The sequence below is a fragment of the Coregonus lavaretus genome (genome assembly GCF_964263955.1).
Source record: "Coregonus lavaretus genome assembly, chromosome: 38".
In the NCBI taxonomy this organism is placed as follows: Eukaryota; Metazoa; Chordata; class Actinopteri; order Salmoniformes; family Salmonidae; genus Coregonus; species Coregonus lavaretus.
This window is the reverse complement of record NC_140025.1, coordinates 18437488-18581666: the sequence shown is the minus strand read 5'-3', so window position 1 is coordinate 18581666 and position 144179 is coordinate 18437488. Positions and strand designations below refer to the sequence as shown.

At 43.4% G+C, this 144179-nt stretch overlaps 2 protein-coding genes across 4 annotated transcripts; one reads left to right on the top strand and one right to left on the bottom strand.

Moving 5' to 3' along the window:
• The first annotated feature begins 33342 nt into the window (after positions 1 to 33342).
• Positions 33343 to 106027, top strand: LOC311112037 (zinc finger protein 385B-like). 2 transcript variants are annotated; one of them, XM_084155006.1, is made up of 8 exons: positions 33343 to 33425; positions 49584 to 49726; positions 77669 to 77779; positions 97709 to 97919; positions 99294 to 99608; positions 99824 to 100005; positions 101380 to 101487; positions 102842 to 106027. In XM_084155006.1, exons 1-8 carry the CDS (start codon positions 33374 to 33376, stop codon positions 103052 to 103054), a joined length of 1335 nt encoding a protein of 444 aa, XP_084011132.1. In that variant the 5' UTR covers positions 33343 to 33373; the 3' UTR covers positions 103055 to 106027. The 2 variants fall into 2 exon arrangements, with proteins under 2 accessions (XP_084011132.1, XP_084011133.1); XM_084155007.1 differs by lacking the exons at positions 33343 to 33425; positions 49584 to 49726 and adding an exon at positions 72252 to 72329.
• Positions 106028 to 117491: 11464 nt separating this feature from the next.
• Positions 117492 to 138525, bottom strand: plekha3 (pleckstrin homology domain containing, family A (phosphoinositide binding specific) member 3). 2 transcript variants are annotated; one of them, XM_084155005.1, is made up of 9 exons: positions 138170 to 138506; positions 136770 to 136888; positions 132382 to 132498; positions 131970 to 132125; positions 125775 to 125920; positions 123971 to 124144; positions 119968 to 120011; positions 119622 to 119737; positions 117492 to 119222 (listed from the first exon to the last, which is right to left on the bottom strand). In XM_084155005.1, the coding sequence occupies exons 3-9, from the start codon at positions 132401 to 132403 to the stop codon at positions 119083 to 119085; spliced, it is 798 nt and encodes a 265-aa protein (XP_084011131.1). In that variant the 5' UTR covers positions 132404 to 132498; positions 136770 to 136888; positions 138170 to 138506; the 3' UTR covers positions 117492 to 119082. The 2 variants fall into 2 exon arrangements, with proteins under 2 accessions (XP_084011131.1, XP_084011130.1); XM_084155004.1 differs by lacking the exon at positions 136770 to 136888 and having other exon boundaries at positions 138170 to 138525.
• Between the last annotated feature and the right edge of the window lie 5654 nt (positions 138526 to 144179).

Sequence of the window (144179 nt, the reverse complement as noted above, 5' to 3'; positions counted from 1 at the left end):
AAATTAGTGGATTCGGCTATTTCAGCCACACCCGTTGCTGACAGGTATATGAAATCGAGCAACTCAGTGACTTTTAACGTGGCACCGTCATAGGATGCCACCTTTCCAACAAGTCAGTTCGTAAAATTTGCTGTGTCTCTTGGGCCATGCTGTAAATATAATCATATTATGGGATGTGCACTATATACTGTACAGTGTGTGTTGTGTTGTGTGTGTGTGTGTGTTTGTGTGTGTGTGCGTGCTCGTCTATACCCCAACATGGATGACAAAGAAACAGAACAAAACACACACGCACACACACATCCTTCTGCCTGTCCCTGAGGAGAGTGTTTCCGCAGTATGTTTAGTCCTGCATAAAGCTTTGAAGAGATGTCTGGGGGATTTAATTTATCTTCTGATATAGTAATCGAAAAAACTCTCTGAATCGCACCATCATTGACTAATTAATTATTCCCCAATTGTACTTCCCAACCAATGCTGCAATCACATGGTACAGGTCAAAAGTAGTGCACTATGTAGGGAATAAGGTGCCATTGTCACGCCCTGACTCAGGGGACTCTTATATGTTGAGTCAGGGTGTGGTGTTCTATGGTGTGTTTTCTATGTTTCAGTCTAGGTGTTGTAGTTCTGTGTTTGGCCGGATGTGATTCCCAATCAGAGACAGCTGTCGCTCGTTGTCTCTGATTGGGGATCATACTTAGGCAGCCTATTGGCACTCGTTAGTTGTGGGATCTTGTTCTGTGAGTAGGCTTGTTTTGTGTGTAGCCTTAGGACTTCACGTTTCGTTGGTTTGTTGTTTTGTCGTGTGTTTATCATTTAAATAAACATGTCGCATTTCACGCTGCGCCTTGGTCTGACTCATCCTTCAACGAACGTGACAGCCATTTGGAACACAGCCTTTAATTGATTTACTCACCAGTGAGGGCAATCAGACAGGCTTTATCTGTACTTGGCACGGTCGCTGCAGAAATGAGCTGCTAGCTACAGTTGAAGTCGGAAGTTTACATACACTTAGGTTGGAGTCATTAAAACTAGTTTTTCAACCACTCCACACATTTCTTGTTAACAAACTATAGTTTTGGCAAGGTAGGACATCTACTTTGTGCATGACACAAGTAATTTTTCCAACAATTGTTTACAGACAGATTATTTCACTTATAATTCACTGTATCACAATTCCAGACTGTGCCTTTAAACAGCTTGGAAAATTCCAGAAAATGACGTCATGGCTTTAGAAGCTTCTGATAGGCTAATTGACATAATTTGAGACAATTGGAGGTGTACCTGTGAATGTATTTCAAGGCCTACCTTCAAACTCAGTGCTTCTTTGTTTTAAATCATGGGAAAATCAAAAGAAATCAGCCAAGACCTGAGAAAAAAAATTGTAGACCTCCACAAGTCTGCTTCATCCTTAGTGACAACGTTCATCTGTACAAACAATAGTACGCAAGTATAAACACCTTGGGACCACGCAGCCCTCATACCGCTCAGGAAGGAGACGCGTTCTGTCTCCTAGAGATGAATGTACTTTCGTGCGAAAAGTGCAAATCAATACCAGAACAACAGCAAAGGACCTTGTGAAGATGCTGGAGGAAACGGGTACAAAAGTATCTATATCCACAGTAAAACGAGTCCTATATCGACATAACCTGAAAGGCCGCTCAGCAAGGAAGAAGCCACTGCTCCAAAACCGCCATAAAAAAAGCCAGACTACGGTTTGCAACTGCACATGGGGACATAGATCGTACTTTTTGGAGAAATGTCCTCTGGTCTGATGAAACAAAAATAGAACTGTTTGGCCATAATGACCATCGTTATGTTTAGTGGAAAAAGGGGGTGCTTGCAAGCCGAAGAACACCATCCAACCATGAAGCATGGGGGTGGCAGCATCATGCTGTGGGGGTGCTTTGCTGCAGGACGGACTAGTGCACTTCACAAAATAGATGGCATCATGAGGAAGGAAATGTATGTGGATATATTGAAGCAACATCTCAAGACATCAGTCAGGAAGTTAAAGCTTGGTCACAAATGGGTATTCTACATGGACAATGACCCCAAGCATACTTCCAAAGTTGTGGCAAAATGGCTTAAGGACAACAAAGTCAAGGCATTGGAGTGGCCATCACAAAGCCCTGACCTCAATCCTATAGAACATTTGTGGGCAGAACTGAAAAGGCGTGTGCGAGCAAGGAGGCCTACAAACCTAACTCAGTTACACCAGCTCTGTCAGGAGGAATGGGCCAAAATTCACCCAACTTATTGTGGGAAGATTGTGGAAGGCTCCCGAAATGTTTGACCCAAGTTAAACAATTTAAAGGCAATGCTACCAAATACTAATTGAGTGTATGTAAACTTCTGACCCTCTGGGAATGTGATGAAAGAAATAAAAGCTGAAATAAATCATTCTCTCTACTATTATTTTGACATTTCACATTCTTAAAACATTCTTAAAATAAAGTGGTGATCCTCACTGACCTAAGATAGGGAATGTTTACTAGGATTAAATGTCAGAAATTGTGAAAAACTGAGTTTAAATGTATTTGGCTAAGGTGTATGTAAACTTCCGACTTCAACTGTAGGTCAGGGAAACTGCTGACACGTCCTTGGGGGGCATCAAGATGCTATTGGGACAGATTGCACAGAGGACATTGTGGCACTCACTCAGACACACACACACTCTTGTGTGCGCGCACACACACACACACAACACATAGATGGTGGCAAGAGCAGTGCAGCATCCCGGGCTGTGGTGTGGGATCTCTCTATTTACTTTCCTTTAAGGACAACCTCTTTTTGGGTTAGAGAAATTATGCAAATGAAGTGATCCAATTTTGGTGTGACTGGCATCCCGTTTGGGTGATTTGGTATTCAGGCGCTGTTAAACAGCCTCCTGTCAACATAAGCAGAACAGGGCTGATGCGGCAGGTTAGGGGGAAGGAAGGTGGGGGAGGGGAAGGGCGAAGACATATGATTGGGCTTTGCGCCACTCGCAGCGGTATAAGGCACTGCATCTCAGTGCTTGAGGCGTCACTACAGACCCCCTGGTTCGAATCCAGGCTGTATCACAACAGGCTGTGATTGGGAGTCCCATAGGGCGCCGCGTCGTCCAGGTTTGGCCGGTGTAGGCTGTCATTGTAAATAAGAATTTGTTCTTAACTGACTTGCCTAGTTAAATAAAGGTAAAATAAATAAATAAAATAAAAAGAGGACAACCTTGAGCAAGCTAGATGTTTGACTGACATTTCTGTTGCTCCCATCCACCAAGCCCCTTCCTCCCTCAATAGACTCCACTCGGAACACCAAGGTCGTGTTCATTAGGACAGGGTATGGAGTACAGCTGGTCCAAATTAATCCCTATAACCCCTCAATGGCGTTAGAATGTCTGAAGAGTCTGGATAGGTATAAGCAGTGAGGTATTAAAGCTTCCACCATATTGCTTCCTGCAAGGATTATGGCCAAGTAAAGCGGTAGGGACCGATTTGGGACTAGCTCGTTGTGTAGTGTACCGTAGGGTAGTGTTATGTACTGTAGTGTAGTGTAGTGTAGCATTGTGTAGTGTCGGTGGTTGTGGCAAACTACTTTGCATGCATTGATTTCACACTCCAAGGCCACTTTCACATTTTTCATGTAGCACGTTATTGTCTGCCCTTGTAGAGTGACAGGAGAGAGTGAAATATATCCCACATGAAAAAAGTTGTTTGAGTCAGCGACAGCCCCTATGGCTAATTACATTTACATTTACGTAATTTAGCAGACGCTCTTATCCAGAGCAACTTACAAATTGGTGCATTCACCTTATGATAGTCAGTGGGACAACCACTTTACCATTTTTGTATTTTTTGTAAATTATTTGTATTTTATAATTATAAAAAAAAAAAAAAATGAGTATATTTTTAATTTTCATTTGTTTTATATATATATATATATATATATTGTTGTATATAAGAGGTGGAAGAACGCAATGCCCACGTTTGGGTGTAGGGACTGATCAGAGCCTGAAGGTAAGGAGGTGCTGTTCACCTCACAGCTCCATAGGCAAGCACCATGGTCTTGTAGCAGATGCGAGCTTCAACTGGAAGCCAGTGGAGTGTGCGGAGGAGCGGGGTGACGTGAGAGAACTTGGGAAGGTTGAACACCAGACGGGCTGCAGCGTTCTGGATGAGTTGTAGGGGTTTAATGGCACAGGCAGGGAGCCCAGCCAACAGTGAGTTGCAGTAATCCAGACGGGAGATGACAAGTGCCTGGATTAGGACCTGTGCCGCTTTCTGTGTAAGGTAGGGTCATACTCTGCGAATGTTGTAGAGCATGAACCTACAGGATCGGGTCACCGCTTTGATGTTAGCGGAGAATGACAGGGTTTTGTCCAGGGTCACGCCAAGGTCCTTTGCACTCTGGGAGGAGGACACAATGGAGTTGTCAACCGTGATGGCGAGATCATGGAGCGGGCAGTCCTTCCCCGGGAGGAAGAGCAGCTCCATCTTGCCGAGGTTCAGCTTGAGGTGGTGATCCGACATCCACACTGATATGTCTGCCAGACATGCAGAGATGTGATTCGCCACCTGGTTATCAGAAGGGGGAAAGGAGAAGATTAATTGTGTGTCATCTGCATAGCAATGATAGGAGAGGCCATGTGAGGATATGACAGAGCCAAGTGACTTGGTGTATAGAGAGAATAGGAGAGGGCCTAAAACTGAGTCCTGGGGGACACCAGTGGTGAGAGCACGTGGTGCGGAGACAGATTCTCGCCACGCCACCTGGTAGGAGCGACCTGTCAGGTAGGACGCAATCCAAGAGTGAGCCGCGCCAGAGATGCCCAACTCAGAGAGGGTGGAGAGGAGGATCTGATGGTTCACAGTATCAAAGGCAGCAGATAGGTCTAGAAGGATGAGAGCAGAGAAGAGAGAGTTAGCTTTAGCAGTGCGGAGAGCCTCTGTGACACAGAGAAGAGCAGTCTCAGTTGAATGACCAGTCTTGAATCCTGACAGGTGTCACGATCGTCTACATATGAAGAAGCGGACCAAAGCGCAGCGTTGCGAGTGAACATGATTTATTAATTAACGTACTCACGAAAACAAAACAAACAAAGACGATGCGTGAAGTCCAATAAACAGAGACACTGGAACATGGAACAATAACCCACAACTAACACAAGAAAACCTACATCTTAAATATGGCTCCCAATCAGAGATAACGAGCCGACAGCTGACACTCGTTACCTCCGATTGGGAGTCAATGAATACAAACAAGGAAACACAACCACAACCTAGAAATAGACACAACAGAACTCCTCACCTAGAAATAAACGTGACAGACATGCAAACATAAAATTACACCCAAAACCCAACAAACAACATACACCCTGGCTCAAATACACAAGTCCTGGAGCCAGAGTGTGACAGTACCCCCCCCTAAAGGTGCGAACTCCGGGCGCACCAGCATACAGTCTAGGGGAGGGTCTGGGTGGGCGTCTGTCCACGGTGGCGGTTCTGCTTCTGGTCGTGGTCCCCATCCCACCTTAGTCACTCTCCGCTTCCGTCCTCCCTTCCTCATGACCACCCCCCAACTCAACCCCACTGGATTAAGGGGCGGCACCGGACTCAGGGGCGGCACCTGACTACGGGACAGTACCGGACTAAGGGGCAGCACCGGACTAAGGGGCAGCACCGGGATAAGGGGCAGCACCGGGACAAGGGGCAGCACCGGACTACGGGGCAGTACCGGACTAAAGGGCAGTACAGGACTGAGGGGCAGCACCGGGCTAAGGGGCAGTACCGGACTACGGGGCAGCACCGGACTAAAGGGCAGCACCGGGCTAAGAGGCAGTACCGGACTACGGGTCAGCACCGGGCTAAGGGGCGGCACCGGACTCAGGGGCAGCACCGGACTAAGGGGCAGCACCGGGCTGAAGGGCAGTACAGGACTAAGGGGCAGCACCGGGCTAAGGGGCAGTACCTGTCTAGATGGCGGATCCTGGCTGGCTGGCTCTGGCGGATCCTGGCGGGACGGCTCTGGCGGATCCTGGCGGGACGACTCTGGCGGATCCTGGCGGGACGGCTCTGGCGGATCCAGGCTGGACGGCTCTGGCGGATCCAGGCTGGACGGCTCTGGCGGATCCTGGCGGGACGGCTCTGGCGGATCCGGGCTGACCGGCTCTGGCGGATCCTGGCTGGACGGCTCTGGCGGATCCTGGCGGGACGGCTCTGGCGGATCCGGGCTGACCGGCTCTGGCGGATCCTGGCTGGCCGGCTCTGGCTGATCCTGGCTGGACGGCTCTGGCGGATCCAGGCTGGACGGCTCTGGCGGATCCTGGCGGGACGGCTCTGGCGGATCCGGGCGGGACGGCTCTGGCGGATCCGGGCTGACCGGCTCTGGCGGATCCTGGCTGGCCGGCTCTGGCTGATCCTGGCTGGCCGGCTCTGGCGGATCCTGGCTGGCCGGCTCTGGCTGATCCTGGCTGGCTGACGGATCTGGCTGCTCATGGCTGGCTGACGGATCTGGCTGCTCATGGCTGACTGACGGATCTGGCTGCTCATGGCTGGCTGACGGATCTGGCTGCTCATGGCTGGCTGACGGATCTGGCTGCTCATGGCTGGCTGACGGGTCTGGCTGCTCATGGCTGGCTGACGGGTCTGGCTGCTCATGGCTGGCTGACGGATCTGGCTGCTCATGGCTGGCTGACGGGTCTGGCTGCTCATGGCTGGCTGACGGATCTGGCTGCTCATGGCTGACTGACGGATCTGGCTGCTCATGGCTGGCTGATGGTGCTGGCTGGGAGGCTGGCGGTGGAGGCGGACCCCAGCCTCGGATAGCAGTCATCACCTCCAGCAGGGCGGCTCCCATCTGCAGGATCTGCTCTTTCTGGTTCCGAACCTGAGCTTCCAGTCTAGTATGGGCTGCGTCGGCTCCTGCTGATTCCATAGCAGGTGTCTGATTCTGTCTGGCGGACGGCTCTGCAGGCTCATGGCAGACGGACGGCTTTGCAGGCTCAGTACAGACGGGCGGCTTATGCAGCGCTTGGCAGACGGGCAGTTCAGACGCCCTAGGACAGACGGCAGACTCTGGCCGGCTGGCGACGCACATCGTGGACCTGGTGCGTGGAGTAGGAACAGACCGGCCCGTACCGGGAACACCCACCACTGGCCTTAACTGGGGATCAAGAACGGACCGGACCAGACTGGGAACACACTTCAGTCTCTCATGCCGTGCCACAACAACTTCCCTCCTTCCACTCGCCAATGGCTCCCGTAATCCGAATGCCTTCTCTCCAGCTCTACCTGTGGCAGCCTCCTGCTGCCCAGGCGCCCAAGCCATGTGCCCCCCCCCAAAAAACTTTTGGGGAGTAACCACGGGCTTCCAGCCTCGACTCCGCGCTGCCTCCTCGTACCACCTCCTCTCGGCTGCAGCCGCCTCCAGCTCTTCACGAGGGCGGTGATATTCCTCCATTTGTGGCCAAGGACCCTTTCCAGCCCGTATCTCCTCCCATGTCCATGAATCCGTTGGAGGTAGGTCCTGTTGCCGCTTGTTACGCTGCTTGGTCCTCTTTTGGTGGGTTATTCAGTCACGATCGTCTACATATGAAGAAGCGGACCAAAGCGCAGCGTTGCGAGTGAACATGATTTATTAATTAACGTACTCACGAAAACAAAACAAACAAAGACGATGCGTGAAGTCCAATAAACAGAGACACTGGAACATGGAACAATAACCCACAACTAACACAAGAAAACCTACATCTTAAATATGGCTCCCAATCAGAGATAACGAGCCGACAGCTGACACTCGTTACCTCCGATTGGGAGTCAATGAATACAAACAAGGAAACACAACCACAACCTAGAAATAGACACAACAGAACTCCTCACCTAGAAATAAACGTGACAGACATGCAAACATAAAATTACACCCAAAACCCAACAAACAACATACACCCTGGCTCAAATACACAAGTCCTGGAGCCAGAGTGTGACAACAGGTTTGGATCATTCTGAGAGAGATAGCAGGAGAGTTGGCTATAGACGGCACGGTCAAGAGTTTTGGAGAGAAAAGAAAGAAGGGATACTGGTCTGTAGTTGTTGACATCGGAGGGATCGAGTGTAGGTTTTTTGAGGAGGGGTGCAACTCTCGCTTTCTTGAAGATGTAAGGGACATAGCCAGCGGACAAGGATGAGTTGATGAGCGAGGTGAGGTAAGGGAGAAGGTCTCCGGAAATGGTCTGAAGAAGAGAGGAGGGGATAGGGTCAAGGTTGTTGGGCTTCCGGCTGTCACAAGTCGCAAGATTTCATCTGGAGAGAGAGGGGAGAAAGAAGTCAAAGCATAGGGTAGGGCAGTGTGAGCAGGACCAGCGGTGTCATTTAACTTAATAAATGAGGATCGGATGTCATCAACCTTCTTTTCAAAATGGTTGACGAAGTCATCCACAGAGAGGGAGGAGGGAGGGGGAGGAGGATTCAGCAGGGAGGAGAAGGTGGCAAAGAGCTTCCTAGGGTTAGAGGCAGAGGCTTGAAATTTAGAGTGGTATAAAGTGTCTTTAGCAGCAGAAACGGAGGAAGAGAATGTAGAGAGGAGGGAGTGGAAAGATGACAGGTCCGCAGGGAGTCTAGTTTTCTTCCATATCCGCTCGGCTGCCCGGAGCCCTGTTCTGTGAGCTCGCAATCAATCGTCAAGCCACGGAGCAGGATGGGAACCGAGCCAGCCGGGAGGATACGGGACATAGAGAGTCAAAAGATTCAGAGAGGGAGGAGAGGAGGGTTGAGGAGGTAGAATCAGGAGATTGGAGGAAGAAGGATTTAGCAGAGGGAAGAGATGATAGGATGGAAGAGAGAGTAGCGGGAGAGAGAGAGCGAAGGTTGCGACGGCACATTACCATCTGAGTAGGGGCAGAGTGAGTAGTGTTGGAGGAGAGCGAGAGAGAAAAGGATGCGAAGTAGTGGTCGGAGACTTGGAGGGGAGTTGCAGTGAGATTAGTAGAAGAACAGCATCTAGTAAAGATGAGGTCAAGCATATTGCCTGCCTTGTGAGTAGGGGGGGACGGTGTGAGGGTGAGGTCAAAAGAGGAAAGGAGTGGGAAAAGAAGGAGGCAGAGAGAAATGAGTCAAAGGCAGACGTAGGGAGGTTAAAGTCACCCAGAACTGTGAGGGGTGAGCCATCCTCAGGAAAGGAACTTATCAAGGCGTCAAGCTCATTGATGAACTCTCCAAGGGAACCTGGAGGTCGATACATGACAAGGATGTTAAGCTTGAATGGGCTAGTGACTGTGACAGCATGGATTTCAAATGAGGAGATAGACAGATGGGTCAGGGGGAAAAGAGAGAATGTCCACTTGGGAGAGATGAGGATTCCTGTGCCACCGCCGTGCTGACCAGATGCTCTCGGGGTATGCGAGAACCCATGATCAGACGAGGAAAGAGCAGTAGGAGTAGCAGTGTTTTCTGTGGTAATCCATGTTTCCGTCAGCGCCAAGAAGTCGAGGGACTGGAGGGTGGCATAGGCTGAGATGAACTCTGCCTTGTTGGCCGCAGAACGGCAGTTCCAGACACTACCGGAGACCTGGAACTCCACGTGGGTCGTGCGCGCAGGGACCACCAGATTAGAGTGACAGCAGCCACGCCGTGTAAAGCGTTTGTATGGCCTGTGTGGTGAGGAGAGAACAGGGATAGACAGACACATAGTTGACAGGCTACAGAAAAGGCTACAATAATGCAAAGGAGATCGGAATGAAATTAACTAAGCATCTGGGAAAGCGAGAGAGCGGGGCCTCCCTCACGTTTCACTGAAACACTCAAATATAACTCTCCCAACTTCCACTTTAGATTAACAGACTTTAGTTAGTGTCTGGTCTGTTAGCAATGTTACCAAACAGACTAGTTCTGTCTCTTTCCTCTAGTTAGCGTCTGGTCTATTAGCGATGTTACCAAACAGACTAGTTCTGTCTCTTGCCTCTAGTTAGCATCTGATCTATTAGCTATGTTACCAACAGACTAGTTCTGTCTCTTGCCTCTAGGTAGCGTCCGGTCTATTAGCGATGTTACCAACAGACTAGTTCTGTCTCTTGCCTCTAATTAGCGTCTGGTCTATTAGCGATGTTACCAACAGACTCGTTCTGTCTCTTGCCTCTAGTTAGTGTCTGGTCTATTAGCGATGTTACCAACAGACTAGTTCTGTCTCTTTCCTTTACTTAGCGTCTGGTCTATTAGCGATGTTACCAAACAGACTAGTTCTGTCTCTTGCCTCTAGTTAGCGTCTGGTCTATTAGCGATGTTACCAACAGAGTAGCTCTGTCTCTTGCCTCTAGTTAGCGTCTGGTCTATTAGCGATGTTACCAACAGACTAGTTCTGTCTCTTGCCTCTAGTTAGCGTCTGGTCTATTAGCGATGTTACCAACAGACTAGTTCTGTCTCTTGCCTCTAGTTAGCGTCTGGTCTATTAGCGATGTTACCAACAGACTAGTTCTGTTTCTTGCCTCTAGTTAGCGTCTGGTCTATTAGCGATGTTACCAACAGACTAGTTCTGTCTCTTGCCTCTGTTTAGCGTCTGGTCTATTAGCGATGTTACCAACAGACTAGTTCTGTCTCTTGCCTCTGTTTAGCGTCTGGTCTATTAGCGATGTTACCAACAGACTAGTTCTGTCTCTTGCCTCTAGTTAGTGTCTGGTCTATTAGCGATGTTACCAACATAATTAATGATTAATGATTAACAGATTAATGATGTAATTGTGACGCTTAGTACGATTTGGATAAATAATAAAGTTTGTGTTCTAATGTCCTTGTATTTCATCATTCTCAGTATTACTACTGGCCAGCACCATTGACGTGGCAGCATACAATATATTTGAGGAGCTTTACATAGCCAATATCTTTTCAGAAGCTTTGTTTCATTTTGGCCATAGTACATCCCTCATGTTTTTCCCCAAGGCTCGAGACTTATGTTTGCTATATCAGAAGGTGGAACATTTGTGGCGTTTGGCACGTTGTTGATGCTCTTACTCTGTGTCAGTGAGAACACATGCTCTGTCTCTGTCGGTAGCTCAGTGTTTGCAGTTCTAGTCCGTCCTCTCTCTCTCTCCCTCTCTCCTCTCTCTCTCTCTCCCTTTCTTTCTTGGCACAGGCCATGCCATCACACTGTGGCCACTGCCAGGCTCCCTGCTGCTGTGTGCCTGGCTCTCCGTGCCAGTCCTGCTTTATTTATCCCAGGCTTGGACCGTGCCAGGCCCTGCTGACGCCAGGAAGACCCCAGCCCTCCTACCCCCTCATACAGGAATTAAACTGGGCAACCAGTCATAGGGACTCACAGGCACTAACGGTTCAGAGAATAAAAAGGAAATGTGAACAGTTGGGTTCAATAGGGAATTGTCAGTTGAAATTTGAACCAAAATGTGTGTGTCACTTGCGTAGCACACACACCTGCAGCCCCTGCAAGGCAAGGGGTCCCGCGAGCCTTGCCCGGACCTTTCGGGGGGGCCCGCGAAACTGTGTGTGCGTGTGTGTCATTGATTTCTCTCACTTTCAGCTGTGTGTGTGTGCATGTGTGGTGTGTACGTGTGTGCGTGCATGCGTGTGTGTGTGTGTGCATGTGACAAAAACAGAGTGACAGACTAACAAGAGTAGACAGGCCATCGGCTTGTTAGCTGCGTGGTCAGATAGTGAGAGGAATAACATGATCTGAACGTCAAACATACACACACTACTCAGAAGTGTCACTGTGAACTAGTCCCTCCTCACCTAATTTGTCATCTCTAACGGCATGGCTTATCTGTGTGTGTGTGCATGCCCGCTTGCGCATGTTTGTCTCTCTCTCTTTTTCCTCCCACAGAGTGAGGGGTTTTGCCTGGGGGGAAATGAGCCAATGTCTGGGGAGCTGTGGAGGTGTACTGATCTTAAAGTGTGTTGTCACACTGACGATAAGGCTCAGAGGCAAGGCGCGCTCGTTCTCCTCAGTGCAGTCTCTCTCTCTCTCTCTCTCTCTCTCTCTCTCTCTCTCTCTCTCTCTCTCTCTCTCTCTCTCTCTCTCTCTCTCTCTCTCTCTCTCTCTCTCTCTCTCTCTCTCTCTCTCTCTCTCTCTCTCTCTCTCTCTCTCTCTCTCTCTCATCAGAGGACACAGATTCTATTCAGCATTGGGAGGGAGGAGTTGTGTTTGTGAATATGTGGACCAATCTACTGAGCCGAGGTGAGCGATGCTGTTCCGTTGTTGCTGATTGTTTTCAGTACTGCTGTGTTTGACAGAACTCGTAGCTGGTAACAGTACAGCAAATGAATGACTTTGAAATGTCTTTCCGTTTATTGATTTAATTGTAATAAGTCTTTTATATACAGCGTCTGTGTTAGGTTACAGTATGCCAACAGAATGTTTGATTTCTTGTCTTTCTGTATTGACATTTGAGAAGCAATTTTTTAAAAATGGGATATAGTATTTTGATTACACAGTTATGGACAACTCTTTATAGCGCACTGTAAAGCGGTTGCCGTGAATTTGACAGTAACTTACAGGCAGCTAGTTCTAAGTTACTGTATTTCATATTGCAGTACAACTACTGTAATCTAAATATAGTAGCAAAGCAAGAATTGACTATTATACTGTAAAAAAAAAAGTTAAAAAGTAATACAAAAAAGGGCTACAGTAATTGTAATAAATGAATGAATGCATGAATGAATTAAATTCATTAAGGGCAGATGGGGTTTGTATTTTACGGTATTATACTGTAATTACATGGGATTGGTGTAAGCAGGTTGGCTGATAGCTAACGTGTTTACACATTACAGCATATCAATTAATATTTTGTATTTTATATCACTTGCACTTCTAGAGGTCTTATCAAAGGCTTCTAAACTGGCAGCGAATACAGGGCAAAACTGACCAAAATAAATGGCAAAATGCTCAACTATTAAAGGTTTAAGACTTGCTGCCACTCCAATCTGTCCCCTATACATTTTAAATGTCATGGGGCACTACTACTTTTACATACCAGTTAAATTGGTACAGCATTTTAAAAATATGTTAATGTACCAGAAACAGCAATACCATGCACCCACCCGTGGTCAAAATGTTTTTGGCGCTCCAAAAATACGGTACGGTACTGTATTCTGTGGGATGGAATTACAGTACCCTTTGAAGTTATTTCCCTGCCCATAAACCTTTCCCACAATGCACCATAAATTACTGTATGCTTCAGTAAATCGTTTCACACTATATTTACTGATGATAATACCCCAAGCTACCGTATAAATTACAGTTTTCCATTATAGTGTGTCTGTGTATGTACTCTACTCATCTACTTGGGAATCAGAAGGTGTGTGTGTATGCATGCAGTGTGTGACCGTAGATTGTTGATACAAGAGTGAGGGCTGTTGTATTCTGTGTGCAGTCAATCATGACTGTGTGTGTGTGTGTGTGTGTGTGTGTGTGTGTGTGTGTGTGTGTGTGTGTGTGTGTGTGTGTGTGTGTGTGTGTGTGTGTGTGTGTGTGTGTGTGTGTGTGTGTGTGTGTGTGTGTGTGTGTGTGTGTGTGTGTGTGTGTGTGTGTGTGAGAGAGAGAGGGTTTGTGACCGTGTGTGTATTTTATTTTGTTGTGCGTGTGTGCATGCGTGACTGTGTGTGTTTGTTTGCTGAAAGAGCTATTTGGAGTTTGGAGTTTTCTCCTCTCAGTCATTATGCAGAAAGCTCATCCAAGAGGTCAACATCACACCGTCTGTCTGTCTGTCTGCCTGTCTGTATGTCTGCCTGTCTTTCTGGCCATTGGGCATCAAAAATTAGTGTGGCTGCCCTGCATCCAGTATATTGGTCAATTCTAATGCCCATTTATTGTATTTATTGATTTTAATGTATGTCCAGCATTATACCGTATGTACTTCAAGCTTATGTAGTTAAATTACTGTAGATCAATAGACACAGTATTAATGTGGAGATTAGCTTTAAATCTGCTTTACTCCATATCGCCTTCTCACACCATGTCACTTTTATGGGGGGCTGAAAAGTAGTGTCAGTCTGCTTAGTACTCGCCCCTAGGCCCCCTTATATTGGGTTGCGTTCATTAGGGTACGCAACAAAAAATCCTTTAAAATGTTTTGCAAGGGAAAACGAAAATTAAAATTTATATTGGACAAATCCAGGTAGTACCTCCCTGTTTCACTCCATTTATTTTTATTTCGGACCACTTCCTTCCGTTTCATGCCTAATGAACACGACCCTGGTGGTGTGATAATTTAGCCTTTTTATGTGCATGTGAGTTCGTCTGGATAATTATTATTTGCTCTTGCTGCTGAGTTAATTGATTATTTGTCAGGTGCTGTTGAAGTCTCTTCTGTGATGTATTCATTCTCAGGGCTTAACAATGAACTCCATTAAGCCAACCATGTGCCATGGAAACGACTGGGGTTTTGTTAGATGGAGATGAAGGGGGACAGGTAGAATTACATTAAAGGGGAAATCTGGGATTCAAACAACAACAAAGCATGCACCCTGCCACTTTTTCTGGTAAACAACTAAGGGGTTGGGGCGGGAAAAATGGAACACTCATATTCATAGAAGGAGCTATGGATGCAATGAAATGAAAACAAACAAAAATGCATGTTATGTAGCAATGCCCCTATCATTTAATGAAACTTGCATGGCTTTTATAGTGTAAGAGTGTATAAAGGGCATTTTGACAATGGATGAGTTCTACCAGCTCTACCAGCTCAGCTGGTAGAGCACGGCGCTTGTAACGCCAAGGTAGTGGGTTCGATCCCCGGGACCACCCATACACAAAAAAATGTATGCACGCATGACTGTAAGTCGCTTTGGATAAAAGCGTCTGCTAAATGGCATATTATTATTATTATTATTATTATTATTATTATTATTATTATTATTATTATGCAAGGATAAGTGGCTATATATCAGTACTTTAAAAGTCAAAAATGTTATGTACAATTCCCAGATTGCAATTTCAGTGCCTTTTGGACATTTGTGCATCTTTGCACTTTAATATGAGAGTTCATTGCAATGTAATTACATTTTAATCAAGTCAACTCTAACAACCGACATACTACTGATTTAGATGTGCCAAGGTCAAATATTGGATGAATGATTTGATGTCTTTTGAGATCAAATAGTAGCATAGGGATTGCCAGTAGCGGTGCGTGGGTAAAATCACTGTGGAAGCCAAGGCAGAAAAAAAGCTATATTACAACCTATGTGTTTTTATAATTGCGTTGTTTGCTCTATAACCTGTTAGTTCATATGCCTTGTGACCGTGATATACAGTGGGGAAAAAAGTATTTAGTCAGCCACCAATTGTGCAAGTTCTCCCACTTAAAAAGATGAGGCCTGTAATTTTCATCATAGGTACACGTCAACTATGACAGACAAATTGAGAAAAAAATATCCAGAAAATCACATTGTAGGATTTTTTATGAATTTATTTGCAAATTATGGTGGAAAATAAGTATCTAGTCACCTACAAACAAGCAAGATTTCTCGCTCTCGCAGACCTGTAACTTCTTCTTTAAGAGGCTCCTCTGTCCTCCACTCGTTACCTGTATTAATGGCACCTGTTTGAACTTGTTATCAGTATAAAAGACACCTGTCCACAACCTCAAACAGTCACACTCCAAACTCCACTATGGCCAAGACCAAAGAGCTCTCAAAGGACACCAGAAACAAAATTGTAGACCTGCACCAGGCTGGGAAGACTGAATCTGCAATAGGTAAGCAGCTTGGTTTGAAGAAATCAACTGTGGGAGCAATTATTAGGAAATGGAAGACATACAAGACCACTGATAATCTCCCTCGATCTGGGGCTCCACGCAAGATCTCACCCCGTGGGGTCAAAATGATCACAAGAACGGTGAGCAAAATACCCAGAACCACACGGGGGGACCTAGTGAATGACCTGCAGAGAGCTGGGACCAAAGTAACAAAGCCTACCATCAGTAACACACTACGCCGCCAGGGACTCAAATCCTGCAGTGCCAGACGTGTCCCCCTGCTTTAGCCAGTACATGTCCAGGCCCGTCTGAAGTTTGCTAGAGTGCATTTGGATGATCCAGAAGAGGATTGGGAGAATGTCATATGGTCAGATGAAACCAAAATAGAACTTTTTGGTAAAAACTCAACTCGTCGTGTTTGGAGGACAAAGAATGCTGAGTTGCATCCAAAGAACACCATACCTACTGTGAAGCATGGGGTGGAAACATCATGCTTTGGGGCTGTTTTTCTGCAAAGGGACCAGGAAGACTGATCCGTGTAAAGGAAAGAATGAATGGGGCCATGTATCGTGAGATTTTGAGTGAAAACCTCCTTCCATCAGCAAGGGCATTGAAGATGAAACGTGGCTGGGTCTTTCAGCATGACAATGATCCCAAACACACCGCCCGGGCAACGAAGGAGTGGCTTCGTAAGAAGCATTTCAAGGTCCTGGAGTGGCCTAGCCAGTCTCCAGATCTCAACCCCATAGAACATCTTTGGAGGGAGTTGAAAGTCTGTGTTGACCAGCGACAGCCCCAAAACATCAATGCTCTAGAGGAGATCTGCATGGAGGAATGGGCCAAAATACCAGCAACAGTGTGTGAAAACCTTGTGAAGACTTACAGAAAACGTTTGACCTGTGTCATTGCCAACAAAGGGTATATAACAAAGTATTGAGAAACTTTTGTTATTGACCAAATACTTATTTTCCACCATAATTTGCAAATAAATTCATTAAAAATCCTACAATGTGATTTTCAGGATTCTTTTTTCTCATTTTGTCTGTCACAGTTGACGTGTACCTATGATGAAAATTAAAGGCCTCTCATCTTTTTAAGTGGGAGAACTTGCACAATTGGTGGCTGACTAAATACTTTTTTTCCCCACTGTATAGGCCTAATGCCGAGACAATAAGAAGACACAGTGGCAGAATAAATTCAACCACACCTTTGTTTCATCACGAAACTAGAAGTCGGTATCAAACCGAATAGAATCAATGGGCATTATAAGATGTGTGTGAGTGAGTGAGTGAGTGAGTGAGTGAGTGAGTGAGTGAGTGAGTGAGTGAGTGAGTGAGTGAGTGAGTGAGTGAGTGAGTGAGTGAGTGAGTGAGTGAGTGAGTGTGTGTGTGTGTGTGTGTGTGTGTGTGTGTGTGTGTGTGTGTGTGTGTGTGTGTCTGCTTTCTGAAAGGTTATAGTTAATGCTGAGCAAGTAGTGCTTTTCTAGGTCTGTCACGATCGTCGTAAGCAACGGACCAAGGCGCAGCGTGATATGCGTACATCTTTTAATGATTACTTTATACGATACAACAAAACAACAAAACGATACGTGAAGTCAAAAGGTTCACCAACACAAACCTATACAGAACAAGATCCCACAAATGACAAGTGCAAAACAGGCTGCCTAAGTATGGTTCCCAATCAGAGACAACAAGCCACAGCTGCCTCTGATTGGGAACGACCCCGGCCAACATAGAAACACATGAACTAGAACATGAACATAGAACACTAAACATAGAAACTAACACCCTGGGCGTGACAAGGTCGGTTCATTTCGGTTTGATTATTCAGTTTTGCGGACCCCCACAAGTGTCACTGGACTCGTCTGAAGGTAACCGGTACCAGTTTTAAAAAATTAATGGAAGTATGGAGGTAGTTTTGTGCCTACCCAAAAAAGGGGTTAAATATGTGTAAAATATACGGTATATATATATATATATATATATATATATATATATATATATATATATATATATATATATATATACAGTGAGGGAAAAACTTATTTGATCCCCTGCTGATTTTGTACGTTTGCCCACTATTCGCTCTCTCTCTCCCGCTACTCTCTCCTCTTCCATCCTATCATCTCTTCCCTCTGCTCAATCCTTCTCCCTCCAATCTCCTGATTCTGCCTCCTCAACCCTCCTCTCCTCCCTTTCTGCATCCTTTGACTCTCTATGTCCCCTATCCCCCCGGCCGGCTCGGTCCTCCCCTCCAGCTTCGTGGCTTGATGACTCATTGCATCCTGCAATTTGCATCCTGTAGCACTAACTCCAAAAAGTTTTGGGACACTGTAAAGTCCATGGAGAATAAGAGCACTTCCTCCCAGCTGCCCACTGCACTGAGGCTAGGAAACATTATCACCACCGATAAATCTACAATAATCGAGAATTTCAACAAGCATTTTGCTACAGCTGGCCATGCTTTCCATCTGGCTACCACTAACCCGGCCACCAACTCTGCACCCTCTGCTGCAACTTGCCCATGCCCCCCCCGCTTCTCCTTCACACAAATTCAGACAGCTGATGTTTTGAAAGCGCTGCAAAATCTGGACCCCTACAAATCAGCAGGGCTAGACAATCTGGACCCTTTCTTCCTAAAACTAGCCGCCGAAATTGTCGCAACCCCTATTACTAGTCTGTTCAACCTCTCTTTCATAACGTCTGAGATCCCCAGAGATTGGAAAGCTGCCGCGGTCATCCCCCTCTTCAAAGGGGGTGACACTCTAGATCCAAACTGCTACAGACCTATATCCATCCTGCCCTGCCTTTCGAAAGTATTCGAAAGCCAAGTTAATAAACAGATCATCGACCATTTCGAATACCACCGTACCTTCTCCGCTATGCAATCTGGTTTCCGAGCTGGTCACGGGTGCACTTCAGCCACGCTCAAGGTCCTAAACGATATTATAACCGCGATTGATAATAGACAGTACTGTGCAGCCGTCTTCATCGACCTGGCCAAGGCTTTCGACTCTGTCAACCACCGCATTCTTATTGGCAGACTAAATAGCCTTGGTTTCTCAAATGACTGCCTCGCCTGGTTCACCAACTACTTCTCAGATAGAGTTCAGTGTGTCAAATCGGAGGGCCTGTTGTCTGGACCTATGGCAGTCTCTATGGGGGTGCCACAGGGTTCAATTCTTGGGCCGACACTTTTCTCCGTGTATATCAATGATGTCGCTCTTGCTGCTGGTGACTCTCAGATCCACCTCTACGCAGACGACACCATTTTGTATACATCTGGCCCTTCATTGGACACTGTGTTAACAAACCTCCAAACGAGCTTCAATGCCATACAACAATCCTTCAGTAGCCTTCAACTGCTCTTAAACACTAGTAAAACTAAATGCATGCTTTTCAATCGAACGCTGCTAGCACCCGCCCACCCGACTAGAATCACCACTCTCGACGGGTCTGACCTAGAGTATGTGGACAACTACAAATATCTAGGTGTCTGGTTAGACTGTAAACTCAACTTCCAGACTCACATAAAGAATCTCCAATCCAAAGTTAAATCTAGAATCGGCTTCCTATTTCGCAACAAAGCCTCCTTCACTCATGCTGCCAAACATGCCCTCGTAAAACTGACTATCCTATCGATCCTTGACTTCGGCGATGTCATTTATAAAATAGCCTCCAACACTCTACTCAGCAAATTGGATGTAGTCTATCACAGTGCCATCCGTTTTGTCTCCAAAGCCCCATACACTACCCACCACTGTGACCTGTACGCTCTTGTTGGCTGGTCCTCACTACATGTTCGTCGTCAAACCCACTGGCTCCAGGCCATCTATAAATCACTGCTAGGCAAATCCCCGCCTTATCTTAGCTCATTGGTCACCATAGCAGCACCCACCCGTAGTCTGCGCTCCAGCAGGTATATCTCACTGGTCATTCCCAAAGCCAACACCTCCTTTGGCCGCCATTCCTTCCAGTTCTCTGCTGCCAATGACTGGAACGAATTGCAAAAATCTCTGAAGCTGGAGACTCTTATCTCCCTCAATAACTTTAAGCATCAGTTGTCAGAGCACCTTACCGATCACTGCACCTGTACACAGCCCATCTGAAATTAGCCCACCCAACTACCTCATCCCTATATTGTTATTTAATTTGCTCTTTTGCACCCCAGTATCTCTATTTGCATATAATCTCTTGCACATCTAGCATTCCAGTGTTAATACTTTTGTAATTATTCTGCACTATAGCCTATTTATTGCCTTACCTCCATAACTTGCTACATTTGCACACACTGTATATATATATTTTCTGTTGTATCTCTGACTTTATGTTTTTTTTTTTTTTTTTTTTTTTTTTTTACCCCATATGTAACTCTGTGTTGTTTTTGTTGCACTACTTTGCTTTGTCTTGGCCAGGTCGCAGTTGTAAATGAGAACCTGTTCTCAACTGGCTTACCTGGTTAAATAAAGGTGAAATAAAAAAAATTGAAAAAAATTGCGAGCTCACAGAACAGAGCTCCGGGCAGCTGAGCGGAAATGGAAGAAAACTAGACTCCCTGCAGACCTGGCATCTTTTCACTCCCTCCTCTCTACATTTTCTTCATCTGTTTCTGCTGCTAAGGCCACTTTCTACCACTCTAAATTCCAAGCATCCGCCTCTAACCCTAGGAAGCTCTTTGCCACATTCTCCTCCTGCTGAATCCCCCCCCCCCCCTCCCTCCTCCCTCTCTGTGGATGACTTCGTCAACCATTTTGAAAAGAAGGTTGACGACATCCGATCCTCGTTTGTTAAGTCAAATGACACTGCTGGTCCTGCTCACACTGCCCTACCCTATGCTTTGACTTCTTTCTCCCCTCTCTCTCCAGATAAAATCTTGCGACTTGTGACGGCAGGCCGCCCAACAACCTGCCCGCTTGACCCTATCCCCTCCTCTCTTCTCCAGACCATCTCCGGTGACCTTCTCCCTTACCTCACCTCGCTGATCAACTCATCCTTGACCGCTGGCTATGTCCCTTCCGTCTTCAAGAGAGCGAGAGATGCACCCCTTCTCAAAAAACCAACACTCGATCCCTCTGATGTCAACAACTACAGACCAGTATCCTTTCTTTCTTTTCTCTCCAAAACTATTGAGCGTGCCGTCTTTAGCCAACTCTCTTGCTATCGCTCTCAGAATGACCTTCTTGATCCAAACCAGTCAGGTTTCAAGACTGGTCATTCAACTGAGACTGCTCTTCTCTGTGTCACAGAGGCTCTCCGCACTGCTAAAGCTAACTCTCTCTCCTCTGCTCTTGTCCTTCTAGACCTGTCTGCTGCCTTTGATACTGTGAACCATCAGATCCTCCTCTCCACCCTCTCCGAGCTGGGCATCTCCGGCGCGGCTCACTCTTGGATTGCGTCCTACCTGACCGGTCGCTCCTACCAAGTGGCGTGGCGAGAAGCTGTCTCCGCACCACGTGCTCTCACCACTGGTGTCCCCCAGGGCTCAGTTCTAGGCCCTCTCCTATTCTCGCTATACACCAAGTCACTTGGCTCTGTCATATCCTCACATGGCCTCTCCTATCATTGCTACGCTGACGACACACAACTCATCTTCTCCTTTCCCCCTTCTGATAACCAGGTGGCGAATCGCATCTCTGCATGTCTGGCAGACATATCAGTATGGATGACGGATCACCACCTCAAGCTGAATTTCGGCAAGACGGAGATGCTCTTCCTCCCGGGGAAGGACAGCCCGTTCCATGATCTCGCCATCACGGTTGACAACTCCGTTGTGTCCTCCTTCCAGAGTGCGAAGAGCCTTGGCGTGACCCTGGACAACACCCTGTCGTTCTCCGCTAACATCAAGGCGGTGATCCGATCCTGTAGGTTCATGCTCTACAACATTCGGAGAGTACGACCCTGCCTTACACAGGAAGCGGCACAAGTCCTAATCCAGGCACTTGTCATCTCCCGTCTGGATTACTGCAACTCGCTGTTGGCTTGGCTCCCTGCCTGTGCCATTAAACCCCTACAACTCATCCAGAATGCCGCAGCCCGTCTGGTGTTCAACCTTCCCAAGTTCTCTCACGTCACCCCGCTCCTCCGCACACTCCACTGGCTTCCAGTTGAAGCTCGCATCTGCTACAAGACCATGGTGCTTGCCTACGGAGCTGTGAGGGGAACGGCACCTCCGTACCTTCAGGCTCTGATCAGTCCCTACACCCAAACGAGGGCACTGCGTTCATCTACCTCTGGCCTGCTGGCTCCCCTACCTCTGCGGAAGCATAGTTCCCGCTCAGCCCAGTCAAAACTGTTCGCTGCTCTGGCACCCCAATTGTGGAACAAGCTCCCTCACGACGCCAGGACAGTGGAGTCACTCACCACCTTCCGGAGATATTTGAAACCCCACCTCTTTAAGAAATACCTGGGATAGGATAAAGTAATCATTCTACCCCCCCCCCCCCCCCCCCCTCCAACCCCCCCCCCCCCCCCCCCAACCCCCCTTCACTCCAACCCACACACCCCCACACCCCCCCCCCCAAAAAAAAATAAATACATTGTAAAGTGGTTATCCCACTGGCTATAAGGTGAATGCACCTATTTGTAAGTCGCTCTGGATAAGAGCGTCTGCTAAATGACGTAAATGTAAATGTAAATGACAAAGAAATGATCAGTCTATAATTTTAATGGTAGGTTTTTTTGAACAGTTAGAGATAGAATAACAACAACAAAATCTAGAAAAACGTATGTCAAAAAATTTATAAATTGATTTGCATTTTAATGAGGGAAATAAGTATTTGACCCCTCTGCAAAACATGACTTAGTACTTGGTGGCAAAACCCTTGTTGGCAATCACAGAGGTCAGACTTTTCTTGTAGTTGGCCACCAGGTTTGCACACATCTCAGGAGGGATTTTGTCCCACTCCTCTTTGCAGATCTTCTCCAAGTCATTAAGGTTTCGAGGCTGACGTTTGGCAACTCGAACCTTCAGCTCCCTCCACAGATTCTCTATGGGATTAAGGTCTGGAGACTGGCTAGGCCACTCCAGGACCTTAATGTGCTTCTTCTTGAGCCACTCCTTTGTTGCCTTGGCTGTGTGTTTTGGGTCCTTGTCATGCTGGAATACCCATCCACGACCCATTTTCAATGCCCTGGCTGAGGGAAGGAGGTTCTCACCCAAGATTTGACGGTACATGGCCCCGTCCATCGTCCCTTTGATGCGGTGAAGTTGTCCTGTCCCCTTAGCAGAAAAACACCCCCAAAGCATAATGTTTCCACCTCCATGTTTGACGATGGGGATGGTGTTCTTGGGGTCATAGGCAGCATTCCTCCTCCTCCAAACACGGCGAGTTGACTTGACTTCAGACGGGCATGTATATGTGCTTTCTTGAGCAGGGGGACATTGCGTGCACTGCAGGATTTCAGTCCTTCACGGCGTAGTGTGTTACCAATTGTTTTCTTGGTGACTATGGTCCCAGCTGCCTTGAGATCATTGACAAGATCCTCCCGTGTAGTTCTGGGCTGATTCCTCACCGTTCTCATGATCATTGCAACTCCACGAGGTGAGATCTTGCATGAGCCCCAGGCCGAGGGAGATTGACAGTTCTTTTGTGTTTCTTCCATTTGTGAATAATCGTCACCTTCTCACCAAGCTGCTTGGCGATTGTCTTGTAGCCCATTCCAGCCTTGTGTAGGTCTACAATCTTGTCCCTGACATCCTTGGAGAGCTCTTTGGTCTTGGCCATGGTGGAGAGTTTGGAATCTGATTGATTGATTGCTTCTGTGGACAGGTGTCTTTTATACAGGTAACAAGGTGAGAATAGGAGCACTCCCTTTAAGAGTGTGCTGCTAATCTCAGCTCGTTACCTGTATAAAAGACACCTGGTAGCCAGAAATCTTTCTGATGGAGAGGGGGTCAAATACTTATTTCCCTCATTAAAATGCAAATCAATTTATATATTTTTTTACATTCGTGTTTCTGGATTTTTGTTGTTGTTCTGTCTCTCACTGTTCAAATAAACCTACCATTAAATATTATAGACTGATCATTTCTTTGTAAGTGGGCAAACGTACAAAATCAGCAGGGGATCAAACACTTTTTTCCTTCACTGTATAAACATTACCAGTCAAAAGTTTGGACACACCTACTCATTCCAGGGTTTTTCTTTATTTTGACTGTTTTCTACATTGTAGAATAATAGTGAAGACATCAGAACTATGAAATAACACATATGGAATCATGTGGTAACCCAAAAAGTGTTAAACAAATCAAAATATATTTTATATTTAAGATTCTTCAAAGTAGCCACCCCGTGCCTTGATGACAGCTTTCCACACTCTTGGCATTCTCTCAACCAGCTTCATGAGGTAGTCACCTGGAATGCATTTCAATTAACAGGTGTGCCTTGTTAAAAGTTAATTTGTGGAATTTCTTTCCTTCTTAATGTGTTTCAGCCAATCAGTTGTGTTGTAACAAGGTAGGGGTGGTATACAGAAGATAGCCCTATTTGGTAAAAGACCAAGTCCATATTATGGCAAGAACAGCTCAAATAAGCAAAGAGAAACGACAGTCCATCATTACTTTAAGACATGAAGGTCAGTCATTCCGGAAAATGTCAAGAACTTTGAACGTTTCTTCAAGTGCAGTCGCAAAAACCATCAAGCGCTTTGATAAAACTAGGTCTCATGAGGACCGCCACAGGAAAGGAAGACCCAGAGTTACACCTCTGCTGCAGAGGATAAGTTCATTAGAGTTAACTGCACCACAGATTGCAGCACAAATAAATTCTTCATAGAGTTCAAGTAACAGACACATCTCAACATCAAATGAATCAGGCCATCATGTTCGAATTGCCACCGTGAAGCATGGAGGAGGAGGTGTGATGGTGTGGGGGTGCTTTGCTGGTGACACGGTCTGTGATTTATTTAGAATTCAAGGCACACTTAACCAGCATGGCTACCACAGCATTCTGCAGCGATATGCAATCCCATCTGGTTTGTGCTTGGTGGGACTATCATTTGTTTTTCAACAGGACAATGACTCAAAACACACCTTCAGGCTGTGTAAGGGCTATTTGACCAAGAAGGAGAGTGATGGAGTGCTGCATCAGATGACCTGGCCTCCACAATCACCCGACCTCAACCCAGTTGAGATGGTTTGGGATGAGTTGGACTGCAGAGTGAAGGAAAAGCAGCCAACAAGTGCTCAGCATATGTGGGAACTCCTTCAAGACTGTTGGAACATTATTCTTCATGAAGCTGGTTGAGAAAATGCCAAGAGTGTGCAAAGCTGTCATCAAGGCAAAGGGTGGCTACTTTGAAGAATCTCAAATATAAAATATATTTTGATTTGTTTAACACTTTTTTGGTTACTACATGATTCCATATGTGTTATTTCATAGTTTTGATATCTTCACTATTATTCTACAATGTAGAAAATAGTAAAGATTAAGAAAAACCCTTAAATGAGTAGGTGACTTTTGACTGGTACTGTATATATATATATATATATATATATATATATATATATATATATATATATATATATACATACATACATACATACATACATACATACATACATACATACATACATACATACATACATACATACACATTTCCTGAGCTTTCTTGTATCTCCTAGAAATAGGAAAAACACCTCAAAACCTTGTTTCTTATAATTCATTTTTTTACTGTCTTTTTTGCCATTTATGAATGTGTTTTTCATTGTGTTTCTCTGGGCTATAGTAGTAAAGGCCAAATTTCAATCTTTTATCAAATCATTTTGTAATATAATTTTTTTTATCCATAAAGGGGTCCTAAAATTCAAAATCAAATAGCTAAATGATCCATTGTATGACCACCTTAAAACAATTCGATATGTCAGTTTAGAACCCCCCCAAACAACTTAGACTTTTAAGAATTAAAAGTGCGCTCTGCAGACATTTTGTGTTGATTTAGATAATGAATTGTGCCTGTGGAGATAATGGCTTTGTGCCAAATGTCACATTATTCCTATATAGTGCACTACTTCAAAAGTTGTACACTATATAGGGAATAGTGTGCCATTTGAAGTAGCGCAATATACAGGAATAAGGCGCAATTAGGGACACAACCAGAATGCCAAAGCCTAGGCACAACATCCTGAGATCAATAAGAACCCAATGAAAGTCAGAAGGCTCCCACCCAATTACTGGCATTATTCAAATCCCAAGCTTGCTATACACTGCATTGTTAAACGATGCATATGTTGTTTGATGTTCATTTCAAGAGCTTGAAACACTCAGAAGTTCCCACCTTTGACTGGTTAGACTGTAGATACATTGAGGGGATTTTTTTGTTGTGAATGGTGCCAATACAAATAATGGAATGGTGGACCTGTTACTCTTTGAACTTGTAATTATACAGCACTATAGGTCAAAACACACAGCATTGTGAAAATTCCTTCAAATTGGTTGTTTTTCACAGAACATGTGGCTTTGTAAGCATTTGACCCAACTACATTTCTGTGTTTGATAAATCTTGACTTTTTGTGTGGTTTGGGTTTAGTTGCGCTGCACAGCACACCTATTGTTGGTCTACCTGTCTGTCTACCTGTCTGTCTGCCTGTCTACCTGTCAACCTGTGTGCCTGCCTGCCCATCTGCCTGTCTGTCTGTTCATCTGTCCTCTTCTGGCACTGTATGAAGCAAATCAAAACCACGCTTTTCCAACCTCTTTCATTAGTATGTTCCATCAGCTCAAACGACAGTAGTGACAGTTAGAGAGTGATGACTCCATCTCCTCATTCACACTGTCACACATACAGCACCCCCACCAGTGCTGAAGGGATATTTCAGCACAAAGATTATCTGGATCTGGAAGGTCTGTCCCGTTCTACTCCATGTTAATATGATGTTGTAAACATTGTGGGAATAAAAGCTGGGCTCAGGCTGGAGTGTATGATCTGTGATTGATGAGTGTGTCAGCTGTTTGAGATGGAAGGCCATTATCACTGGGAGATACAATTATAGATCATGACATGGTTGGATTTCACTGGGAGCTCTGTTACCTCTGTCTAGCAGCTTAGTCTACAAACAGCACCACGCTAGTTGTGTTGAGGGGAAAACTCAAGCTTTTGTATTGGTAAAGAGACGGGTCAGCATTATGTTAGCTTCAGAACATCTTTAATAAGACAATAATGGATATGGTGTACAGAGCATATGGCTTCTGTAGCATCATGCTTCAGCTCTGGTTAACGGTATGATGGTGTGAATAAATAAGAGGTGCTTGGATATGCTTAAATTCAAGAGGTCTAAGTCAGGGGTGTCATACAAATTTCGGTCTCCCCCCGAATTCGGGCACACACTGCAAATTTGGGTATAATGCTTGCTGGCAAACCCCCCCCCCCCAAAATAATACTCCTGTGTTTGTCTTTTTTTTAAACTTTCGATACTCCCTGACTGTCTAGCTTTTATTTAGGTGATTAATAGTCACATAATTCATAAATACTTTCCCCTGCCCCCTCTACTTGTCCATCTTGTTCATGCACTAGTCTCCCGAGTGGCGCAGTGGTCTAAGGCACTGCATCGCAGTGCTAGCTGTGCCACTAGAGATCCTGGTTTGAATCCAGGCTCTGCTGTAGCGGGCCGCAACCGGGAGACCAATGGGGCGACGCACAGTTGGCCCAGCGTCGTCCAGGGTAGGGGAGGGAATGGCCGGCCGGCAGGGAGGTAGCTCAGTTGGTAGAGCATGGCGTTTGCAACGCCAGGGTTGTGGGTTCAATTCCCACTGGGGGCCAGTATGAAAATAAAAAAGAATAATGTATGCACTAACTGTAAGTTGCTCTGGATAAGAGCGTCTGCTAAATGATGTAAATGTAATGCTTCTATTAGATCAGACTCTCCTACCCACGTGCAAAAGCTCAGCAGGAAATTAACTTATTCATTTTAATTGAAAAACAAGAATAGTTGTATTTGGCAACTCTCGCCCAGTGTGGTCTGGAATCCATTTGGTGAGAGTGTTATTCTGTTGAATGATCACAGTGAAAACATATGGTCTCTCTGTCTCCTCAGCTATGAGCCAGAGTGTTTGGAGTGGGAGCTCACTCCTTTGCATGCAGACCCCAAACCCTTTCTATCCTCTCATTTTAAAATTTTTGTCATTTAGCAGACGCTCTTATCAGAGCAATTAAGGTTAAGTGCCTTGCTCAAGGGCACATCGACAGATTTTTCACCTAGTCGGCTCGGGGATTAGAACCAGCGACCTTTCGGTTACTGGTACAACGCTCTTAACCACTAAGCTACCTGCCGCCCCTCTCCTTACATTACCTGTCACACGTGGAGGAGATTAGGGCTGGGGTGGGGATGTGTAAAATAAGGATATGCATGTAACCGGAACCAACAACAACACATGCTTTCCATTCGATGCTGCTTGGTTGTAGTGTAAAAGCATCTCACTAGGCCTTGGGTAATTGATACCATTCTAAATGTGATTGGATTGGATCTCAACTGTATCCCAGATGGCACCATATTCCCTATTTAGTGCACTTCTATTTTAACCAGGGCCCATTGGGCTCTGGTCAAAAGTAGTTTAGGAAATAAGTTGCCATTTGAGACACGTACCCAGTTTTACAGAAGACAAGAAAGGGCCCCGTTTAGCTCAGTTGGTAGAGCATGGTGCTTGCAACGCCAGGGTTGTGGGTTTGTTTCCCACAAGGGGCCAGTATGAAAAATGTATGCACTCGCTAACTGTAAGTCGCTCTGGATAAGAGTGTCTGCTAAATGACAAAAAATTTTAAAACATGTTTAAAAAAAAAGAATGGAACGCCTTGGCCAGGTTTCATGCTTGAGACCTTGGGAGAGCAAAGACAGCTGCTGTCATCGCTGTGGCTTACCCATGACATTACGATAGCGGAGTTACAGGCTGGGTTGGTTACACAGGATGGCAGTTATGCCACACCTGACATGGGTTCTCCAATCCGACTCAACATTTAAAAGATACAAGCCTGCTGTAGTTTGTTTGTGTGAGATATAGTATATAACCTACACGTTTCCATGGGACCTTTGTAAAGATCTGACTCAAACTGGATAATGGAGTTGTTTAGCTGGTTAAAGGTGACTTATTACCTTATTTCAAGTTTGTTTCACAGGTTATGCTTCCCCTTCCACCTCTCTTTCCTCATGCTTTTCAATGCACCGCTAGCTGATTCAATCCATTTCCACTAACATTGCTACATGTTCGAAAATATGTTCCGAAAGAAAGTTGAAAGTCAAAAGTTGTACATAAGCTAAAACTTGACACAAAGATAGAGAACTATCCCTTTAACTCCTCTCTGTTAGACTCTGGAAAAACCCTGATTGTATTCTATACTATCTGTATGTGTGTCTCTCCTTTTTGCAGCCCTGGGCTCTCCTCTCTAAAGAGAGATGTTCAAATGTAAATATGAGTTTCATTTCAAAGGGGATTCAGGATGCCGACAGCGGCACTGAGCACTTTGTCTGTGTACACATATTTTACTTTATTGTTTGGTACTTCAAAGGCATCATTGTGCTTCTGGCTTGGTGTTCACCCATCGTGTATTCTAGTCCTGACGTTTCTGTCTCGTACCGGATTGTTATTGTGCGAGTAAGTCCTTGGAACTGAACTGTGTGATATCATTCAAGATTCAATATTCTTAACGTGAAACCACTTTTTCCTATTTTCTGCTAAATTAAGGATTTATGCTCTTGCCAAAGGGGAGCGAGAAACATAGACTTCAATTTGAGGTAAACCCCACTACAGATTTGATATTCTTCTTTAAATACTGCTGTCAGGAATCCACAGGGAACCTTATGGATTTGAGGGTTTGAAAATAGCACAGCTTATTTTAATTGCCACTCAAGTTTCCCTTTATAAGACAGTCTGAGGACTTATACTACTGCATTATGGCTGTGTCGGTGCTTAGCCCCACTGTGAACTTCATATACATTCGTTTAAAGGCCCAGTGCAGTCCAAATGGGATTTCCATGTGTTTTATATATATTTCTACACTATGAGGTTGGAATAATACAGTGAATTTGTGAAAATGATAATGCCCTTTTAGTGTAAGAGCTGTTTGAAAAGACTGCCTGAAATTTCAACCTGTTTTGGTGGGATGGAGTTTTGGCCTGCCTGGTGACATCGCCGTAAATTAGTTAATAGACCAATAAGAAAGAGTTCCAAACCTCTCTGCCAATAACAGCTAGCTCACCTCTGGACTGAGACACAACCACTATGATCATACTCCTCCACTCCTATGAACAAGACAGCTGTCATCACCACCAGAGCAGAGCCTGTCATGAGCCTCATGCCTTTACAATGGTAGAATCACAGTGGGATGTGTTACAGAACAGTAGTTATGCCCCACCTGACATGTCTGCTCATCCCACTCCACTCCAACTACATTTCAAACAGCGATGATAAGCTCCAAGCAAGGCTCCATGGGTAATATGAGCACTACTGGTCCAATCTTACAGTGTGATAAGGAGCTAGTTGGTCTCAGTGATCTTGTAGGAAGATTCCTTGTGAGACCTGGGTTCCCTGGAGCACAGCTTTTGTGAATTTTAAATAGCATATGCTTAGACAATAGTGTGCGTTGTCTCCACAACGCTTGTGTAATTATCTTTGTGCAGAAAAACTATGTTGTATCACCACCGTTGTGCCAAGTGTGTTGTACATCAGTTGTACAACTTGAGTGTGTAAGGGGCCTCTGATTACATTAGATGTGCCCTCAAGTCACCAAGTTGTTGCATAACTGACATGATTATAAATTGGAGGTAAGGTACACTTCTAAAGATGAAATGTATTTCCCCTTCAATGGAAATGCATGTCCTTATCAGTGTTTAAGTCAAGTTGCTTAGTTCTCTGCAGTAATTGCTCCTTGGGGATATCTGAATGCCCCTGTAGTTTTGTGTTCCTCCACCTTTTAGCCTCTGATATGGGAAAATATGTGAACCACTATACTGGATTAGGGTCATCAGACAGTTTCTTGGCCAAACCTAGCTCAAATTCTAGACGTTGGATTAAATTGAGGCTACGGTGTCCATAAGGTGACAATTGGACTCGGATCCATTTGGACTAAATACGTTTGTAGATGCAACAGTTAATAATTTAGCGCTCTCACGTACACATTTCCGTTCATTAAGAACCAACTATGTGCTATGTTTTTGTAGCATTTCTGACAATGCTAACATCTTTTCAGCCAAATCTCAGAGTTCTAAAAGCACTTGGGTTGTGCAGCAACAGTGCTAGTAGCTAGCTAACACCAGTTGGATAAGAGGCAAGCTAAAAGCAAAGGAAGCTAGCTATATTTTGCTATGGAAGGTTTTTCACATGGCTGAAGACATCTGTGTAAACTGTTGGCCTTGACACTTGACACTTGCATGTAATAAGCACAAATAAAATAGCGAATGTCCTTGGCTGCTATTGCCAGTTAGCTAGCCAACTAAAGTTAGCCAGTAACTTTAGCCTGTAACATTAACGTTAGCTGTATGGACGGATCATGCACCAGCACAACTCAATGTTGACAATGTAGCTATCCCACATTATTTCAAAAGCTAGCTAGCTGAGTAAAGTTCATAATCAACACCAAACGTTGGGAAACTGCCACACTGCTAAAGTATAATACATGCAATGGGCATTGCTCATCTAACATTAATGTTAACGTTAGCTAACGTTACTCCACACACTTGTCAATCTGGCTTGTTTAGTTTATGCATTAAATCAGTACGCTCCCTCCTCTGTCAATGCAATTTTCTTCTTGACATTATAATCCTCTGCTCTGACTGACAGTGTTAAATTACTTTTCAATGTATTCCCGAAAACCTGAAGTAAAAAGTAGCTGGGGGGTGCAGGGGCACCCAGGTTAAACTATACCAACATCATTGCTTGCTTGCGGGACCTTTGCACAGTCAAAAGAAAACGCCATGCTTGCTAACTTGGTTACCTATGTGACTGTTTTCTATACATCAACTGTTTAAGACATTTATTTTAACCAAGCAAGAAAAATAAACTTTCAATCAGTACTGAGTGAATGAACAACGACAAACGTTTTCTTTTATCACCAGACTGTCCCTTTAAATAGAGTGTCAAGATAATGCATTCATGACAGGGTTCGTAGCGTAAGCCATGGAATCTGAAGGGTTTCCACTAGTTACCACAGGCACAAAGTCATGTATTTAAAAAATATATATTTTAAGGTTAGGGTTGAGTTTAGGGTTAAATTTCAAATCAGATTTTAAGAAGATAAATGGTAGAAATAGGCAGGGTTTATGACTTTGTGGCTGTGGTAACTAGTTACGACCAATCTGAAGGTCCAGAGTTCGCCTCTCGGAGGAGACATTTTGACCATTCTGTTTCGTGTATAGTTTTGACACCCCCCTGCCAATCCCGACACACACACACCGGCCTGCACACGCACAGTGTGGCTCTTATTAAAAGACCATTGTTGAGTGGCAATGGACAGGGACTGTGGTGTGTGTACTACTACACGTCTTGCCAATAGTGTGTGATTGCGGCCCACATCACATTGGTCCCTCCCCTCTCGAGCGCACCATCTTCATGCTTTTGTGACACTTTCGATTTAAATATGGGTCAAAAGAAAAGGGAAATAAAAGTATTATCTGAGTTTTTCGGGGACGAAGGACTCTGTCTAGCGGTGTCCTAGCTATCTACCGGTGTCACCCCGCCTCCCACCTGCTGTATACCGGAGTCCTGCTAGCTAGCTAACTATCTTAGCTATTACACATTGTCCTTCGCTAACGCCACCTTCGTGTGTGTGTGTGTGTGTGCGCACAGTACACAACTAGACACACAGCAACAGAGAGGCAGTGGGTAAGTTCTGATTGAAGTCCTATTCTCTGGGAATGAATGCCAGGAACAGAACTTGTAAAACTGATTAATTCAGCACTTAAATCAACCCCATTGAAGGTTGATGCTGTTGTCGTACTCGCTCCCCTCTCCCTTCCCCATTATCTGAAAATTAGAGTGAAGTGACCTAGATATTTCTGATTGTGGCTCTTGTGGCTCTCAGCCTGCATCATGGCTGGCGACACTGGTGAAGGTGATCATCTCCATTCCTGCTGATCATTCTTCCTACATCCTACCTCCTACATCCTAACTTTTACCTCCTACTTCCTAGCTTCAGCCTCCAACCTCTTTTGCCTCCTTCGATCACTACACCTTATCTCTTACCTCCTAGGCTTATTGATCTCCTCCTACCTCTTACCTCTTTCCTCCTATATGCTATATCCTACCTCTTACCTCCTTCCTTCTACTGTAGCTCTTACCTCTTACCTCGTACCCCTCTACAGTCCTTCACTATTACCTCTTATATCTTACCTTGTACCTTATGCAGTGCCTGCTCCTACCTCTTACCTCCTACTGTAACTCTTACCTACATACCTCCTATGTCTTACTTCCTACCTCCTACAGTAACTGTTCCTACCTATTACCTCCTACATCTTACAGTTTACCTTCTACCTCCGCTGTGGCTGCTGCTCCACTGACAGCTGCTTTATTGTCTGGGTGAGTCTGGCAGTTAGCACAGCAGTCCTCCCCTCCCCTCCCCTCCCCTCCCCTCCCCTCCCCTCCCCTCCCCTCCCCCTGGCACCAGCCATCTCCTCCCCCCACCCCGCCCCCAGCGCGTGTTCCCCTGTCCTCACAGTAGAGCCAGCAGTGACAGCAGAATGTCAAAGCGGACCAGGAGGGGAGTTGCATGGATGTACTCAGGCGTATTCACGGGCACACTACACAGTGCAAGCATGCTTTTAGGTGAGTTGGACAATTGGATTCCGTTTGATTTGATGGGAGCATACAATGTGTGGTGAAGGCGTGCTCTGTTCACATGGTGTAGGCAGTTTGTGTTGTTATCAGAACACTCCTGTGTCTGTAGAATTGTTTGGAATCTATTATTTGTTTGATCTAATTTTGAATATGTTTTTGAAATATGGAAATGTCTTATGTAGTCCAACCAGGATATGTTTGAAGACAATAGCTGTGCTATCCTCTGTTTGCCATTACATAATACAATACATAGTTGTTGTTGCATTCCCGTCTTTTGAAATATGCGCTGTGCTCCTACTGTATCTTACAGTGACAGTGTTCCTTAAGTGAACAGCCAGCAGAACAGAGGATGTTGAACAATATATTTATAAAGTGAATTGTGAAGGTGTTTGAAAGAACATTGATGATGATCCTACTTCCGCTTCAAATCCTTTGAAGATGGCACATTTGTTAACAAGCTGAGAAATTCACCTCACGCTGACAATGCCACAGAGGAGTGCACATCTGTTGTTATTGTGGAAACTCATGTCTTCCTGTCAACTTAAATTGAATGATAACAATCCGCCACTCTGAATGTAGGAGCAAACATCTGAAATATCACCCTGACTGAATGACTGAACTGTCCCTAGGAAACTTGATGAAATGGCGTTCGCGCCGATATTGAATAGCTGGAGTAACATCCTCCACTGCTGTCCCAGTAGACCTGTTTCCACTGCTAACAGTGGCCTGTGTATGTGTGTGCGCTTGTGTGCGCGTGTGTCCGTGGTTGTGTTGTGTTTGCGAGTATGCGTGCGTGCTTGCGTGTGTGTGTGTGTGTGTCTCTGCACATGTATGCATACCAATGAGTGGGAGTGTGTGCCTCTGTGAGCATGTGTTTGTGTGTGTGTGTCCTCATAGGGCCCAGGAGAACACCAAAGGGGTCTGTACCAGACTGACCCTGAGACAGAGCACTGCTGGGACCACTCGGCCCGTCTGGCAAATGGTCCGGAGGGCTAACAGTTGCTCCTTTCAGACACGACTTGGTTTAGCTAAGGTAGAAATGCCAGCATGTTCAACTGCAGTTGTATAGTTTTGAGCTCAAGGCATTACAGTTGAAGTTGGAAGTTTACATACACCTTAGCCAAATACATTTGAACTCAGTTTTTCACAATTCTTGACATTTAATTCTAGTAAAAATTCCCTGTCTTAGGTCAGTTAGGATCACCACTTTATTTTAAGAATGTGAAATGTCAGAATAATAGTAGAGAGAATGATTTATTTCAGCTTTAATTTTTTTTATCACATTCCCAGTGGGTCAGAAGTTTACATACACTCAATTAGTATTTGGGAGCATTGACTTTAAATTGTTTAACTTGGGCCAAACATTTCGGGTAGCCTTCCACAAGCTTCCCACAATAAGTTGGGTGAATTTTGGCCCATTCCTCCTGACAGAGCTGGTGTAACTGAGTCAGGTTTGTAGGCCTCCTTGCTCGCACACGCTTTTTCAGTTCTGCCCACACATTTTCTATAGGATTGAGGTCAGAGCTTTGTGATGGCCACTCCAATACCTTGACTTTGTTGTCCTTAAGCCATTTTGCCACAACTTTGGAAGCATGCTTGGGGTCATTGTTCATTTGGAAGACCAATTTGCGACCAAGCTTTAACTTCCTGACTGATGTCTTGAGATGTTGCTTCAATATATCCACAAAATGTTCCTTCCTCATGATGCCATCTATTTTGTGAAGTGCACCAGTCCCTCCTGCAGTAAAGCACCCCCACAGCATGATGCTACCACCTCTGTGCTTCACGGTTGGGATGGTGTTCTTCGGCTTGCAAGCAACCCCCCTTTTTCCTCCAAACATAATGATGGTCATTATGGCCAAACAGTTCTATCATACAGTACTTGAAAGGCTATACTAGCAATAATACCCCTGAGTGCCACAATTTCCATACACTGTATGCAATGTACTGTTTGCATCCAGCATGCTGGGAAATATGAATTTCTACTCCGTGTTTGATGAAGTCATAGCACTGTAGTCAGCTTGGGATGACACGCTTGGCAGGAAAGGGATTAAGTTTGGGCTTGCATGTTTTTGTAGAGTTTAAGAACAACTTGACCAACGGAAAAAGGCTTGTAGACTGTGTCTTCAACTTCAGGCTGTAGATACAATATTATAAAGTTAAGGCTATTGATCATGGTGTTTTGAAATTCTGCAACAAACTATCTAGGACATGTCCAAAGATCAGGGGGAGTGTGTGTGTGTGTGTGTGTGTGTGTGTGTGTGTGTGTGTGTGTGTGTGTGTGTGCGTGTGTGTGTGCGCATGCCAGTTCCACTGTCAGGAGAAAATTAAGGGAAGTTCCTCTTCTTTGTTTCCATGGAAACCTTAAAGCTGAGACAACAAGAACATGCCCCTATTAAAATCTGTTTATTAAAGTATTTTTTTTTCACAGCGAGGGTGATGTTTTGTGATGGGAATTCATTGATGGCTGTGAACATGAGCTTGACCATTTGTTTTCTTTGTCAAACCCTTTTGTTCAGAATTTAACATTTGGTTAGGGTTAGCTTAGTGCATTCAATTAATGCAATGGTAGGCTATGGCATTGTGCTTTATATCTTTACATTGTGTTTCATGACAGCTTATGAGAAGTGCATCTTCGGCATTTTGTTGATTCCTTCTGGTAATATGTGGTCTCAAAATAGTGAAGAGAATTCAATGGAAGGCAATTTCATTTGATCGATCTTATTGTGTATGCTACTATATGCAGCATTCCATTTAAATAAAAGTTTAAATTAAAAAATTAAAAAAAGATTTACAGTGTGAGTCGTACAAATGTTTTTTGTTTTGTCTCCTGTTTTTTCCCTGTTGAGGGGACTTTTGAAGGGCATACATTGCCTTGTTTTTTCATCCAGAATAACATTTGTACATTTACATTTTAGTCATTTAGCAGACGTTCTTATCCAGAGCGATTTACAGTTAGTGAGTGCATACATTTTTCATAACGATTTCACAAGAAATCTGAGATACACTCTGTGAATGTGAGACTAATAGTGTGATTGACTGCTGAAATGGAGACGGGTTAGCGTTTAGCTACATATGTGCCTGGGTCGGTGTCTGCAGTGGTTTACCTGCATGTGAAGTGGGGCATATTTTCTGTTTAGTGACCTAACCCAACCCTGCCCCGACCAACTCAATCATCCAAAGCCAAATTCAAACCTTATGACTGGCAGGTCTCTACTTATTAGCCTCTGCTCCCACCAGGTCATCTGCCTCTGTAATTCAATCAGTCCTCCCTGGCATGCGGAACCAAGCTTGTGACAAGCCCTAATTTAATTTCACCCAGCCTGCATCAGGTGGTTCTAATAGAAGGGAATGATGTGCATTTTTATTCATTTTATTTTATTTAACCTTTATTTAACTAGGCAAGTCAGTTAAGAACACATTTGTATTTACAATGATGGCCTACCAAGAGGCAAAATGCTTCCTGCGGGGACGGGGGCAACATGGTAGCCGTAAAAACATGGTACAAACATTGTTAGGCACAGAAACAGCATGAAGGGAAAAAAGGTAGAGACATCAATAGATCACGTGAAGCAGCCACAAGTGTCAATAAGAGTGTCCATGATTGAGTCTTTGAATGTTGAGATGGAGATAAAACTGTCCAGTTTGAGTGTTTTTTGCTGTTTGTTCCAGTCGCTAGCTGCAGCGATCTGAAAAGAGTAGCGAACCAGGGATGTGTGTGCTTTGGGGACCTTTAACAGAATGTGACTGGGTGTTGTATGTGGAGGATGAGGGTTTCAGTAGGTATCTCAGATAGGAGGGAGTGAGGCATAAGAGGGTTTTAAAAATAAGAATCAACCAGTGGGTCTTGCGTCGGGTATACAGAGACTGCCAGTTTACAGAGGAGTATAGAGTGCAGTGATGTGTCCTGTAAGGAGCATTGAAGTCAAATCTGATGGTTGAATGGTAAAGAGCATCTAGCCGCCCGAGAACACCCTTACCTGCCGATCTATAAATGATGTGTCCATAATCCAGCATGGGTAGGATGGTCATCTGAATCAGGATTAGTTTGGCAGCTGGGGTGAAAGAGGAGCGATTACGATAGAGGAAACCAAGTTTAGATATAACCCTAGCCTGCAGCTTGGATATGTACTGAGAGAAGGACAGTGTACCATCTAGCCATACTCCCAAGTACTTGTATGAGGTGACTACCTCAAGCTTTAAACCCTCAGAGGTAGTGGGGAGAGGGTATTCTTCTTACCAAACCAATATACCTTTGTTTTGGAGGTGTTCAGAACGAGGTTAAGGGCAGAGAAAGCTTGTTGGACACTAAGAAAGCTTTGTTGAAGAGTGTTTAACACAGAATCCGGGGAGGGGCCAGCTGAGTATAAGACTGTATCATCTGCATATAAATGAATGAGAGAGCTTCCTACTGCCTGAGCTATGTTGCTGATGTAAATTGAGATGAGCGTGAGGCCTAGGATCGAGCATTGGGGTACTCCCTTGGTGACAGGCAGTGGCTGAGACAGCAGATGTTCTGACTTTATACACTGCACTCTTACTCCTTAGCCGACCCACAAGAATGGAATGGTGTACCGTATCAAAAGCTTTGGCCAAGTCAATAAAAATAGCAGCACAACATTGCTTAGAATCAAGGGCAATGGTGTCATCATTTAGGACCTTTAAAACCCCCTAAGGTCAATGTCCATTCCCAGCGGAAATCTAATTAGCATAATAAACAAATCCCCATAAAAATCTGTCCGTTTAAGCTAGAGATATCAGTTTTTTTGCATTGTCTCAATCCACCGCATCCACCTATGTCACACCTCCACATCTGCGGTGAAAGGTGACAGCTAGAGCGGTGTTTGTCAGACCATGAGGCATCCCAAAAATAGGTATTCTCACAAAATCATCTGTAGCATCCAAACGGTTTGGCCTACAAACTATTATGACCCCTCTATGGAAAGATGAGACTCTCACAAACACGTTTTGCTCTACAACCCCCACAATCGTCCTGGGACTCGTCTGAAGTCGGTACAGCTGATCTGCCAACTTCTGTCTATAGTGTTTTGCTCTAGGACGCCCACAGGCCTCACAAGACTCGTTTGAAGGTCCCCCGGTACCAGTTGAAAAAATGAATGGAAGTAAAGTATTCAGACCCCTTGACTTTTTCCACATTTTGTTAGGTTACAGCCTTATTCTAAAATTGATTAAATTGTTTTTCCCCCCTCATCAATCTACACACAATACCCCATAATGACAAAGCAAAAACAGGTTTTTAGAAATGTTTTCTAATTTATCAAAATAAAAAAACTGAAATATCACATTTACATAAGTGTTCAGACCATTTACTCAGTACTTTGTTAAAGCGCCTTTGGCAGTGATTGCAGCCTCAAGTCTTCTTGGGTATGACGCTACAAGCTTGGAACACCTGTATTTGGGGAGTTTCTCCCATTCCTCTCTACAGATCCTCTCAAGCTCTGTCAGATTGGATGGGGAGCGTTGCTCCACAGCTATTTTCAGGTCTCTCCAGAGAGGTTCCATCGGGTTCAAGTCCGAGCTCTAGCTGGGCCACTCAAGGACATTCAGAGACATTCAGAAGCCACTCCTGAGTTGTCTTGGCTGTGTGCTTAGGGTCGTTGTCCTGTTGTGTGGTGTGTAGTTCCAGTAGGTCGCTAAAGACAATAATTAGACCTTTGATTTTTCTCCCTGTTAGCTTTCTCTTAAGCAATTTAAGACTTGAGGTTATGTCCTTCTAATTGGAACAATTTTACTGCACTTAACCAGTCTCTGCCAATAGTTGGGGGAAGGATGAGGTAATGGCCATGTGGTGGCTGTTTGTCTTTTTAACAGAGCTCAGGACTTAATTCTAATAGATGACGCACTAGCTCTTTGGCAAAGCTCACAACATTGTAGGTGAAAAATCTGTCGATGTGCCCTTGAGCAAGGCACTTAACCCTAATTGCTCATGTAAGTCGCTCTGGATAAGAGCGTCTGCTAAATGACTAAAAATAAAATAATAAATAATTGCCACCTCTAAACAGCCAACTGACCTGCATTTACAATTCTTGTATTTTTTAGGTTCCCACTAGCCTGGTCCCAGATTTGATTATGCTCTTGTCAACTCCATTGCTGCCATTGTCAAACCATGCTTTTTGTCATGACAATGAGTGACAAGGAGTTGGCATAATGGCACAAACAGACTTCCATATTGTATGAGATAAAATGTGACTGAACGACTCAATTCGGTCTTATGTAGCAAAATTTGATATGGTGTATAAAAGTAGAGACTCAGAGTTAGAAAAGGGTATATAATACACTACATTTGAGGAATAATTGGAAAATATTTCTGCTTTGAAAGTTGATAATCTTGTAACCCCACTTTTGAGAAAATGGCCCTTGAATGTTTTGGTACACCTAATGGAGAGCTCTTCTTTGTCGACACCCATTCTGCATCGTTCACACCCTCTTAAGCCTTAGTCCCACCCATCACTTTAAGGATTCACATGTGAGGCCATGTGCTATACATAGTGAGTACGGTAGTGTACTAAACAAAAGTCTGGTTTATACTACGTCTATTGTCATTAACATTCTATTGTCGTTCGACATCAAACTTGTCGTTATGAAAAAGTATAAACATAAAAACGACAGGCTGCATGACACCAGCAGCCTGGTAGTCCAAAATAGCATAACTGGTGTATTTTAACACAAATAAACCCATTTGTTTAAAAATGAATTTTGTATAAGTCAAGCTAACAAACCAGGCAACTAAAAGCAACTTTCTAAACAATGTTTTGGTTTGTTTCTGTAACGTATATGTTACAGAGTCGGGAAGCAAGTACAGGGAGTGAATATTTAATTAATAAACAGAACACAAAACAAGAAACATGAACAATGCACAGACATGAAACCATAACAGAAATAGAGTCAATAACACCTGAGGAAAGAACCAAAGGGAGTGACAGATATAGGGAAGGTAATCAGGGAGGTGATGGAGCCCAGGTGAGTCTGATGAGACGCTGGTGCGCGTAACAATGGTGACAGGTGTGCGTAATAAAGAGCAGCCTGGTGACCTAGATACTGAAGAGGGAGTATACGTTTCTAGCTTGTTAGCTAGCTAGCTAACGTTAAGTTAGCTGGCTAGCCAGTTCAAATAATGACCATAACATATAGCTGTCAACTTCTTAACTTTTTGTATTAATTATTACAGGAAAATAAACTCACAACAAGATCATTATTTAACAGTTAATGGCGAGCTAATTACAGAAAATTGTTTATGGTTGTGAGTGTGACGAAATAAAAGGAGGGCATTCTATCTGAGAATTTTAGAACTTGGGCACTGTCTCGTTTGCCTAACGTTATATCCTAATCTGACTTTGGTGCAGTTCATGTTGTTCTTCACATTACCGTTAACAGTGAAACTGAGAAAAATGGCTTTAAAGATTTTTGAATGGGCAAGACAAAATATTTAAGTGCCTTTGAACGGGGTATGGTAGTAGGTGCCATGTGCACCGGTTTGAGTGTATCAAGAACTGCAACGCTGCTGGGTTTTTCACGCTCAACAGTTTCCTGTGTGTATCAAGAATGGTCCACCACCCAAAGGACATCCAGCACAACTGACACAACTGTGGGAAGCATTGAAGTCAACCTTGTAGAGTCCATGCCCTGACAAATATTAGGAAGTTTATTAGGAAGTTTAGGATTAGTATGTTTTGTACACTCAGAACAATTCAAAGGCAAAGGTAATGCAAATGCAAAGTGCAGTATCTACAATCTAAATGTGTTTATCTAACTTTCTTGTTGTTTTTCTGTTTGATGGGAACCGTTTGAGAGTTCTAACTACATTCCAACTGTATTTAATGGTTTTATGTAGTTATGTTTTCATGTTTTGAATGTTGTATTGTAGTAACCCTCAAGCATTTTTTCGCCATAGTGTAAGGACTCTTTCATCACACAGAAAGTTGATACTTTAAAAAAATATTTGTGTTTGTGCAGTATCTACAATCTAAATGTGTTTATTCAACTTGCTTCTGTTTTTTGTTTTTCATTTTTTTCATTTAGCAGACGCTCTTATCCAGCGCGACTTACAGTTAGTGAGTGCATACATTTTTCATTTCTGTTTGACTTTGTATCATAATTTATAGGTCAAATCAGTGGTCATGGTTGATATGCATAAAAAATTACTTCATAATAAGATAATACCTCAGTGCATTATCACTTATCTAACTACAACATATTTGGCTGGACAGCAAATTAACTTTAAAGCCATTTTTCTCAGTTTTACTGTTTGCGTAGTTACTGCTCTTGGCCTTTGTATGGCAGAGTGGGTAACTGCAGTGAAAACACAGTGGAACAAAGCCAAAGTGCAGTAACTTCATTTACTGCTGTTTGCCTTGGTTTTTACTTGATTTTGTAGTTACTGCAAATTTCTTTTTTTTCTGAAACGGAACATAATTTAACCAGGATACTTACTGTATTCACAAGATAAAACAGATACTACAAAGCCAGATTTCAGTCTTAACAAAATTCTGACCCAAATTGTAGTTACTGCGTTTTGCCTTTTTGGAATAGAGCTATTTCATGCTGTGGTCTCCTGTATTAACTGTCGTCGCGTCCAATCAGGGAGGAGCTCTGGGCTTTGTCCCAAATGGCACCCTATTTCCTTTATAGTGCACTAATTTTGACCCTGGTCAAAAGTAGTGCACTATATCGGTAATAAGGTGCCATTTGGAACGCTGATCTGGGTCAGGGGATAGAGGAGACCAAAGGCTACCCTTGGAACAGCAGGATCAAACCATGCAATCTGGAGCGAAAATGTCAAAGCTCTTGGCAATGACTAATCTGCTCTTTGCCAGCAATTTAAGGGAAACTCTCCCAAAGTGGTCTGAAATTAGACTGAACTACTTTTTTTATTGTATTACTATATATCAGTCATGTAGTATACTGCAGCATTATCCACCAGTCAGCTGTTGGACTATACACGATTAAGTATAGTGGTTTGGCATAGAGGGCTTGTGTGGCTAAGCTAGTAGGATTTTGCCTGTGCTTAGCTCTATTCCGTTTATTTTTATTGTAAAAAACTCCCTAGTCCTTGCCAATGACAAGCATACCCATAACATGATGCAGCCTCCACTTTGCTTGTGGTAATCAGTGACGTGCTGGATTTGACTCAGACATAACGCTTTGTATTCAGGACATAAAGTTAGTTTCATTGCCACATTATTTGTAGTTTTACTTTAGTGCCTTATTGCAAACAGGATGCATGTTTTGGAATATTATTATTCTGTACAGGCTTCCTTCTTTTCACTCTGTCATTTATGTTAGTATTGTGGAGTAACTATGTTGTTGATCCATCCTCAGTTTTCTCCTATCACAGCCATTAAACTCTGTAACTGTTTTAAAATCACCATTAGCCTCATGATGAAATCCCTGAGCGGTTTCCTTCCTCTCCCGCAACTGAGTTAGGAAGGACGCCTGTATCTTTGTAGTGACTGGGTGTATTTATACACCATCCAAAATGTTATTAATAATTTCACCATGCTCAAAGGGATAATCAATGTCGGCTTTTATTTTATTTTACCCATCTATCAATACGTGTCCTTCTTTGCGAGGTATTGGAAAACCTCTCTGGTCTTTGTGGTTGAAATTGAAATTCACTGCTCGACTGAGGGACCTTACAGATAACTGTACAGTGCCTTCGGAAAGTATTCAGACCCCTTGAATTTTTCCACATTTTGTTACGTTACAGGCTTTTTCTAAAATGGATTACAAAAAAAATTATCCCCATAAATCTACACACAATGCCCCATAATGACAAAGCAGAAACAGGTTTTTAGAAATTATTGCAAATGTATTAAAAACAAAAAACTGAAAAAACTTATTTACATAAGTATGAGACTCGAAATTGAGCTCAGGTGCATCCTGTTTCCATTGATCATCATTGAGATGTTTCTACAATTTGATTGGTGTTCACCTGTGGTAAATTCAATTGCTTGGACATAATTTGGAAAGGCACACACTTGTCTATATAAGGTCACACAGATGACAGTGCATGTCTGAGCAAAAACGAAGCTATGAGGTTGAAGGAATTGTCCATAGATCTCCGAGACAGGATTGTGTCGAGGCACAGATCTGGGGAAGGTTACCAAAAAATGTCTGCAGCATTGACGGTCCCCATCATTTTAAAATGGAAGAAGTTTGGAACCACCAAGACTCTTCCTAGAGCTGGCCGTCAGGCTAAACTGAGCAATCGGGGGAGAAGGGCCTTGGTCAGGGAGGTGAACAAGAACCCAATGGTCACTCTGACAGAGCTCCAGAGTTCCTCTGCGGAGATTGGAGAACCTTCCAGAAGGACAACCATCGCTGCAGCACTCAACCAATCAGGCCTTTATGGTAGAGTGGCCAGACTGAAGCCACTCCTCAGTAAAAGGCACATAACAGCTCGCTTGGAGTTTACCAATACACACCTAAATGACTCTGACCATGAGAAACAAAATTCTCTGGTCTGATGAAACCAAGATTTAACTCTTTGGCCTGAATGCCAAGCGTCACGTCTGGAGGAAACCTGGCACCATCACTATGGTGAAGCATGGTGGTAGCAGCATCATGCTGTGGGGATGTTTTTCAGCGGCAGGGACTGGGAGACTAGTCAGGATAGAGGGAAAGATGAATGGAGCAAAGTATAGAGAGATCCTTGATGAAAACCTGCTCCAGAGCACTCAGGACCTCAGACTGGGATGAAGGTTCACCTTCCAACAGGACAATGACCCTAAGCACACAGCCAAGAAAACACAGGAGTGGCTTTGAGACAAGTCTCTGAACATCCTTGAGTGGCCCAGCCAGAGCCCGGACTTGAACCCGATCGAACATCGCTGGACAAACCTGAAAATAGCTCTGCAGCGACGCTCCCCATCCAACCTGACAGAGCTTGATAGGATCTGCAGAGAAGAATGGGAGAAACTCTCCTAATACAGGTGTGCGAAGCTTGTAGCGTCATACCCAAGAAGACTTGAGGCTGTAATCACTGACACTTGTGTTTCAACAGTAAACGGTCTGAATACTTTGGTAAATGTGATATTTCAGTATTTTATTCGTAATACATTTGCAGAAATTTCTAAAACCTGTTTTTGCTCTGTCATTATTGGTAATTGTGTGTAGATTGATGAGGGAAAAAACAATTTAATCAATTTTAGAATAAAGTTGTAACGTAACAAAATGTTGAAAATGTTAAGGGGTCTGAATACTTTCTGACTGCACTGTATGTGTGGGTTACAGAGATGAGATAGTCATTCAAACATCATGTTAAACGCTATTATTGCACACGGACCATGCAACATATGTGATTTGTTAAGCAAATGTTTACTCCTGAACTTATTTAGGCTTGCCATAACAAAGGGGTTGAATACTTATTGACTCAAAACATTTCAGCTTTTCATTTTTAATTGATTTGTAAACATTTCAAAAACATAATTCCACTTTGACGTTATTGTGTATTGTGTGTAGGCCAGTGACACAAAAGCTCAATTAAATCCTTTTTAAATTCAGGCTGTAACACAACAAAATGTTAGCTCCCTGAAGTACTTCAGGTTCGAGGTTGGTTTATTTGAAGAAAAAAAGGTCCTATAACAAAATGTGCACTAAAGATTTTTGGAAACATACAGGCTTCAATAATAGTAAGAATTTCTCAGAGCTTTCTTTTTAAATGTAAGGCTATATTGTCGGAGATGGCTTCCTCAGAGAGAGATACAGTAACTCTGTGTGTGTGCCTGTGTGCGTTCATGTGTGCCTTCTGGCTTGTTGCTGGCTTGCTCGCATGCGTGCTTGCTTGCTGCCGTTATATTATGTTGTTTTGGAATTGTAATTTGCTCAACATTTCTTTTAATCATCATTGTGTTCCCTTAGTGACCATTTCAGATTTAAAATAGCTTTGATGTTAGTCAGAACAGAGTGTGCCGGTTGTTTTTGTCTTTCTCCAGTCTGGCTGTGGAGCTGCGATCACTGCTTTGTATATTGATGAGAGTTCAAAGAGACTGTTAGCATACGTCTCTTTCTGATTATAGCATCACTAAAATTACCAGTGTAAATCTGCTACTGGTGTGCTGTGCTATTCCTTATATTCATATTTTAGCATCATCTCTCTCATGAATAATCAACATGTAAGGTACAAAAGCTATTGGTGCCTGAGGGTGGCCTAGTAGTTAAAGCATGTATACGATTCCCCCGCCTGCGAGGGTACAAATCCCAGCAACTATAGGCCCTACATTGTCCTTCCATATTTTATTGTTTATTGACAGATACAGGGGAGATAGAGAGAAGGGAGATGCAGTGTAGGGCATGTAGTTGCTGGGATTCGTACCCTCGCAGGCGGGGGAATCGTATACATGCTTTAACTACAAGGCCACCCTCAGGCACCAATAGCTTTTGTACCTTACATTGTCAAATTAATATTTAATCGAAAGAGATAATGAGAGGGAAGATCCATTGCATCGGGAGTTTGGTATGACCATAGGAAAGAGGATCTAATTGAGGCCTGAAGCTCTGGATTAAGCTCTGTCAGTTTGCCTGCTCCATGTTTTCAATTACCGCTCTGTACGTTGACCTTATACCATGCAGATGTGCATGAGTTATTGGTTCCCTTAACTGACACGGCATGCTTTTCATCCAATTCAACGGGAAAGGCAACTGGAAAATGTTAGATGTCTCAGCGACTTACCCAAAAGGTTGGCTGGTCCTCATTAAAGTCCTGTAGATCACTTAATTATTGTTTACAAAGATCTACTGACCTAACTTTGCTGTTAAAATATTAAAACATGAGATACCATGAGGTTGGTTAAGTCTTGAGGTTCCTCGGGTCTCCACCGAACGAGGTAAATCTGCTTTTAGTTTTAAAGCACCTCATTGCTGGAACCAACTACAAAATACATAACAATTGGATGTTCTGGTGCCGCTCGGGCAATTTAAAATATTGATTGGGAACCTTCTTATTGAGGAATGTAATTGTTTTCTTGAAAATGTGTGTTTTACTTGTTTTATATTGTATTTGATATTGATTTTTTCTTATGAAATTGTATATGCAGGGCTCCCTTGCGAAAGAGACCCTGGTCTCAATGGTGACTCCCTGCTTAAATAAAGGTAAAATAAAACATTTGACCTTTACATTTACATTTTAGTCATTTAGCAGACGCTCTTATCCAGAGCGACTTACAGTTACTGAATACATATTTTTTTATACTGGCCCCCCGTGGGAATCGAACCCACAACCCTGGTGTTGCAAACGCCATGCTCTATCAACTGAGCTACATCCCTGCCGGCCATTCCCTCCCCTACCCTGGACAACGCTGGGCCAATTGTGCGTTGCCCATGAGTCTCCCGGTCGCGGCCGGCTGCGACAGAGCCTGGATTCGAACCAGGATCTCTAGTGGCACAGTTTGCACTGCGATGCAGTGCCTTAGACCACTGCGCCACTCAGGAGCCCATGTGACCTTTCTTTAAGTTGCCTCGGAGGATCCTCCATTCCTCCAAAGCCGCATGCCAAAGTGTGTGTTTTTGTCTGACAAGATCTTAAAAATGAAGTTAGACACATTGAAGTTAGACACGTTTTATGAAACGTTTTCCTGCTGTGATGTATTCGTCCTGTTGTGATGTGACGTATAGCTGCCGAAATTGCAAACTTGTTATTGATTTATTGTTGTCTGCTTTTCAATTGGGTTTCAGCTGTTATACGCTTTCATAGAATTCTGTCTGCTTACACATCATGAATAATGGATTATGTGATATCTAAGTCAAGAGCTATTAACCACGTTGTTATAAGAGATTGCAAGTTACATTTCAGAGTGTATTAGACTGATTATCTATAGCCTGTATATAGATGCAACGCTGGGGTCGCTGGGGCCAGCCAATCTAAAAATGTATTCAAGCATGACTGTACGTCGCTTTGGATATGTACTATGCTAGCGAAAGTATTCACTCCCCTTGGCATTTTTCCTATTTTGTTGCCTTACAACCTGGAATTAAAATAGATTTTGGGGGGGTTTGTATAATTTGATTTACACAACATGCCTACCACTTTGAAGATGCTAAATATTTTTTATGGTGAAACAAACAACAAATAAGACAATAAAACAGAAAACTTGAGCGTGCATAACTATTCACCCACCCAAAATCAATACTTTGTAGAACCACCTTTTGCAGCAATTACAGCTGCAAGTCTCTTGGGGTATGTCTCTATAAGCTTGGCACATCTAGCCACTGGGATTTTTGCCCATTCTTCAAGGCAAAACTGCTCCAGCTCCTTCAAGTTGGATGGGTTCCGCTGGTGTTCAGCAATCTTTAAGTTATACCACAGATTCTCAATTGGATTGAGGTCTGGGCTTTGACTAGGCCATTCCAAGACATTTAAATGTTTCCCCTTAAACCACTCGAGTGTTGCTTTAGCAGTATGCTTAGGGTCATTGTCCTGCTGGAAAGTGAACCTCTGTCCCAGTCTCAAATCTCTGGAAGACTGAAACAGGTTTCCCTCAAGAATTTCCCTGTATTTAGCGGCATCTATCATTCCTTCAATTCTGACCAGTTTCCCAGTCCCTGCCGCTGAAAAACATCCCCACAGTGAAGCATGGTGGTGGCAGCATTATGCTGTGGGAATGTTTTTCAGCTGGATGGTGTTCTCGGGGTGATGAGAGGTGTTGGGTTTGCGACAGACATAGCGTTTTAGTCTAATCTGAACAGAGTACCTTCTTCCATATGTTTGGGGAGTCTCCCACATGCCTTTTGGCGAACACCAAATGTGTTTGCTTATTTTTTTCTTTAAACAATGGCTTTTTTCTGGCCACTCTTCCGTAAAGCCCAGCTCTGTGGAGTGTACGGCTTAAAGTGGTCCTATGGACAGATACTCCAATCTCTGCTGTGGAGCTTTGCAGCTCCTTCAGGGTTATCTTTGGTCTCTTTGTTGCCTCTCTGATTAATGGCCTCCTTGCCTGCTCCGTGAGTTTTGGTGGGTGGCCCTCTCTTGGCAGGTTTGTTGTGGTGCCATCTTCTTTCAATTTTTTTATAATGGATTTAATGGTGCTCTGTGGGATGTTCAAAGTTTTTGATATTTTTTTATAACCCAACCCTGATCTGTACTCCACAACTTTGTCCATGACCTGTTTGGAGAGCTCCTTGGTCTTCATGGTGCCGCTTGCTTGTTGGTGCCCCTTGCTTAGTGGTGTTGCAGACTCTGGGGCCTTTCAGAACAGGTAGATATATACTGCGATCATGTGACACTTAGATTGCACACAGGTGGACTTCATTTAACTAATTATGTGACTTGTGAAGGTAATTGGTTGCACCAGATATTATTTAGGGGCTTCATGGCAAAGGGGGTGAATACATATGCACGCACCACTTTTCCGTTATTTATTTTTTAGAATTTCTTGAAACAAGTTATTTTTTTAATTTCACTTCACCAATTTGGACTATTTTGTGTATGTCTATTACATGAAATCCAAATAAAAATCGATTTAATTTACAGGTTTTAATGCAACAAAATAGGAAAAATGCCAAGGGGGATGAATACTTTTGCAAGTTACTGTATTATGATGTGTTGGGTTATTTTGAGTGGGACTATTTTCTGGAGATTCAGCATGTATGTTGTTGCCTGGATTGATGTGAGATTGTATCAATGGTTCACTGGATGCAGAATTAACATGCTGCCTCAGCACAGGTGCATTCTGGTCCCTTGGTGCATCGTACTGTATGGCATGATTTTCTTTGTGGGGATCCATGAGCTCAGTGGTGGAGCAAAGAAAGTGATGCCGTAAGGAAATTCTGATGGCATGTTCTGTGTGTGTGTGTCTTGTTACTCTCCCACCCATCATCACTGCATATCTATCCACGCTCCCTCTCCTCTTCCTCCGTCCTCACCATGCCATCTGTAGGAATTCATTACATGTGTGTGCAAGCGCTGCCGCAAATAGAACCATGGTTTCCTGTGAGTTTGGAAGACATTTAGCTTATTTATCTCTGTCTCTTCCTCCCCTCTCTGTCTCTGTCTCTTCCTCCCATCTGTCTCTGTCTCTTCCTCCTCTCTCTCTTCCTCCTCTCTTCCTCCTCTCTTCCTCCTCTCTCTCTCTCTCTCTCTCTCTCTCTCTCTCTCTCTCTCTCTCTCTCTCTCTCTCTCTCTCTCTGTAGGAAGTGCCTTCCATAGCAGCTCTCTCCCGGCGTTGGTGCGGACCCCTCCTGTTATGATGCAGTCCACTCTGGATATGAAGTCCTTCATGTCCTTCCCGGTGGACACCACATCAGCAGTGGGACTTTTCCCCAACTTCAACACGGTGAGTCTCCTCCTATCACCTCCTATCTCACTGAACTGCTCTGATCTGAATTAATAAGCAATGCTATAGGCAGGACTATTAAAGTTAAAGTTGCCGATTGGTATATCCATTTTGGGACTTTTAAATTAATACAAAGTAATACAACTTATAAATGGCTCATAAGCTTGGTTCAACTGTCTTACCCCATCAAACATTTCTCGTTTTTATGAGCATTTATGTCCGCTTGTTCTCATATTGTCTTTTTGGTCTTGTCTCCTTCGCTCCATTCTGTGCTGTGCGCACCTTCCCATTTACTCACAAACTCCAAGCCCCTTTCCCTGCCACCCACATTAGCAAAGATGAATCGTTATTTGCATTTGAGGTTTGGTCCAACAAAATCGGTCATAAGGACACCGAAAGACATTTAGACATTATTTTACTGTACTAGAGGAGTAGTTAATCTTTCTAACGATACCCTTTTTATAACTCAACTCCTCAAATTGCATGCAGAGCAGACACTACTAAAACAGGACTATTAATGAAAATTGATTCTGGAAAATTCATGCTCAGTTTGTCGCGTGGTACCAAGTACCGCTTGTCGTGCGCGGCATTGCGGTACCAAGTACCACTAGCAACATTTTAGCCAAAGACTATTATACTAACTGTTATACTTTGTTTAGATGTTGAAATCAAGTGGCCTCCCTTATTTCTCAGAGTGAGAACGAGTTGCCAATTCCTTACATAATTGCAATTTAAGCTTATTGCCTCTCTACTGCTTTCTGATTCTCCTCAACCTCCTCAATGAGCTCAGCCTGGCTTTTCTCAATGGATCGTACCAGAGCAGTGAAGACCTGCACGCTCTCTGCTATATCCCTCTCTGCATCTCTCTTGATGAGATCTACTGAGAGTTTGATCTTTTTAACCTTCTTCAGTCGCCCCTGGATAAATTGCTGTACTTCTGCCTCAGTTTTCCCCAACTGAGCCTTCCTCTCTCCACACCCTTCCTTTAGGTGGACGGTCGTGTGAGTCTTGTGGTCTGTTTCAGTTCAGAACTGACAAACACATGTCTGGTCAGTCTGCAGACCTGTAAGCACAATAAGCATAAATTGCAATTATGTAAGGAATTGGCAACTCGTTCTCATTCTGAGAAATAAGGCAGGCCACTTGATTTCAACATCTGAACAAAGTGGACAGGCTAGCATGCTGTTCAAACAGTTGGAGATGGACAGAAGGGTGTGTTCATAATAATTAAACTGTTCTACCTTGTTAGCTAGCAAATCCAGAACAAATTCAAGAAAGCGTACAGTATTATATAGAGCCATTATTGCATGAACTCCGTTACATCTCATATTGCTCAAATAAACAGCAATCCTGGTTTCAAAAAACAGATAAAGCAACACCTCACGGCACAACGCCTCTCCCCTATTTGACCTAGATAGTTTGTGTGTATGTATTGATATGTAGGCTACGTGTGCCTTTAAAATTGTTTTATGTAGTTCTGTCCTTGAGCTGTTCTAGTCTATTAATGTTCTGTGTTATGTCATGTTTCATGTTTTGTGTGGACCCCAGGAAGAGTAGCTGCTGCTTTTGCAACAGCTAATGGGGATCCTAATAAAATACCAAATACCAAATAGATCCAAGTTGGCTAAACATGAAATATAAAGATTAGCTGGCTGCGCACTAGTACGTGGGCTTGTGCTTGAGAGATTGTTTATAAGAGCTGTGTTAATTTTCTATAATGCCTGCTACCAGAAGTTGGTCATTATTAGTGAATGTGCATTGTGCATCGTTCTGGTTAAATATGTAACAAAATGGGCATTTTCATAGACAGACTTGAAAGCCAGGTCAGTGATTATTGCAAAAAAAAGCAGGTTAAACTATTTTGATAAAATAGTTACATTATTAGTGGGTCTTATTGTTGTGGAAGGCTTATATTTAGCCTGGGTATAATATCACAAGCCCTAAATTCATTACATTATTACTGACTGTTTGAAATGCAGTGTGTTTAACCTTTAATTGTACAACAAAGCTAATTTAGAGAAAATCGAGATATACAGTGCATTCGGACACCTTGACTTTTTCCACATTTTGTTACGTTCTAAAATTGATTAAATCGTTTTTTTCCCCTCATCAATCTACACACACTACCCCATAATGTGAAAGCAAGAACAGGTTTTTAGACATTTTTGCTGATTTATTTTTAAAAAAGAAAACGGAAATATGACATTTGCAAACATTTCTAAAAACCTTTCTCGCTTTGTCATTATGGGTATTGTGTGTAGATTGATGAGGAAATTTTTTATTTTAATCTATTTTAGAATAAGGCTGAAACTTAACAAAATGTGGAAAAAGGGAAGGGGTCTGAACACTGTATATTGTGAATTGTCCATAACTTTGAAAAAATCTAGATATAATTTTTAGGACATATCGCCCACCCTTATGTTCCACTCCGTTTCCTTGTTGCTGTTTACTTGTTGCTCAATTTGAGTGTTTGGCTCAAATACCACCACATGCATTTCATCACTGTTAACTTTTCTAAAGGCAGAATTTTTTTTCAGTTCAATGCAGTACATCTACCACAATGACATACCACACACAGCCATACAGTGAGGGAAAAAAGTATTTGATCCCCTGCTGATTTTGTACGTTTGCCCACTGAAAGAAATGATCAGTCTATAATTTAAATGGTAGGCTTATTTGAACAGTGAGAGAAAGAATAACAACAACAAAATCCAGAAAAACGCATGTCAAAAATGTTATAAATTGATTCGCATTTTAATTAGGGAAATAAGTATTTGACCCCCTCTCAATCAGAAAGGTTTCTGGCTCCCAGTTGTCTTTTATACAGATAACGAGCTGAGATTAGGAGCACACTCTTAAAGGGAGTGCTCCTAATCTCAGTTTGTTACTTGTATAAAAGACACCTGTCCACAGAAGCAATCAATCAATCAGATTCCAAACTCTCCACCATGGCCAAGACCAAAGAGCTCTCCAAGGATGTCAGGGACAAGATTGTAGACCTACACAAGGCTGGAATGGGCTACAAGACCATTGTCAAGCAGCTTGGTGAGAAGGTGACAACAGTTGGTGCGATTATTCGCAAATGGAAGAAACACAAAAGAACTGTCCATCTCCCTCGGCCTGGGGCTCCATGCAAGATCTCACCTCGTGGAGTTGCAATGATCATGAGAACGGTGAGGAATCAGCCCAGAACTACACGGGAGGATCTTGTCAATGATCTCAAGGCAGCTGGGACCATAGTCACCAAGAAAACAATTGGTAACACACTACGCCGTGAAGGACTGAAATACTGCAGCGCCCGCAAGGTTCCCCTGCTCAATAAAGCACATATACAGGTCCGTCTGAAATTTGCCAATAAACATCTGAATGATTCAGAGGAGAACTGGGTGAAAGTGTTGTGGTCAGATGAGACCAAAATCGAGCTCTTTGGCATCAACTCAACTCGCTGTGTTTGGAGGAGGAGGAATGCATTATGCTTTGGGGGTGTTTTTCTGCTAAGGGGACAGGACAACTTCACCGCATCAAAGGGACGATGGACGGGGCCATGTACTGTCAAATCTTGGGTGAGAACCTCCTTCCCTCAGCCAGGGCATTGAAAATGGGTCGTGGATGGGTATTACAGCATGACAATGATCCAAAACACACGGCCAAGGCAACAAAGGAGTGGCTCAAGAAGAAGCACATTAAGGTCCCGGAGTGGCCTAGCCAGTCTCCAGACCTTAATCCCATAGAAAATCTGTGGAGGGAGCTGAAGGTTCGAGTTGCCAAATGTCAGGCTCGAAACCTTAATGACTTGGAGAAGATCTGCAAAGAGGAGTGGGACAAAATCCCTCCTGAGATGTGTGCAAACCTGGTGGCTAACTACAAGAAACGTCTGACATCTGTGATTGCCAACAAGGGTTTTGCCACCAAGTACTAAGTCATGTTTTGCAGAGGGTTCAAATACTTATTTCCCTCATTCAAATGCAAATCAATTTATAACATTTTTGACATGCGTTTTTCTGGATTTTTTTGTTGTTATTCTGTCTCTCACTGTTCAAATAAACCTACCATTAAAATTATAGACTGATCATGTCTTCGTCAGTGGGCAAACATACAAAATCAGCAGGGAATCAAATACTTTTTTCCCTCAGTGTAACACATACACAGCCATACAACATACAGTGGGGAAAAAAAGTATTTAGTCAGCCACCAATTGTGCATGTTCTCCCACTTAAAAATATGAGAGAGGCCTGTAATTTTCATCATAGGTACATGTCAACTATGACAGACAAAATGAGATTTCTTTTCCCAGAAAATCACATTGTAGGATTTTTTATGAATTAATTTGCAAATTATGGTGTAAAATAAGTATTTGGTCAATAACAAAAGTTTCTCAATACTTTGTTATATACCCTTTGTTGGCAATGACACAGGTCAAACGTTTTCTGTAAGTCTTCACAAGGTTTTCACACACTGTTGCTGCTATTTTGGCCCATTCCTCCATGCAGATCTCCTCTAGAGCAGTGATGTTTTGGGGCTGTCGCTGGGCAACACGGACTTTCAACTCCCTCCAAAGATGTTCTATGGGGTTGAGATCTGGAGACTGGCTAGGCCACTCCAGGACCTTGAAATGCTTCTTACAAAGCCACTCCTTCGTTGCCCGGGAGGTGTGTTTGGGATCATTGTCATGCTGAAAGACCCAGCCACGTTTCATCTTCAATGCCCTTGCTGATGGAAGGAGGTTTTCACTCAAAATCTCACGATACATGGCCCCATTCATTCTTTCCTTTACACGGATCAGTCGTCCTGGTCCCTTTGCAGAAAAACAGCCCCAAAGCATGTTGTTTCCACCCCCATGCTTCACAGTAGGTATGGTGTTCTTTGGATGCAACTCAGCATTCTTTGTCCTCCAAACACGACGAGTTGAGTTTTTACCAAAAAGTTATATTTTGGTTTCATCTGACCATATGACATTCTCCCAATCCTCTTCAAGATCATCCAAATGCACTCTAGCAAACTTGAGACGGGCCTGGACATGTACTGGGTTAAGCAGGGGGACACATCTGGAAATGCAGGATTTGAGTCCCTGGCGGCGTAGTGTGTTACTGATGGTAGGCTTTGTTACTTTGATCCCAGCTCTCTGCAGGTCATTCACTAGGTCCCCCTGTGTGGTTCTGGGATTTTTGCTCACCGTTCTTGTGATCATTTTGACCCCACGGGGTGAGATCTTGCGTGGAGCCCCAGATCGAGGGAGATTATCAATGGTCTTGTATGTCTTCCATTTCCTAATAATTGCTCCCACAGTTGATTTCTTCAAACCAAGCTGCTTACCTATTGCAGATTCAGTCTTCCCAGCCTGGTGCAGGTCTACAATTTGGTTTCTGGTGTCCTTTGACAGCTCTTTGGTCTTGGCCATAGTGGAGTTTGGAGTGTGACTGTTTGAGGTTGTGGACAGGTGTCTTTTATACTGATAACAAGTTCAAACAGGTGCCATTAATATAGGTAATGAGTGGAGGACAGAGGAGCCTCTTAAAGAAGAAGTTACAGGTCTGTGAGAGCCAGAAATCTTGCTGGTTTGTAGGTGACCAAATACTTATTTTCCACCATAATTTGCAAATAAATTCATAAAAAATCCTACAATGTGATTTTCTGGATTTTTTTTCCTCAATTTGTCTGTCATAGTTGACGTGTACCTATGATGAAGATTACAGGCCTCTCTCATCTTTTTAAGTGGGAGAACTTGCACAATTGGTGGCTGACTAAATACTTTTTTTCCCCACTGTATACAGTACATACAGTATATACTGAACAAAAATATAAACGCAACATGCAACATTTTCAAGAATTTTACTGAGTTACAGTTCATAGAAGGAAATCAGTCAATTGAAATAAATTCATTTTACGCCCTGGCTCTGGGGACTCTTAAATGTTGAGCCAGGGTGTGGAGTTTCTATGTCATATTCTCTATGTTGTGTTTTCTAGATCGTGTAGATCTATGTTGGCCAGGGTGGTTCCCAATCAGAGGCAGCTGCAGCTCGTTGTCTCTGATTGGGGACCATACTTAGGCAGCCGTTTGGCACCAGTCTGGGTGGGATCTTGTTCCGTTAAGGTTTGTTTTGTGTAACCTAGGTCTTCACGTTTCGTTTGTTTGTTGTTTTGTCGTGAGTTTAGTACCTAATAAAATGTACGCTTATCACGCTGCGCCTTGGTCCGTATCTTCCATAAACGATCGTGACAGAAGATCCCACCAAAAGAGGACCAAGCAGCGTGTCCAGGAACAGACAGCCTGGACCTGGGAGGAGATCCTGGACGGGTAGGGATCCTGGACTTGGGAGGAGATTCAGGCCGGAATGGATCGCCTTCCTTGCGAGGAGACTGTGGAGGCGCGCTATAGAGAGGAGCAGCGGCAACGCAGAGGGTACCGGCCGAGGAGGAAACCCGAGAGACAGCCCCAATAATTTTTTTTGGGGGGGCTAAAAGGGTGGTTGGCGGAGCCTAGGGTTAGAGCAGAGCCAACTCCCCGTACTCAGGCTAGGAAGCGTGTGACTGGGCAGGCTCCGTGTTATGCGGAGTCACGTACTGTGCCGCGAGTCCTGTACGTCCTGTGCTAGCACCACGCACGTGTCGTGCAAAGATGGGCATTCAGCCAGGACGGGGTGTGCCGGCTCAACGCTCGTGGTCTCCAGTACGCCTCCTCGGCCCCGTATATCCTGCGCCAGTGCCACGTGCTGTAACGCCAGTACGAGTGCACAGCCCCGTACGTCCTGTGCTGATGCCTCACACATATTGTGTGGAAGTAGGCATTCAGCCAGGAAGGGTAGTGTCAGCTCTTCGCTCCAGACCTCCAGTCCGCCTCCACAGTCCGGCCCGGCCTTTTCCGGCTCCCTGCACCAAGCCAGTCGTGCGTGTTCCCAGTCCAGTCCGGCCTGTTCCTGTCCCTCGCAACAAGTCAGTGGTGCACATTGCCAGCCCGGTCCGGCCTGTTCCTGTCCCTCGCGCCAAGCCAGTGGTGCGTGTCGCCAGCCCGGTCCGGCCCGTTCCTGCTCCCCGCACCAAGCCAGTGGTGCACGTCGTCAGCCCGGTGCGGCCCGTGCCTGCTCCCCGCACCAAGCCAGTGGTGCACGTCGTCAGCCCGGTCCGGCCCGCTCCTGCTCCCCGCACCAAGCCAGTGGTGCATGTGTCCAGTCCGGCCCGTGCCTGTTCCACCGGTGCCTGGTCCGGCACCGGTCAGCTGCTCCACTCCGGAGCCAGAGCAATCCGCTCCACCGGGGTCCGGTCCAACTCCTGTCAGCGGATCCACTCCGGAGCCAGAGTAATCCGCTCCACCGGTGCCCAGTCCAGCTCCGGCCAGCGGCTCCAGTCCGGAGCCTGTACAGATCGATCCACCGTCGTCGGGTCCAGCTCCAGTCAGCGGTGCCAGACCAGACCAGGGGCGCAACGGGGAGGTGGAGAGAAAGTGGTGGTCACGCCCGGAGCCGAATCCACCTCCGAGGCGGAATGCCCACCCGGCCCCTACCCTGTTGTGTTTGTGTGGCGCGGTCGCAGTCCGCACCTTTGGGGGAGGGGGGGGGGTACTGTCACGCCCTGGCTCTGGGGACTCTTAAGTGTTGAGCCAGGGTGTGGAGTTTCTATGTTTTATTTTCTATGTTGATGTGCTAGATCGTTTAGAACTATGTTGGCCAGGGTGGTTCCCAATCAGAGGCAGCTGTATCTCGTTGTCTCTGATTGGAGACCATACTTAGGCAGCCTGTTTGGCACTTGTCGGTGTGGGATCTTGTTCCGTAAAGGTTTGTTTAGTGTAACCTAGGACATCACGTTTCGTTTGTTTGTTGTTTTGTCGTGAGTTAAGTACTTAATAAAATGTACGCTTATCACGCTGCGCCTTGGTCCGTATCTTCCATAAACGATCGTGACATCATTAGGCCCTAATCTATGGATTATACATGACTGGGCAGGGGCGCAGCCATGGGTGGGCCTGGGAGGGCATAGGCCCACCCACTGGGGAGCAGGCCCAGCCAATCAGAATTACTTTTTCCCCTCAAAAGGGCTTTACTAAAGACAGAAATACTCCTCAGCACGCCCCCTCCCCCTCCTCAGACGGTCCCGCAGGTAAAGAATCCAGATGTGGAGGTCCTGGGCTGGCGTGGTTACACGTGATCTGCGGTTGTGAGGCCAGTTGGATGTACTGCCAAATTCTCTAAACAACATTGACGGCTTATGGTAGAGAAATGAACATTCAATTCTCTGGCAACAGCTCTATTGGACATTCCTGCAGTCAATATGCCAATTGCACGCTCCCTCAAAACTTGAGACATCTGTGGCATTGTGTTGTGTGACAAAACTTCACAGTTTAGAGTGGCCTTTTATTGTCCCCAGCACAAGGTGCACCTGTGTAATGATCATGCTGTTTAATCAGCTTCTTGTTATGCCACACCTGTCAGGTGGATGGATTATCTTGGCAAAGGAGAAATGCTCACTAACAGGGATGTAAACAAATGTGTGCACAAAATTTGAGAGAAATACGCTTTTTGTACGTATGGAACATTTCTGGGATCTTTTATTTCAGCTCATGAAAAATGGGACCAACACTTTACATGTTGCGTTTATATTTTTGTTCAGTATACATTTAAACGTAGTCATAGAAAAAAACATATATTGTTTTCGCTTGTGGCATCTCTTATGTCATGCTTAGAGCAGTAAGTCAGGAGCTTGAAGTTTCATGTGGGGTGTCTGCATCCAGCCAGCGTGTCGCTCCACGCTGTTTCTTCTCCACCGCTTGCATTTCTGACAGTCCTCCCAGACCGACTTTCATGGTGTAATGTGACAGGGATCTTTAGAGCAGTTAGTGAAAGCCTTGCCAGGGGCCAGCGCAGCCTGTCAACATCTCTCTCTGTCACAGACACGTGGCTCAGTGTGCCCAGCTTAGCATGGTTTAGGAAGCTTGGCCTGACGAGCACTCAGAAGCATCTAGAACTATTTTGTTTCTCAGTTTTTTTTGGCACACAATATTTAATAACATGATTTTCTGGTTGTGAATTCGTATTCTGGTTGAGAAGACGTCATACAACCAGTTAACAACCAACTGATCTCTGTTATATCCAGGTAAAGATACCTTTTTAATGATTTTGAAAATTAGAGAAAAAATATGTCATATAACCAGATTACAACCAGATAGACAGCTTTTTCTGGCTGCTAAAAAGACATTAACAAAACGTCCTTATACAACCTGTATATAACCTGACCGTGACGTCATAAAAGAAAACAGCGTTGTGGTGGAGTGTAAGAGATACTCCGCTGCCCTGGCATGAGGTCAGCAGTGTCCATGCATCTTTCATGGGAACAGCGAGCAGGTGTCCCTAGTTATAATTAGCAGTGATTACTTGTTTTCCGAGCAAAGAGAATAGGCAGGGTGATAGGTGGCATAGCATTGTGCAACCCAATCTAGCCCCTGCTCTCCTAACACCCCCACTCAGAAGGTTTACATTCCATCGATAGGCCTCTATGGCTGTGTGTGTGTGTGTGTGTGTGCAGGCACTGGGATTAATGTTTAAACACACCAGGCTATAACCTATACACAGAGATGTGTTTGCTCAGCAAAATGAAAGCCTTTGATATTCTGGTTGTATCTCAATCAATTTTCAATAAATTTTATTTTATATAGCCCTTCTTACATCAGCTAATATCTCGAAGTGCTGTACAGAAACCCAGCCTAAAACCCCAAACAGCTAGTAATGCAGGTGTAGAAGAATACGAATTCACAACCAGAAAATCATGTTATTAAATATTGTGTGCCAAAAAAAACTGAGAAACAAAATAGTTCTAGATGCTTCTGAGTGCTCGTCAGGCCAAGCTTCCTAAACCATGCTAAGCTGGGCACACTGAGCCACGTGTCTGTGACAGAGAGAGTATCTCTGTTAGTAATCTAAAGGGGCATTCCTGTGTGTGTGTGTTTGTGTTTGTGTGTTTGTGTGCTTATGTGTAAACACATAAACACACACACACTACTTCCTGTGATGAATGACTCGGTGAGACTTCATTAGAACGATTCCGCGTTTCCATTCATCAGGCTGATTAGTTGTGTGTGGCTGGGCACGCTGGAAATTATTTCTACATGATTGCATCATAGCCCCGGAGCTGGTGTGTGCCCTCCATTCTGAGACTGTGTAATCAATACTTGTTGGAAAGCAAACACAGCAGATAATGGCTACGTCACAAAAGGTACCCTTTTCCCATTATAGTGCACTTACTTTGACCAAAGCCCTTTGGACCCTGATCAAAAGTTGTGCACTAAATAGGGTGCCATTTGGGACGCAAACAATGGGCAGCTCGAGGGCTGCCAGGACAAAAAAAGGCCCTGATCAACAATTTAACGGACATGATTCGGCTGTATCCAGAGGCTAGGAAAGGCAAGAGGTGCTGACTTGACTGATATGTGTGGATGGACAATAAACAAGGTAATAGTCAAACACACTCACACACACTCCTCCGTAGACAGACAGACAGACACCAAAACATGTGTGCGTTGCGTGTGCATGGGCATGTGTGTGCGTCTGTGTCGTTAGTTGCCTTTCTCTGCTACTGTATGCTACAGCCTGCCTCTGCGTTTGCTGCACATGTTTTATGCATCCCACAGCACACAACCTCTTTGTTCCCATGCCAGGACGTGTAAAACTGGCTAACCTCGGCTCTTCACGCCAAGCATTCCTGGCTCCAGACTCAACATTTGCCACACAGGACCTCTCAACGCCTGTTAAATCAACAAACGCTCAAACACTGTACCTTGCCACTTGTTTTAAACATTATATTCTCTCTCTCTTTCTGCTTTGCTCTGCCCAAATTATTAATTATTGCTCCTACACATACCCTTATAAGGTGTTTGAGTTAGGACCAGTGGTGGAAAAAGTACCCAATCGTCATACTTGAGTAAAATTAAGATGCCTTAATAGAAAATGACTAAAGTAAAAGTGAAAGTCACCCAGTAAAATACTTCTTGAGTAAAAGTCTAAAAGTATTTGGTTTTACATATACTTAAGTCTCAAAAGTAAATGTAATTGCTAAAATATACTTAAAGGAAAATTCCATCTAAAAACAATATTTTGGTATTTGTTTCATTAGTCTGTTGTTGACATAGTCCCATAATGTTTTGCTTGTCAGCAACAAATACCAAAAGATAGTTTTTGGGTGGACTTTTCCTTTAAGTATCAAAAGTAAAAGTATAAATCATTTCAAATTCCTTATATTAAGCAAATATTACGGATAGCTAGGGGCACACTCCAACACTCATACAACATTTACAAGCTAAGCATTTGTGTTTAGTGAGTCCACCAGATCAGAGGCAGTAGGGATGACCAGGGATGTTTTTGTATTTGTACTTATTATGGATCTGCCAAGGCAGCAGCTACTCTTCCTGGGGTCCAGCAAAAATTAAGGCAGTAATACAATTTTAAAACATTAAAATACATTTTACAACAGATTTCACAATCTGTGCCCTCCGTCCACGACTCTAATACAACACACAATCCAGGTGTACATGTGTGTATAGTGAGTATGTTATGTGTGTTTGTATGTGTGTGTTTGTACCTGTGTGTGTGACTCTTCACAGTCCTCGCTGTTCCATAAGGTGTATTTTTATCTGTTTTTTAAATCTGATTTTACTGCTTGCGTGAGTTACTTGATGTGAAATAGAGTTCCATGTAGCCATGGCACTATGTAGTACTGTGCACCTCCCATTGTCTGTTCTGGACTTGGGGACTGTGAAGAGATCTCTGGTGGCATGTCTTGTGGAGTATGCATGGGTGTCCGAGCTGGGTGCTAGTAATTTAAACAGACTGCTTGGTGCATTCAACATGGCAATACTTCTTACAAAAACAAGTAGTGATGAAGTCAATCTCTCCTCTACTTTGAGCCATGAGAAATTGACATGTATATCATTAAGTTAGCTCTACGTGTACATTTAAGGGCCAGCCGTGCTGCACTGTTCTGGGCCAATGGTATTTTTATTTTATTTTCGTGGCACCTGACCACACGACTGGGCAGTAGTCCAGGTGCGACAAAAACTAGGCAGAGCAGTGCTTTATTATGGACAGACCTCTCCCCATTTTAGCTACTGTTGCATCAATATGTGCTGACCATAACTGTTTACAATCCAGGGTTACTTCTCCAAGCAGTTTAGTGTCCTCAACTTGCTCAAGTTCCACATTATTCATTACAAGATTTAGTTGAGGTTTAGGGTTTAGTGAATGATTTGTCCCAAGCACAATGCTTTTAGTTTTTGAAATATTTAGAACTAACTTATTTCTTGCCACCCATTCTGAAACTGACTGCAGCTCTTTGTTAAGTGTTGCAGTGATTTCACTTGCTGTAGTAGCTGATGTGTATAGTGTAGAGTCATCCACATATATAGACACACAGGCTTTACTCAGAGCCAGTGGCAGGTCATTAGTAAATATATAAAAAAGTAAGGGGCCTATATAGCTGCCCTGGGGAATGCCTGAGTCTATCTGAATTATGTTGGAGAGGCTTCCATGAAAGAACACCCTCTTTGTTTTGTTAGACAGGTAACTCTCAATCCATAATATAGCAGGGGGTGTAAAGCCATAACATACTGTATATGTTTTTCCAACAGCATACTATGATCGATAATGTCAAAAGTCTAACAAAACAGCTCCCACAATCTTTTAATTATCAATTTCTCTAAGCCAATCATCCGTTATTTGTGTAAGTGCCATGCATGTTGAATGCTGAAATTCTGTTGTTAATTTATTTACTGTAAAATAGCATTGTATCTGGTCAAACACAATTTTTTCTAAAAGCTTACTAAGGGTTGGTAAAAGGCTGATTGGTCAGCTATTTGAGCCAGTAAAGGGTGCTTTACTATTCTTGGGTAGCAGAATTACTTTTGCTTCCCTCCAGGCCTGAGGGCACACACTTTTTTTGTAAGCTTAGATTGAAGAGATGGCAAATAGGAGTGTCAATATAGTCCGTTGTCATCCTCAGTAATTTTCTATCCAAGTTGTCAGACCCAGGTGGCTTGTTATTGTTGATCGACAAAAAAATGTATTAACCTCTTCCACACTCACTTTTAGGATTTCAAAATTACAATGCTTGTCTTTTATAATTTGGTCAGTTATACTTGGATGTGTAGGTTCGGCGTTTGTTGCTGGCATGTCATGCCTAAATTGGCTAATCTTGCAAATGAAACAATTATTAAAGTAAATGGCAATATCAGTGGGTTTTTTGATGAATGAGCCATCTGATTCAATGAATGATGGAGCTGAGTTTGCCTTTTTGCCCAAGATTTCATTTAAGGTGCTCCAAAGCATTTTACTATCATTCTTTATATAATTTATCTTTGTTTCATAGTATAGTTTCTTCTTCTTTTTATTCTGTTTAGTCAAAGGATTTCTCAATTTGTGGTAGGTTTGCCAATTGGTTATGCAGCCAGACTTATTTGCCATTCCTTTTGCCTCATCCCTCTCAACCATAAAATGTTTCAATTCGTCATCAATCAATGCGGATTTAACCGTTTTTACAGTCATTTTCTTAATTGAATTGGACACATTTCCAGTCCTGCTTAGCATTCAAATGTAAATAGTACTTCTGGGTGTCAAGGAAAATATATGGAGTAAAAAGTACATTATTTTCTTTAGGAATGTAGTGAAGTAAAAGTAAACGTTGTCAAAAATATAAATATTAAAGTAAAGTACAGATACCCAAAACAACTTCTTAAGCTTATTTCTCTAAAATGTTGTGCACACATTTAGGGAACATTTCTCCTTTGCCAGGATAATCCATCAACCTGACAGGTGTGGCATATCAAGAAGCTGATTAAACAGCATGATCATTACACAGGCGCACTCTAAAATGTGCAGTTTTGTCACACAACACAATGCCACAGATATCTCAAGTTTTGAGGGAGCGTGCAATTGGCATGCTGACTGCAGGAATGTCTACCAGAGCTGTTGCCTGAGAATTGAATGTTAATTTCTCTACAATAAGCCGTGACGGGATCCTGAGGCCCATTGTCGTGCCATTCATCCGCCTCCATCACCTCATGTTTCAGCATGATAATGCACAGCCCCATGCTGCAAGGATCTGTACACAATTCCTGGAAGCTGAAAATGTCCCAGTTCTTCTATGACCTGCATACTCACCAGACCTGTCACCCATTGAACATGTTTGGTGTGCTCTGGATCGGCGTGTACGACAGCGTGTTCCAGTTCCCGCCAATATCCAGCAACTTCGGCACCATTGAAGAGGAGTAGGACAACATTCCACAGGCCACTGATCAACTCTATGCGAAGGAGATGTGTCGCGCTGCATGAGGCAAATGGTGGTCACACCAGATATTGATTGATTTTCTGATCCACGCCCCTCCCTTTTTTAAAAAGGTATCTGTGACCAACAGATGCATATCTGTATTCCCAGTCATGTGAAATCCATAGATTAGGGCCTAATGAATTTATTTAAATTGACTGATATCCTTATATTAACTGTAAAGTCTTAGAAATTGTTGCTTGTTCAAATCAAATCAGATCAAATGTTATTTGTCACATGCGCGGAATACATGCTTACTTACAAGCCCTTAACCAACAATGCAGTTTTAAAAAAAGAATTAAAAGTAACAAATAATTAAAGAGAGGCAATAAAATAACAATAGCGAGACTATATACTATGTATGGCATATTATTATTATTATTATTATTATATACAGGGGGCAATGTGCGGGGGCACCAGTTAGTTGAGGTAATTGAGATAATGCAGTGCCTTGCAAAAGTATTCATCCCCCTTGGCGTTTTTCCTACTTTGTTGCATTACAACCTGTAATTTAAATAGATTTTTATTTGGATTTCATGTAATGGACATACACAAAATAGTCCAAATTGGTGAAGTGAAATGAAAAAAATTACTTGTTTAAAAAAAATGTAAAAAATTAATAACGGAAAAGTGGTGTGTGCATATGTATTCACCCCCTTTGCTATGAAGCCCCTAAATAAGATATGGTGCAACCAATTACCTTCAGAAGTCACATAATTAGTTAAATAAAGTCAACCTGTGTGCTATCTAAGTGTCACATGATCGCAGTATATATCTACCTGTTCTGAAAGGCCCCAGAGTCTGCAACACCACTAAGCAAAGGGCACCACCAAGCAAGCGGCACCATGAAGACCAAGGAGCTCTCCAAACAGGTCAGGGACAAAGTTGTGGAGAAGTACAGATCAGGTTTGGGTTATTAAAAAATATCAGAAACTTTGAACATCCCACGGAGCACCATTAAATACATTATAAAAAAATGGAAAGAATATGGTACCACAACAAACCTGCCAAGAGAGGGCCGCCCACCAACACTCACGGACCAGGCAAGGAGGGCATTAATCAGAGAGGCAACAAAGAGACCAAAGATAACCCTGAAGGAGCTGCAAAGCTCCACAGATTGGAGTATCTGTCCATAGGACCACTTCAAGCCTTACACTCCACAGAGCTGGGCTTTACAGAAGAGTGGCCAGAAAAAAGCCATTGCTTAAAGAAAAAAATAAGCAAACACGTTTGGTGTTCCCCAAAAGCCATGTGGGAGACTCCCCAAACATATGGAAGAAGGTACACTGGTCAGATGAGACTAAAATTGAGCTTTTGGCCATCAAGGAAAACGCTATGTCTGGTGCAAACCCAACACCTCTCATCACCCCGAGAACATGATGTTTTTCATCGGCAGGGACTGGGAAACTGGTCAGAATTGAAGGAATGATGGATGGCGCTAAATACAGGGAAATTGTTGAGGGAAACCTATTTCAGTCTTCCAGAGATTTGAGACTGGGACGGAGGTTCACCTTCCAGCAGGACAATGATCCTAAGCATACTGCTAAAGCAACACTTGAGTGGTTTAAGGGGAAACATTTAAAACACTTGGAATGGCCTAGTCAAAGCTCAGACCTCAATCCAATTGAGAATCTGTGGTATGACTTAAAGATTGCTGTACACCAGCGGAACCCATCCAACTTGAAGGAGCTGTAGCAGTTTTGCCTTGAAGAATGGGCAAAAATCCCAGTGGCTAGATGTGCCAAGCTTATAGAGACATACCCTAAGAGACCTGCAGCTGTAATTGCTACAAAAGGTGGCTCTACAAATTATTGAGCATTTGGGAAAGAGCACAGTTAGAAAGATATGGCATATAGAAGCAAACCGGATAGACATCATGAAAATGATTGGGGAGGTTGAGAGTAGAAGAAGTTCAGGAGCAAAAACAAATAAAATAGAATTATTGTAAAATTGACTGTGTCCATAAGGTGTAAGTATAGGCTGGAAGTAGAGGCCTGGGCATTGTTGTTCACTAATTAAACCCAAGTAGGGAAAGGATGGCGGGGTTGAAAAGTAATAAAGGGGAGTATATTTATAAAAAACATGGGGGATTGGAAGTGATGCAGACAATTACTTTGATGGAAGTTACAATCTATCTGCAATATTAAGCTGATCTACCCCCCCCCCCCCCCCCCCATAAAAAAATTATAATAAAAAAAATATATATTAATATAAAAAAAAAAAAAAAAAATATTGACTTTGGGGGGGTGAATAGTTATGCTTGTCTTATGTCTTGTTTGTTTCACCCCTCTTCAAAGTGGTAGGCATGTTGTGTAAATCAAATGATACAAACCCCCAAATAATCAATTTTCATTCCAGGTTGTAAGGCAACAAAATAGGAAAAATGCAAAGGGGGGTGAATACTTTCGCAAGCAACTGTATGTACATGTAGGTAGAGTTATTAAAGTGACTAGGCATAGATAATAAACAGAGAGTAGCAGCAGCGTAAAAGAGGGGGAGGGGTAGCGGAGAGAACAGTAATAATAATAATAATAATATGCCATTTAGCAGACGCTTTTATCCAAAGCGACTTACAGTCATGCGTGCACACATTTTTGTGTATGGGTGGTCCCGGGGATCGAACCCACTACCTTGGCGTTACAAGTGCCGTGCTCTACCAGCTGAGCTACAGAGGACCACAGTCTATGACTAGGGTGGCTGTAGTCTATGACAATTTTTAGGGCTTTCCTCTGACACCGCCTGGTATAGAGGTCCTGGATGGCAGGAAGCTTGGCCCCAGTGATGTACTGGGCCGGACGCACTACCCTCTTTAGTGCCTTGCGGTCGGAGGCCGAGCAGTTGCCATACCAGGCGGTGATGCAACCAGTCAGGATGCTCTCGATGGTGCAGCTGTAGAACCTTTTCTGGATCTGAGGACCCATGCCAAATATTTTCTTGGTGTACTTGGACCATGTTAGTTTGTTGGTGATGTGGACACCAAGGAACTTGAAGCTCTCAACCTGCTCCACTACAGCCCCGTCGATGAGAATGGGGGCGTGCTCGGTCCTCTTCTTTTTCCTGTAGTCCACAATAATCTCCTTTGTCTTGATCACATTGAAGGAGAGGTTGTTTTCCTGGCACCACACGGCCAGATCTCTGACCTCCTCCCTATAGGCTGTCTCATCGTTGTCGGTGATCAGGCCTACCACTGTTGTGTCGTCGGCAAACTTAATGATGGTGTTGGAGTCGTGCTTGGCCATGCAGTCATGAGTGAACAGGGAGTACAGGAGGGGACTGAGCACGCACCCCTGAGGGGCTCCCATGTTGAGAAGCAGCGTGGCAGATATGTTGTTACCTACACTTACCACCTGGGGGCTGCCAGTCAGGAAGTCCAGGATCCAGTTGCAGAGGGAGGTGTTTGCTTAGTGATGAGCTTTGAGGGCACTATGGTGTTGAATGCTGAGCTGTAGTCAATAAATAGCATTCTCACATAGGTGTTCCTTTTGTCCAGGTGTGAAAGGGCAGTGTGGAGCACAATAGAGATTGCATCATCTGTGGATCTGTTGGGGCGGTATGCAAATAGGAGTGGGTCTAGGGTTTCTTGGATAATGGTGTTGATGTGAGCCATGACCAGCCTTTCAAAGCACTTCATGGCTACAGACGTGAGCGCTATGGGTCGGTTGTCATTTAGGCAGGTTACCTTAGTGTTCTTGGGCACAGGGACTATGATGGTCTGCTTGAAACATGTTGGTATTACAGACTCAGACAGGGAGAGGTTGAAAATGTCAGTGAAGACACTTGCCAGTTTGACCAACATGTTTCGCATGCTCGGAGTACACGTCCTGGTAATCCGTCTGGCCCTGCGGCCTTGTGAATGTTGACCTGTTTAAAGGTCTTACTCACATCGGCTACGGAGAGCGTGATCACACAGTTGTACAGAACAGCTGATGCTCCCATGCATGTTTCAGTGTTACTAGCGCTTATATTTTTGCGTACTTTACACCACTGGTTAAGACTCATTGCCTGAGGGGTGCCTGGGAATGGTTAGGCCCGCATTAGAAGGTGAGCCATGACACTCTCTTTATTCTCAAATATACACTCAGTGGCCAGTTTATGTTTACATGCCCGAAGAATTCAGGCTGTTCTGGATGCAAAGGGGGGATCCAACCTGGTACTAGGTGGGTGTACCTAATGAATTGGCCACTGAGTGTAAATAGTTTATTGGAAATCGGAAGTTTAAAACATACTGTGATGTTTTGGTCAGAGACCTTTCTCAGACAGAGGAAGATCACACCTCAACTTCCAATGCATTGTTCGATTATTTAAGGTAGCACCAGCATGAAACCCCCTTTTTTTCTCCTAGCCGAGGATGATGGGAATAGGTTTTTATTGGCTTTGGTACAGGAGAGGAGAGCTGGATGGGGAACATAACTGCTATTGAAATCTGAAAAACACTGAAACACTGGATAGGAAAGTATCTGGCAATAATACATGCCTGGGTTATGTCCTATATGATGACGAAGGTTAAATACATTGATCTAATTGAGTAGAGAATAGAATTAGAGAATTTGACAAGGATCGACACAATGCACCCTCCCAATCATCACTTGATAAAGGATATACAGTGGCTTGCGAAAGTTTTCACCCCCCTTGGCATTTTTCCTATTTTGTTGCCCTACAACCTGGAATTAAAATGGATTTTGGCCGGGTTTGTATCATTTGATTTACACAACATGTCTACCACTTGGAAGATGCAAAAAAATTGAGCGTGCATCATGGCTAGCGGGAAGGTTCCTGTCTTTTTCCGTGGCTAAACCAACTAGGCTCGTAATTTAACAATGTTATTTGTATTTACAGATGGCATACCAGTTTGTTATTAAGCCACATGAAAGTTCACATGTTTCAGAAGGCATTTCTGCCAAAAACTGCATTTTGATAAAAAAAAAGTTTACGTTCAAATGGCTCTCCTGTGAAGTAGTGACGCGTTGAGCCTCTGTCTCTCTCTCTCCCCTTTATCTCGCCTCCCCTATCTCTCTACTCCCCTTTTCACTCTATCCCTCCCACCCTCCATCTCTCTCTCCCCCCACTAATTCTCGTACTATAAACTGAAGTGCTTCATTAGTTAGTCTTCTGCCTGTTTGTGCATGTAGTGATAACCGGTCAGCCCATGGAGCTGTTGTCAACATTAGAGTGCCCGTGTTAAGAAGAGGCTGGCCTTTCTCCTACTGTATGCTGCAATTAAAGGGCTCTTCATTAGTAAAAGGAAGTGGAAGAGTATACCTAGCCCTACAGCACGGCACAAAGTAGAGTCCTGCATCAGATCGGATACCCATGGTTCCCCGCGGGTGACCCGCAAAAAATCTGCTGGTGGGTGGAATGAAAACATTCTTTCAATCCGCGGGTCGGCTCGCGGTTCAGAACAATTATATTGCTTGTCGGAAATCAAGATAATATTAGTTTTTTTACAAACCCAGGAGCTTGTTGCGTTGCATTGTGTTGCGAATTCCATTCTGTGAGCAGTGAGGCAGACATAGTAGCCTAGGCCTAGGCTACCAGCCACGTAGCGAGAGAGTGGAGCTGGGAACTGTCGATTATTTGTGTGGTGCTGAAACATTCCTAATTTGTCCACGTGCAGAGCTTATGTTACCTCCCCCCACACGACAATACGTTGCCAAATGTACTTTCCCTGGCTAGCCCAGTTTACTTGAAAATGGCTAACATAACCGGAGAATGAAAATAAAGGTTATGATGGTGGAATACACTATTATGGAAAAAGGTGCTGTGCGAGTGAAATCTTGACATTTTTGAGTCATTGTGGAGGACAACAACCAGGTAGATGGATACACAGCCTGCAAAAAGTGCAAGCAGGTAGGCCTATTTGATAATGATAATTCAGTTAATTATTACGTTAATTCAGGGTTTGGCTCATTTAGACCATACGGAGGCCATATAAAGTTTAGGCTAAACCTGTGCGGCTGGTAAAAGTTTGACTCTATAGCCTATAAATGCTAGGTTACACAGTTTCTTCTGATAAGTCTCCAGTATCAACATTTCCAAGCAAACAAAAACAGGGAGAAGGGAGAATCTGTAGACATGCTGAGATATAAGAACATACTCTTTGCCAGAATTCAGCCAGCCTTCACAAGACCACAATATATGCAAATATGTCCCCTTTTGTGCTTTACACCTCCAGCAGAATAATACAATTTCTGATTGCATGATATTCCGTTTCACTGGCATTCAAACTGCAGTAATTTATGTCTGAGATTATATGAACATGACTGGGCATTCTAACATATCTGTATCCATTAATCATCATCAATAGCGTCTCCCAGGTCTTCCTCACATTTTTGTTTTACATGTTTTGTGTCATCGGGAAAAGCCTCTATCAACCCTTGATACAGTTTGGAAATCAACTTTGGAGGTTTGTCAGACTACCTTAAAATAGCATCTGGCTTGTCCAGTGTTTGCTGGACAGAGAGAATAAAGTGCTGTATCTGCAAAACTCACCTCTGTCACAGACTGGTCTTCCCTGGCTGCCTGACTCTGCTGAGACCCCTGTCACCATCTGATCCTCCTAAAAGGAGGAATGACAAAGAATTACCTTGGTGTACATTTATACATTATATTATCCAAGAATAGAATCAATGGTTCAATAATTGAAATGACCATTATTCCCGGATCCCAGACTGTAGTTTTAAGCTTAAACTGCTGTCCTGTAGCTACTGTAGGTCTACCCATCAATTCAAGATGGAACTTTGTATCATTTACATCATATACTGCAAAATTCACCTGAGCTCCGTAGACTGGTCTTCCCTGGCTGTCTGACCCTGCTAGGACCCCTGTCACCATCTGATCCTGCTAAGACATGATGAACATAGTGTTGGGTACTGACTGCACTAGAGGGCTGCATTCCTGCGGGATGCCTGCGGGACCTGCGGGTCCCCACTGAGATCATTGCAGCGCGGTCACCTATTTTTCATGCTACAGGCGGGAACGGGCGGTCAGACAGACGACTTTGGGATGAAAATATTTTTGTTGTCCCACAGATTATTTTGAAATGGTCCTCTTTCTGCTTTGTATGCGTTAGTCTACCTATTGTATTAAAATCAAATATTTCCCGCATTATTCACAATTCGCTGCTTCAACTTCAACAGCCTACCTCGCCTAGTTGGGCGTGAGAGTTCAAATGCACCTAGTATATGTGGTCTCATTGAAATAGAGTAGGCTGCCTACATGGGCGGAGAATCACGTGGCAGTTAACTTGAATATGAAATGAACTTAAATATGATTAGACTGTAGTTTACTACAGTGTCTGTAAATGAATACTGATAATGAAAAGAAGTGGAGGTCGCTCAACCAACGTGAGTCGAAGTGCAATCAAAAAATGTAATCATCATTGAAAAGGAAAAGGCACAATGCGCACATAGGTTAGGCTACTATAGTGAGCGAGAGTTGCGCCTTTTCATTTTCAATAAGTATGGATAACACATTTATTTCTCTCTGCCTGCAAATCATCCTCCTAAAAGGAAGGCTATATCCTATAGGACTATGTGTCACGGTTTCGGCCGAGGCTGCTCCTCCTCCTGTTTCGGGCAGGCTTCGGCGGTCGTCGTCCCCGGAGTACTAGCTGCCACCGATCTATGTTTCATGTTCGTTTGGTTTTGTCTTGATGTTGTACACCTGTGTCTAGTTAGTCCTCGTTAGTGTTCTATTTAGTTCTCGTTGTGTGTGTCTGTGTTTGTGTGTGATTGCCCATTCTGTTTTCGTGTTGGAGCTTTGTTCCTCCCTCCAGTGTTTTGGAGAAGTTGGTTTGCACATGTTTGTGCGCCGTTTATTTGACGCCTGTGTGCGCCGTGATTTTCGCCTTCGGGCTATTATGTGCTTTTCTCTTGTGGATATTGCACTAAAGTCTTTTGGACTGTACCTCTGCCTCCTGCGCTTGATTCATTCACCACACCCACCTTCAGCACCCCTGACACTATGCAAAACAAGTGTCACTGTCATCATTCTTGCTGCTTCCAGTTCAGTAGCCATACCTACGAGATCAGGTGCGTGTGGTCTCAAATAAATAGAGTAGGCTATAGGCTACGCGTGGGTGGAAAAGCACTGGGCAGTTATCTTTCCAAAGAAATGTACTTCCTAAATAGGCCCATGATTAGGCTATAGTTTACTACATTTCCTAGAAATAGGCCTAAATATTGATCACCCATATTTCTCAGTCTGAAAATCTTTTCACTCCTAAAAGGTAGGCTATGAAAATAGCTGAAGAGAAACTGCAAGTCTCTCGACCTCTGCTCTCTTTAAACTACAGTACCAGTCAAAGGTTTGGACACACCTACTCTTTATTTTTACTATTTTTTACTTTGTAGAATAATAGTGAAGATATCAAAATTATGAAATAACACATATGGAATCATGTAGTAACCAGAAAAGTCTTACCCAAATCAAAATATATTTTAAAGTTGAGACTCTTCAAATATCCACCCTTTGCCTTGATGACAGCTTTGCACACTCAACCAGTTCCCACATATGCTGAGCACTTGTTGGCTGCTTTTCCTTCACTCTGCCGTCCGACTCATCACAAACCATCTCAATTGGGTTGAGGTCGGGGGATTGTGGAGGCCAGGTCATCTGATGCAGCACTCTATCACTCTCCTTCTTGGTAAAATAGCCCTTACACAGCCTGGAGGTGTGTTGGGTCATTGTCCTGTTGAAAAACAAATGATAGTCCCACTAAGCCCAAACCAGATGGGATGGCGTATCGCTGCAGAAAGCTGTGGTAGCCATGCTGGTTAAGTGTGGCTTGAATTCTAAATAGGTCAGCTCTCTCTCTCTAACGGTACATCAACTGGCGAAAGCTTGCCAAGTTAATTTACTTCTGAAACATGACTAAACAAAGGCTACAAAACATTTCCATACAAACAACTGCTGTTAGATAGTAATAACAGCCACCTCATATCGCTATCTGACAGATAACTACAGCTGACCTGGCTGTGTTGGCTACTCACTAGCGTAGCTTATTCATTCACTTCACCCCAGTCGAGAGGGGATGAAACATTAGTTAACATGTCAGTTACAATACTAGCACAGCACTGCGAATAAACAATAGTCAATCCATCAATAATATAATAATACTTTTAGCAAAAATGTTTATTTTCAATTTACAATCTGTAGAAACAATGAGAATAGAAGGGTTCAGAACTTTTGTGAAACATCACAGTAAAGTTGAAAAATATATGGCAAATAGAAATCCAATATGGATTGTGTTAAGAGATAGATGGGAGGTGTTGAATGGAGCTGAGGGATGGGGCTAATAACAACTAACAACGACTAATAACAACAGGATAACTAATGGAAAGCATACTGTGTCCATAATAAGTATATAGGTTATAGGTTGAGAGCTTTTGAGAAAGAGCACAGTTAGAAAGATATGGCATATAGAAGCAAACCGGATGGACATCATGAAAATGATCGGAGAGGTTGAGAGTAGTAATATAATTATTGTAAAATTGACTGTCCATAAATATATGTATATAGTATGTATAAGCTGGAAGTAGAGGCCTAAGCATTGTTGTTCACTAGTTTACTCCAATTGGGGGAGGGGTGGTGGGGTTGGAAAGTGGGGCGGCAGGTAGCTTAGTGGTTAAGAGCTTTGTGCCAGTAAACAAAAGGTTGCTGGTTCTAATCCCCGAGCCGACTAGGTGAAAAATCTGTCGATGTTCCCTTGAGCAAGGCACTTAACCCTAATTGCTGCTGTATGTCGCTCTGGACAAGAGCGTCTGCTAAATGACTAAAATGAAAGTAATAAAGGAGATATATATATTTTTTAAAGGATATGTATGTATACGTATTTATATGTATGTATGTGTATATGTATGTGTATGTATGTATATGTGTGTGTATATATATATACAGTGAGGGAAACAAGTATTTGATCCCCTGCTGATTTTGTACGTTTGCCCACTGACAAAGAAATTATCAGTCTATAATTTTAATGGTAGGTTTATTTGAACAGTGAGAGACAGAATAACAACAAAAAAATCCAGAAAAACGCATGTCAAAAATGTTAAAAATTGATTTGCATTTTAATGAGGGAAATAAGTATTTGACTCCCTCTCAATCAGAAAGATTTCTGGCACCCAGGTGTCTTTTATACAGGTAGCGAGCTGAGATTAGGAGCACACTCTTAAAGGGAGTGCTCCTAATCTCAGCTTGTTACCTGTATAAAAGACACCTGACCACAGAAGCAATCAATCAATCAGATTCCAAACTCTCCACCATGGCCAAGACCAAAGAGCTCTCCAAGAATGTCAGGGACAAGATTGTAGACCTACACAAGGCTGGAATGGGCTACAAGACCATCGCCAAGCAGCTTGGTGAGAAGGTGACAACAGTTGGTGCAATTATTCGCAAATGGAAGAAACACAAAATAACTGTCAATCTCCCTCGGCCTGGGGCTCCATGCAAGATCTCACCTCGTGGAGTTGCAATGATCATGAGAACGGTGAGGAAATTAGCCCAGAACTACACGGGAGGATCTTGTCAATGACCTCAAGGCAAACAATTGGTAACACAGTACGCCGTGAAGGACTGAAATCCTGCAGCGCCCGCAAGGTCCCCCTGCTCAAGAAAGCACATATACATGCCCGTCTGAAGTTTGCCAATGAACATCTGAATGATTCAGAGGAGAACTGGGTGAAAGTGTTGTGGTCAGATGAGACCAAAAAGGAGCTCTTTGACATCAACTCAACTCGCCGTGTTTGGAGGAGGAGGAATGCTGCCTATGACCCCAAGAACACCATCCCCACCGTCAAACATGGAGGGGGAAACATAATGCTTTGGGGGTCTTTTTCTGCTAAGGGGACAGGACAACTTCACCGCATCAAAGGGGCCATGTACTGTCAAATCTTGGGTGAGAACCTCCTTCCCTCAGCCAGGGCATTGAACATGGGTTGTGGATGGGTATTCCAGCATGACAATGACCCAAAACGCACGACCAAGGCAACAAAGGAGTGGCTCAAGAAGAAGCACATTAAGGTCCTGGAGTGGCCTAGCCAGTCTCCAGACCTTAATCCCATAGAAAATCTGTGGAGGGAGCTGAAGGTTCGAGTTGCCAAATGTCAGCCTCGAAACCTTAATGACTTGGAGAAGATCTGCAAAGAGGAGTGGGACAAAATCCCTCCTGAGATGTGTGCAAACCTGTTGGCCAACTACAAGAAAGGTCTGACCTCTGTGATTGCCAACAAGGATTTTTGACATGCGTCTTTCTGGATTCTTTTGTTGTTATTCTGTCTCTCACTGTTCAAATAAACCTACCATTCAAATTATAGACTGATCATTTCTTTGTCAGTGGGCAAACGTACAAAATCAGAAGGGGATCAAATACTTTTGTATTTAGTCAGCCACCAATTGTGCAAGTTCTCCCACTTAAAAAGATGAGAGAGGCCTGTAATTTTCATCATAGGTACATGTCGACTATGACAGACGAAATGAGAAAAAAAATCCAGAAAATCACATTGTAGGATTTTTAATGAATTTATTTGCAAATTATGGTGGAAAATAAGTATTTGGTCAATAACAAAACTTTCTCAATACTTTGTTATATACCCTTTGTTGGCAATGACACAGGTCAAAGGTTTTCTGTAAGTCTTCACAAGGTTTTCACACACTGTTGCTGGTATTTTGGCCCATTCCTCCATGCAGATCTCCTCTAGAGCAGTGATGTTTTGGGGCTGTTAATGGGCAACATGGACTTTCAACTCCCTCCAAAGATTTTCTATGGGGTTGAGATCTGGAGACTGGCTAGGCCACTCCAGGACCTTGAAATGCTTCTTACGAAGCCACTCCTTCGTTGCCCGGGCGGTGTGTTTGGGATCATTGTCATGCTGAAAGACCCAGCCACGTTTCATCTTCAATGCCCTTGCTGATGGAAGGAGGTTTTCACTCAAAATCTCACGATACATGGCCCCATTCATTCTTTCCTTTACACGGATCAGTCGTCCTGGTCCCTTTGCAGAAGAACAGCCCCAAAGCATGATGTTTCCACCCCCATGCTTCACAGTAGGTATGGTGTTCTTTGGATGCAACACAGCATTCTTTGTCCTCCAAACACGACGAGTTGAGTTTTTACCAAAAACTTTTATTTTGGTTTCATCTGACCATATGACATTCTCCCAATCCTCTTCTGGATCATCCAAATGCACTCTAGCCAACTTCAGACGGGCCTGGACATGTACTGGCTTAAGCAGGGGGACACGTCTGGCACTGCAGGATTTGAGTCCCTGGCGGCGTAGTGTGTTACTGATGGTAGGCTTTGTTACTTTGGTCCCAGCTCTCTGCAGGTCATTCACTAGGTCCCCCCGTGTTGTTCTGGGATTTTTGCTCACTGTTCTTGTGATCATTTTGACCCCACGGGGTGAGATCTTGCGTGGAGCCCCAGATCGAGGGAGATTATCAGTGGTCTTGTATGTCTTCCATTTCCTAATAATTGCTCCCACAGTTGATTTCTTCAAACCAAGCTGCTTACCTATTGCAGATTCAGTCTTCCCAGCCTGGTGCAGGTCTACAATTTTGTTTCTGGTGTCCTTTGACAGCTCTTTGGTCTTGGCCATAGTGGAGTTTGGAGTGTGACTGTTTGAGGATGTGGACAGGTGTCTTTTATACTGATAACAAGTTCAAACAGGTGCCATTAATACAGGTAACGAGTGGAGGACAGAGGAGCCTCTTAAAGAAGAAGTTACAGGTCTGTGAGAGCCAGAAATCTTGCTTGTTTGTAGGTGACCAAATACTTATTTTCCACCATAATTTGCAAATAAATTCATTAAAAATCCTACAATGTGATTTTCTGGATTTTTTTATTCAATGTGTCTGTCATAGTTGACGTGTACCTATGATGAAATTTACAAGCCTCTCTCATCTTTTTAAGTGGGAGAACTTGCACAATTGGTGGCTGACTAAACAATTTTTCCCCCACTGTATATATATATATATATATATATATATATATATATATATATATATATATATATATATATATATATATATATATATATATATATTTGCGAGAAGAAAAAAAACATATGGGGGATTGGAAGTGATGCATACAATTACATTGATGGAAGTTACAATCTACCTGCAATATTAAAGCTAAAAAATATATATAAAAAAAAAACGAACGACATTTACAATACTAGCGCAGCACTGCGAATAAACAATAGTTTAGTTTTTTTTTCTGTTAAGTTAAACAGCAGTTACATTGCCAGCTACATCAGTCAACTTAAGAGTAGCCAGTACACACTTAACTATGCTCATCTCTCCTGTGCTGGTCCAGCCAGCCTTCCAGAAGCTTGCCTTCACACAGCCTGTCAGCCCGCTCTGTGGTGTCCCCGCGGTCCTAATTCCAACCAGATAAACACTCCAAAACAGCCTACCCGACCGCTCGGAGGCGTCCACATGGTCCTAAAGCACACGGTTGCCATTTTTTGTATCACATTCCAATTATCAAACTGGGGGGGGACAAAAATGCTATTTCTGAATGTGGGAGGGAAATGAAAGTTGCGCCCCTGCTCTCACACACATACTCTCTCTCCTTCTTTCTCTCTCTCCCCCTTTCTTTTTAATCTTCTCTCTCACTCTCTCTCTCTCTCTGTGCTCGTGTTCCAGATGGACCCTGTGCAGAAGGCCGTAATTAATCACACATTTGGAGTCTCCATCGCTCCAAATAGAAAGCAAGTTATTTCCTGCAACATCTGCCAGCTGCGCTTCAACTCAGATGTGAGTATATGGGAATCCCTCCTCGCTCTCTCTCTCAAGAGACATGGACAGCTTTGTGAACTATGGTAGTAACTATTAAGACATCTGTTTGCATTGTCATTCATCTTCGGGTAGCTAGATTAACCTCTACGGGATCGGTGTCCCGTATACGGGATGGTTGAGCTAACGTGCGCTAATGTGACTGTTGTAAGTAACAGCAATCTTTCCAGGACATAGACATGTCTTATATCGGCAGAAAGTGCACAACAACAAAAAACGTATCACGGCAACTGGTTTGATACATTCACCTCTGAAGGTAAATAATGTAATTCAGTAAGCTTGCTCTGATTTGTCATCCTAAGGGTCCCAGAGATAAAATGTAGCTTAGTTTTGTTTGATAAAATCAATTTTTATATTCAAATGTAGGAACTGGGTTCTACAGTTTGAACCCCTGCTGTCTCTGGCTCCACACCCACCCTGCCCGGCCATCTAGATGTGTGAAAGTTAGTGTACAGTGAGGGAAAAAAGTATTTGATCCCCTGCTGATTTTGTCAAAAATGATATAAATTGATTTGCATTTTAAAGAGGGAAATAAGTATTTGACCCCCTCTCAATCAGAAAGATTTCTGGCTCCCAGGTGTCTTTTATACAGGTAACAAGCTGAGATTAGGAGCACACTCTTAAAGGGAGTGCTCCTAATAATATGCCATTTAGCAGACGCTTTTATCCAAAGCGACTTACAGTCATGTGTGCATACATTTTTACATATGGGTGGTCCCGAGGATCGAACCCACTACCCTGGCGTTACAAGTGCCCTGCTCTACCAATTGAGCTACAGAGGACCACAGAGGACCACCCTAATCTCAGCTTGTTACCTGTATAAAAGACACCTGTCCACAGAAGCAATCAATCAATCAGATTCCAAACTCTCCACCATGGCCAAGACCAAAGAGCTCTCCAAGGATGTCAGGGACAAGATTGTAGACCTACACAAGGCTGGAATGGGCTACAAGACCATCGCCAAGCAGCTTGGTGAGAAGGTGACAACAGTTGGTGCGATTATTCGCAAATGGAAGAAACACAAAATAACTGTCAATCTCCCTCGGCCTGGGGCTCCATGCAAGATCTCACCTCGTGGAGTTGCAATGATCATGAGAACGGTGAGGAAATTAGCCCAGAACTACACGGGAGGATCTTGTCAATGACCTCAAGGCAAACAATTGGTAACACAGTACGCCGTGAAGGACTGAAATCCTGCAGCGCCCGCAAGGTCCCCCTGCTCAAGAAAGCACATATACATGCCCGTCTGAAGTTTGCCAATGAACATCTGAATGATTCAGAGGAGAACTGGGTGAAAGTGTTGTGGTCAGATGAGACCAAAATGGAGCTCTTTGACATCAACTCAACTCGCCGTGTTTGGAGGAGGAGGAATGCTGCCTATGACCCCAAGAACACCATCCCCACCGTCAAACATGGAGGGGGAAACATAATGCTTTGGGGGTCTTTTTCTGCTAAGGGGACAGGACAACTTCACCGCATCAAAGGGACGATGGACGGGGCCATGTACTGTCAAATCTTGGGTGAGAACCTCCTTCCCTCAGCCAGGGCATTGAAAATGGGTCGTGGATGGGTATTCCAGCATGACAATGACCCAAAACACACGGCCAAGGCAACAAAGGAGTGGCTCAAGAAGAAGCACATTAAGGTCCTGGAGTGGCCTAGCCAGTCTCCAGACCTTAATCCCGTAGAAAATCTGTGGAGGGAGCTGAAGGTTCGAGTTACCAAACGTCAGGCTCGAAACCTTAATGACTTGGAGATGATCTGCAAAGAGGAGTGGGACAAAATCCCTCCTGAGATGTGTGCATACCTGGTGGCCAACTACAAGAAATGTCTGACCTCTGTGATTGCCAACAAGGGTTTTGCCACCAAGTACTAAGTCATGTTTTGCAGAGGGGTCAAATACTTATTTCCCTCATTAAAATGCAAATCAATTTCTAACATTTTTGACATGCGTCTTTCTGGATTCTTTTGTTGTTATTCTGTCTCTCACTGTTCAAATAAACCTACCATTCAAATTATAGACTGATCATGTCTTTGTCAGTGGGCAAACGTACAAAATCAGCAGGGGATCAAATACTTTTTTCCCTCACTGTACAAGCTAATGATCCATCATGAATGACATTCCTGGGAGTGTGTAAATTTACATTTTGTATTACCATATAATTTTTGTATGTTCTCTATAGTTATGTATCAATTCACCAATTCGGCACATTTGGGCAGACTTGATACAAAATAGTCCAGTATTGCAATGCTTCACTGGATCAATATGAAACTTAGCACACACACTTATGTTGCATTTCAAAGATGATGGAACAAAAAATAAAAATAAAAAATGCTTGTTTTTTTGTTTGTATTATCTTTTACCAGATCTAATGTGTTATATTCCCCTACATTAATTTCAGATTTCCACAAACTTCAAGACTGTCAGTACGTTTTTATGAATCAGTGAGTAGCTCTTTATCCCATGTGAGTACTCAGGGCTAAACATGCAAGGGACCGAGAGCAACCTCTGTCAAGCACGTTATCTTAATAAGTGTAATACATTTTTCTTGAGTACATTGACATTAATGAGCCAGTATGGAAATTAGAGGGGGATACAGGAAGGTTGGAGAAACAGTGGGAAGGGTGGACACAGGGATTGAACCGTTTGTTAGCGTGCCTCTCTCAGGCTCGTTAACATACTGTTTGTTGCGTCTCCTGTTTAATGCCTCTTCAGTTGACAGCAATTGGGCTCTGTTGTCCTCGGTCCAAGTGTTCTGCTCACTCTCTCGCCAGACACGTGAAATGACTGAGGGTGTTTGAGACTGTTGCAGACAGGAAGCATTCAGGAGAGCTTAAGTGTTGTGGTGTTTAAGTATTGTGGAGTTGACATTCTCTGCCCTGTGTAGTTAGGTAGTAGTTATCGACTCTGAAAGGCTCATCAAAGAGATGCAGTCAAAGAGAGAGGGAGCGAGAGAGACAGTGACAGAGAGTGGAGGAAAAAAGAGAGAGATCTTGGGGAATGAGCCCTACTGTGGAAGAGGAGGGTTTCACTGTCTCCACTCATCATGATCATAAAATCAAACAAACCACAGCACTGTGGGCGAAACAGGACTTGGAACATTGACTTTGAAGTTTACTTACCAACTCCTTTGGGAGGGTATCAGGGGAGGTTATTTATTGTGTGTTTCAATGGTTATCCAAGAATCTACAGTGACATTTCAGTTTCTACTGAACTGTAGTGGTGGACTCACATTCCTGGACTCAACAGCATTTCGGAGCAAGAGTGCTGATCTAGTAGCTAATTGGGCTACTTTTGCAAATGTTTTGTTGTCTGAGTGAGGGGAATGCTCAGATTTGGAGTCCAAATGTGCACTTCACATTTCCATATTATAAAACTCATATATTTTACAGTATCAATGTTTATGGTCACTATGTTTGCTGTGCAGTTACAAGGATGACATGGCATTATACCCTGTGTTGTTCTGAACAGCATGAGCCTATGTTTGTCGCATTGTGAAGAAAATTTGCCATGGAGCACACACTTGAATGCACTCATGACTCCATTCTGTGCGCACCAAAATTGTTATCTCTGAAGTGCCTTGTGAAAGCCTATCACTGTAAGATCGTATTTTATAGCTAGTCATGTTGGCAATAGAATAAGCTTTCAAATGATGCCCACCTGACCCAGATTGCGATTTATAATGGGCAGTTTTTGGATTGCGTAAACAACAGTAATTGTGTGATGGTGGGGCTGTGTTCCAAACAAAAAGTGTCCTTGAGAGTTGAAAAAATCACATATTAGTCGAAGGTTCTTTCCTTGAGTCATAAAAGTGCAATGAAATTACTTAAGAATTGTGCACACTTTGGAGAGGTGTGGCTACTTGGAGACACCAGTGAGACCTCTCACTCAAACCCTTGTCATTTTTTTTGTCTTATGTTGCACCTACCCTAGATTTCCCTGAATTCTTATTATATTACTGAATGTATCCAGAGTATTTTCAGATTTTATTATCGACAAATGCTGCGAAAAGTACAGTAAATGTACTCCCTTTCAATTGCTACCATGGTTATGCATATGCTTCTCATATTTATTCTGGTAGAAACATTTCAATTTGACATTATCCATATAGGCCAATTCATACGTCTGTAAAGGGTTACAAATCCACTGCCTTAATCTAAACAATACTCACACTCATATTACAAATTGGATCCTGAGTAAGGCCAAAATGTCACAAATTATTTCTCAATAATTATTTTGAATACAGATTTCAAATGTATGCCAAACACCCTTCCCTCCAAGGACCTTTCTACAGTTTTTTAAGAATATCCAAAACATCATGATTATCTTTGGGCCAAACCGGCATGCAATTGCCCTGCAGTATTGATCAGAGAGAAGAAAAAATATATATAAAAAAATCAGAGGCTGGAAATATAAAACCAACTAATAAAAAAATTGAACGCTTCAAGGCTCTCAGTGTCACTCTCAATAGGCCTTGTCAGTTTCTGTATGAAGTCTATAATCATTGGCTTTGTTAATGTTATATTGCCTTTCATCTCTCTCCATGCAAAACCATGTAATTTAATATTCCCTCGCCCCACTTGTCAGGCGATTCTAACAAAAGGCGATTCTGCAAAAAAAGGCGATTCTGCAAAAAAGCAGAGGTACAGTGCATTCGGAAAGTATTCAGACCCCTTAACTTTTTTCACATTTTGTTATGTTACAGCCTTATTCTAAAATGGATTAAATAAAATATATCTACACACAATACCCCATAATGACAAAGCAAAAATAGGTATTTAGATTTTTTTGCAAATTTATAAAAAATAAAAAAAACGGAAATATCACATTTACATAAGTATTCAGACCCTTTACTCAGTACTTTGTTGAAGCACCTTTGGCAGTGATTACAGCCTCGATTATTCTTGGGTATGAAGCTACAAGCTTGGCACACCTGTATTTGGGGAGTTTCTCCCATTCTTCTCTGCAGATCCTCTCAAGCTCTGTCAGGTTGGATGGGGAGCATCGCTGCACAGCTATTTTCAGCTCTCCAGTGATGTTCGATCGGGTTCAAGTCCGGGCTCTGGCTGGGCCACTCAAGGACATTCAGAGACTTGTTCCGAAGCCACTCCTGCATTGTCTTGGCTATGTGCTTAGGGTCGTTGTCCTGTTGGAAGGGGAACCTTCTCCCCCAGTCTGAGGTCCTGAGAGCTCTGGAGCAGGTTTTCATCAAGGATCTCTCTGTACTTTGCTCCGTTCAGCTTTCCCTCGATCCTGACTAGTCTCCCAGTCCCTGCCGCTGAAAAACATCCCCACAGCATGATGTTGCCACCACCATGCTTCACCATAGGGATGGTGTTAGGTTTCCTCCAGATGTGACGCTTGGCATTCAGGCCAAAGAGTTCAATCTTGGTTTCATCAAACCAGAGAATCTTGTTTCTCATGATCTGAGAGTCTTTAGGTGCCTTTTGGCAAACTCCAAGCGAGCTGTCATGTGCCTTTTACTGAGGAGTGGCTTCTGTCTGGCCACTCTACCAAAAAGGCCTGATTGGTGGAGTGCTGCAGAGATGGTTGTCCTTCTGGAAGTTTCTCCCAACTCCAAAGAGGAACTCTGGAGCTCTGTCAGAGTGACCATCGGGTTCTTGGTCACCTCCCTGACCAAGACCCTTCTCCCCCGATTACTCAGTTTGGCCTGGCGAACGGCTCTAGGAAGAGTATTTCTGGTTCCAAACTTCTTCCATTTATTTAATAATGATGGAGGCCACTGTGTTCTTGGGGACCTTCAATGCAACAGAAATGTTTCAGTACCCTTCCCCAGATCTGTACCTCGACACAATTCCTTCGTCTTGGTTTTTGTTCTGACATGCACTGTCAACTGTGGGACGTTAGATAGACAGGTGTGTGCCTTTCCAAATCATGTCCAATCAATTGAATTTACTACAGGTGGACTCCAATCAAGTTGTAGAAACATCTCAATGGAAACAGGATGCACCTGAGCTCAATTTCGAGTGTCAAAGCAAAGAGTCTGAATACTTTATTTTTAGATTGATGAGGGGAAAAATGTATTTAATCAATTTTAGAATAAGGCTGCACTGTATTGTCATCTTTCTGTTGAAGTGGACTGACGGGTGGTTAGGGTCATGTTCATTAGTACACACAATGGAAAACAAAAATGAATGTTTCTTATTGAACGAGTCCAGGTAGTTCCTCCCTGTTTCAGTCTGTTTTCTTCAGTTTGGTGCCCAATGAATATGACTTTGTTTCAGTAAAGATGCATGGAGGGACAGAGACCATCGACCTGTTAAAGTAGACAGCTAATGGAGGAAACCCAACCAATCAAATATTCAGTAGTGTTTGCAACTTCCTGACATCCCACAAGTTCGCCTCACGTGCTTTGGTCAGGGCTGAATATAATTACCTTTGATACTGATATGTGACACTGTGTGTTTGTGTGTGTGTGTGTGTGTGTGTGTGTGTGTGTGTGTGTGTGTGTGTGTGTGTGTGTGTGTGTGTGTGTGTGTGTGTGTGTGTGTGTGTGTGTGTGTGTGTGTGTGTGTGTGTGTGTGTGTGTGTGTGTGTGTGTGTGTGTGTGTGTGTGTGTGTGTGTGTGTGTGTGTGTGTGTGTGTGTGTGTGTGTGTGTGTGTGTGTGTGTGTGTGTGTGTGTGTGTGTGTGTGTGTGTGTGTGTGTGTGTGTGTGTGTGTGTGTGTGTGTGTGTGTGTGTGTGTGTGTGTGTGCGTGCGCGTGCATGCATGCCAAACTGGGTTAAATACTTTTGAAATCATAAATACGTTAGCTGGGGTTTGAGCTTGCCTGGCGCAATGGAACCAATAGAATAGTCACAAAAGTGCAAACTGCACCTTCTGCACTCGAGGTAGGCTAAAGCAAACGCTAAAAGTATTTGAAAGGTTTCAAATAGTATTTAAACCCAGGTGTCTGGTGCGTGCGTGCGCGTCTGTGTTTGGCACCACATATAAAAATGTGATTGAAATAATCCGTACTCTGAGTGAAGATCTAACCCCAATAATATTTCCCAAAGTGAAGTTAGATAGCAATTTACAGCGTTAAATCCGCTGCCACTGTTATTGTATTTTCAAGGGGAAGCATTAGTGGATAGAAAAGGAATAAGATAACCACGAACACTTTGATGTTTTACTGCTATATTTGAGTCCCAAATGGCACACTATTCCCTATTTAGTGCAAGACCTAAGGGTTCTGATCAAAAGTAGTGCACTTTATAGGGAATAGGGTGCCATTTGGGACGCTAGACGGCAGAGAATAATCAGATAGGATAGAGCCTGATTCATTGAAGAGAAGGAAGAAGCTTTTATTCACTGAAAAGAGGATCCATTGTTATTTCTAAATTGACTTTATCGAGTAGTTTTCTATGTAGGCTTCTACTATATCTGTAGAGTCTCTAAACACCACAGCTACAGTGGGGAAAAAAGTATTTAGTCAGCCACCAATTGTGCAAGTTCTCCCACTTAAAAAGATGAGAGAGGCCTGTAATTTTCATCATAGGTACACGTCAACTATGACAGACAAAATTAGAAGAAAAAAATCCAGAAAATCACATTGTAGGATTTTTTATGAATTTATTTGCAAATTATGGTGGAAAATAAGTATTTGATCAATAACAAAAGTTTCTCAATACTTTGTTATATACCCTTTGTTGGCAATGACACAGGTCAAACGTTTTCTGTAAGTCTTCACAAGGTTTTCACACACTGTTGCTGGTATTTTGGCCCATTCCTCCATGCAGATCTCCTCTAGAGCAGTGATGTTTTGGGGCTGTCGCTGGGCAACACGGACTTTCAACTCCCTCCAAAGATTTTCTATGGGGTTGAGATCTGGAGACGGGCTAGGCCACTCCAGGACCTTGAAATGCTTCTTACGAAGCCACTCCTTCGTTGCCCGGGCGGTGTGTTTGGGATCATTGTCATGCTGAAAGACCCAGCCACGTTTCATCTTCAATGCCCTTGCTGATGAAAGGAGGTTTTCACTCAAAATCTCACGATACATGGCCCCATTCATTCTTTCCTTTACACGGATCAGTCGTCCTGGTCCCTTTGCAGAAAAACAGCCCCAAAGCATGATGTTTCCACCCCCATGCTTCACAGTAGGTATGGTGTTCTTTGGATGCAACTCAGCATTCTTTGTCCTCCAAACAAGACGAGTTGAGTTTTTACCAAAAAGTTATATTTTGGTTTCATCTGACCATATGACATTCTCCCAATCCTCTTCTGGATCATCCAAATGCACTCTAGCAAACTTCAGACGTGCCTGGACATGTACTGGCTTAAGCAAGGGGACACGTCTGGCACTGCAGGATTTGAGTCCCTGGCGGCGTAGTGTGTTACTGATGTTAGGCTTTGTTACTTTGGTCCCAGCTCTCTGCAGGTCATTCACTAGGTCCCCCTGTGTGGTTCTTGGATTTTTGCTCACCGTTCTTGTGATCATTTTGACCCCACGGGGTGAGATCTTGCGTGGAGCCCCAGATCGAGGGAGATTATCAGTGGTCTTGTATGTCTTCCATTTCCTAATAATTGCTCCCACAGTTGATTTCTTCAAACCAAGCTGCTTACCTATTGCAGATTCAGTCTTCCCAGCCTGGTGCAGGTCTACAATTTTGTTTCTGGTGTCCTTTGACAGCTCTTTGGTCTTGGCCATAGTGGAGTTTGGAGTGTGACTGTTTGAGGTTGTTGACAGGTGTCTTTTATACTGATAACAAGTTCAAACAGGTGCCATTGATACAGGTAACGAGTGGAGGACAGAAGAGCTTCTTAAAGAAGAAGTTACATGTCTGTGAGAGCCAGAAATCTTGCTTGTTTGTAGGTGACCAAATACTTATTTTCCACCATAATTTGCAAATAAATTCATAAAAAATCCTACAATGTGATTTTCTGGAAAAGAAATGCTCAATTTGTCTGTCATAGTTGACGTGTACCTATGATGAAAATTACAGGCCTCTCTCATCTTTTTAAGTGGGAGAATTTGAACAATTGGTGGCTGACTAAATAGTTTTTTCCCCCACTGTATAGTGGCATCCAAAGAAATAGAATCTAGATTATGTTTCTATGGTGGCATCTATGACAAGGCTGAAGTGGCCAGTGCTTACACATTTGGTCCAAATCAACAGAGAAGGGGATTTTCATAAGGAATATGCCACACCTCCAATAGCCAGGTATTGCCAGGTGTACAGGGTAAAAGAGGCTAGGAGGGAGTGTGAGTCTGCTCTGGAGCGCTAGACTGACAAGTGATTCAGATGGCCATTCATGCTAAATCAGGGAGGTAGCCTGGTCCCAGATCTGTTTGTGCTGTATAGCCATATAGCACAAACATATCTATAGCACAAGCAGATCTGGGACCAGGCTAGAGTAGAGGTATTGGTCATCTTTACTTGCAATGACTGTGATGTGGTTGTCTTACTTACCTTAGTTAAATGCACTGGACTGTAAGTTGCTCTGACCAAAATGTAAAATGTAATCCTAGGTTTTCCTCATGTCATGATTTTCTCTCTGTAAACCAATAATGAAACTGTAATTTTGGGAATGTGTAAGAATGTATTCTTTGTCAGCTTCAGTGACAATATTAACTTTAGCAGCAAGCTTTACTTGCCAATACATTGTGTCTGGGAGTTGACAAAGTGAATCTTTTTTGAAGTTATTAACAACAAAGTGAATCTTATTTTCAGTTAAGGCACTATTGTACTATAATATTAAGTTTTCAATTGAAAATGCATTCAAAGCCCACAATAGCTACACACAAAACACCTCCCACACGTAAGCATACAGGTATCAATACAATACAATACAATGCAATACAATACAAATTCATGCCATTGTAGATTTACCAGTGCCATTTTACAATTAGGCTGCATAACACTGTAGTAACCACTGGTATTTGCTCTCCGTTCTCTTCTTTAAAACAAGCTTATTGTCTTGGCCTGGGATATTGATCAGTCTGATGTATTTTTTTGGCTCAATAGGCCTACCACCATTTGAGATTTCAAAATGAATGTATTAATTTATTTACCCTCTAATTAAAGTTATTTTTGTACATCATTTTACTATCTGCTACATAAACCTACCATTATAATTTTAATGGTAGGTTTATTTGAACAGTGAGAGACAGAATAACAACAACAAAATCCAGAAAAACGCATGTCAAAAATGTTATAAATTGATTTGCATTTTAATGAGGGAAATAAGTATTTGACCCCTCTGCAAAACATGACATAGTACTTGGTGGCAAAACCCTTGTTGGCAATCACAGAGGTCAGACGCTTATTGTAGTTGGCCACCAGGTTTGCACACATCTCAGGAGGAATTTTGTCACATTCCTCTTGGCAGATCTTCTCCAAGTCATTAAGGTTTAGAGGCTGACGTTTGGCAACTCAAACCTTCTGCTACCTCCACAGATTTTCTATGGGATTAAGGTCTGGAGACTGACTAGGCCACTCCAGGACCTTAATGTGCTTCTTCTTGAGCCACTCCTTTGTTGCCTTGGCCGTGTGTTTTGGGTCATTGTCATGCTGGAATACCCATCCACAACCCATTTTCAATGACCTGGCTGAGGGAAGGAGGTTCTCACCCAAGATTTGACGGTACATGGCCCTGTCCATCATCCCTTTGATGCAGTGAAGTTGTCCTGTCTCCTTAGCAGAAAAACACCCCCAAAGCATAATCTTTCCACCTCCATGTTTGACGGTGGGGATGGTGTTCTTGGGGTCATAGGCAGCATTCCTCCTCCTCCAAACACGGCGAGTTGAGTTAATGCCAAAGAGCTCCATTTTGGTCTCATCTGACCACAACACTTTCACCCAGTTCTCCTCTGAATCATTCAGATGTTCATTGACAAACTTCAGATGGGCATGTATATGTGCTTTCTTGAGCAGGGGGACCTTGCGGGCGCTGCAGGATTTCAGTCCTTCACGGCGTAGTGTGTAACCAATTGTTTTCTTGGTGACTATGGTCCCAGCTGCCTTGAGATCATTGACAAGATCCTCCCATGTAGTTCTGAGCTGATTCCTCACCATTCTCATCATCATTGCAGCTCCACGAGGTGAGATCTTGCATGGAGCCCCAGGCAGAGGGAGATTGACAGTTCTTTTGTGTTTCTTCCATTTGCGAATAATCGCACCAACTGTTGTCACCTTCTCACCAAGCTGCTTGGCGATGGTCTTGTAGCCCATTCCAGCCTTGTGTAGGTCTACAATCTTGTCCCTGACATCCTTGGAGAGCTCTTTGGTCTTGGCCATGGTGGAGAGTTTGGAATCTGATTGATTGCTTGCTTCTGTGGACTCCCTTTAAGAGTGTGCTCCTAATCTCAGCTCGTTACCTGTATAAAAGACACCTGGGAGCCAGAAATCTTTCTGAATGAGAGGGTGTCAAATACTTATTTCCCTCATTAAAATGCAAATCAATTTATAACATTTTTTACATGCTTTCTTCTGGATTTTTTGTTGTTATTCTGTCTCTCACTGTTCAAGTAAACCTACCATTAAAATTATAGACTGATCATTTCTTTGTCAGTGGGCAAACGTACAAAATCAGCAGGGGATCACATTCTTTTTTCCCTCACTGTAGCTTTGTTCCCTTTTCCAACATAAATCCCACTCCAGTATGTCTCAAAATAAAGACATTAAATGTCTCCTTAATGAAAAATGTTCTCTTGGTTTAATTGATGTGACTATTAGAAAATTAGAAAGGAGCCTTTGGTGCTCCACAGCAGATGGGCTGTGAGAAGCCTTAATCCATTCTAAGCACACTTAAAATGGATCAGTTATTTATCTCATGCCTAGGCCTATGCGTTCTCTCCCAGACTCATGGATAAAACATTTGGAGTGTAGTATAAGGTAACCAGGCCATTCAGTATGCATAATAATACAGTCCACAGTCAAAAACGATTACTAGAATTTGTTTAATTTTGGAATATAGGCTAGACCAAGTATGTAACAAAGACATTTAAATCTGTTTTTTAAATGTTTTTCTGCCATGCGTAATTTGCGGTAGGCTAAAGTTGTATAACGTCACAGTCATTATTTTAATTAGCGGTTTTGGGGGAGCGTGGGCTCATATATAGGCGGTTAACAAAGAAACTGGTCCTCCTACAGTATATGCTTAATTTAGAGTTATTTATGCACCTTTAGTTGTGATACAGACGTTGGGCTATATGTGTCACGGTTCAGACAGACGACCAGAGGACCACAATTGCGTCACACCAGAAAGTTTATTAAAACTTAAGGGAAAAGGGAAGTAGGGAGTGAATGAAGGCTCCAGGGGTAACAGGGATCCCGTCCAATGTGCTGGGTCTGTGCCCCCCCCAGTGGCAGCGATGCGTCCTATGAAGCCGGTGGTGGGTGGTCCAGAAGTCCTGGGGGGGGGAGACACAGACACAACAGGGCGAAATGAAACAAGGCAGCAGTACAGTTCAAGGGAAATCCAAAATACGTAGTAGCAAGGCAGAAGGCTGGTCAGAGTTACCGGGATTGAAGAGTAGTCAGGAGTCGTTATGGCAGAAGCAGGTCTGGATCTCCTGGGGCAGAAGAGTATCCAAAAATCAGGCAGGTCCGGGGTCACAAAACCTGGGTAAGCCAGAAGCGCGAGCAAACAGGTTCCGGGTGTGAGCTTTGCAGACGATCTGACACCGGAGAGCTGAAAGACAGGGCCTTAAATACTGGGAGAGGTAGTGGGTAATGCAGCGCAGCTGGCAGAGTAATTAGAGCAGAGCAGAGCAGGGACAGGTGGAGCTAGTTAGGCTGAGTAGAGAGAGTGGTGAGCAGAGTGGAAGAAAATTAAGGTGGTAACCCGGTGGAGTGAGAGGCTCATGACAGAACCCCCCCCCCAAGGGACGGCCCCAGAAGTCCCAAGAGCAACACCACGCCGGGCGGGAGGAGGGGAGCCGGAGGAGGGCTAGAACTCCTCCGAACGGTCCGAGTGAACGTCCTCATCCTCGGAGGAAGCCGGAGGACCGTGGTCGGGAGATGGGACAGGTCCCGAGACAGGATCAGGCACAGGACAGGAAGCCGAGCGGGCAGGACGGTTAGGGACCCCTCTGGGGCGGCCCCTACGGATTGCAGGTTGATCAGGATGCCGTTGGTGGAAAGCGGTGATGAGAGTCCTATCCACAATCCGACTAGCTGGCACCCAGGTCCTTTCCTCAGGTCCATAGCCCTCCCAGTCAATGAGGTACTGGAGACCCCTACCCCTCCGTCTGGACCGAAGCAGGCGGCGGACGGTGTAAACCAGACCACCATCGACGAGCCGTGGAGGAGGAGGACAAGGCGCAGCAGGGACCAGCGGACTCTCATGGATGGGCTTAATCTTAGACACATGGAAAGTGGGGTGCACCCTCAGGGAATTAGGCAGTTGGAGCCGGACAGCAGTTGGGCTAATCACTCTTATGATAGGGAATGGGCCAATGAACCGAGGTGCCAGCTTCTGCGACTCCACCCTGAGTGGCAGGTTCTTCGATGACAACCACACCCTTTGACCAACATGGTAGGTGGGAGCAGGAATTCTCCGACGGTTGGCCCCGGTAGTGTAGCTGGCAACGGATCTGAGGAGTGTGGCTCGGGCTTGTGACCAGGTGCGGCGACATCGACGGGCAAAAGCAAGTGCAGATGGGCAAGTAACCTCCTCTTCCTGGCTGGCAAATAGAGGAGGCTGGTATCCATAAACACATTGGAAAGGGGACATACCGATGGCAGAGCAGGTCAGAGAATTGTGTGCGTACTCCACCCATGTCAATTGCTGCGACCAGGAGTGGGGGTTGCGTGAAGTCATGCATCGCAGTGCCTTCTCGAGCTCCTGATTAGCCCGCTCTGACTGCCCATTGGATTGGGGATGGAATCCGGAAGTCAGACTGACTGTGGCTCCCAGCAGGTGACAGAACTCCTTCCAAAAAGCGGAGGAGAATTGTGGACCACGGTCAGAAACTACATCCTTTGGCAGTCCGTGGATCCGGAAGACGTGTTCCAGGACCACCTGGGCGGTCTCCTTGGCGGTTGGGAGCTTGGGGAGGGGAATGAAGTGTGCCATCTTGCTGAAACGGTCAACTATGGTGAGAATGACGGTCATGCCACTTGAAGGGGGCAGCCCCGTGACAAAGTCAAGGGCGATGTGAGACCAGGGACGTCTGGGCACAGGCAGGGGCTGCAGCAATCCGGCTGGGGGCTGGCAGGACGACTTGTGTTGGTTGCAGATGGGGCAGGCTTGGACGAATTCCCGTACATCCTTTCTCAGAGAGGGCCACCAGAACCTCTGGGCGAGCAGGTTGTAAGTGCGGGTGGAGCCAGGGTGACAAGCTAGGCGGGAGTCATGTCCCCACTGAACGACCTGGGACCTCAGGTCTTCGGGGACAAAAAGGCGGTCAGCTGGGCAAGTGCTGGGACCTGGCTGGTTACGGAGAGCCTCCAGCACCTGTTCCTCAACAGCCCAGGTCAGAGCTGCAACGATGCAGGGACTTGGCAGAATCGACACAGGGTCCTTGGAGGGGGTGTCATCCTTCTGGAATTGACGGGAGAGGGCGTCTGGCTTGGTGTTGCGTGATCCAGGCCGGTATGACAGAGTGAAATTAAACCTGGTGAAGAACAGGGCCCAGCGGGACTGCCTGGAGTTCAACCGTTTGGCCGTGCGGATGTACTCCAAGTTCTTATGATCGGTCCAAACGAGAAATGGAATGGTGGACCCCTCCAGCCAATGACGCCACTCCTCCAAGGCAAGCTTCACAGCCAGCAGCTCACGGTTCCCTATGTCGTAATTGCACTCAGAGGGGGACAACCGACGTGAGAAAAAGGCACAGGGATGGAGCTTCCTATCCTCCGCAGCCCACTGAGAAATCACAGCACCAACTCCCACATCCGAGGCGTCCACCTCCACAATGAATTGCCGGTCCACATCAGGCATCTGGAGGATGGGAGCGGAGGTGAACCTCACCTTGAGGGTACTGAAGGCTTTGTCGGCTGCTGGGGTCCAGGTGAAGGGTTGCTTGGTGCTGGTTAGAGCAGTGAGAGGGGCAGCAACGGTACTGTAGTTCCGGATAAACTTTCTATAGAAGTTAGCAAACCCCAGAAACTGTTGCAGCTTCTTTCTGTTCTCCGGAACTGGCCATGAAGTGACTGCTGATACTTTGGCAGGATCCATTTGGATACTTCCCTCTGCCACTATGTACCCCAGGAAGGCCACTGTCTTGACGTGAAACTCACATTTCTCTGCCTTGGCGTAGAGGGAATTCTCCAGAAGACGATGAAGGACTTGCTGGACATGGCGGGTGTGTTCAGACAGGTTTCTGGAGTAGATTAAGATGTCATCCAGGTAAACGAAGACAAACTTGTTTAACATGTCCCGCAGTACATCATTCACTAGAGCCTGGAACACAGCAGGAGCATTGGTGAGGCCAAAAGGCATAACCAGATACTCGTAGTGGCCTGTTGGTGTATTGAATGCGGTTTTCCATTCATCTCCCTCCCGGATCCGCACTAGGTGGTAAGCGTTTCTGAGATCCAACTTGGTAAAAACAGTGGCTCCCTGGAGCAACTCAAAAGCAGAGGTGAGCAGAGGCAGAGGGTAACGGTTTTTCACTGTGATGTCGTTGAGTCCCCTGTAGTCGATGCAGGGGCGAAGAGATCCGTCCTTCTTCCCCACAAAGAAGAAGCCAGCACCAGCAGGAGATGAAGATGAACGGATTAATCCTGCGGACAGAGAGCCATTGATGTAGTCCTCCATGGACTTTCTTTCAGGAGCAGACAACGAATAAAGACGACCCTTTGGAGGGGCTGTTCCAGGGAGGAGGTCGATGGCACAGTCGTACGGTCGGTGAGGGGGCAGAGATGTGGCTCTTGCTTTGTTAAACACCTCTCTGAGACCATGGTAGCATTCTGGGACATTGGAGAGGTCAGGAGCGGAGTTAGTAGGTACTGGCCGAGGGGGTAGTGCGGCAGCAAGCAGGCAGGTTCGGTGGCAGTCCTCTCCCCACTCCCTGATCACCCCGGTCACCCAGTCGAGCTGAGGGTTGTGCCGGCGGAGCCATGGGTAACCCAGGATGAGGGGTTGGCCTGGAGAGGGGAGCAGGTGAAACTGGATAGTTTCTTGATGGTTTCCGGACAGACCCATCGAGACCGGGGCCGTGACATGAGTGACCGATCCGAGTAAGTGTCCGTCCAGTGCCCGGGCAGGAATAGGAGGTGTCAAACGGAGGTTCTCCAGTCCCAGTTGGCGTGCCAGCTTGATGTCCATTATGTTGGCTTCGGTGCCAGAATCCACCAGAGCAGCCAGGGTGTGAGTTGAGTCAGAGAGGCGGAGGTGAACTTGCAGCAGGGGTTTGCGGTCGGAGGACTGGATGGTCATTGAACTCAACCGGACTCCCCCTATGCCCGGTGAGCTTCGGCCCTTTAAAGGGCAGGTTACCACACGATGTCCATCACCTCCACAATAGAGGCAGAGGTTTGAGGTGAAGCGGCGCTGGCGCTCTGCAGGAGTGAGAGAGGCTCGCCCAATCTCCATAGGCTCAGACTGATCAAGCTGACCTGGGTGAGTGGCAGTAGATGACAGGAGCCCAGTCGGATCTCTCCGAATGCCGGTAGTAGGTGGACCTTGGCGCCCCCTCTCACGACGACGGGTCTGTATCCTTCTGTCAATCCTGACAGTCAGTGCGATGGCTTCATCAAGAGTGGAAGGCAGTTCATGGGAGACCAACTCGTCCTTGATATAGTCAGCCAAACTATGGAAGAACGCGTCCACCAACGATGGTGTGTTCCAAGAACTTCGTCTAGCCAGGGTTCGGAAGTCGATGGAATGGTCTGCGACTGTACGTCTGCCTTGTCGAATACTGAACAGTTCACGAGACGCCTCTGCGGTTGGTGAATCCAGGTCAAACACCTTCAGCATCTCCTCAGCAAACAGGTCGAAGGTTGCACATGCGGGGGTTTGATGTTCGAACTCTGCTGTTCCCCAGAGTCGAGCTCGGCCCGTCAGGTGAGTGATGGCATACCCAACTTTAGCCCCCTCCGTGGCGAAGGTCCTTGGCTGCAAGGAGAACTGAAGTCGGCAGCTAGTCAGGAATGGCCGGACCTGGGTTGAATCGCCGTTGAACCGCTCGGGGTTTCCAATCTTGGGTTCCGGAGCAGCGGCTGCAATGACCGGGGCAGGTAACTCGGGGGCAGGGCTGGTGGGCAGACTGGCTGGGGTAAGGTTGGTGAGGAGTTGAATGATCATGGCGAGTTGTTGTTGCTGCTGCTGGAACTGCTGCTCATGCTCATCGGTTTCCATGTCGGGGAAAGTGTGCGCTGAGTCCATAATGGTCAGATCGTACTGTCCCGGTTCAGACAGACGACCAGAGGACCACAATTGCGTCACACCAGAAAGTTTATTAAAACTTAAGGGAAAAGGGAAGTAGGAAGTGAATGAAGGCTCCAGGGGTAACAGGGATCCCGTCCAATGTGCTGGGTCTGTGCCCCCCCCAGTGGCAGCGATGCGTCCTATGAAGCCGGTGGTGGGTGGTCCAGAAGTCCTGGGGGGGGGAGACACAGACACAACAGGGCGAAATGAAACAAGGCAGCAGTACAGTTCAAGGGAAATCCAAAATACGTAGTAGCAAGGCAGAAGGCTGGTCAGAGTTACCGGGATTGAAGAGTAGTCAGGAGTCGTTATGGCAGAAGCAGGTCTGGATCTCCTGGGGCAGAAGAGTATCCAAAAATCAGGCAGGTCCGGGGTCACAAAACCTGGGTAAGCCAGAAGCGCGAGCAAACAGGTTCCGGGTGTGAGCTTTGCAGACGATCTGACACCGGAGAGCTGAAAGACAGGGCCTTAAATACTGGGAGAGGTAGTGGGTAATGCAGCGCAGCTGGCAGAGTAATTAGAGCAGAGCAGAGCAGGGACAGGTGGAGCTAGTTAGGCTGAGTAGAGAGAGTGGTGAGCAGAGTGGAAGAAAATTAAGGTGGTAACCCGGTGGAGTGAGAGGCTCATGACAATATGTTTAGTTTTTTAATACATTCTAAGGCTGCGTGATGGGACTCTAACAATGATTTGAAAAAAGTTGCATGAAAGGCATGAGCTCTGATTTGTGTATTGTGCAGGCTGCACACACTTCATCAGTCTCTCATTCACAATTTGACAAGCACTTGAAAATATTCTCAACAGGTCTCACATTTCCCGGCGGCATTCCCCTTGTGGGTGTAATGCCCCATAAAAAATCCATGCCTTTTGCGGCCGCCCTTGGGCTGAATATAATCATTATAATTCTCTTCTCCTGGCTGCCGTGCTCCAAAGCACCTCTCACTCACATGGCTCTCTCAGATATCTCAATTCTTATTAGCCAATGCCAGTCACGTGATCGGGATCCTTCTCAGAGGCATTTCAGCTAAGAAGTAGGCTACAAGTGAATGAAGACAGACACATCAGGGATGCAACTGCGTGTGTCCATCTTACCGAATTCAAAGGCACGTTTTGAAGATGTTAGAAGTGTCCACATTTATCCTACTTTTCATCAGCCAACAAGATGGCCAAACGAACAGCAAAAGCACTAGCCTATGTCAATCTACTATTGCCCACTATTACAAAAGTTGACATATTCTATTGTTCGACTTGTCCTTCTGTGCAATAAATAAATATTCCAAACATACTCTGGGACTGTTGTGGGATGCGATAGATCCCAAATTAATACAACCATTTGCATCAAAAAAACGTTTAAAAGTAATAAAGCTGATGCAACAGATCAGAATTTTTAGCTTAAAATGTTGATAAACTATTAGGCTATTTCTTCACATTATAAGTGCAGCAATGCGCACATGGCAGTAGGCTATAAGTGCAAATATTCCAAAATGAAATCAATAGCACGAAAACACTGTTCTCGAAAATGTGACGGCAAATGTGATTATGCATGTAATGCTTTATTATAAAGGTGCATTTTTATGGTGAAAATTATCTTCCCCAAACTTGAAACTCACATGTAGCCTATGTATGCCAGTTAGGCTCTACACTGGTTATAAAGCGGATTAATATGCTTAATTTTAAGAAGTTACTTGGCCACATTAGTTGTGATGCAAATCTTATCAAAACATATAGGCCTGTGGGCTAGGCTACATGAGGTGTGCGACTATGATTTGAAAAAGTCGCAAAAAAAGGCATGCACTGTTTCTTGCCTTACTGCACAAGCTGGGCATCATTCACAAGTGATAATATATCATTCACAAGTGATAGGCTAATTTTGTCACCCATCAGACTATTCTTAATTTAATGTTGTCTTTACATATACTAAATAATATATGTGTGTAATGAGTTTTGATTTAGAATGGACCATTATCATGCACCTTACATGGGGAAAAAAATACATAATCTATGCACTTAAATTGCAAATGTAGGGTGATTTTCCCGTGGTTCATTTTCATGCCAGCCAGGTTGGCTATACTCCTGTTGTAAAGCGAAGCAATGTGCTTAATATTAGGAAAGTTGATAAATAAATATAATAGGCCTAGCCTATAGAAAGCTGATGCGATCCTCCATTTTTTAATAGAGGCCATCAAAACTCTCTTTTCTCACGCAATTGCATAACCAATAGAATTGTTTTGTAACATGAGCTCATGAGCTCTCATGAATTGTTTGATTAGATTTTCGAAAACATTTGCATTGATATCAGAGTGATGAGAGGGACAATATAGTTCTGAGTACCAGGCAGTTAGCAAGTTTGGTAGGCTACTAATGACCATCAGGAGAGTCAGAGCTTGGAGAAGCCTAGTTACCGTCATGTGGAATTTGACTGCGGTCATCATGACTCGTGACTGCTGGTGTGGCGGTAATAAGGTCACCGTAACAGTTCTATATCTGCAAGCATGTGTGTGTTTGTGTGTGTGTGTGGCAGTGATCTCTGTCAGAAATGAGCCTGATGCAACGATTCATTTGTTCCCCTTTCTAGAGCCAAGCCGAGGCGCACTACAAAGGAAGCAAACACGCCAAGAAGCTCAAAGCGCAGGAGACCCCTAAACATAAGACCCTGAAAAACAACAGCACACCCAGCCAGGACAGAGGAAAGAGTATCACATCCTCCACCACCACCTCCTCTTCCTCCTCCTCCTCATCTTCCTCCTCCAGTATCGCTGTCACTGCCTGCAACTCTGAACAACCAGGTTAATAGTTCCGCTTGTTTTAGGTTGAGTCCCAAATGGCACCCTATTCCCTTCATAGTGCATTAATATTGACTAGAGCCCTATGTGTGCTCTGGTCAAAGGCAGTGCACTATATTGGGAATACCATTTGGGACAGGCCCATTGTCTGCTCCGAATATTTATGCTGCATGTGCTCTATACAGCCGTTGTCTTATTGGTCTTTATCTCAAGCGTTTGGACTTGTGATGAAACATAACAAAGTGTGTGTATGTGCTTCTCTGTGTGTTATTCTTATACCTCAGCTCAGACGAGCTTGTGAACATGTGTCAGGGTCATTTCAATTTGGTGCCTACATCAATGTACTGAGTTGGATTGCTAAAGTCACTGACCTATGAAAGTGGTGTTGGATTGCATACCCAGTGATCTGAGTTGGGATTGGTAGGCTACGCTACCACCTGGGCTGTTGCTTGATTTAGTGATAGATGTATCCATGCTGGATAAGTAGTGGTGAGTCCTAATATCAATAATCTGTTATGATATCGATATAATTTGATATCGATATGAGCAAGGCATGTTGTTATATCCGTTTAACCCCGCCACAGCTTAGGGATGGGGCTGGAGAAATGTAAGCACCTGCAAAATCATAGACAAAGCTATGGATCCAAGGAATGACCATCCATGATATCAACATTATAGGCAAAGTGGCCGTCAACAATGGGTTACGACAGTTGAATTAAGCTCATGTGGCATTCATAAGTTATATTCTTCAAGAATCTATGGGTATATATAATATATGTACCCCCCCCCCCCCCCCCCCCACACCACCAAAAAAAAGCACCCTCATCATGTGTAAATATACTGGCTAACTCATAGGCATGAAAAGGAAGAAATCTGTCCGAAATGGGGAGGTACTACCTGAAATTGCATTTTCGTTTTGGTACAGCATGCCCCTATTAACACGACCCAGCTGTGGAAATGCTCTCTGACTCATCAATCCTGAACAGAGGGAAGTCAGATGGGGTTATGTTGGATGAAGGTTAGTTAAAACCATAGACGGAGTCTTCTCTTATGGTAACAACGGCATGTATCAATACCTTTACAGACTCTGACATTCAGACTGGTTTGAGGGGGAAAAGGCTCTCAAATCATTAATTCAATTGATCACAGATTGCATGTATCAATGCCCAATTCTGTGGCCTGGTGTGGTCAAGCGGTCTAAGCCACTGCCTCCAGAAACAGCCACTGTATCAGTGCAAGCGTGGGTTTGAGCTAGTGTCCTATCTAATAAAAAACACCAAAAAAAAGCCCAGTACTGCTACTTACTAACTCTGTAGCACAACACTGCGTCATGTCGGTTATGAGGTGGTTTAACTGTTGTATCTGTTTGATTTTCAGTTAAAATAGGGTTATATCCAAACAATATCTACACCATGGCGTCTTCAAAACCGTTATTCCCAGCTGCTGGCCTGGCATTGGCACCCTCATCTAGCCTGTGTAAACCTCTGTGTGAGCCCACACCTGCCAGTCCGGCCCCAGAGATGCCAAAGCCTGCCCTCACTAAACCAACCCCAGTGCCTGCTGTGCCTGCTGCTCCCGCTCCGTGCGAGCCCTCCGACGAATCAGAGGAAGAGAAGGCCAAGAAGCTCCTCTACTGTTCGTTATGCAAAGTGGCCGTCAACTCCCTCTCCCAGCTTGAGGCTCACAACACAGGTCAGCTAAATGTAATCTACTAGTTGCTAATTGTTTACGTAAAACTTTGGGTATGGTTCATATACTGTACATATAATGTAATAATACATTTCTTGTCTGGGGAGATGTAATTTCTGTCCATCCATGGGATGTGCCCCTTTTGGCTCAAGAGCACCCTTTAAACGTGACGTGTAGCCTCTTTAATTTGCTTGCTTGTTATTCCACATCCTTACCAGGATCCAAGCACAAAACGATGCTGGAGGCGAGGGATGGAGCAGGGCCCATCAAAGCCTATCCCAGGCCAGGGGCTAAGCTCAAGGTCCAGGCCACCATAACCAAAGGCTCAGGCCTGCAGAACAAGACGTTCCACTGCGAAATCTGTGATGTCCACGTCAACTCAGAGATCCAGCTCAAACAGGTAAAGAAATAGACAATTTCTTTACCTAATACATTTTACCTCTGTACAACAAGTGGATTGAGTTAGACATGGCAGAACAATCGCCTCAGTGTGTGTGCAACACAACACTAATGTATTTGTCACAAAATCATGTACTGCGGTATAGTTTTTTGTTTCTACAACTTTTTGTGTATGTGCCATGCCATTGCCTGTAAAGTCAAATGAAATTTGAAATGTCTGTAGTATGATATGTCATCTTTCAAAGTTGATCATAGGAAGTCTCTAATTCATAGAATATGGCCTCCATGAGTCAAAAAATAGGCAGGTGGCTTTTGTATTTTCACATAATTACACTGTCGAATTAGCGGTTGATAACTTCACGTTGATAATGAATAGGCCTAGTACCCACAACTTAAGGCATGGGTTGTCATTTTCTGGATGGCCGCAGTATGTGCAGGCTTTTGTTCCAACTGTTAAAAAAATTAATTATTTCAATCAGTCGTGTGTTAGTACTGGACTGGAACAAAAGCCTGCACATACTGCGACCCTGTAAGACCAGAGCTCCCCATCCCTGAGATATGGCCGGCAGGGAGGTAGCTCAGTTGGTAGAGCATGGCGTTTGCAACGCCAGTGTTGTGGGTTCGATTCCCACGGGGGGCCAGTATGAAAAAAAAATAAGAATAATGTATGCACTAACTGTAAGTCGGTCTGGATAAGAGCGTCTGCTAAATAATGTAAAATGTAAATGTTGTGCTGTCACCGTGGAGACACACACATACACAGTTTATGGGCTGCCTCATTCTAGTTCTGCCTGGTAAAAAAAAGTATAAACGTTTGGAAATTTGTGTTGTCTCCCGAGTGGCGCAGTGGTCTAAGGCACTGTATTGCAGTGCTAGCTGTGCCACTAGAGATCCTGGTTCGAATCCAGGCTCTGTCGTAGCTGGCCGTGACCGGGAGACCCATGGGGCGGCGCACAATTGGCCCAGGGTAGGGGAGGGAATGGCCAGCAGGGATGTAGCTCAGTTGGTAGAGCATGGCGTTTGCAACAACAGGGTTGTGGGTTCGATTCCCACGGGGGGCCAGTATGAAAAAATATATATATATAAAAATATGTATGCACTCACTAACTGTAAGTCGCTCTGGATAAGAGCGTCTGCTAAATGACAAAAAAATATATATATATAAAAATTTAAACAAATAAATATGTCCTACAATGAAAGGTTACAATTGGATCAAACTGATTAGCTAATGAAATCAGTGGCAGTTTAGTGATTCGCTTATGACGGCCATATTGAGTTTGTGACCCAACTCAATCTTTAAGTATGAACGACTTTGAAAGATAATATTTCATGTGCCTACAGGACTAATGTTAACCCTTTTTTGTACTTGTTTCAGCACATTTCCAGTAGGAGGCACAAAGACCGAGTGGCCGGGAAACCCTTGAAGCCCAAATACAGTCCTTACAGCAAGCAGCAACACAGCACCGCCACCACCTCCCTAGCAGTAAGGCAGTATTATCATCAGTCATTTTCCTCAGCTTTGGTGGAGATAGTCAGTCCAATCTACACTGAGTGTACAAAACATTAGGAAGACCTTCTTAATATTGAGTTGCACACCCTTTTGCCCTCAGAACAACCTCAATTTGTCAGGGCATGGACTCTACAAGGTGTCGAAAGCGTTCCATAGGGATGCTGGCCCATCTTGACTCCAATGCTTCCCACAGTTGTGTCAAGTTGGCTGGATGTCCTTTGAGTGGGGACCAATCTTGATACACATGGGAAACTGTTGAGTGTGAAAAACCCAGCAGCATTGCAGTTCTTGACACACTCAAACCAGTGCGCCTGGCATACACCGTCCAAAGGCACTTAAATATTTTGTCTTGCCCATTCACCCTCTGAATGGCACACATGCACAATCCATGTCTCAATTGTCTCAAGGCTTACAAATCCTTCTTTAACCTGTCTACTCCCCTTCATCTACACTGATTGAAGTTGATTTAACAAGTGACATCAATAAGGGATCATGGCATCACCTCGATTCACCTGGTCAGTCTGTCATGGAAAGAGCAGGTGTTCCTAATGTTTTGTACACTCAGTGTATATACACTATGTTTCCAGACAAAACAAGAATAGCAACTCACTGAAATAATATCCAGTATCCTGAGATAATGTCCTGAGATAATTGTCACGCCCTGACTCTGGGGACTCTTATTTGTTGAGTCAGGGTGTGATTTTCTATGTTGTGATTGTCTATGTTGTATAGGGTCTAGTTTGTGTAGATCTATGTTGGCCGGTGTGGTTCCCAATCAGAGGCAGCTGTCGCTCGTTGTCTCTGATTGGGGACCATACTTAGGCAGCCTATTGGCACTAGTGGGTTGTGGGATCTTGTTCCGTGTTAGGTATGTTGTTTGTGTACCTTGGACTTCACGTTTCGTTTCTTATTTTGTCGTTGTGTTTAATAGTCAAATAAACATGTATGCATATCACGCTGCGCCTTGGTCTGACCCGTTCATCAATGAACGTGACAATAATATCTATATTAATTCAGTTGACATACAATGCACAGTATTAACTGTATTATCTCACCCAGTGGCTGTTCATTTGTTCATGCTGTCTCTCCATGCATTGGCCTTATCTACTCGCCATGTCTCTCACTCATTTCAAAGTTTCTCTTTTAATTGATATTACACGTTTCCTATGGGTAGTCTGTTTGAGCAGAGAGGGTAGAGTAGTCTGTCTGATGGATTAGTTTACTGATTTATTTGTTGACTAATCAGTCAATTATAGAATATGATAGCATTACACACATTACCCCATGTGAATTGTTGTGTCTCATGGAGTTGTTCTCTTCCCCTCAGGCTAAAGTGGCATTCCAGAATGACCTGGTGAAGCCCCTGTCTCAGGCTTTCCTCTCCAGCCCGTTCATCCCCACCACAATACCCTCCCTCTCCCTCAACCCGCGGCCCAACACCTCCATCTTCCAGACAGCCGCCCTCCCGACCTCTTTCCTGCGAGCGGCTCCTGGCCCTATTCGGCCAACGGGAGGGTCCATCCTCTTCGCCCCCTATTGACCTTTGACCACCTGAGCACAGAGGGAGGTCCAGCTCTGTGTGTACGGTGTCCATATTATGACAGCCTCAGAGTCACAAGTAGTTAGTGTCAGACTGTTCCTCAGAGAGCTCTGAGATGTGTATGGGAGGTGTTACCATGGCAACGTTCACACTGGGGCAGTTGGGATTACGGAGCTTGACCCGACAAAATGTTTCTCCTAAACCTGCTGAACCTTAACCGAGGGGAGCGTCGAACGGCCTGCACCCTGATTGACTTGAATTACCGCGGTCTCTCGGCACAATGTAAGGGCAACCCAAGTCACGTGTACGTTGTCCATATTTAGGACAGCCTCAGTGTCAGGACTTCTTTCAATCTCACCTTACACATGGTCGGTGTGAATTTGTGGAAATGCTGGACAGCAGAGGAAGTGCTGTGTTGTTTTAGACCGATGATGGGGGGCTAGCTTGTCTCCAGTGTTTGTATGATGGAGATAGCTATGGGGATACAGTGTCGTGACTGACCTCAAGTCTGGCGTCTCAACTTTTTTTCTAACTCTTGTATGCTGAACAACTGACACCAGCTGCGATTAACTCTTTCAATAAACATTCCTGCAAATTCTGGGATGTTTTCCTTCTGTCCTTCGATTTCAGAGTTATTATAAGTTAGACAACTGTTTGTTTTTTCCTAAGACTAAAGGGAGAATTGCACATTAATGTTGACCTGCCTGTTGTCTGGCAGGGACGTCATGGGTTGATGTTTTTGTCAGGGCACTGTATTGTGACCCCTTAATATAATAATGTACAGAGTTTAAGATACATGTACAGTATATACAATACTATGTTAGGTAGTATTGTAACAGAGAGTACTAGAAATAGAGTTTATGCACACATTGTGGTTTGGAGAGTTTGGGAAATTCTGCTTTAAACTTTTTTTTTTATCAAGAAACTGGATATGAATGTTATAGCTGTGCTCCTTTAAGTACGGTATTGTGAGCTAAGGATCAAAATGGAAAAACTGCCATCTTTGGATGATACAGTGATGTCCTTTCCTATGCAAGAAGTTGATTAACTATTGTCTCCACATTTTAAGCAATATTGTGTATGGTTTTAACCACGACAACAACAGCAAGATTTAACCTGTATGGTGTTAATATTACACAACACCCTCAGTCTCAGCAGGACTTGTTTCAATCTCAGCAGGACTTAGGCTGTCCTAATATGGACACCGTCAAACAGAGTTAATTACAGTAGAAGGTGGCTAGATTTTAATCCATAGGAATTCTTTGAAGGTATGCCTTCAGAAAGTATTCACACCCCTTGACTATTTCCACATTTTGTTGTGTTAGAAAGTGGGCTTAAAATTGATTTAATTGTCATTTTTGGCAACGATCTACACAAAATGTAATGTGAAAGTGGAAAAAGACATTGAACATTTGTAAAAACAATTCATGAAAAATAAAACATTAATATATCTTGATTAGATAAGTATTCAACCCCCTGAGTCAATACAAGTTAGAATCACCTTTGGCAGAGATCACAGCTGTGAGTCTTTCTGGGTATGTCTCTAAGAGCTTTGCACACCTGGATTGTAAAGTTGGTTGTTGATCATTGCTAGACAGCCATTTTTAAATCAAAACTGTAACTAGGCCTCTCAGGAACATTCAATGTCGTCTTGGTAAGCAACTCCAGTGTATATTTGGCCTTGTGTTTTAGGTTATTGTCCTGCTGAAAGGTGAATTTGTTCTCAGTGTCTGTTGGAAAGCAGACTGAACCAGGTTTTCCTCTAGGATTTTGCATGTGCTTAGCTCTACTCCATTTATTTGTATCCTAAAAAACTCCCTAGTACTTGCCGATGACAAGCATACCCATAACATGATGCAGCCACCACTTTGCTTGAAAATTTGAAGAGTGGTACTCAGTGATGCGTTGTGTTGGATTTGCCCCAAACGTAACACTTTGTATTCAGTACATACAGTTAATTTCTTAGCCAAATGTTTTGCAGTTTACTTTTGTGCCTTATTGTAAGCATGATGCATGTTTTGGAATATTTTTATTCTGTACAGGCTTCATTCTTTTCACTCTGTCAATTAGGTTAGTATTGTTGAGTAACTACAATGTTGTTGATCCATCATCCGTTTTCTCCTATCACAGCCACTGTTTTAAAGTGACCATTGGCCTCATGATGAAATCCTTGAGCGGTGTCCTTCCTCTCCGGCAACTGAGTTAGGAAGGACGTCTGTATCGTTGAAGTGACTGGGTGTATTGATACACCATCCAAAGTGTAATTAATAACTTCACCATGCTCAAAGGGATATTCAATGTCTGCTTGTTTTTTTTTTTTTACCCATCTACCAATAGGTGCCCTTCTTTGTGAGGCATTGGAAAACCTCCCTGTTCTTTGTGGTTCTGTCAAATCTGTGTTTGAAATTCAATTCTTGACTGAGGGATCCTACAGATAATTGTATGTGTGGGGTACAGAGATGAGGTAGTCTTTCAAAAATCATGTTAAACACTATTATTGCTCACAGAGTGAGTCCATGCAACTTATTATGTGACTTGTTATGCAAATGTGCACTCCTGAACTTATTTAGTCTTGACATAACAAAGGGATTGAATACTTATTGACTCATCCATTTCAGCTTTTCATGTTAATTTTTTTTGTAAAAAGCTCTAAAAACATAATTCCACTTTGACATTATGGGGTATTGTGTGTAGGCCAGTGACAAAAAAATCTAAATGTAATCCATTTTGAATTCTGGCTGTAACACAACAAAATGGGTGTGAATACTTTCTGAAGGCACTGTGACTATCTATGGGTTTTAAATATGGTGTGTTAACCAGAATTTACCAAGTCCTCCTCACAAATTGCTTTTAGTTTATACATGAGTATTTCTAGAATCTTAAGTCATTCACACTACTCAGATGACACAACATATGTTATTTCTGAGGATGTGGGGACTTGTTAAGTGTATAAGATGTATGTATGAGAGAAAAATATACATTTAAAGTATTTCAATAAAATAATATATTTGTTTCACAACTGCCTCAAAGTTGTTGTTTTTTACTGCACATTAACAATACTTTAATCCTGAATACAGTATGATCGTCCCTGAATGTGAGTGTATTTAGAAATAAATAAAACTGTCTTTTGGAAATGTAGGCTATTGTGAATGGGAGGAGATTATCAATTAAACTGTCATTGTTATCCTCTTGTCAGGTGCAATGGTACACGAAATTGGATGATTGGTCTTATTTTTCCTCTTTTCTCCTATTTGCTTGATAAAAATGTCAAGGCAATATTTACTAAGATTTACTAAGTGTTTGCATCAGGTGCAAAATTGCAACCGTTTTTTCAGCAAGGGACTAAAACACCAAAAACAATGCCAAAATGTGAAACTGTGTCATTTACAATTTACTTTTGTTTTATTCTTTCTCCTAACCGTTATTTAACTTTTTAGCTCCGTCCTCAATGTTTAATTCCGTTTTGAATATACAGGTTTGCACCGGGTGCAAACAGTTTTTCTTTCAATATTGGCCCTATGTGAGTGTAGAAACGTCATACTGTATGTCATATGGGTTTATCCACAAGTATTAGTGTGACTCATGCCGCAGCAGGATTTCGTTATGCAAGCAGGTTATGTAAAGAACATGTGTGTCTTTTGATCCTCCTGCAGAGTGCTGTGTAAGAAGCTCAGCATCACTTCGCTGATACTGGAAAAATTCACATCTAGCTTAAAATCACTTAGCACAGGCTACACTGCATGAGAAAAGCATACAAGAACAAAAATATGCAGTGGCTGAAATCACCAGTTACGTTTTCAGCCATATCAGCAAAATTTCAACAATTTACACATTATCTACATTGGCCATGTTGATAATTTAGTACTGCATTATAGTTTTGAGCCTTTAATGCTGCTGTTATGACAGGCAAATCTTACCACATATGTCAAAGAACACAACCTAACCATAGAAAAGCTTTAAGAAAATCTTGGGAAAGTATTTTAGCAGTGTGAAAGACTCAAGTCCTTAAGTCTTTTCCCCCCTTTCCTTTGAAGTGAATGCCGGGGTAAAACCGTGGTTGTCATAGTATTATGAAGGCCTTATGTCAGCTTATCCACTCTTTTTGCTCGCCCTTGATGCGGGTGATCCCACTTAACACCCAGGCACCATGCATAATGTTGAAAGCAAGTCATTACAGTCAAGAGCACTGAAAGAGGAACACAAGTGGAACAAGTGTCACACATCTCCTTTGATTGCAGTTAATGCCAGATTTAGAAAACATAGTCCTCTCCTTTCATATTTTTAAATGTCAGTACTTAACTGGCTAATTTGATCTCATAGGCATGGTTAGCTGGCTTGTGCTACTGTAGAGTGAGAATGAATAGTAAATACTAAATAGCAATAACAATGGGCAGTTCTCATTATATAATTTTATGGTTGGCCCTACTTGAAAATTACCTTGCAAATAATCCAATAGAAAATCCTAGAAACATGTACAGTATGTAGGCTACTGAATATTAATGCTATGCCCTGAAACACAATTTCTCCCTTCTATGAAAAGGACTTCAAATGGCATCATTTTCCCTATGTAGTGTACTGACCAGAGCCCTATAGACCCTGGTGAAAAGTAGTGCACATGTAGAGAATAGGGTGCCATTTGGGACACAAACACTTTGTTTTCAATCTGCCTGGAGTGCTTTGTATGCACAACCATTAGTCTGTTAATCATTGGGAGACTGGGAGCAACAGTTTGACTCTAGCCTTCTCTTATGAAAACATGACACCATGGAATCTCTCCGTTTCTCTCAGAGCTAATATCACACTGACATGACTGAACATACCAGAATATGATACTGTTCAGGTAGGAAAGGGAGAATGGACCTCTGTTATAAAAATGGGGAAAATAAATACAGTAGTTTGCATATGGACATAAACATTGAGAAGAGCATCACTACAGACAGTTAATCTGGGCTGGCTGCTCACTTCGTCCTGATCTATAGGAAGCTCTCTGTTAGTCTTATTGAGTTGGCCCTGGCATCCTCTCTGCAGGGAAGCCCATTCTGTTCAGTAGTGAGGGAAGGGTGCTTAACATCATAGAGCCTACTGCCAATGTTCATCGGTGCTCAGAAACAACCCCTAGCCCTCCTCCACCCTAGACACTTGAAGATCTGAGAGGATATGCTAATAGCTCTACCTTGCCTTCTGATAGGCTAGGTGGAATAAACACCTGTCCAATCCTCTCACATCTCCTCAAGTGTCTAGGGGGTAGTGGCGGTCACCTATGTGAAGCTAGCCACAATAAGGATTAGCCACAATAGTGGAATTTGCGATTAGCCTTCAAAATAAAAATCACTAATTGAAAGTGATGCAAATGGTTACAAATAGTGGAATCAAGACATATTTGGACTAGATAATGCTAAACAAGGTTGGAATGTTGTTATATAAATTTTATTGTATATAGATTGTGCACCCATGAAAAAAGCTCCTGCAATAAGAGCTAAGACGCTAATATTTGTGTAAACCCTACACAGTTGTGTTCAGTGAGTGTCACTGAGCAGGCTGATACCCCATTTCATTGGTGCATAATCCATAGGTTAGGCTGTACAGTGCAATATGAATGTCCAATGCACACAATAGACAGACTGGAAAGGTGATTTCCCACAGTCAAAGTCCTGCAATAACATTTACATTTACATTTACGTCATTTAGCAGACGCTCTTATCCAGAGCGACTTACAAATTGGTGCATTCACCTTATGATAGCCAGTGGGACAACCACTTTACAATTTATTTTTTTTATATATTTTTAATTTTAATTTGTTTTATATATACAGTGGGGAGAACAAGTATTTGATACACTGCCGATTTTGCAGGTTTTCCTACTTACAAAGCATGTAGAGGTCTGTACTTTTTATCATAGGTACACTTCAACTGTGAGAGACGGAATCTAAAACAAAAATCCAGAAAATCACATTGTATGATTTTTAAGTAATTAATTTGCATTTTATTGCATGACATAAGTATTTGATCACCTACGAACCAGTAAGAATTCCGGCTCTCACAGACCTGTTAGTTTTTCTTTAAGAAGCCCTCCTGTTCTCCACTCATTACCTGAAATAACTGCACCTGTTTGAACTCGTTACCTGTATAAAAGACACCTGTCCACACACTCAATCAAACAGACTCCAACCTGTCCACAATGGCCAAGACCAGAGAGCTGTGTAAGGACATCAGGGATAAAATTGTAGACCTGCACAAGGCTGGGATGGGCTACAGGACAATAGGCAAGCAGCTTGGTGAGAAGGCAACAACTGTTGGCGCAATTATTAGAAAATGGAAGAAGTTCAAGATGATGGTCAATCACCCTCGGTCTGGGGCTCCATGCAAGATCTCACCTCGTGGGGCATCAATGATCATGAGGAAGGTGAGGGATCAGCCCAGAACTACACGGCAGGACCTGGTCAATGACCTGAAGAGAGCTGGGACCACAGTCTCAAAGAAAACCATTAGTAACACACTACGCCGTCATGGATTAAAATCCTGCAGCGCACGCAAGGTCCCCCTGCTCAAGCCAGCGCATGTCCAGGCCCGTCTGAATTTTGCCAATGACCATCTGGATGATCCAGAGGAGGGATGGGAGAAGGTCATGTGGTCTGATGAGAAAAAAATAGAGCTTTTTGGTCTAAACTCCACTCGCCGTGTTTGGAGGAAGAAGAAGGATGAGTACAACCCCAAGAACACCATCCCAACCGTGAAGCATGGAGGTGGAAACATCATTCTTTGGGGATGCTTTTCTGCAAAGGGGACAGGACGACTGCACCGTATTGAGGGGAGGATGGATGGGGCCATGTATCGCGAGATCTTGGCCAACAACCTCCTTCCCTCAGTAAGAGCATTGAAGATGGGTCGTGGCTGGGTCTTCCAGCATGACAACAACCCGAAACACACTGCCAGGGCAACTAAGGAGTGGCTCCGTAAGAAGCATCTCAAGGTCCTGGAGTGGCCTAGCCAGTCTCCAGACCTGAACCCAATAGAAAATCTTTGGAGGGAGCTGAAAGTCCGTACTGCCCAGTGACAGCCACGAAACCTGAAGGAGTGGGCCAAAATCCCTGCTGCAGTGTGTGCAAACCTGTTCAAGACCGACGGGAAACGTATGATCTCTGTAATTGCAAACAAAGGTTTCTGTACTAAATATTAAGTTCTGCTTTTCTGATGTATCAAATACTTATGTCATGCAATAAAATGCAAATTAATTACTTAAAAATCATACAATGTGATTTTCTGGATTTTTGTTTTAGATTCCGTCTCTCACAGTTGAAGTGTACCTATGATAAAAATTACAGATCTCTACATGCTTTGTAAGTAGGAAAACCTGCAAAATCGGCAGTGTATCAAATACTTGTTCTCCCCACTGTATATATATATAAATATTTTTTTTTGGGGGGGTGGGGTGGGGGGTGGGGGGGGGTAGAAGGATTACTTTTATACTATCCCAGGTATTCCTTAAAGAGGTAGGGTTTCAAGTGTCTCCGGAAGGTGATCAGTGACTCCGCTCTCCTGGCGTCGTGAGGGAGCTTGTTCCACCATTGGGGTACCAGAGCAGCGAACAGTTTTGACTGGGTTGAGCGGGAACTGTGCTTCCGCAGAGGTAGGGGGACCAGCAGGCCAGAGGTGGAAGATTGCAATGCCCTCGTTTGGGTGTAGGGACTGATCAGAGCCTGAAGGTAAGGAGGTGCCGTTCCCCTCACAGCTCCGTAGGCAAGCACCATGGTCTTGTAGCAGATGCGAGCTTCAACTGGAAGCCAGTGGAGTGTGCGGAGGAGCGGGGTGACGTTAGAAAACTTGGGAAGGTTGAACACCAGACGGGCTGCAGCGTTCTGGATTAGTTGTAGGCAGTGGCGGCTCCTGAAAAAATTCTCAGGAGGGGCAATTTTTCTGATGATTTAGGTGACCTACACACATTTTAAAAAAGATATGTCCAGCAACAACATGAAGACAGGGGCAGCATATAAGTCAATACCAGAAGCATTTATTGACTGATCTGGGGAGATGGATTCCAGTTTCTGTGACAGATTATAAATAATCTCTGATGCCTTTGTTATATTAGCTTTTGGTTGAATGTACTGTCGTAGTAAATATATAATGTTATAGCTTGGTCTGACTAAAATCTTGTGCATGACCCATTTTGTGTTGGGCGTTTGTTTTCAATCAATGCTGTTCCTATCCTATAACAATGGACAAAAGAGTCCTATCTTGTCAGCCTTGTCAGCAGGTGGCCAAGGACAACACCCACGCCATAGGTCTCTCAGTTCTTCCAACTCACGAGTTCTTGCTCTGAGGACACACACACACACACACACACACACATCATCACTGATAACACACACACACACACACATCATCACTGTTAAACACACACACACACACACACACACAAAAATCCCCTCTCTTTAGGCTGAACATTTGAAGACAGAGAACCCGACTCAGAGCCAATGCAACAGTGGAGGGGACCTCGCCCAACTCATCAGGACCAATCAGAAGATCAGAACTACTAGATTCAACCTACATCATTTATTGTATAAAATGTCTGCACACAATGTTTTCGGGGCTCTCTTCAGATAGCTCCCTAAGAGTTTGACGAACGAGTCCGTGCACGCGATTCCAGATATCTTTACCTCTGAATAAACTGCCTTTATTATACCATATCCACCCTGTCCAAAGTCTCTACTTGGTCTCAGTTCTCCAGTAAACTTGTGATTATCAACAGTACACAACGGTAACAAACAATTGGGGGAACTCACGGGGCAGATAGTAAGGTCGCAGTGACACAGAAAGAAGTTCAATGTCGGGGGTACAGAGTCGCTCTCTTACCAGGATCGATTTTCCCTGTGACTGTCAGACCGGCCGGCTCCACTTCTCTGTCCGGGACTCTGTCATCCAGCCAAGTCTCCCAGCTGTATTGGATTCCGCTGCCAGCAGCGTTTTCATTATTTAGTCCGTTCGTAGCGGGTATGTACACGATCAACAAGATCAGTCCAAAACCCACCACTGGAAATCCATGGTTGGCAGAATGTTTGTAAACTAAGTGTACAAATTAAAAACATAAAATAACGCCACACTGCAGGTCGCAACAGAGACGCTGCTAGCCGCTATTTTCTTAGTTACGTTCATGGTTACGTCACGTATGACGAAAGCGCGTAAGTGCAAGCCCACAGAAGCCCATAGAGATTGTATTGAAAGCTTTGAAATTTGAAAAAAATAGATTTTACATGACAGGCTATGAGAGACTTCTGGGCGATTTTCAACCTGACTGAAATCGCCCCAAAAACGGGCGGGGCCATTTGAAGCACGACTTTAGCCTGATTTGACATTTAGTGGCAGTCAGATCAGATTAGAACACTGATAACTACTGTTGCCGTGATATAATTGATTAGAAAAAAAATCCCTTCCTTTTCCCGTTTGGCAGTGCGTCGCCCATATCGCCCTATTGAACAGGCCGTCCCTGGTTGTAGGGGTTTAATGGCACAGGCAGGGAGCCCAGCCAACAGCGAGTTGCAGTAATCCAGACGGGAGATGACAAGTGCCTGGATTAGGACCTGTGCCGCTTCCTGTGTAAGGTAGGGTCGTACTCTGCGAATGTTGTAGAGCATGAACCTACAGGATCGGGTCACCGCTTTGATGTTAGCGGAGAACGACAGGGTGTTGTCCAGGGTCACGCCAAGGTTCTTTGCACTCTGGGAGGAGGACACAACGGAGTTGTCAACCGTAATGGCGAAATCATGGAGCGGGCAGTCCTTCCCCGGGAGGAAGAGCAGCTCCTTTTGCCGAGGTTGAGCTTGAGGTGGTGATCCGACATCCACACTGATATGTCTGCCAGACATGCAGAGATGCGATTCGCCACCTGGTTATCAGAAGGGGGAAAGGAGAAGATTAATTGTGTGTCGTCTGCGTAGCAACGATAGGAGAGACCATGTGAGGATATGACAGAGCCAAGTGACTTGGTGTATAGAGAGAATAGGAGAGGGCCTAGAACTGAGCCCTGGGGGACACCAGTGGTGAGAGCACGTGGTGCGGAGACAGATTCTCGCCACGCCACCTGATAAGAGCGACCTGTCAGGTAGGACGCAATCCAAGAGTGAGCCGCGCCGGAGATGCCCAACTCGGAGAGGGTGGAGAGGAGGATCTGATGGTTCACAGTATCAAAGGCAGCAGATAGGTCTAGAAGGATGAGAGCAGAGGAGAGAGAGTTAGCTTTAGCAGTGCGGAGAGCCTCCGTGACACAGAGAAGAGCAGTCTCAGTTGAATGACCAGTCTTGAAACCTGACTGGTTTGGATCAAGAAGGTCATTCTGAGAGACATAGCAAGAGAGTTGGCTATAGACGGCACGCTCAAGAGATTTGGAGAGAAAAGAAAGAAGGGATACTGGTGTGTAGTTGTTGACATCGGAGGGATCGAATGTAGGTTTTTTGAGGAGGGGTGCAACTCTCGCTTTCTTGAAGATGGAAGGGACATAGCCAGCGGACAAGGATGAGTTGATGAGCGAGGTGAGGTAAGGGAGAAGGTCTCTGGAAATGGTCTGGAGAAGAGAGGAGGGGATAGGGTCAAGCGGGCAGGTTGTTGGGCGGCCGGTCGTCACAAGTTGCAAGATTTCATCTGGAGAGAGAGGGGAGAAAGAAGTCAAAGCATAGGATAGGGCAGTGTGAGCAGGACCAGCAACCAATAAGAGCTAAGAAGCTAATATTTGTGTAAAGGCTACATAGTTGTGTTCTGTGAGTGTCACTGAGCAGTCTGATACCCCATTTCATGGTTTCACTATCTCTAGCTGTACAGTTGTATAGTTCAATAGACACAGGGAGGCGGCAGGTAGCGTTGGACCAGTAACTGAAAGTGTTGCTTTTTCAAATACCAGACCCGACAAGGTAAAAAAATAAAAAATCTGTCACCTTTGAGCAAGGCCCTAATTGCTCCAGAGGTGCTGTACAATGGTGTCACTGAGTAAGCTGATACCCACTTCATGGGTGCACAATCCATAGGTTATGCTGTACCGTTTATATAAGTATGCCCCCAATGCAATTCTAAATCCACAGTGTGATTTTTAAAATGTTTTGTGTCAAATTAACTAATTATTGTCTTTTGTTGAATTTATATAACAACATTCTGACCTTGTTTATCATTATCTAGTCCAAATATGATTCCACTATTTCTATTCGTTTGAATCATTTTCAATGGGAGACTTTTATTTTGCAGGCGAACCTCAAATTCCACCATTGTGGCTAATCCTTATTGTGGCTAGCTTCACACAGGTGTGGCGGGCAAGGAGTTGTTTCTGGATAGGGCCTATAGACCTTTATTCTAAAAGCCTAAAGAGAGGCACGACTTGTTGCAAGTGTAAACTAGCTGGTAAATCACTTCAAGTTTAAATGTAAACCCAGCTGTGGTTTGTTTCTAGAAAATTGCTACTGAGGTTCTGCAAATCCAATTTTAAAACGCATATTAGGAGACCACCATTAGCTGCAGTCTCAAAGATCTATGACAGTTTATTACAGCTCTCAGATGAATGTGTGGCTGATCATTTTATGGTGTAACTCATGCATTTAATTACATCACTTTGTGTTCCACATTTGTTCGATGATGGCTCCTGATTTAGAGCAATTTACAGCCAATCAGTATAATGCAATTCAGAGTGAGAAGCTTTGCAGGCTCATTTCTCATTAACATACTCCAGTCAAACTATTTCCATTTCACATTCTCTACACTCAATTGCTCCACAGCGACAGTAAGCAGTGAGGTGAGGTGTATGATAGGATAATGACAACACCAGTTCAAATGATCTTGTCACACCAGAATTACAGGACATCTCAACTGCGAAAGAGAATGATTTTGGAACTGAGCCTTGTACTTGTGTTTTATGTTATTTTATTATTCCCTTTTAATGCTTCTTGTTTGTGTTTACTTATTTTTGTTTGATTGTTTTACTGTAACGTGTGCTGCGATTTTAAATGTACTGCAATTTTAAATTATTTTAAATGCGCTTTAAAGTTTGACTTTTAATTTGACTGGCTTTCTGTACAAACTTCAGGTGAAAGATCTGATTTAGAATGCAAATAGAGCATGTATCACCACAAAAACGACCAGCCTTTTTTTGAAGGAAAGACATTCCAGTAAGTGACGGTAAAACAATAAGGACCTGTTGGTAATAAAATAAAATGGAAAATCAATAAGGAAATTAATTGAATTGACAGCAATCACTTTTTTTCCTCTGCACTACATCTTGAGGGTAACAGCATGTTCAGTTCACTTAATTGGCCTTTGTGGGTGTTTGACTCACATTTCTTGGAAATAAAATCAACTGTTGTCATCTATGTGCCCTAAAGACTAGTCTCTCATGACAGATGTTAACATTGGTGTAACTCAAATATAAAGGTGAATAAAAACACATGGCTGACTGACTGTTTGCTAATACAAATAGCTATTTATTTTTCAACAAAAATTATATGACGTTGCAATCCTCAAGAGACAGTTCAGGCCTCTTGAGCTTGCTCACCTCCTGATTGACAGGAGGATTATCCTTCAACCACTCCCCTGTCAGGGGGGCAGAAAAGGAACCCAGACACCTGACTGGCATTGGCTCTGGCCTGCACATGATGCACAGCACTCTGGGTCAGGCCGGGATGCTGCAAGGCCTGCTGGTTCAGCTCGGGATCCGACACAACCTTCTGAGATGAGCCTGGACGGTCAACCTCCCTCAGGATCATCAGCGGGGTTTCTAGGGTTGACACACAGGATGGACTCCCAGAGGAATTTAGCCTTGCATCGGTCAGCAGTTCCAGCACGGTAAGAGACTTTGACTTTGGAACCAAGAGATGGAGCTGTAGCCGGGTTGTTACCATTGGAGACTTGAGCGGTAGGCTACTGTTACTAGAGACTGGGGTTCTCCTCAGAGTTGCATCCTGTGGTAACCTCAGAACCCAGATCCAAGAAAATGTATTTTCTGTCACAAGAGACTATTCCTATAGATTCCTGAAAAGTGGGGAGAGTATTTGGAGATTACAAACTAGGCCTAGTTGAATTTACACTACTTCTAAATAAACTGACATCTTAAACTTGAAAGGCTGTGAGAACTCTTTTTAGACATTTTAGAATGGCTTTCTGGGCCGGCTCCAGGCATAAGCGACAGAAGCGGTAAGTTAGAAATTTGGTTGTGCATTAGCAGTTTTTCTCTTGTTTTGTCAGTCACTGACAGTCACTCAACAGTGCCTTCAGAAAGTATTCACACCACATTTTGTTGTGCTACAGCCTGAATTTAAAAATTATTAAATTGCGATTTTTTTGTCACTGTCCTACACACAACCTACTGTACAATTCCTAAACTATCATTCATTGCATTAAAAGTAGGCCTAGTTCCATGTCAAAGGTGATGCTTTGACCTGCTTGCTTCCACTCTTAAAAGGATCACTTTACAAAAAAAATAATATTTGTCCACTGTTGATATGGTCCCAAAAATTGAGCATGTCAGCAGTAAAGTTTTTATGATAGACCATTTTCTGTAAAAAAGCAAAAAGTGGTGATGATGCTACATATAATATGCCATTTAGCAGACACTTTTATCCAAAGCGATTTACAGTCATGTGTGCATACATTTTTACATATGGGTGGTCCCAGGGATCGAACCCACTACCCTGGCGTTACAAGCGCCATGCTCTACCATTGAGCTACAGAGGACCACCATATTATTGTCAATGGAAGAATGGGCCACAGAGGTCATCCTCAGTGTGGGATCCTTACAGTCACTACACTGACATAGGGAGAATCTCAATTGCATTTCCTTGATTCATTGCATCCTCTTTCCTTGCCTCCTTTTCAAAACCCATTGGATGAGAATATCAGAAGGGAGGGACCTCTGACCTTCTCATCCAGTTGGGTTTGAAAAGGAGGCAAGGAGAGAGAATGCAAGGAATCAAGTAAATGCAATTGAAATTCTCATATAGTGACATTTAGTAAATTGGTCTCCTTTCACGGTGGCAGGTGCTTGCAACCCTGGGGGTCAGGTGCTTGAAATGGGTCATCAATATGTCAGCAGCACCACCTGCTGGCATAGATATGTGGCTGTGTCACTTCATTGTCAGTTCATTCTGAGAAGCTTTCAGTCTGAAACTGTTGGCATCTGAAATTCTTTCAGAGATAATGAATACATTGCATAATTCATCGTATTTCTTAAGATTAAAATGGGTTAGGCTATTTGTGACAGCCTTTCAGAATAGAGGGACAACTGTCCAATATGACAGGTTTCTGTCAGATACACCAAGGGGCCGATATTCATAAAACATATTAGACTAGTAGTACTGATCTAAAGTCGGCACCCTCCTACCCATATAATTGTATTCTTTATGATCTAAAAGGCAAAACTGATCCTAGATCAGCACTTCTACTCTGAAACATTATGAAGATGAGCCCTGCTTCTCATTGCAACAGATTTCCTAAGGACATTTACGTAGTGCTAAAGAATTGTGGAAAGTGCCAAAATTGCCATAACCCTCAAGATATAATCTGGCAGCATAGTTTAATTAGGAACTTTTATTCAACAATGTGTGTTATAAAGAGGCGATTATTTATGCATTGTTCAGTTAAAAATTTTTATCACCTGCAAGAGTATGAGGTTTACAGTATTTTTGCACTTTGCACAATTCTTTTGCACTACGAAAACGTTTCCCTTTGTCTTCTGTCAGACTAAACACAGTATTATGATACAATCAATTTGTGGAAATGATATACAAACAAGTGATTTCACTTCATTTTTAAGACCTATCTTTAAATTTCAAACATCAACATCATATCATACAGTCACAGAACTCCTTCCATGCCCAGAATCTCTGTTAAGGCATTAACTATTTTTTTGGTGGACGTCATTGGGCAAACATGATCACTTGAAAAAAGAACAATAGAAAGTGCCTTTCACAGCAATATAGTGATCACTGGGGGCATGCCAAGTTTAAAACATTGGGCGAGTTTGTTTTGCATCCCCCGGTGACTTGGTTGGGTGGAGATTTCACTTTAGGACCAATGGAAGGGTCTAAAATAGACAAACTCTGCCCACCCGGGGTCCCAGGCGATGCAAGCGAACTCGGCCCATTGATGAAAATGTCACCACATACACACATTTTGAATTGGTCCTTGGAACAGTTAGCAAACCTGACATTTAAGGGTTTCAGTTAAAGGCTAATGTGTTTCAAGCGCAATTTTTTACTCCATAGTGAATGAACAGTAACTTTGCATATTAAACAAACCAAACATATTATTCTACAATAATAACATAAAACTTCCTGGAATAGTACAAACATTCAAAAAGGACTTTGTTTTTATCCATAATTCTTAAAGTGCAAAGCAATGCTTCCACAGGAAATAATATAATACGTTTTGAAAATATCATTAATGCAATGCCAAGCAGTGACTGCATAGCAGTATGTGAGCAATAAAAGTTGGGGCGTGTTCATTAGGCACTGAAGGGAAGAAAACGACAAATGAGTCGTTCAATAAGAAACGCTCATTTTCTTTTTCAGTTTTAAAACTTTTTTCCATTGCGTGCCCTAATGAACACGACCCTGGTAACACCTCACATTACAGTAGCCTCATATCAGTCTAACTTCAGTGGAGTAACTGAAGTATCTGATTACATACAGCTCTGCAGAATTCACAACTATTTACGCTTTAGCCAAGTCATTATTAATTCTTCATAAAATATATACAGTACTATGCCTACAAGTTTGCACAGGCCTATTGACCAGACGGACCAGTTACTTGACAGTAGACTACCAATCTCAACTCCAAGGCCTGGATTCACAAAACACTTCTAAAGAAAAAATAAGCTTCTTAAGAAATTTTTTTAAAAAAGTCCATAATATTGTTCATAAGTGCAATTCCTCAAAAATATTCGTAAGAATTCATGATTTTCTTAGAACCTCTCAAATATATTCTTATGAAAGTTTGTGAATTCGGGCCCAGTCTCTCTTTATCTGAAGCCACTGTAATGTATTTGGTGAGTGACAGGACAGGTCAGATAGACAGGTCAGTCTCTGGAGTGTCTGTGTCTGACATGGCTCTGGGACTGGTAGGACTGATGGCACCACTCTCCTCAGGGATACTGTGGGAGGAGTCCCTGTTCACACTGGCATTGAGACACAGCACAGCAGCGCCTGTATGGATGAGACAAAATGGAGACCATGCTCATTTTCAGCAGGAGATAACAGGATAAAGTATTTTGAAACGGAGGTGCCATATCATACATGAACTTGACCAATTAGAACCCAAAGTGTTTTTGTACGTTGTGCCCTGGCCTACTAGATACCACCCATGACTAACATCTTATAAAAAGGGAATGTATGTGTGCAATAAAAATACTGAACTAACATAAATAACAAAATGCTAAAGAAATACACTCTGGTTTATGAATAAATAAATGAAAACATATGGAAGGTGTCTGGTATTTGAATTCACAAACTTTGAGTCTGAGGAGTGACATAATTTGGTAATTACTGTAATGGTTGAGGGGAGCAGTGTGTGTGTGTGTGTGTGTGTTTGTTCATATCCCTTACGGTCCATCTCATAAACACAGCTGTCACTGTGAGCCTCTGTGTCCGAACAAGTCCGTGTCCTCCTCTGGGTTGACCTTTGACCTGATAACACACCCTCCTTTGGCGGGAGGCCAGACCTGGAAATGACAAAGGCTTCACTTAGAAACACAGCTCCGGGATGAAGTTTCCCCTAGATACAGATCTAGGATCAGCTTCCCCAACCCTAACCGTTAGTGGGGGAAATATCAAACTGTCCCAAGATCAGCGTCTAAGGGCAAATTCACCCTACACCTAGAAGCACACGGGTAATGACAAGGACCTTTGTTTGTAGTAGAAACAGTGGAATGTTTTCTGCACGCAAGAATACCTGTCGAAATTGTACGTGCCCGGGTGATTTATGGACCACTTCATCTGCAAATGAAAAAAGGAAATGGACACCGTTAGTACCTGTGCCTATCACTGAATATCAAGGACTTTAAAATGACAAAATATGATTCCTACATTGAGCCTATTCACAGCAGCATAAAAGCTAACAACATCCACAATTGTGGTACATTCCAAAACCGGTGTCTAAAAAGTAAGTAACATAGGTAACTAAAACACTGTCTCTGTTCAAGTCTACAGAAGCCCTGAAGCCTGAGGCAAACAAGTTTAAAAAACATAGACTCTTGGAATTCTCTCATTAGAACGACTTAGTATCTCGTTCGAATTACTTAGTATCTCGTTTGTCATTAATTAATTTTGTCTAATTAGGTCTAATTTCTTATGCAGCTTTTCAGACCGTGTAATGGTTGCTGCAGCCATTTCAACCATTGATATGATTATTAATTGATAGTTATTTTATAGCCTAAAGCAGGGCTGCTTTTGAATGCCAGAGCATATATGTAGGCCGTGGAGCAGAGCTTAATTTGAGCAGATAAAAAAAATTGTGTCGGGCTTCTCTCCCGCTCCAATGTCACTATGGTACTGCTCAGCCAAACTCTGGGCATGCTCTGCCTAGCATTTTTCGTTTATTATTTAGCCTACCTCACCCACAGTAGCCTATATCTAGTTTATATTCTACTTTCTAACTATAGGAAATGTCGTTTCAATTTTGAAGGACTTCAAATGTATTAACAGATGTTTTAGGTAGTAATTTTTTTTCCTGGAATAGAAACACCATAATATAAATCAATTTAATTAAGCTAAAATATCAGAAATAAATTGTAAATAATAAAAGCCACTATGAGCTTCTTTTCATAAATAAAAGGTAATAATCTCAAACTGCCGTGGTCAAATGATTTGCGCACAGCAACAAGCATGAACAAGCATCACATGTGCACTGAGCATGGGAAATGTGCTCTACAAATGTCTTATAATTATTATAAAGACAGAAAAATCCACATGTAAAAGCTTAATTACATAAAGGAATATTAGTGAGAATATAGCCATAATATAGACAAGAGAAAGAAGAATGGAATATATTTGAAAAGTCTAAAATGGAAAAATACATTGAGATGAAGCCGCCACCGTATGTGGATGCTATTTCCAAAAAATCTATTACATTTAAGTCGGGACCGGCAGCAGGACAGTGTCACAAGGCTACATAGTCGTAGGGCTACACTTCTGGAGGGAATACACAGCCGTCCTTGATTGTGAGCTAAAATTAAATGTTGAATTAAATGTGTGCGACACAACAGGTAAACAACAGTTTTCCATCAATGTAGGGAGGTAACGTGATATCATAAGGAAATTGCTTAGACCGCATTTACCGGTAGGACTAGTTATCTTATGTGATCTGGCAGAGAAATAGCCTGTAAGTGATTTAACAGTAGCCTAAAGTAAAGTATCCATCACCAACTTTAGAGATAATAGGCTGGTTTATGCTGCGAACAACATGCTTTTATTAGCCTACCAGAATCACCTACAAAAATAGGTTTGTGATAGGCCTTTAATTGAATTTAATTGTTATAGCCTACAGTTTACAATAAGAGGAAAAAATACATTTAATCACTGAAATAAAATGAAGAAATAGTCAACTTTCATGACATTTCGTTTAATCTTTAAAGTGTTGGCTAATGGTTTACTGAAACAAGGAGGCTATCCGATTTTCAATAGCACCGATGACAATAACCTATTAACTTGATGATAAGGCAAAGCATAAAATATTGATTTGAAAGCATCCTTGAGAAGGAGCGCTTGAGAGGGAGAACCATGCGTAATGGATGGATTTGGCGGAAGTGTTGCAAAATAAATCCTCGCATTGCAGGGATCCACTTGATTTTTGAATGACTACCTCATCTATGTACCCCACACATACAATTATCTGTAAGGTCCCTCAGTCGAACAGTGAATTTCAAACACAGGCTCAACCACAAAGACCAGGGAGGTTTTACAATGCCTCGCAAAGAAGGGCACCTATTGGTAGATGGATAAATATAAAATAAAAAACAGACATTGAATATCCCTTTGAGCATGGTGAAGTTATTAATTACACTTTGGATGGTATATCAATACACCCAGTCACTACAAACATAAAGGCGTCCTTCCTAACTTAGTTGCCAGGGATTTCACCATAAGGCCAATGGTGACTTTAAAACAGTTACAGAGTTTAATGGCTGTGATAGGAGAAAACTGAGGATGGACCAACAACATTGTAGTTACTCCACAATACTAACCTAATTGACAGAGTGAAAATAAGGAAGCCTGTACAGATTTTTTTTCTTCTCCAAAACATGCATCCTGTTTTTTTTATTTTATTTTTTATTTTACCTTTATTTAACTAGGCAAGTCAGTTAAGAACAAATTATTATTTACAATGACGGCCTACAAGGCACTAAAGTAATAATGCAAAAAATGTGGCAAAGCAATTAACTTTTTTCCTGAATACAAAGTGTTATGTTTGGGGCAAATCCAATACAACACATTACTGAGTACCACTCTCCATATTTGCAAGCATACTGGTGGCTGCATCATGTTATGGGTATGCTTGTAATCATTAAGCACTGGGGAGTTTTTCAGGATAAAAAAGAAATGGAATGGAGCTAAGCACAGGCAAAATCCTAGAGGAAAACCTGGTTCAGTCTCCTTTCCACCAGACACTGGGAGATTAATCCAACTTTCAGCAGGACAATAACCTAAAACACAAGGCCAAATCTACACTGGAGTTGTTTACCAAGAAGGCAGTTTATGTTCATGAGTGGCCGAGTTACAGTTTTGACTTAAATCTGCTTGAGAATCTATGGCAAGACCTCAAAATGGTTGTCTAGCAATGATCAACAACCAATTTGACAGAGCTTGAAGAATTTAGAAAATAATAATGAGCAAATACTGCACAATCCAGGTGTGGAAAGCTCTTAGAGACTTACCCAGAAAGACTCACATCTGTAATTGCTCCCAAAGTTGATTCTAACATGTATTGACTCAGGGGGTTGAATACTTATCTAATCAAGATAAATTAGTGTTTTATTTACCAATCATTTTTACAAATGCTATAATTTTTCTTCCATTTTGACATTACAAAGTATTTAGTGTAGATCGTTTCCATTTTAATCCCACTTTGTAACACAACAAAATGTGGAAAAAGTCAAGGGGTGTAAATACTTTCTGAAGGCAATGTAATTAAACAGTATTTTAGCGACTGCAGATTACCATGGTGGAGCTGTTTTTACGCAATAATCTATGTTCTCTTTTGGTGATATCACAATTGTGCATGCCCTTGGTGACAGTGTGTTCGATTACAGGCAAAAGCTGGTTTGTAGTGAGTCTCTTATAGAATGTTTGATAATTCAGTTGCCTGAGTACTTCAGTTTTATAGACAGCATATTCTTGTACAGTAACAGCACCTCCCTTGTCCACTGGGTGGATGACTATAGATGTGTCATTCTGGAGATTTAAGGGCTTGTTTCTCAGAGCGGGTAAAGTTATTCCTAACATAGGGGTTATGAACTGTAACTCAGTAAAATCTTTGAAATTGTTGCATGTTGCATTCATATTTTGGTTTAGCATACATAGGGGTATGTATGGCTATGCTATGGATTAAGTCAAGCAAGGATGCAGCACATTGAAAAAGAGATAAGACATCTGGGTAGTGTTCATTAGGTATCAAATGGGAGAAAACGGTTTGAAACAGGGAGTGACAACCTGGAATTCTCCAATATGAAATGCTCATTTTGCAATCCGTTTTAAAACACTGTCTGTTGCATGCCCTAATGAACACACCCTTGTAATGAAGCTGTACGGAGAATGGTGAAGTTGCCCCTAGACGTTGATCACGGGTCAGTTTAGCATTTTCCCAACTAATAGGATTGGGGGAGGGGAATTGGATCCTAGATCTGTACCTAGGGGAAACTTCACCCCGGAGCTAGACAGTACGTTGAATACCATCCTACCCGGGCCATCTGTACTGGGGACGGAGAAACAGGGGACATCATCATGTCATCTGGAGGGTTCAACAGCACCATGTCTGTCTTGAACTTGGAGTTGGCCATCTTCATACATTCTTCCAGTGTTTTGATGAAGGTGTTACATGTGGCACTCAGTAAAGAGGAGGCTTCATTCAGAGTCTGGAGCAACAAAGAAAACACAAGGAGAGGCGAATCAGTCAACTACAATTGGAGATTGGGCACAGACAAAAATAAAGACCTAAATATACACAATATTAAGCCTAATATATTAGCTTGATACTACACTGACGTGTCTCAGACCTTCCTAGGTGGTGTGAAGAAACTGCTCTGTTTAAATTGGCGACACATTTGGTGACCGACCCTTTGACTTGGCTGTGCAGGTTATATTTTTTAATTGGACATACCAGTGCAAGTTGCACATTCTACCTGGTCACCTCAATCAACACTTCAAATGTTTTGGGTGGATAAAACCATGCTTTTGTCAAACAGTAAAGTGCATTATCCTCATGGTTCCTGTAATGAAAGTGCCCTGCCACTGTGCCTGTTTCGCTGGGGCCGGCTGATGAAATGAGTGAGTCTCTCACACCCTCTTCTCCCCCCTCGTGCACCCCCGAAAAAAGCATTAAAACATGTAAAACACAACATTGGAAGCAAGCTGTTGTCCATTCAAAAGAGAGGAGGGTCTCTGCTTTCTGTAGGTATACTTTTTATTTCTCAACTCTCAATATTTAGCTCAAAACACACTTTTTTACAATCAAGATATCTGATATGACTTTGAAATACGGAGCGCGCGAAATGCACATCGTCCATCGCGAGTGCACTAGGTCTCATTGGGTACGTTTTTTTAGGACATTTAATTTACTGTTAGATTAATACATGGCAACTAGCAGTAGGTGTTATATTTTGAGTTAGCAATCTAGCTAATGTGTTTGAAATTTTGTGAATTAGTACCAATTGAATTAGGCCTGTATGTCATATTAGTGAACATAAACATGAAGGCAAAACATTTTTATTCTGGAGTCCTATTTTGACAGTAAAACATAACAATAATAGCCTAATTATCAACCCCAAATTCATGACAATCACTGGATTATGTTGCATATCAAAAATATCTGCTTGGACATGTTATATGTAACAACTTATATATTGAACACTATATCAGTCTATTACACTTCTTAATAAAGCATTGTACATTGAAATTACTTTCTAAGATAATTTTTCTATTGCGTGACCCCTCAAAAAACAAATGTTGGGGTGCGACCAAATCGTGGGCTGAAAACTGAAAAAGTCACTGGCACCAGTGCCACCATGTGGAAATGTTAGTCTGGAGCCCTGATTTAACATAATTAACTTAATTTCTGTATCCATCAAAACAAAATGTATACATATTTTTGTTGTCTGTTTTTATTTTCCAACCCCAGACACACCAAACACGATGAGTGCCTTGCTCAAGGGCACAACTGCAGTACCAGCTTGCACCAGATATTTTCTCGCCAGCCCAGGGATTTGCACCGGCAACCCTCCAGATCTTGGCCTGTCGCTCTGATCTCGAGTACAGTGGCACTACCACCATTTAATTTGGGGTAGATGAAGAGTAAAATAACAAACACACCCACTCTGGTGATTTCTGACAGCCAACACTCGGGCTGCATCCCAATGGCACCCTATTCCACACAGTGCACTACTTTTGACCAGGGCCCATAGGTCTCTGGTCAAAAGAAGTGCAGTATGTAGGGAATAGGGTGCCATTTGGGACACAGCCTAGCTGAAACAATGCAGGTATAGTTACCTCCGAGCTGGAATTGAAGTGGTCTCCTTCCTGGTCCTCCTGGTCCACAGACTCCTTTATTGTGTGGACCTGCTGCATTAGCAAGTCACAGTAGAGACGCAGCTCAGACATCTTCGTTTTCAGAGATTCTGTCGTCTCTGTTATTTCTTCCAATCAAAAAAAATAGAACACTGTTATTTTAGTGATAGGCCGTTTAAGGTAAGGTACTGTAACTCTAACCTGGTCAGTGGTCCTAGATCTGTTGGTCCTCTTCCCTCTAGGATTTTTTTCAGCAGCAGTGGCATAGTTAGCGGTGGGGGGGGTCTTCCTGCGGGGGAGATGGGGTCTTTCTGGGACATACATCTATACATCTCCATACATTTTTTTTACAGTTGCGGCCACGATTGCGATATCCATAAAGGGGAAACACTGCTCTTGCCAACTTCATTGCTGTAATTTGGCATCACAATTCCATAAGGAGTACTCAGCAAGAGAGCATAAACAGACTGGCATCCAGGCTAAGGTAACACATGATCACTCATTTAAGGTTGTTTTTAGTCCGGTTCCCTTTTTTAGGGCAATGTGAACACAAAGCTCCCCAGGTTCGCTTGTCATTATTCCCGCACCACACACTAGACTACTGCAACACTGTTTCCCCTGCCATACCCCTCACATTGGTGCCACAAAAGAGAGATGATGATGTGAAGGTTCGTGGAAAAAAACGTGTGCCGTTTTGGATATTGATTAGCGATTGTCAAGGATGGAGAGAAATTCCCAAATATGTGTTGAGATTTGTACTGACACGATGTTCAGATTATTTGTTTGCAATATGTGATTTCTAGGTTAAGAGAGCTTCCTACGCTGTTTATTTGATTCTGGGGTTTGAATTGTGTGAGAAGACAACCTATTTGGTCAATATTCTAGCCCAAATGCCAGCAGATGGCGATATTGAGTTGTTGAAAACGACTCAATATCCAAAGACTCAATATCGCCATCTGCCAGCCTTTGGGCTAGTGAGATTCACAACACAGGGTACAAAATGAAGGTCCTCGCTACCTGGGAACCTTGGGATGTCCCAACTCTGACATTACCCCATTGAAGTTGACATTTAAAATGGTTAAGGTTAAGGGTAGGATTTAGGGTAGGGACCTCCCAAGGATCACAGATACCACTAACCTCAAAATCAATGCTAGCTGTTAAAGGGGCAGTAGCCTACATTGGGTGTAAAATGTTCAATGGTGAAGGTGCATAAATATGGCCCCCATGTACTTACCAAAGATGGCCCCCATGTACTTACAACAAACTCCTCATTTGCTGAGTTCGCCGTAATGTAAAGTGCTCTCCGTTACTATTTTTTTGTATTGGAATTAGTGCCTTCAGAAAGTATTCATAGGCCTTGACTTATTACACATTTTGTTGTGTTACAGCCTGAATTCAAAATGGATTAAATTGACTGTTTTTCCTCACCCATCTACACACCATACCCCATAATGACTAAGTGAAAACATGTTTGTTTTTTATGTATGCACATTTATTGAAAATTAAACACAGAAAAACTCATTTACATCAGTATTCACACCCCTGAGTTAATACTTTGTAGAAACACCTTTGGCAGCGATTACAGCTGTGAATCTTTCTGGGTAAGTCTCTAAGCGCTTTCCACACCTGGATTGTGCAACATTATTCTTTCAAATTTCTTCAAGCTCTGTCAAATTGGTTGTTGATCATTGTTAGACAACCATTTTCAGGTCTTGCCATAGATTTTCAAGAAGATTTAAGTCAAACTGTAACTCAGCCACATTCACTGTCTTCTTGGTAAACAACTCCAATGTAGATTTGGCCATGTGTTTTAAGTTATTGTCCTCCTGAAAGGTGAATTCATCTCCCAGTGTCTGGTGGAAAGCAGACTGAACCAGGTTTTCCTCTAGGATTTTGCTCCATTCTGTTTATTTTTTATCCTGAAAAACTCCCCAGTCATAAACGATTACAAGCATACACATAACATGATGCAGCCACCATTATGCTTGAAAATATGGAGAGTGGTACTCAGTAATGTGTTGTATTGGATTTGCCTCAAACATAACACTTTGCATTATTACTTTAGTGCCTTGTTGCAAACAGGATGCATGTTTTGGAGAAGAAAAAAATAAATATGTACAGGCTTCCTTCTTTTCACTCTGTCAATTAGGTTAGTATTGTGTAGTAACTACAATGTTGTTAATCCATCCTCAGTTTTCTCTTATGACAGCCATTAAACTCTGTTTTAAAGTCACCATTGGCCTCATGGTGAAATAAATCCCTGCACGGTTTCCTTCCTCTCCGGTAAAATTAATTAAAATTAATATGCCATTTAGCAGACGCATTTATCCAAAGCGACTTACAGTCATGTGTGCATAAATTTTTACGTATGGGTGGTCCCGGGGATCGAACACACTACCCTGGCGTTACAAGCGCCATGCTCTACCAATTGAGCTATAGAGGACCTAACTAAGTTAGGAAGGATGCCTGTATGTTTGTAGTGACTGGGTGTATTGATACACCATCCGAAGTGTAATTAATAACTTCACCATGCTCAAAGGGATATTCAATGTCAGTTTTTTATTTTGTAATCATCTACCAATCAGTGCCCTTCTTTGCAAGGCATTGGAAACCTCCCTGGTCTTTGTGGTTGAATCTTTGTTTGAAATTCACTGCTCAACTGAGGGACCTTACAGATAATTGTATGTGTGGGGTACAAAGATGAGGTAGTCATTAAAAAATAATGTTAAACACTTATTGCACACAGAGTGAGTTCATGCAACTTATGTGACTTTTTAAGCAATTATTCTACTCCTGAACTTATTTAGGCTTGCCATATCAAAGGGGTTGAATACTTATTGACTCAAGCCAATTTGTAAAAAATTTAAAAAACATAATTCCACTTTGACATTATGGGGTATTGTTTGTAGGCCAATGTCAAAAAAATCTAAATTCTATCCTTTTTAAATTCAGGTTTACCCAATAAATTACTGGGAGCTTGAGTGTGCGGCTCTCTTTATCTATTTTTATAGCCTACAAATTCAGGCAGTAACACAACAAAATGTGGAAAAGGTCAAGGGGTGTGAATACTTTCTGAAGGCACTGTACATGATCCCAATTCTAGTTCCAAGACAGCGGTAATTAGAAAAAAATGGAAAAGTAGATTGTGCTGATTTATAGGCACATTGAATGAACCATGTCGCGCCGTAGTTTAAAAAGTATTTGGATAGCGCCCAAACAAAGACATCATATCTGAATTCCTCCATCATTATGCACCTTTGCCATTACAGCATTATTTTATCTGCAGTATTCTTCTGCTATTTATTCTGTTACCAATAATATTTACATGCTAATATTATCTTCTAATTATAATTATTATGTCTAATCTTTTAACTAAATGCAATCTATCAGCTTCCAAAGTGTAAGTTTCAAGGAGGTGTTGTTGCCAATCCTCACAGCCTGTGGTCTGGCCGTCAGAAAGTCCATGATCCAGTTGCAGAGGGTGGTGTTCAGACCCAGGGCTCTGAGTTTGGTGTCGAGCTTGGAGGGAACAATAGTGTTGAATGCTGAACTGTAGTCAATGAACAGCATTCTCACATAGGTGTTTCTCTTGTCCAGATGTGTTACGGCCGTGTGAACAGTGATGAAAATGGCATCTTCCGTGGATCTGTTGGAGTGGTAGGAACATTGGAGAGGGTCCAGTGTGTCTGGCATGCTGGCCTTGATGTGAGCCATGACCAGCCTCTCGAAGCACTTCATGATGACAGAGGTGAGCGTGACGGGACGATAGTCATTTGGGCATGTCACCTTGTTTTTTTGGGGCACTGGGACCATGGTGGGCTTAAATCAGTTGGGGACTACAGTCTGGGACATGTTGAAGATGTCAGACAAGACGCCCGCCTGCTGGTCAGCACACACTCAGAGGACACGACCAGAGATGCCATCTGCGCCGACGGCTTTGTGAGTATTTTGAGAGTTTTCCTCACGTCAGCCTCGGAGAGCAAAAGCACATGGTCGTCCGGAGCAGCGAGTCTTCCTAGATGGCTCGATATTGTCTGTCTCGAAGCGAGCACAGAATTTGTACACCTCGTCTGGGAGGGAGGCGTCAGTGGGCACTGCACAGCTGGATTTGCTGTAGTAGTCTGTGATAGTCTGTAGTGCTTGCCACATGCGTTGCGAGTCTGAGTTGTCGAACATGAATTAATGTTTGAGTCTATTGTCTTTTTGCGTCCCTCGTACCTGTAAGTACATATATCTAGCTGTCCGATAACACGATCTGATGGAATTGCATGTCCTGCACTGTAAAAACTCAAAATGCACTGAGTGAATGTTTGAAAAAGATCCTGGTCCCTTTCTTAACATAGCAATGTGAATGCAAAGAGGACTCGGACCACAAAATACAGTACCAGTCAACAGTTTGGACACACCTACTCATTCAAGGGTTTTTCTTTATTTTTACTGTTTTCTACTTTTTAGAATAATAGTGAAGACATCAAAACTATGAAATAACACATATGGAATCATGTAGTAACCAAAAAAGTGTTAAACAAATCAAAATATATTGTATATTTGAGATTCTTCAAATAGCCCCCATTTGCTTTGATGACAGCTTTGCACAACCAGCTTCACCTGGAATGCTTTTCCAACAGACTTGAAGGAGTTCCCACATATGCTGAGCACTTGTTAGCTGGTTTTCCTTAACTCTGCAGTCCGACTCATCCCAAACCAATTGGGTTGAGGTCGGGGGATTGTGAAGGCCAGGTCATCTGATGCAGCACTCCATCACTATCCTTCTTGGTAAAATAGCCCTTACACAGCCTGGAGGTGTGTTGGGTCATTGTCCTGTTGAAAAACAAATGATAGTACCACTAAGCCCAAACCAGATGGGATGGCGTATCACTGCAGAATGTTGTGGTACCCATGCTGGTTAAGTGTGCCTTTAATTCTAAATAAATCAGAGACATTGTCACCAGCAAAGCACCCCCACACCTCCTCCTCCATGCTTTACGCTGGGAACTACACATGCGGAGATCATCCGTTCACCCATACCGCGTCTCACAAAGACACAGCGGTTGGAACCAAAAATCTCAAATTTGGACAAATTTCCACCTGTCTAATGTTCATTGCTCGTGTTTCTTGGCTCAAAGGTCTCTTCTAATTATTGGTGTCCTTTAGTAGTGGTTTCTTTGCAGGAATTTGACCATGAAGGCCTGATTCACACAGTCCCCTCTGAACAGTTGATGTTGAGATGTGTCTGTGACTTGAACTCCGTGAAACATTTATTTGGGCTGCAATTTCTGAGGCTGGTAACTCTAATGAACTTATCCTCTGCAGCAGAGGTAACTCTGGGTCTTCCATTCCTGTGGCGGTCTTCATGAGAGCCAGTTTCATCATAGCGCTTGATGGTTTCTGTGACTGCACTTGAAGAAACTTTCAAAGTTCTTGAAATTGTTCATATTGACTGACCTTCATGTCTTAAAGTAATGATGGACTGTCGTTTCCGTTTGCTTATTAGAGCTGTTCTTGCCATAATATGGACTTGGTATTTTACCAAATACTATCTTCTGTATACTCCCCCTACCTTGTCACAACACAACTGGTCAGCTCAAACGCATTAAGAAGGAAAGAAATTCCACAAATTAACTTTTCAGAATGCATTCCAGGTGACTACCTCATGAAGCTGGTTGAGAGAATGCCAAGAGTGTGCAAAGCTGTCATCAAGGCAAAGGGTGGCTATTTGAAGAATCTCAAATATAAAATATATTTTGATTTGTTTAACACTTTCTTGGTTATTACATGATTCCATATGTGTTATTTCATAGTTTTGATGTCTTCACTACTATTCTACAATGTAAAAATTAGTACAAATAAAGAAAAACCCTTGAATGAGTAGGTGTGTCCAAACTTTTGACTGGTAGTGTAGGTGAAGTGAACTGGAGTTGAGTCCTCATTCAAAGGCAAGGGCAGTGTGAATACAAAGAGAACTGAGTTATGTAGCTTTTTTTTTACGCCAAAGTTCACTTTAAAGAGGACTGAGATCGGTTATTTTAAAGAGGACAATATGTGAAAACACCCTAAAGGATAGGCCTATACAGTACATGTTCGATTAGGGCACTGAATGACAACGCATGTTAATGTGAGAGGGAGACAAGCACAGGGGAGGTAATGACGAATAAGAAATCACTGCTGGGTCAGTACCTTTTTCTTTCTTTGCCCTCGTGTCAGCAAGGCCAGCTTTGGAACTTCCAAGTGCCACAAGCCACTTCTGACGTTCGGCAGCATTGACAGCTTTGACGTAAAAATGCTGCTCTCCTGGTATGATCAGTTCCAGTCTGGTATTGTCAGTGGGGTGAACTAATGAAAAAGATGTCAACACAACCCTTCAGCACTACAGTACAAGAATCAACCATAAATCAAGATGCAATAGCAAATACTACCTGTACTGAGATTAGAGGGGTTTAACTGGGCAATCTGGGATTTAAACAACAATAAAGCAGAAACCCCACCAATGTTTTGGTAAACAGCTGAGGGATGGGAGTGGAGAAATGTAACCACTATCAAATTCATAGGGTGAGTGGCACAATATAGGCCTTTCAGAAACAAATCATACCTTTGATTTCACAGACGGACATCTTAATACTTCCTTTGCTTCCTTTGCAGACATCATCTTGAGAATCATAGTAGGAAATGATCCCATCGTCTAAAACAAACCAGCGCGGCTGCCACCCTGCAATCATTTCAGATTAGCCTGGTTAGTTCTTCTTGCGCTGACAACTTCTGTTTTACAGGGTAGCTAGCTAGCTATCTTCCCTGTGCAGACAACTGATGAATCAGCCTAGCTAGATATCAATACAACCAACCATTATTACCAAGAACACCTAGTCAAACACTCTCTTCCAGGTAGCCTAAACTCAACTCCACGATTTACGATGGAGTTGAGCGGCGACTAGTGTGAGAAGGGTGCAATTGCGACCTGCAATTTGGGGCATTTATGCATGTGTGCATTCTTGCATTTGCAGGAAACCCTCTTTATACTTCTATTGGTCCATTTTTAAGCAAGGACTCCGGTACACAGGCGGGAGGCAGGGGCGCTCCAGCACAGTAGGTAGCAATAATGCACCATTACGATGGATGCCAACTGCCGATAAACCCCACAGAAGAAGAGGCGGGGGCAACAACGGTAGCTGGCCATGGTAAACTGTGTCCTTCGCCCCCGCCTGTCGGACAATGTTTTCCTGCAGTTCTGTTAACGAGGGCGGGGGCAGATAGGTGCTAGATACAGTGAGGGAAAAAAGTATTTGATCCCCTGCTGATTTTATACGTTTGCCCACTGACAAAGACATGATCAGTCTATAATTTTAATGGTATGTTTATTTGAACAGTGAGAGACAGAATAACAACAACAACAAAAAAAAAATATAAATTGATTTGCATTTTAATGAGGGAAATAAGTATTTGACCCCTTAGCAAAACCCTTGTTGGCAATCACAGATGTCAGATGTTTCTTGTAGATGGCCACCAGGTTTGCACACATCTCAGGAGGGATTTTGTTCCACTCCTCTTTGCAGATCTTCTCCAAGTCATTAAGGTTTTGAGGCTGACGTTTGGCAACTCGAACCTTCAGCTCCCTCCACAGATTTTCTATGGGATTAAGGTCTGGAGACTGGCTTGGCCACTCCAGGACCTTAATGTGCTTCTTCTTGAGCCACTCCTTTGTTGCCTTGGCCGTGTGTTTTGTGTCATGCTGGAATACCCATCCACGACCCATTTTCAATGCCCTGGCTGAGGGAAGGAGGTTCTCACCCAAGATTTGACTGTACATGGCCCCGTCCATCGTCCCTTTGATGCGGTGAAGTTGTCCTGTCCCCTTAGCAGAAAAACATCCCCAAAGCATAATGTTTCCACCTCCATGTTTGACGGTGGGGATGGTGTTCTTGGGGTCATAGGCAGCATTCCTCCTCCTCCAAACAAGGCGAGTTGAGTTGATGCCAAAGAGCTCCATTTTAGTCTCATCTAACCACAACACTTTCACCCAGTTCTCCTCTGAATCATTCAGATGTTCATTGGCAAACTTCAGACGGGCCTATATATGTGCTTTCTTGAGCAGGGGGACCTTGCAGACGCTGCAGGATTTCAGTCCTTCACGGCGTAGTGTGTTACCAATTGTTTTCTTGGTGACTATGGTCCCAGCTGCCTTGAGATCATTGACAAGATCCTCCCGTGTAGTTCTGGGCTGATTCCTCACCGTTCTCATGATCATTGCAACTCCACAAGGTGAGATCTTGCATGGAGCCCCAGGCCGAGGGAGATTGACAATTATTTTGTGTTTCTTCCATTTGCGAATAATCGCACCAACTGTTGTCACCTTCTCACCAAGCTGCTTGGCGATGGTCTTGTAGCCCAGTCCAGCCTTGTGTAGGTCTACAATATTGTCCCTGACATCCTTGGAGAGCTCTTTGGTCTTGACCATGGTGGAGAGTTTGGAATCTGATTGATTGATTGCTTCTGTGGACAGGTGTCTATTATACAGGTAACAAGCTGAGTTTAGGAGCACTCCCTTTAAGAGTGTGCTCCTAATCTCATCTGATTGAGAGGGGGTCAAATACTTATTTCCCTAATTAAAATGCAAATCAATATAACATTTTTAACATGCGTTTTTCTGGATTTTTTTGTTGTTATTCTGTCTCTCACTGTTCAAATAAACCTACCATTAAAATTATAGACTGATCATTTCTTTGTCAGTGGGCAAACAAACAAAATCAGCAGGGGATCAAATACTTTTTTCCCTCACTGTAGCTAGTTAGCAAGCTAGGACTCCGGTACACAGCAAACAGGAGGCGGGATAGGTAGCTAGCTAGCACACCAGTTGACAGTGTCCTTCGCCCCCGCCTGTTGGGTAGTGTTTTCCAGCAGTTATGTTAATGACGGCGAGGGCAGGTGTTCAGCAAGCGGGAGCAAAGGACACTATACACTAGCTAGCTAGTGGGATAGGTGGCTAGCTAGCACACCGGTAGACAGTATCCCTCGACCCTACCTGGCAGGCACTGCTTTGACGCAGTTCTGTTAACGATGGCGAGGCCAGGTGTTTGGCAAGCCGGATCAAAGGACACCGTGTGCTAGCTAGTTAACTGGGTCAATCCTACAATGTGGTGCCTGTTCTGTTGCCAGGAAATATTTGTTCTTATTTTAAAATGTGATTCCAAATATACAGTTGAAGTCTGAAGTTTACATACACCTTAGCCAAATACATTTAAACTCAGTTTTTCACAATTCTTGACATTTAATCCTAGTAAAAATTCCCTGTCTTAGGTCAGTTAGGATCACCACTTTATTTTAAGAATGTGAAATGTCAGAATAATAGTAGAGAGAATGATTTCTTTCAGCTTTTATTTCTTTCATCACATTCCCAGTGGGTCAGAAGTTTACATACACTCAATTAGTATTTGGTAGCATTGCCTTTAAATTGTTTAACTTGGGTCAAACGTTTCGGGTAGCCTTCCACAAGCTTCCCACAATAAGTTGGGTGATTTTTGGCCCATTCCTCCTAACAGAGCTGGTGTAACTGAGTTAGGTTTGTAGGCCTCCTTGCTCGCATACGCTTTTTCAGTTTTGCCCACACATTTTCTATAGGATTGAGGTCAGGGCTTTGTGATGGCCACTCCAGTACCTTGACTATGTTGTCCTTAAGCCATTTTGCCACAACTTTGGAAGTATGCTTGGGGTCATTGTACATTTGGAAGACCCATTTGCAACCAAGCTTTAACTTCCTGACTGATGTCTTAAGATGTTGCTTCAATATATCCACATAATTTTCCTTCCTCATGATGCCATCTATTTTGTGAAGTGCACCAGTCTCTCCTGCAGCAAAGCACCCCCACAGCATGATGCTGCCACCCCCATGCTTCACGGTTGGGATGGTGTTCTTCGACTTGCAAGCAGCCCCCTTTTTCCTCCAAACATAACGATGGTCATTATGGCCAAACAGTTCTATTTTTGTTTAATCAGACCAGAGTACATTTCTCCAAAACGTACGTTCTTTGTCTCCATGTGCAGTTGCAAACCGTAGTCTGGCTTTTATATGGTGGTTTTGGAGCAGTGGCTTCTTCCTTGCTGAGCGGCCTTTCAGGTTATGTCGATATAATACGTATTTTACTGTGGATATAGATACTTTTGTACCGGTTTCCTCCAGTATCTTCACAAGGTCCTTTGCTGTTGTTCTGGGATTGATTTGCACTTTTCGCACCAAAGTACGTTCATCTCTAGGAGACAGAACGCGTCTCCTTCCTGAGCGGTATAATAATAATAATATAATATAATATAATATGTCATTTAGCAGACGCTTTTATCCAAAGCGACTTACAGTCATGCGTGCATACATTTTTTTATTTTTTTTTTGTGTATGGGTGGTCCCGGGGATCGAACCCACTACCTTAGCGTTACAAGCGCCGTGCTCTACCAGCTGAGCTACAGAGGACCACAATGGTATGACGGCTGCGTGGTCCCATGGTGTTTATACTTGCGTACTATTGTTTGTACAGATGAACGTGTTACATTCAGGCGTTTGGAAATTGCTCCCAAGGATGAACCAGACTTGTGGAGGTCTACCATTTTTTTCCTGAGGTCTTGGCTGATTTCTTTTGATTTTCCCATGATGTCAAGCAAAGAGGCACTGAGTTTGAAGGTAGACTTGAAATACATCCACAGGTATACCTCCAATTGAATCAAATGATGTCAATTTGCCTATCAGAAGCTTCTAAAGCCATGATAACATTTTCTGGAATTTTCCAAGCTGTTTAAAGGCACAGTCAACTTAGTGTATGTAAACTTCTGACCCACTGGAATTGTGATACAGTGAAATATAAGTGAAATAATTTGTCTGTAAACAATTGTTGGAAAACTTACTTGTGTCATGCATAAAGTAGATGTCATAACCGACTTGCAAAACTATAGTTTGTTAACAAGAAATTGGAGTTTGAATAAACTGATATTTACACTTACTTTACCAGTTGTACATGCTGTTGGTCCTTTTGGTGGTAGGAGGTGGAGATATCCACAGGAAAGCGTTGTTTACCCCACTTTTTGTGGCGTCGGTGGGTTCTGTCGCTTGTATTTTCAATCTGTTGATGCATTGCACGTGATGCTCAATGTGTAAACAATAGCCGAACATAACCGAATGTAGTCGACCGAAGCACATTTCCTCGCAATCAGCTGGAAGTGTTTGCCGTTCGGTTAGGTTCGGCCAAATCGTGTAAGTGTTTGTCACATGCGAAAAGCATCAGTATTGAAAATAAAAACGATAAACAGACCAGCATTGGCCTACTTAAGGTCGGCTGGATAACACTACACTGTGGATATTTTGTCTCACATTCCTATCTACAAAAGGACCAACCACACGGACAACTGGTAAAGTATGATTATATTCAGCATTCTGGCTTGTAGAGGTCGTCAGAGGAAACTTTCCTGATCCGAACGCTAATTTCTGCCCGACATAGAATTCAATGCAATTCAACGTCGGGTCTTCAGGCTAGGATCCACCCTGTTATTATTATGCAATAACTGTATGGGATTATGCACTTAAAATGGATCTAACAAATGAAAAATATATTTTTCCCTAAAGTTATGAGGTTCAAAAGCTACCGCCATGTAGGAATGACCCAGCTAGGAGGACTCCAGTACACAGCAGGCGGGGCAACACCAGTAGATAGCTAGGCCACCGGTATTCTTCACCCCCGAAAAACTCAGATAATACTTTTATTTCCCTTTTGACCACATTTTAATCACATAGACAATCAGGGAAAATCCAAAATATCAAAAGAGTCACAGAAGCATGAAGATAGCGTGCTCGAGACGGGCTGTTCATGCAGGAACCAATGGGACGCTCGGGGGATGGGTAGTTTCTGCAAATGCAGGCACGCCCACATGCAGGAACACCCCGAATTGCGGGCCGCAATCACACACAATTGACTAGTGTGGGCAGACTGGCACTCCAATGTAACATAAAATGAAGTTTTTATTTAAAAACTACTGATTTCAGCACCCAAAGAATAGTCCGCAATTACACACGACATTGGTAATTGAATGTGACAGTTGCGCTCCAGTCCGCCCACAACGCTAGTCACAGCTCAACTCCATCGTAAATCGTGGAGTTGAGTTTTGTCGGTTAGGGCAGAGTTAGCCAGCTTACATAAGTGTAGGTTGCATCTTATAAATTAGCTACCTTAGACATATCAAATTACACAGAAAGGGCTATGAAGGGCAGACAATCAGATGTAGGCTGTGTATTTGAGCTAACGTTAGCTTGCTGAAGCTACATTTAATGCCAGTATGACAGCTATGCTAACGAGAGTCAAGCTAGCTAGATAAACTATAGACCAAACACATTCAATGCATAACGTTACCTGTCATATAATTTGTCCACTTATAGAGAACTCCTTCCATAATGTGCTTGCAGAAATACCACACGACCCACTTGTCCCCCAAAATCTCGTCGCTACCTAATACTGATACCAAAGCTAGCAAGCCATTTAGCTTGCCAACTTCATGATGCAAGCTAGCTAAAACCAAACTAAAGATATATGTTAATCTCACAGTAGATAATGCCATGTGAATGACTATGCGTCAGACAACAACACAGGGTGAATTCCGTTCATTTTGTTATTGAACTAGCGTTGAATAGCCGATTGCCAGCTGATTGCTTTCTACCTAGCTAGCTACATTTGTAAACAAATGTTGCTTGCTAGACTGCTGGCGGCACAAAATCGCGTCACTTCCATTTTGAGCCTTCAAAATACAAGCTCTCGTTTGATTTAGATGCTTTCTTTACTAACACAACTTTACACTCAATAATTATCCTACATGGAATAGACAGAAATAGTAATTGCGTCTTTTTGTCTGCACTACGCCATGGTTCGTTGGACAAAGACTATGTGGAAAACGAACCGCGTATTATCTCATACAACAAAACGTATAAGATCTCCTAAACCTGTGTTAACCTCAGACCTTATTTTCGGCATTTATTCCAAAAACCCTATTCTTTCCCCATTAATTTTTCCCATAGGGTTTTAGGACTACAAACTGGCGAGCTCTATAATCGCTGTGATTTCATACCCCCTACTTTTGGTGAGATGAGGGAAGTGGGAAGGTAGGCCTGTAACTGGCAGGTCATCCAAGAAAGACGAGTAGGCGGCCAGTACATTGCAATAAAAACTATTTACCTTAGCTTCCCCTGTAAACTAAAGTGCATTTTAAAATTCCCAATAATATTTATCTATCCAGTTAATTTCTAACGCTTCGTTTCAACCTTCTGTACCTTCAACCAAACATCCAGGACTGCTCTTCAAGACTGGCTTGTACTACCAGAGATAGCGTTTTCGAGAAATTATATAATATACTGTATTTGGTGCTATTCAAAAATTTTCGAATATGGAATTTCTGACCAATACATCTTGCCAAATGTTTCATTCACAAAGTGACATTTATGAAGACTTCCCCCAACTTTGTTTTCCAACATGAATTCCAAATTTATACAGAATCCTTCAAATTGATGAAGAAAGTTTGGGGAAGCTGTGCAGTAGCAGAGAAAACAGTCTATGACTTGGGTGACTGGAGTCTTTGACAAAGTCAATACTTTGTAGAGCCACCTTTTGTAGCAATTACAGCTGCAAGTCTCTTGAGGAATGTCTCTATTGGCTTGGCACATCTAGCCTTACGGTCGGAGGCAGAGCAGTTGCCATATCAGGCAGTGATGCAACCGGTCAGGATGCTCTTGATGGTGCAGCTGTATAACTTTTTGTGGATCTGGGGGCCCCATGCCAAATCTTTTCAGTCTCCTGAGGGGGAAAAGGCATTGTCATGCCCTCTTCATGACTTTCTTGGTGTGTTTGGACCATGATAGTTTGTTGGTGATGTGGATACCAAGGAACTTGAAACTCTCGACCCGCTCAACTACAGCCCCGTCGATGTGAATGAGGGCGTGTCCGGCCCTCCTTTTCCTGTAGTCCACGATCATCTCCTTTGTCTTTCTCACGGTGAGGGGAGGTTGTTGTCCTGGCACCACACTGCCAGGTCTCTGACCTCCTCCCTTTAGGCTGTCTCATCGTTGTCGTTGATCAGGCCTACCACCGTTGTGTCATCAGCAAACTTAATGATGGTGTTGGAGTCGTGCTTGGCCACACAGTCGTGGGTGAACAGGGAGTACAGGAGGGGACTAAGCATGCACCCCTGAGGGGCCCCCGTGTTGAGGATCAGCGTGGCAGATGTGTTGTTGCCTACCCTTACCACCTGGGGGCGGCCCGTCAGGAAGTCCAGGATCCAGTTGCAGAGGGAAGTGTTTAGTCCCAGGGTCTTTAGCTTAGTGATGAGCTTTGTGGGCACTATGGTGTTGAACGCTGAGCTGTAGTCAATGAACAGCATTCTCACATAGGTGTTCCTTTTGTCCAGGTAGGAAAAGGAAGTGTGATTGAGATTGCGTCATCTGTGGATCTGTTGGGGCGGTATGCGAATTGAGATGATGATAATGATGTGAGCAATGACCAGCCTCTCAAAGCACTTCATGGCTACCGACGTGAGTGCTACGGGTGGTAGTAATTTAGGCAGGTTACCTTCGCTTTCTTGGGCACAGGGACTATGGTGGTCTGCTTGAAACTTGTAGTTATTACAGACTCGGTCAGGGAGAGGTTGAAAATATCAGCGAAGACACTTGCCAGTTGGTCCCCGCATGCTCTGAGTACACGTCCTGGTAATCCATCTGGCCTGCAGCCTTTTGAATGTTGACCTGTTTAAAGGTCTTGCTCATGTCGGCTACGGAGAGCGTGATCACACAGTCATCCAGAATAGCTGGTGTTCTCATGGATGCTTCAGTGTTGCTTGCCTCGAAATGAGCATAAAAGGCATTTAGCACGTCTGGTAGGATCTCGTCACTGGGCAGCTTGCGGCAGGGTTTCCCTTTGTAGTCCGTAATAGTTTTCAAGCCCTGCCACATCCGAGTGTCGGAGCTGGTGTAGTAGGATTCAATCTTAGTCCTGTATTGACGCTTTGCCTGTTTGATGGTTCGTCTGAGGGCATAGCGGGATTTCTTATAAGCGTCCGGATTAGTGTCCCACTCATTGAAAGCGGCAGCTCCAGCCTTTAGCTCGGTGCGGATGTTGCCTGTAATACATGGCTTCTGGTTGGGATATGTACGTATGGTCACTGTGGGGACGACGTCGTCGATGCACTTATTGATTAAGCCAGCGACTGAGGTGGTATACTCCTCAATGCCATTGGATGAATCCCGGAACATATTCCAGTCTGTGCTAGCAAAACATTCCTGTAGCGTAGCATCTGCGTCATCTGACCATTTCCGTATTGAGCGAGTCACTGGTACTTCCTGCTTTAGTTGTTGCTTGTAAACTGGAATCAGGAGGATATAATCTTGGTCAGATTTTCCAATTGAGGACGAGGGAGAGCTTTGTACGCGTCTCTGTGAGTGGAGTAAAGGTGGTCTAGAGTTTTTTTTCCTTTGGTTGCACTTTGGTTTTACCTTAACATAACATGATGCAGCCACCTCCATGCTTGAAAATATGAAGAGTGGTACTCAGTTATGTGTTGTGTTTAATTTGCCCAAACATATTCAGGACATAAATAAAAAGAAAAAAATGGCACTTTTTTTTCCCAGTTGAACTTTAGTGCCTTACTTTAAACAGGATGCATATTTTGGAATATTTTTATTCTGTACAGGCTTCCTTCTTTTCACTCTGTCATTTAGGTTAGTATTGTGGAGGGACTACAATGTTGTTGATCCATTCTCAGTTTTCTCCCATCACAGCCATTGAACTCTGTAACTGTTTTAAAGTCACCATTGGCCACATGGTGAAATCCCTGAACGGTTTCCTTCCTCTCCGGCAACTGAGTTAGGAAGGACGCTTGTATCTTTGTAGTGACTGGGTGTATTGATACACCATCCAAAGTGTAATTAATAATTCCACAGTGCAAAAAGGGATATTCAATGTCTGGTTTTATTTCATTTTTACCCATCTACCAATAGGTGCCCTTCTTTGCGAGGCATTGGAAAACCTCCCTGGTCTTTGTGGTTCAATCTGTGTTTGAAATTCACTGCTCGACTGAGGGACCTTACAGATGTGTGGGATACAGAGACGAGGTAGTCATTCCAAAATCATGTTAAACACTATTATTGCACACAAAGTGAGTCCATGCAACTTATTATATGACTTGTTAAGCATATTTTTACTCCTGAAGTTATTTAGGCTTGCCATAAGAATGGGTTGAATACTTATTGACTCAAGACATTTCAACTTCTCATTTGTTATTAACTTGTAAAAAATTCTAAAAACATAAATCCACTTTGATATTATGGGGTATTGTGTAACCCAAAATCTAACCCAAAATCTCAATTTGATCAATTTTAAATTCAGGCTGCAACACAACAAAATGTGGAGAAAGTCAAGGGGTGTGAATACTTTCTAAAGACACTGTATAGCCTGATTCAACAAAGGGACAGAAGAAGCAGTAGCAATGAAGGAGCAAACGAAGGGAGGAGGCTCGCGGACTGGTCGTACCGCAGGAAGTGTCTGTGAATGGTGGTTGGAAGAGCGCTCTGGTTTGAAATGGAAAAGCTTCTCGGTTGCTATTGACAAAGAAGAACATCAAGATGAAGCAGCTGCTTTACAAGTGGGATGCACTGTTGAGCGCTACATCCCGAGGGGTTTGTGCTGATTGTACAGAGATTGTGACAGCCGGTTAAATGGCGTCCCTTGAGAGGGCAAGAACAAGATGTATGTCAGGAGAAGTGCAGTATTATCATAAGGATACATATACTTGGAATACGGATGCGGAATGGAGAGAAAAAGAGAGGCAGAGGAGGTCGAAGAGAGGGAGGAAGAGGGTGAGCTTGAGTAGGTTAAAAATGGCGAGAAAAAGGGAGATGATTTGTTAAAGAAGAATAGTAGAAAGTGTAAGCAGAGTGAGCTGTACGCCGGATCGAAGACAGGAGGAGAAATGTAAGTGAATGAGGGCAAAGTATCAGAGGTGGTAGGTGTGGTGAAGTTCTCGGAGCCCAGGATAAAGATGAGTGTGACAGTAGGAGTGAAAAGTGGACCCTTGCCTTTTGGCTGATCCATTTGTGGTTTCAGGGTGGGTGAAAACAGAGTTGGGTGCTGTGGAATTGGTGAAGGTAACCAGAAGTGGTCTTGTGATAATTGTTTGAGTTTCTGATTGTCAGAGGAAGCAGGTGCTCCGCGTTAAACAAATGGGGACAAGAGATGTGAATTGTTTTGCTCTCAAGGAAAGGGCGCCATTGAGAGGAGTGATTACTGGGGTAGCGGTAAATGTGAAAGTTGGCCAACTGAAGTGGAAGAGTCATGGTGTTTGTGATGCTCGTCCTTTGGTGCGATGCAAACAGGGTGGCATGAGTGGTGAAACAGAAGAGTCGTTGTCTGTCCTTTTGAGTTTTGATGTTGAGTCTTTGCCCGGCAAAGTGATGTTAGGATATATAAGTTATCCAGTACAAGCTTTTGTGCCGAATACATTACGATGTTACAGGTGTCAAGCTTATGGGCATGTGGCAGCAGTGTGTAGGAGGGAGGTTCCTAGGTGTGTGAAATGTGCAGAAGGGCATGAGACAAAGGAATGTGTAGCATTGGGGAAAGTAGTGGTATGTGTTAATTGTAGGGGTGCCCATGGGGCTGGGAATCAGAAACGTCCGTTGTGAGAGAGGCAGATTGAGGTTTCCAGGGTTAGAGTAGTGCAGAAGTTGTTGTATGCTGAGGCAGTGAAGAAAGTAGAGGAAGATGGGTCAAGGATCCTGAGAGGAGTGGTGTGAGTAGTAGAGCTGTACCACAAGAAGGATAGGCCAACAAGTCATACAGTGCCCTCCACTATTATTGGCACCCCTGTTTAAGATGTGGTCGAGGACTTCCAAAAATTCTCCTTTTTTTTTAAACAACATAGAACCCAAATGCAAAAAAAGAGAAAAATCCAACCTTTTATTTAAGTACATTACTTTGGTGTAAAAAAAAATCACACATTTAGAAAAAAAAAAAACTTGAAATCATGTGTCCCACAATTATTGGCACCCCTGATGTTAATACTTTGTACAACCCCCTTTTGCCAACAAGACAGCACTTCATCTCCTCTTATAACATTTCACAAGATTGGAGAACACAGAGAGAGGGATCTTTGACCATTCTTCTTTGCACAATCTTTCTAGATCATCCAGTGTCCTGGGTCCTCTCTTATGCACTCTCCTCTTTAGCTCGCCCCACAGGTTTTCGATTGGGTTGAGGTCTGGGGACTGAGATGGCCATGGGAGGACCTTGAGTTTGTGACTGCTGAACCATTTTTGTGTAGATTTTGCCACATGTTTTGGATCATTATCCTGCTGAAAGACCCAATGACGACCCATCTTCAGCA

Excerpts from the sequence above, each read along its gene's own strand:
- LOC311112037 (XM_084155006.1), top strand. The coding sequence starts at position 33,374 with ATGTACTCAGGCGTATTCACGGGCACACTACACAGTGCAAGCATGCTT. Across the intron at positions 33,426-49,583 it reads CAGTGCAAGCATGCTTTTAG|GAAGTGCCTTCCATAGCAGC; the intron begins GTGAGTTGGACA and ends CTCTCTCTGTAG. Across the intron at positions 101,488-102,841 it reads CCGCCACCACCTCCCTAGCA|GCTAAAGTGGCATTCCAGAA; the intron begins GTAAGGCAGTAT and ends TCTTCCCCTCAG.
- plekha3 (XM_084155004.1), bottom strand. The coding sequence starts at position 138,374 with ATGGCATTATCTACTGTGAGATTAACATATATCTTTAGTTTGGTTTTA. Across the intron at positions 132,499-138,169 it reads GTGGACAAATTATATGACAG|GGTGGCAGCCGCGCTGGTTT; the intron begins GTAACGTTATGC and ends AAATGATTGCAG. Across the intron at positions 119,223-119,621 it reads CTGTGTTTATGAGATGGACC|GCGCTGCTGTGCTGTGTCTC; the intron begins GTAAGGGATATG and ends TCATCCATACAG.